This window comes from Tasmannia lanceolata, unplaced genomic scaffold (assembly GCF_043159265.1).
Source record: "Tasmannia lanceolata isolate RefF3 unplaced genomic scaffold, GAP_Taslan_0.1 ptg000003l, whole genome shotgun sequence".
In the NCBI taxonomy this organism is placed as follows: domain Eukaryota; kingdom Viridiplantae; phylum Streptophyta; class Magnoliopsida; order Canellales; family Winteraceae; genus Tasmannia; species Tasmannia lanceolata.
This window is the reverse complement of record NW_027518680.1, coordinates 383418-525770: the sequence shown is the minus strand read 5'-3', so window position 1 is coordinate 525770 and position 142353 is coordinate 383418. Positions and strand designations below refer to the sequence as shown.

The 142353-nt window shown below is 39.3% G+C and overlaps 10 protein-coding genes and 1 long non-coding RNA gene across 21 annotated transcripts; 5 read left to right on the top strand and 6 right to left on the bottom strand.

Annotated features, from left to right (window-relative positions):
* Positions 1-4488: 4488 nt before the first annotated feature.
* On the top strand, positions 4489-8520 carry BAS1 (Cytochrome P450 superfamily protein). The gene is made up of 5 exons (XM_077370297.1): positions 4489-4832; positions 5971-6194; positions 6458-6699; positions 6876-7290; positions 7754-8520. The coding sequence occupies exons 1-5, from the start codon at positions 4556-4558 to the stop codon at positions 8219-8221; spliced, it is 1626 nt and encodes a 541-aa protein (XP_077226412.1). The 5' UTR covers positions 4489-4555; the 3' UTR covers positions 8222-8520.
* A 6059-nt stretch (positions 8521-14579) lies between these two features.
* On the bottom strand, positions 14580-22457 carry LOC143846696 (uncharacterized). 2 transcript variants are annotated; one of them, XR_013234817.1, is made up of 3 exons: positions 21893-22457; positions 15490-15559; positions 14580-15354 (listed from the first exon to the last, which is right to left on the bottom strand). It is a non-coding gene; the product is annotated as an uncharacterized LOC143846696 (long non-coding RNA). The 2 variants fall into 2 exon arrangements; XR_013234819.1 differs by having other exon boundaries at positions 21944-22457.
* Positions 22458-23580: 1123 nt separating this feature from the next.
* On the bottom strand, positions 23581-26584 carry LOC143846689 (uncharacterized). Its single transcript, XM_077355194.1, has 3 exons — positions 26354-26584; positions 25003-25440; positions 23581-24661 (listed from the first exon to the last, which is right to left on the bottom strand). The coding sequence occupies exons 2-3, from the start codon at positions 25402-25404 to the stop codon at positions 23840-23842; spliced, it is 1224 nt and encodes a 407-aa protein (XP_077211309.1). The 5' UTR covers positions 25405-25440; positions 26354-26584; the 3' UTR covers positions 23581-23839.
* A 10225-nt stretch (positions 26585-36809) lies between these two features.
* UVR3 (DNA photolyase family protein) lies at positions 36810-46956 on the bottom strand. Of its 2 annotated transcripts, XM_077355177.1 has the most exons (14): positions 46472-46956; positions 46220-46291; positions 43107-43187; positions 42763-42933; positions 42620-42691; positions 42240-42326; positions 41997-42095; positions 41836-41919; positions 40570-40656; positions 40329-40400; positions 39085-39198; positions 38880-38967; positions 38709-38804; positions 36810-37206 (listed from the first exon to the last, which is right to left on the bottom strand). In XM_077355177.1, the coding sequence occupies exons 1-14, from the start codon at positions 46823-46825 to the stop codon at positions 37028-37030; spliced, it is 1656 nt and encodes a 551-aa protein (XP_077211292.1). In that variant the 5' UTR covers positions 46826-46956; the 3' UTR covers positions 36810-37027. The 2 variants fall into 2 exon arrangements, with proteins under 2 accessions (XP_077211292.1, XP_077211301.1); XM_077355186.1 differs by lacking the exon at positions 42763-42933.
* Positions 46957-55679: 8723 nt separating this feature from the next.
* Positions 55680-73170, bottom strand: PRMT10 (protein arginine methyltransferase 10). The gene is made up of 8 exons (XM_077355165.1): positions 72815-73170; positions 71896-72088; positions 71691-71796; positions 69806-69995; positions 67454-67639; positions 67265-67348; positions 65836-66052; positions 55680-55875 (listed from the first exon to the last, which is right to left on the bottom strand). Exons 1-7 carry the CDS (start codon positions 73007-73009, stop codon positions 65876-65878), a joined length of 1131 nt encoding a protein of 376 aa, XP_077211280.1. The 5' UTR covers positions 73010-73170; the 3' UTR covers positions 55680-55875; positions 65836-65875.
* A 5024-nt stretch (positions 73171-78194) lies between these two features.
* LOC143846652 (uncharacterized) lies at positions 78195-96455 on the top strand. Of its 2 annotated transcripts, none has more exons than XM_077355146.1 (14): positions 78195-78351; positions 79005-79141; positions 79298-79352; positions 82140-82228; positions 82428-82452; positions 86404-86442; positions 87786-87903; positions 88138-88298; positions 88501-88864; positions 93512-93630; positions 93910-94117; positions 94207-95046; positions 95144-95224; positions 95918-96455. In XM_077355146.1, the coding sequence occupies exons 2-14, from the start codon at positions 79064-79066 to the stop codon at positions 96255-96257; spliced, it is 2517 nt and encodes an 838-aa protein (XP_077211261.1). In that variant the 5' UTR covers positions 78195-78351; positions 79005-79063; the 3' UTR covers positions 96258-96455. The 2 variants fall into 2 exon arrangements, with proteins under 2 accessions (XP_077211261.1, XP_077211267.1); XM_077355152.1 differs by lacking the exon at positions 78195-78351 and adding an exon at positions 78743-78761.
* A 1180-nt stretch (positions 96456-97635) lies between these two features.
* LOC143846643 (cytochrome c oxidase subunit 5b-2, mitochondrial-like) lies at positions 97636-103508 on the top strand. Its single transcript, XM_077355139.1, has 6 exons — positions 97636-97918; positions 98026-98117; positions 98261-98311; positions 101901-101967; positions 102062-102141; positions 103201-103508. The coding sequence occupies exons 1-6, from the start codon at positions 97729-97731 to the stop codon at positions 103255-103257; spliced, it is 537 nt and encodes a 178-aa protein (XP_077211254.1). The 5' UTR covers positions 97636-97728; the 3' UTR covers positions 103258-103508.
* Positions 103509-103985: 477 nt separating this feature from the next.
* Positions 103986-104891, top strand: LOC143858902 (uncharacterized). Its single transcript, XM_077369594.1, has one exon. It carries the CDS (start codon positions 103986-103988, stop codon positions 104889-104891), a length of 906 nt encoding a protein of 301 aa, XP_077225709.1.
* A 3931-nt stretch (positions 104892-108822) lies between these two features.
* On the bottom strand, positions 108823-115830 carry LOC143846613 (protein PEP-RELATED DEVELOPMENT ARRESTED 1, chloroplastic). Of its 5 annotated transcripts, XM_077355121.1 has the most exons (9): positions 115183-115611; positions 114420-114575; positions 112736-112804; positions 112450-112620; positions 111449-111592; positions 109991-110152; positions 109645-109710; positions 109464-109523; positions 108823-109293 (listed from the first exon to the last, which is right to left on the bottom strand). In XM_077355121.1, the coding sequence occupies exons 1-9, from the start codon at positions 115558-115560 to the stop codon at positions 109249-109251; spliced, it is 1251 nt and encodes a 416-aa protein (XP_077211236.1). In that variant the 5' UTR covers positions 115561-115611; the 3' UTR covers positions 108823-109248. The 5 variants fall into 5 exon arrangements, with proteins under 5 accessions (XP_077211236.1, XP_077211222.1, XP_077211230.1 ...); XM_077355107.1 differs by lacking the exons at positions 108823-109293; positions 109464-109523; positions 109645-109710; positions 109991-110152; positions 115183-115611 and adding exons at positions 110185-110872; positions 114682-114860; positions 114974-115161; XM_077355115.1 differs by lacking the exons at positions 108823-109293; positions 109464-109523; positions 109645-109710; positions 109991-110152 and adding exons at positions 110187-110872; positions 114682-114860 and having other exon boundaries at positions 115183-115401.
* Positions 115831-117693: 1863 nt separating this feature from the next.
* LOC143846590 (uncharacterized) lies at positions 117694-126080 on the top strand. Of its 4 annotated transcripts, none has more exons than XM_077355074.1 (10): positions 117694-117850; positions 118380-118449; positions 118781-118895; positions 121068-121104; positions 121204-121273; positions 121448-121552; positions 122051-122201; positions 122324-122406; positions 125414-125507; positions 125620-126080. In XM_077355074.1, exons 2-10 carry the CDS (start codon positions 118428-118430, stop codon positions 125705-125707), a joined length of 765 nt encoding a protein of 254 aa, XP_077211189.1. In that variant the 5' UTR covers positions 117694-117850; positions 118380-118427; the 3' UTR covers positions 125708-126080. The 4 variants fall into 4 exon arrangements, with proteins under 4 accessions (XP_077211189.1, XP_077211197.1, XP_077211181.1 ...); XM_077355082.1 differs by having other exon boundaries at positions 117802-117884; XM_077355066.1 differs by lacking the exon at positions 117694-117850 and adding an exon at positions 117916-118001.
* Positions 126081-127654: 1574 nt separating this feature from the next.
* Positions 127655-140193, bottom strand: LOC143846578 (CRC domain-containing protein TSO1-like). The gene is made up of 10 exons (XM_077355057.1): positions 139964-140193; positions 139019-139179; positions 138012-138912; positions 130858-131655; positions 130695-130765; positions 130399-130579; positions 130219-130317; positions 130051-130117; positions 128631-128790; positions 127655-128522 (listed from the first exon to the last, which is right to left on the bottom strand). Exons 1-10 carry the CDS (start codon positions 140021-140023, stop codon positions 127808-127810), a joined length of 3213 nt encoding a protein of 1070 aa, XP_077211172.1. The 5' UTR covers positions 140024-140193; the 3' UTR covers positions 127655-127807.
* Positions 140194-142353: the final 2160 nt, after the last annotated feature.

The following is a 142353-nucleotide window of genomic DNA, read 5'->3' as shown; positions in this document are numbered from 1 at the left end:
CCTGTTAAATTTAAAGTGTGCATTTTGTGTGGCTTGCACACATGTTTGTTTCATCTGTTTCCATTTCTCTCTTATTTCAAATTCAAACCCTACTTGAAACTCTAAAACCACCACCACATCCCTAAGCATTAAAGTCTCCACTTTCCCATACCCACTACCACTTACCCAAGTCATTTACTCTTTATTTCCCATTGACCTTCTACTTTGATTGTTGATCTTGGGCTAAGGTAGACTTTGGTTTCACAATTTGAGAAGTGGATATTCCGGTGTTGTGAAATTCGTCTTTCCCTTTAAGGCCTAGGTCGTCTGATCAAGGTGTTCTCAATGTTTTTCACTCAGATTTATGATCGTTCTAATAAATTCCATCTGGGCGCATACAAGAAGCTAAGTATGGCCCATCACGTGTCTTTTATGAAGGAAATAACAACCCTTATTATTATTTTCCCAAATCGAATTTCTTTTTTGTTAAAAAAAATTAGATAAGGATCAAGGGACCCGCGGTGGGTCCTCGTATCAAAATTTAGGCCTCTGTTTAGATTACAGGAATTGTTTAGAAAAGTTTGGGAGAGAATAGCTTTTCCAGAATTTGTTGTTTTCCCTCTAAATAATGAAAAGGAGAAAAAATCCACAAGAACTGCCTTTCCTGAAATCCAAAAAAGGATCGGACCTTATTAAAAAGAAAAAGACAGAGAAAGAGAGGACGTCCAACCAACCATTATTTTCACGCCCCACCCTGATCAGACCGTGAAATCGAACCGCTAACTTATCTTGAGGGGAGAGAGAGAGAGAGAGAGAGAGAGAGAGGCAGATGGTCCTACTTGTCTTGGGCATATTAAGACAAGATTAGGGAAGGTGGGCCAGGTGTGGGTCATCTTTTGTTGGGTGGAGGATGAAAGGGCACGCTGTCTGACATATAACACAACGCCCCGCTGAGGACGGAGAAACTGCCTAAAAAATAGACACCCTTGTTCCCATGTGCCCAAATTTAAGGGCCACCTTCCAAAATACCAAACCTCTTTCTGCCCCCGCCTCCCCTCATCTTCATCTCTCTTTATTATTACTATAGGTAAATTATAAATTTGCCCCCTTTTCTTCCTCGACCCACCCCTTTCTAGTGTAAAAAGTGGCCATAAAATACACTAGCGGGGCTGGACAGAGGAAGAAAAGGGATCAATTATATCACTTCCCTCTTCTTGCTACAGGTGGTTGTTAATCTCTTGAAAGTGAGCCACGAAATTGCCTACCAAATTCCTTCTTATTATTATATTTGTCATGATCTTCTGTTTAAATTATGTAATCTCATGTTATGTGTATAAACGACCATCTCTCCAATCCATTCATTGCCCTAGCCCATTCATCCTGGCCGTCCATCAGTGATGTGTATCAAACGGCTAGGATGATATAAATTGGTAATATTTGATATCCACACTCCCTTATTAACTTCAAAACCCCCTCCCTCACCTTTACGTTATCCAAGACAAATTTTATGTACTTTCCCTACTGAGAATATTTTCTTTGTCATTGTGTCAAAAATAAAAATAAAATCATTTTTTTGTACTTTTCTTTTATATTTTTAAATTTAGTAAATTTAGTTTATTGGGAAGGATATAGTTTATAATTTATACACCTCATGCACCTCTGTTATCCCCAATCATGCTTGTTTTCGGGAGAATGTTGTAAATGACCAAAATATCCTTACTATCTCTAGAATGTAGGACATCGACCTAACCACTTTTAATCACCAAAATACCCCCAAGTTTGAAAACTTGCCGAGTTGACTCGGTCTCATGTGTGAAAGCATTTTTTAAGGCAAAAATAGTATTGTTTCCCTCAAAATTATACTTGGGTTTTGCTCCAATCCAAGCTTCTTTTAATTTTTTCCCCCTTTATTTTCCGAATTTCTCTAAATATTGACTCAAACCTAGTAGATAACAAAACTCTGTCAGTGAGAAAAGAGTCGACTCAGGCTAGTTGAATTGCTTTGGGAGGACCCACCAATGGTTTGGATTTTGGGAAATTGAAATCTCTATCCGTGCTTTCACCAACCTAACTAGCTAAGACACTTTTTGTCCCCCAGAAGCAGTCGCAAAAATCACTTTCCAGGAAATCTCATTCTTGTTCGTCATCAGAAAGAAACTTCTAGGCACCTAACCAATGCCCACATTTTTCAAATTAGTATATGATTTTACAATCAATGCAAATGTTGAAAGGGAACATGGTTTGAACTGATGTAACCTACCAAAAGAAACAGTGTAGAATGGTCAGTGCTTATCTCTTAAACGTCTGTCAAATGGAACAAAAATAGTTACCCTGATCATGTCTCTACCACACAAAAACAAACAAACGCTAAGAGCTACATTTAAGGGTGCAACCCAAGCCAAATTTCAACCCCAACTTTTTAATCCTATTTCAATCCAGAATTTCTTTTACCACCCTGAATCCAGTCTGCATTTACTAAATTCCATTGACCTTCTGTTTGAAAATCAGGCTAAAGGGTGTCTTAAAATAATCACTATTTTTAATCTCAGTACATGCAGAAAAAAAAAAAAAATAGAGCATAACAAATCACCATTTAGTCACGACTGAGGTGAAATAAGCTCTTTATAGATGCCCTACTTCTCAATTCTAGATGGAATTTTGTCACAACCTCAGAAGGGAAACAACACATGCTGTGTGCAGGGAAAAATCATTGAAAAGATTTTCACGGGAAAAACTCTATAAATGGTTTTCTTTTTTTTAAGGACAGCCATACATGCAAAAAGAAATTTAAATAAGACAAATTGATACGGTGCAATGTGCCAACATGAGAGAGACTACTCCGAAAGTCACTGTCACTATCAATGGTGAAAGGCAATCTCTGGGTCTAACATGAGGACATGCATGTGAAATCAAGACTGCTGATCTTGTAGGTCATCGTGAAGTATGTGACTCACATGATCTTGGCTCGATCCCGAATGAGCAATCCATGTGCAACATAATGACTACAAAAATCAATGGTTTAGTTTTTCTTAGCTAAACCCGCTCATCTTAAATGCATTACATTTAGCTCTAATTAGTGTTTACATAGAACACTCACAATGAGAAACAAAAAAATAGATTAGGATAATCATAGTAGGTGATAAGGATAGAAATCCTAATATGACTAAGTTACTTAACTACCCCATTTAGTTTAGACCTGTTCGCTTTAGATTTTGACAACCGATTGTGAGTCCGAAACCTACTATTGGACTCAAAATCATCCTGATATAATTCAACTAACCATTTAGTTTATACCCTGTTCGTTTTTATTTTTATTTTTACAACAGATTGTGAGTCCAAAACCTATTATTGGACTCTAAAATCTTCCTAATACAACTCAACTCCCCATTTAGTTTATACCCTGTTCCTTTTAGATTTTGACAACATTTCCAAAACTTATTATTGATCTCAAAATCATCCTAATATAAGTTAACAGCCCCATTTAGTTTAGACCCTGTTCGTTTTAGATTTTGACAATCGATTTTAGTCCAAAACCTAGTTTTGGACTAAAATCATCCTAATAATTTGTTTAAGTTTTTTGCAACCAATTGCGAGTCCAAAACCTATGATTAGACTCAAAATCATCCTAATATAACTTAACTACCCCATTTAATTAGAGACTGTTCGTTTTAGACTTTGACAACCGATTGTGAGCCCAAAACCTAATATTGGACTCAATTTTGAGTCTAATCATAGGTTTTGGACTCGTGGGTGGTCAAATCTAACACCCTAACGATCCAACAGTCGGATTGATATATTCTAACAGCTATCCAGGTCAACAGTGATGTAGAAATGGGACCGAATAAGTGTCTCTTTATGAAGGAGCATAGTCCCCTTTTTTTAGCATTTTCCAATATTTATAGTATGGGATTTGCTAGGGACCATCGCAGAGAGGCATTTCCCGGCTGGCTGTTGCATGTGAGAGTAGTCACCTCATATGACTTAAATAAATAAGAAAAAATAAGCTGAAAAATGAGCCTGTGTGGCTGCTCTCACATGCAACAGATACGTTTCGTCACCAGTCACCACTCTGTGAAAAATCGTTAGGCATAAATATGTCACATACTTGTGACTCGATTGGTGAAATGGTATCTCTCCGCGAAATGCCTTTCTGCGATGGTCCCTGGCAAAATCCCTTATAGTTCAAAAAAGTATAGGTGTTAATACTAATTCCATTTACCAAAATACAAGTGTATTTTATTTTGTAAATGCAAATAACAAAGTCAGAGTCAGAATGGTCATAACTGGTATAACAAGAAGTTCTAGCGGGGCATTTTCGTCATTCAACGAAGGGGAAAAATTAAAGAGAAAGATCACCCGCTAATCGTTGACCCTCATGACTCACTCCGATGGCGGCCCCAACGGCGCCGGCCCCTCTCTCTCTCTCTCTCTCTCTCTCTCTCTCTCTATATATATATATATATATATATATATATATATATATATTTATATATATATGTATATATCCACTTTAGCTATAAAAAGAAGGGAGAAGAGAAAAAAAAAAAACAAAGTTACATCGAGGTGTATTCCAAGCATGGGAGAGCTCTTTTACTACTGGTTTTATCCCTTGTCCGTACTCTTGTTCTACTTGTTGGTGTTGAAGGTGGTGGATTTTCTATGGTGGAGGCCGAGAAAAATCGAACTGCATTTCGCAAAGCAAGGAATAAGAGGACCCCCATATCGTTTCTTCATTGGGAACATCAAAGAAATAGTTGGGTTGATGCTGAAAGCCTCTTCTCACCCCATGCCTCTCTCTCACAACATCCTCCCTAGAGTTCTCTCTTTCTACCACCATTGGAAGAAAATCTATGGTATCTCTCTCTATCTCTCTTTCTTTCTCAATTTCTTTTTGGGTTTTTTTCTTTCTTGGGTTTGTTTTGGGTTTTTTAGCTTGGATTGTGTACTGTTGTGCTCTGTTTTGGTTATTTGCGGGTTAATATTAAAGGTTGTCTTTTTCTATTTCCTTTTCCGGTTTTTTTTTTTTTTTCTTTTGAGAGGTTTTGAGCTTGTACATGGTAGTGTCTTAATTAGCTTTTGTGTTTTGAATTTTATAGTTTGTTTGGGATCATCTGAAGTTGGGTCTAGATTTTTGAAGTTGTCATCCGTGAGGTTCCATTTGGCCTTTTTCTTTTCAATCTTTTGAGGTTGGGTTTTGTTGCAATTTTAACGAATAGGTGATGGAAATTTATTTTATTTTGTTTATTAATTTGGGGTTTGATTGAGTTTCTATGAGCTTCGTTCTTGATTGTTGAAGTTGTAGGTGGGGTATTATATTGATTTTCTTTTTAATTTTTTTAATCTACAGTTCTTTATGACTCTTGTAAGGTTGAGTTATTGAGTTTTTCTTTCTTTTTTTTTTCTTTTTTTTTGAAGCATTAGAGCCTTTCGAGCTTGGATTAAACGTTGAGTGTAGTGTATTCATCAGTTGTTCTTTTTCCCTATTCTGGCTGTGGGGAAGAGGAGTTGAAGATGAGTTGTGTTCTTTTTGTTTTTTTTTTTTATTCTGTTTTTTAAGTTTTTTGTTTCTTTCTTCAAAAGCAGAAATGAGGGTTTTAAATTTGCTTTTGTGTGGTAGGTGTAGGTGAATCCATGCATATTCCTCTCTTCTCTTCTCCTTTACCTGTTCTTTTAACCATGAATGTTGGTATTCAATTAGTGAGCTGTTGCTTTCTTTGTCTATGTAAACTTCTCTGTTTTGCCAAGTTCTAGAGTCTGTGGAGTTGGTAATCTCTCCTTTAATTTTTGCCCTTTCTTCATCCTCGATAATTACAATTTGAAGTTGATGGTAGTTTCTTACTCTGTTAACTCTCTTTCTCTATTTCTTAGAGCTCCATTTTTAATCCACGGCTCATTCTTTCCAATCTTTTTCCTTCCTCTGTTTTGTTTTCTTTTATTCTTCATCAAGTTTTGACATTTTTGTATTAATGGGTGCTGATTTTGGGCTTGCAGGTGCGACTTTTCTGGTTTGGTTCGGACCCACGCCTCGTCTCACTGTCGCTGATCCCGACCTAATCCGAGAAATCTTGGGCTCAAAATCCCAATTTTACGAGAAAAACGAGTCTCCCGCCCTTATTCGACAACTCGAAGGTGATGGTTTGCTTAGCCTCAAAGGGGAGAAATGGGCACACCATAGAAAAATCATTAACCCAACCTTCCACATGGAAAATCTCAAAGTAAGTTCCCAAATAATAAAATCCCTTTTTACTGTCTCATAAAAAGAAAACGCCCAATTTCTGTTTATTACATTTTTATTTTTATTTAAATTTTAAATGTTGACTTGTTATTGATTTAATAATTGACCCACATCATTGTGTACACATATATAAATTAATAAAAGGTTCATGTATTTTTTTTTTCTATCCTATTTAATTAACTCTAATTTTTTTTGTTACACATTTACTTATGTTAATTAACTCTAATTTTTGTTTTGAATTAGATGTTGACACCAGTGATAGGGGAGAGTGTGGTCGAAATGGTGGAGAAGTGGTGGGTTATGTCCCGAGACGGCGAGGTAGAGATCGACGTCTCAGTTTGGTTTCAGAGCTTGACGGAAGATGTCATCGCACGGATGGTCTTCGGAAGTAGCTACGAAGAGGGAAAGGCGGTTTTCCAGTTGCAAGAACAACAAATGGTCTTCGCGGCGGAGGCCTATCGGAAGGTTTTCATCCCCGGGTATAGGTAAATATACATGCCAATGAGCCACACCACACTAGTAGCATAAAAAATTCTATTTTAGTTTAATTTCTTGTCGTTTATCATATTTACGGAATTTCCCATTCTAATCAAGAAAATTATAGATTTTAAAATCATACCATAAACTATTTAGCTTTTTATTTTGGTTGTTTTTTTTTTAGATTCATCCCAACGAAAAGGAACATAAGGTCGTGGAAATTGGATAAAGAGATAAAAAAATCGCTGGTGCAACTGATAGGACGGCGGAAAGAGAAATCCGGTGAGGGAAAGGGAGAGGGGTGTCCCAAGGATTTACTAGGGCTTATGATTAATGCGGGGACTAATAATAATAATAATAATCGGGCCGAAAGAAGATCCGATTATCCATCAACGATGATCACCGTCCAAGACATAGTGGAGGAGTGCAAGACCTTCTTCTTCGCTGGAAAGCAAACAACCTCCAATTTGCTGACGTGGACAACGGTACTGCTAGCCATGCACCCAGAGTGGCAGGAGGTGGCACGTGAGGAGGTCTTGGAGGTGTGTGGTGGATCACGTGACATCCCCACCAAAGACGACATTGCTAAGCTTAAGAAGGTAAAGAAGCTCAGCTGAGGCTGCTCACTTCTCTTTTACTCTCTGTGTATGTTGTCTCACATTTTCTTTATTTGGACAAAAATACACCTCCTCTATATGTGTTTGTGTGTTTTTTTTTTGTCTTTACAAAAGCCAAGAAAATGAGCTCACATCACATGGGCATTTTAGTCAGCTAAAAGAAGAGGAGATCAGTCATCAAATGATTTTTCCCACACCAAACCAAACCTCCCTGTAAAATGTAAAATGTAAAATGTAAAATGTAAAATGTAAATTGTAAATTGTAAATTGTAAATTGTAAATTGTAAATTGAAAGAAACAAGAAAAACCCCTGGATGGATTATTTTCTGACCAAAATACCCATGAAAATGACAAAAGTGTTCCGCCTGTTACGAGGTCATTGTGGTCAATTCAGTAAATTGAATGAAAACAAAAAGGTTGTGACTTTTTTGTTTTTGTTTCGCAGCTTGGAATGATCTTGAACGAATCGCTGAGATTGTACCCGCCGGCAATAGCAACAATAAGGAGGGCAAAAGGTGACGTGGAGCTTGGAGGGTACAAGATCCCGTGTGGGACCGAGCTTTTGATACCAATATTGGCCGTCCATCATGACCCTGGACTGTGGGGCCGAGATGTGTCGGAATTCAACCCGGCCCGATTTGCCGAAGGGGTGGCCCGGGCAGCCCGGCATCCAATGGCGTTCATACCATTTGGTCTAGGGGCCCGCACTTGTATCGGCCAAAACCTGGCCCTCTTGCAAGCAAAGCTTGCACTCGCTCTCGTTTTGCAACGTTTCTCCTTCCGCCTTGCGCCAACCTACCGTCACGCGCCAACTGTGTTGATGCTCCTCTACCCGCAGTATGGGGCACCTATTGTCTTTCACCCTTTGCACCACGACCCACCACCACTCCCTCCTTCCCACCCCCACCCCTGACTATTTTCCAATCCCCCCTTATCTTTTGATTCTTATTTTAAGTCTCCAAATTGCCCTTCAATTTTCCCTTGCATTGGTAATCAGTTTCCCATATTGACTAAAATACCCCTGGTTTCTTCCCTTTCCATGGTCACTACACTAATCCCCCCTCCCAGTCTCCAAACCGAACCTAACAATGTTTTTTATGCGTTATAACATATCTCTCTCTCTCTCTCTCTCATGTAATTTATACATTACCTTGTATACAATTTTGTAACCCTACACATTCATGAAATGGCCATGTTTACTGGTTACCCACATCTATCTCTCTCTCTCTACATATGTATATATAATATGGGATTTGCTAGGGACCATCGCAGAAGGCATTTCGTGGGCTGGCTCTTGCATGACAGAACAGCCACATAGGCCCACTTTTCAACAGATTTTGTCTCATTCATCTAATTCATATATAAGCATTCCTAAAGTTGTGTATGAATGATTATAAACTTCAGGTAGTTTCCACCATATCAGTTTGGCCTACTTGACTAGAACTTACTGCTTTACATATAATGCAAACTGATGAGGTGCATTTATTATTTTAGCATTGTACAGTGTGTCGGCCTAAGCATATTACGTAAACACTGAACGAGCACATCCGAATTCTTCATAAAAAGTCTCCTAATTAATACAAAATGTAACACAGACCTTGTAGGTCATCGATGCAATTTAGGCCGTTTAATTGAGTCCAATAATCAGTTGTGGACTCACTATCGGATCTCAAAATCCAAAACAAACAGGGTTTAAGGGGCTCATCACATGACATTGTTTATATTGAGGGTGGGAACAACACTTATGGCGCATGTTAGTTGTGAAACAACCAGTTACTCCAAAAGTTCAAGCTGTTTGAGAAGGCCTTATTTAATCTTTTATACTTTTAACACTTCCCCTCATGTGTGGGGTGTGGCCCCTCTTTTTTAGGTTGGCCTACACGTGGCATATGTGGCCCCTCTTTTCTAGAGTTGGCCTACACGTGGCACATGTGGCCCCTCTTTTTGGGTTTGTCTATTGCATGTGGATTTTGCTATCAAGGAGGTTTGAACCCAGGCATTTGCTTTGATACCATATGAAACGACCAGTTACTCCAAAAGCTTAAGCTATTGGAGAAGGCGTTGTTTAATCTTTTATACTTTAACATTAGTGAGGACCCCTTCATGAAACAATGGCAATATTATTTTTATTTTTCACATAAAACAGAGACATTTCCATCATCCAAGGAAAGTAAAATCCTTTGGGAATTGTTTTCTTATTTTTTAATTTGCATGCATTGTCTTCCTCCTTTTAAAGCAAGATGGCTGTAATCCAACATGCATTGTTCTTGTATTTCTTTTTTCATAGGGTTTGATGCTGTGTAGGTGAAATAGAAAAAAGAAAGCATTCCTTTCAAGAACTTTTGGGGATCCCCTTAGGGTTCTTAGGAGAGCTCTAGATGTGGTTGATGTGTTGATGGTCCCCATGAAGCATGTGGTAGGAGATCCTTTCTCTATCCTACTTAAGGCCTTTTGTTTTGTTAAATAAAAGCAAGCATGCCAGAACGCATGTGATCCTTCTCCTGCTATAATTATTCCAAAACTTAATTTTCTAGTCCTTAGCCCCCCACTTGGGCCATGAGATCCCTCATTTGCTACTTTGCTGACAGATGATTATGCATTAACGCTGATAATGACCCGCTTATCCTCTCTTAACACGACGGTAATATCGAAAGATGTGCAACAAGAATTTTGACAGGCAGGTAGCCAATTTGTTTCACCCTTTCCTTATAAGTTTCTATCAGGATTTCAACTCTTTGTCAAGGCCTCTCCATGGTTTGTGGAACACACTAGGGACATGAGTTACTTTGTGTGTAATGTAGATATTACAGAGAGAGAGAGAGAGAGAGAGAGAGAGAGAGAGAGAGAGAGAGAGAGAGAGAGAGAGAGAGAGAGAGAGTATACCAAAAATTATTTGAAACAATTATTATATAGATTGTCATTCTCAATTATTTTGAAATAATGGCTCTATATGCAGTGGAGAAAATAGAGAGGATGATTAGAATGCAAAGCTTACATGTTCATAGAGGATGGTCTGGGATACAAAAAGGCAATAAAATTTCTAAGTAGGTTGCTCTCTGGTAGACCATTCCTTTTTCATTATATTTCTCTCTCCTCCTTGATACCAATCTAGACTCCCAAACCCATTCTTGTTTTCATACTAGGGGTTGTCTTACTTTCTGCTCATCCCCTTGAAGCCTCATAATAGAATTTCTTAAAGTTCTCCTCAGCTTGTAATCTCAAGAGAATTAATCAAAACATAGGCAAAATGTTCTCACTCGAGAGAATAAACTAAACCGAATTAGGGTAAACTAAGGAGATGTTTTCACTTTCATTTTGCAATATCTTGTTCCAACTTTTAAGTATCTGGGCAGTTTTGCAAGAGTACAGCTTCTTTTCGGGATAGAAGTGCCATCTCATTTGAGTTAAATGATTAAAACAAATTCAGCTATGAGGTGGCTCTTCTCTCTTTAGAAAGAGGGGCTTTGTGGGAAATTGCCTAGACAATCCCCTTTAAAATAAGCAATAAATCAAGTTATTCTAATAGAAGGGCTACCCACATTTTCCGAGAGAAGGGCAATTTATCACATAGACCTTGTGACAAAGACACGTACAAAAAATATGTATTCTACTTCTCAAGGGAGGCCAGCTCATTGAATCCTGTAAACCTTAAATGCGTCGGTTGCTAAATGAACACTCATTCACTCCTCCCAAGTAATTCCTTAGATCCATGGTTTTAGCTGACCTCTCCCTAATCAATCTCTATTATTTAAACAAGATTGTCCCCCTTTGTAATGCCAAAGCTATTGTTTGTTCTGCCCTTGATTCATGCCAATCTGTCGGATTGTTGGATATCTGATGCCACACAAGAGCATGTCATTTTTTTAGGCCATGTCTTGCTAACCACATCTCCTCCACCACCACCACCACACCAGGTGTTTGATCCCAGTTGTAATTGATATATAACTAAGGCGTCTAAGCACACTTAGCTGTATAAGACTCCTCTATAGATCAAAGATCATTAGTTAATTAGTCTCTTCGTGTTTCATGAGGCCGGGTAGACTCAAATAGAATTCTAGGAAGATTGCCATGTAGCACTTGGATGTCATTGAACTTAATCTGACTCGTTTTGGATGCTAAAAGAGTTGTCTTATATATTATTATATAGGAAGACATCAAACTACTTTCCCTGTAATCAAGAAATTCCCTAGATTTAAGTCTAAGTGTGTATTTGTCGTGACTCCCGACAGCCAAGTGACACCTCTCTCTCTCTCTCATTTTACTGGAGTCAATCGCGAGAGGCATTTCGCGGCTGGTCATGAATGGAGACAAAAACTGTTGTCTTCATTCACAAGGTGGCTGGTCTGACATGCAACAGACCAGCCGTGAAATGACTTTTACGATGGACCATAGCAAATCCCTTTTATGTTATTCCCCTGTGTACATCTTGCATATATTTTGGTTAATTCTTTTGAGATGACAAGCTTAGGAGAAATTAAAGAAATTTCGTTATGTCTTCAAAGGGGGATAAGCACAGAGCAAGACAGCCTCTAAATATTAAAGGAAGAGTGGGCTTTGGAGTCTAGATTAGTATCAAGGACAAGCAAATATAATGGAAAGAAAAAAGGAATGGCCCACTTAGAAATTTCGGTTTGTAGACTCCTACTAAAAAATTTCATTGCCCTTTTGTTTCCCAATCCATTCCCTCTATGCCCATAACCCATTCAAGCTTTGCACTCTAATCATCCTCCCTATTCTGTCCAGTGCATGTTAGAACCATTATTTCATAATAATAATTCAAAATAACAAACTATTTAATAAAATTTTCAAATAATTTATAGTATAATAAGTTGAAATAGTTTGGGTAGAATTCTTAAGGAGTTTTGACAGTCTCTCTTAAAATTTGAACTGAAAGGGTGTACCAAGGTCCTGTTTGTTTTGGATTTTGAGAATTGATTGAGAGCCGAAAATTGATTATTAGACTCAAAGTCAAGGCCCTGTTCCTTTTAGATTTAATTTAATTTCGAGTCCAATAATCGGTTTGGGACAAACAACAGGTTGTCAAAATCTAAACAGAGAGGGCCTAAATGTAAATTTGAGTCCAATAATCAGTTTTGGACTCACAATTGGTTCTGAAAATCCAAAGGCCCTTTTTGTTTTAGATTTTGACAACCGAACGGATTATTGGACTCAAATCAAACAGGGCTTTAGGATGGTAATTGGGTAACTTATTATTCTCTCTCTATCACACACTCTCTCTCTCTCTATCACTCACTCTCTCTCTCTCTCTATCACTCTCTCTCTCTCTCATGCATGTGAATGTCATGTGACTATTACTTAAGGTAAGGCGGTCATCACATGGGAGAGCTTCAATCATCATCAGATCCTAATCAGACAAGTAAGCTGATATTGCGGGATGACATAAATGTAGAGAAGTCATTTCTAGACTTCAAACCACCAAACTATTTGGGTGTTGGAGGGCTTCCATTCAATTGGAATTGAATGCTGGTGAATATATGACCGGAATGAAACATAATATCGTCAAAGTAATTATAACAACAGATAACCCTTGTAGAGCATTCAATTGCCCACCCCCAACTAAAAAACATACACATGTCTATGTCTACCTACGTTTACATAATAACACCATCACATGCATACCCACAAGTTTAAGCTTGTACACATGTGTACAAAACCATTTTGGGGCTTCTCTTTTTCTAGTGAGAAGAGCCAAGCACATAGCTGGATTTGTCTTGTTTATTTAATTCATATGAGGTGCACTTCTCTCCTGAAAAGGAGGGAAGGCAAAATTACTTTGTGGAATTATTAGAACACGGTAGTGCCAACATCAGCAGCCTATATATACAATATGGGATTTGCTAGGGGGATCATCGCACAAGGCACTTAGGGAACCGGCTATTGCATGAGAGAGCAGCCACATAGGCTCAGTTTTCAACAAATGTTGTCGTATTCATTTAATTCATCCTATGTGGATGCTCTCTCATGCAACATCCGGTCTGCAAAATGCCTTGTGCGATGGTCCCTAGCAAATCCCATACAATACATACAGGGAAATGATATAAGCACAACGGTGTTTTAATAATTGCACGGACCCAGCTTGTCTTTTCTTTTTTAATTGCCTTTTGAGAGCTTTTTGGGAACTGTAATAACCATTTGACAGCTCTTTAAATCAAGGTTGCTAGAGCGGAAATCGAAAGCGGGAATCGAAGGCTCCCAGGGAAGAATCCTGCTCAAGGTTGCCAGAGCGGGAATCGAAAACGGGAATCGAAGGCTCCCAGAGAATAATCCTGCTTCCTTGCCTTAAATACTGAAAGACTAGATGTGTTAGTGAAAAAAATCAAAACATTGTGCTGATATCTTTTCCATCCTGTGGGATTTGCTAGGGACCATCGCAGAAGGCATTCACAGATGAGCTGCTGCATGTGAGAGCAGCCACATGGGGATGAATTAAATGAATAAGACAAAATCTGCTAAAAAGTAAGCTTGTTTTGATAATAGGGCAAACTCACCTTGTTTTGTTATTGTTAACCGGCCATCAGAGGCTATTACAATTCACAAAAAGCTTTCAGCAGCAGATTAAAATCTCTGATCTGTGAGGGTAAAAAACCTATTTGAGGTTAAGGTCACATCATTGTGACAAGTTCTGGAGCACAGCCTATTTAAGTAAGGTAAGGGATTTGCTAAGGTCTGATGTGCGACAGACCAGCCGCGAAGAGCCTTTTGCGATGGACGCTAGCAATTCCCTTTAAGTAAAGGACACAACAAATGAATGATTTGGATGGTCCAACCATGTGGGCCCCACAGCACTCTCGCTAACACAATTCATGTCCATTCGGTGGCATTACCTTTGGGGTTGTTTGGTTTGTAGATGGCATGTCCTAGAATAGATGTGCTGTTTGGTTATGCATATAATCTTAAAATGGGGATCCTGCTGAACCCCATTTTCTGGCTTATTCTTAAAAGTAAGGGCGTGAGGTTCCCGTTTTATTGGGGGTGGGTTGCATCCCTAATCCCACTTTCTTCACGTAAACCAAACAGCGCCTATGTCTGCATCTGGATAGTGTCTTTATTAAAGGCGCATTTTGGTCATCAAAAGAAACAAGGCCTGTGGCAGTCTTGTTAGTCCTCTTTCTAGAAAGAAAGTGAGAACCAATCCCAACGAGCTTGCTACAATAATCTTCAAAATCCTCAAATTCATACAAAAAATAGATTGTTTATTATTGATCAACACATAGTATAAATTCAACTAAAAAGGATTGTGACAAGTGATGGAGCTCAAAGATATGATTGCAAAATATCTGTAAAGCAGTTTCTGCAACTAATATTTCTCTATCAAAATAAACAGTTACAGTAAAAGGGCTTCGAAATGTTCGAATCCTAAGTTATTCGCAGTCTTAGAGGGCTTGAATGCATTCATGTAAATTCCAAAGGTGCCAGTCAACAGCCTGCAACAGCAAAAAGACTTCACAGAGGTAACCATTAAAGAATTCTGAAACATGAGACATGATCAATAAAACACCTGAAACAGAAAATATGTCATACATAAAACTAACTTGGAACAGATTGGATCGTAATGTGAATTAGATACTGATGAAAAATCACATAATCAAAGTAGCCCACCCTTAAAAAGATGACAAAAGAGTGAACCTTTAGGGGTCTTGAGAAGCATGGCTCGATAAACCAACTGGGTCATCCCTTTGAAAGACGCTGGATTTTCCACCTAATGCTTATCAATTATTCTAACTTCTGGTCGTGTCAAAACGAGATTTCAGGCCAGTTTATTAATTAATGTCAATGATAAAATGGGGAAACAATGGCATTATTACCTATTATACTATTTGTGATTGGCATCTTGCGGCAGATGGAGGGAATCTCATGATGGACTTGCATTTAGCTCTTTTTCTGATCATGAACTTGGCAGTGCATAAATGGTATCAGAAGGTTTTCCTAGAGAATCTAAGATTCTGAGTGAAACAGCATACCTGAACCCCCAATTCTTATGATCCTCATTTAAGTGAAAACTCCTTTAGAAACACTTGGTTGATCCTGCAAATCAAGTGTAGAAAAGCAAAAAGGTTGCTAGAAAGTCAAACATAATCAGCAACATAAATTAGTAAGCGGAATATCAATCTTAATATGCCCTGAATATGGTAGAGAAGAAAAGGAAGAGAAAAACCCTACCAATTAACTCATCGGTCCCTGAGAGTCTATGAGGGACACAAATCTGCAGACCTTGAGTGCTTCAATATTCCTGAAATCATCAACCATGGCTTTGTAAAAAAGAGCAGCATTATACAATCATCCATAAAACACTTTAAGAAGCAGAATAGGCCTCTAGTCATGTAAGTGAAGTAATAATAAGGGAAAACTAAGTAGGAAAGGTAAAATAATTCAGATTCTCGAGGGAAAACTAAGTGTAAGAGTGGAGCTAGCAGCTGAGAGCAATGTACAAGATATTGGCATCAGTCACCAGTATTTTACCGCAAGGTCCGCAACCAAAAACTTTTGTAAATGGCTGATCTCTTCATTGATGTATTCACAAATTCTGCTTAATGGTGATATTTTGTTTACTGATAGAATGTGAATATGTTATTTCACTGTTCTGCTTAGTTGCGATATTTTTCTTTAACAAGAGAGACAAAATAGGGATTTTACCTCAACCAAATAATTCCAAAATTTTGTGAATCCGACTTCCATCCATCAATTCACGCTTTAAATATTATTTTTTTATGGTTGAACTTAGAAGGACTATGCTTATTTACGTCACACAACCTTAAATCTGCAAAACCCCTTTAAAATGGAAAAAAAATTAAAAAATGAAGAGCAGGGGTTAAAGGTCATATCGAGCCCCCGTTAATACATTTCTCAACACTGAACAAGTCCACAAGTTACATGCAATTGCTCTTTCCTTCACTGTTACGTGTTTACTTCATGCCTCTGTTTACAACAATTTCTAGCAAGTTGTATTGCCCCTTTTCTAGCAAAGCTACCAGCCACCTAATTGGCCAAGCGACGAACGTGCTTGAACACAAATGAAGAAGATCCCACCAATCAAAAATCTTGTCGAAAAACCTATCGAATCTCCAAGGGTGATTTTGCAAACCTTGGAGCCACTTTATAACATTCAGGGAGTCCCCTTCGACCACCACATTGTCCACTCTTTCTCTTGCCAATAATTTTACACCTTGATGAACTGAGCGCACCTCGACCTCTGTCACATTCACCTCCCCGATGGGACCTGCAAAGGCCCATATTTCCCCTACATCATTTCTTAGGACCCCTCCGTTTCCAGCCAGACCTGGATTACCCAAGCTTGAACCATCAAAGTAGAACTTTAGAAAACCGCGAGAAGGGGGATCCCACTCTTGAACTAATTTTTGCTTATTTTCCAGACTCCAACATACTTCTTTCCAACCTTCCCACAAGTCATATACTGAAACAAATCTAAAGCATGGCAAAGATTTCACCCGAGAGATCGTGAAGGCAATCACTTTAATGAAAAGGAAAGCGGGGCTTCTACAAGTCCACTAAAAAACTCTCGCATTCCTTTTTTTTTTTGAAAATAGACATTTATTATTCCAAAAAAAAGTGCCAAATAAGGGACAAGTTGTCTCCTAACAGGCTACAACAGTACCGCCCCCTACATATAGTAGGATTAGCTTGCATATTCGTTATATGCTACCCATCCCCATTACATTACCCAATAGTCTAACTTGTAACGGATCCAAATGAAGATGCCATATTTGTGCGCCCCATCAAATCATGATACGTGTCCGCCATGCCACACAAACTTCTTCACCTCATCCCAACTGGCGATTTCGATTTTCAAAAATCCCGCTTGAAGACCTAGAGCTATTGTGCGCCCCTAACCGTGCACGATAGCCATTTATTCTATCATCCACCAGTCATCTTCTTCGGCTGCATTCTCAGAGAGAGACGGTAGTCTTCTCTGGCAGCTCTCCCCGCCGGCCACCACCTCCTCCTTCTCCACGACCAACACCTCCGGTCCCTCCTACATCTCTTCCACAAAAGCCATCCATCTCCACCTCTTAAACTCAGCCACCACCACCATCTTCTTCAAGATCTAAACCCACCTCCAACACATCCCATTCCGCCATTTCAGATCAATAACCCATCTTCACCACCCGATCTCCGGCGAACTTCATCTCGCACCACCACCAAGCTCCTGCGGACCCCCATTAAGTCCGGCCTTAATGGCCTCCCGACGACCTCCACGGTCTCCAAATCTGGCAACGCACGAGCCTTCCACGGCCTCCAAATCCAGTCTCCCACTACATTTCAGATCTGGCCTAAAAGGGTCTAATTCTCGTGTTCCTTTCCTTCCAAAGAACCCCAATAGTAGCTAATAAGGATACGTTCCAAAGATTTTCCCCCTTTTCTTCCATGGAGCTGCTGCTGACCAACCCTAAATAAGATCAATGAGTTTTTCAGGAAAAACCCAATACATGCCAGAACGACTGAGATTGCTCCACACCTCCCTAGACACTTTGCAATGCAATGCAGGAGTAGATGATTTGTTGTTTCTCCCGCCTCGATGCATAACGCACAATGCTCAATGATTATCATCTTCGTCTTCATAAGGATATGTACAGTTTGAATCATTTCCCGTAAAGCCACCCATCCAAAGATGCATACTCTAGGAGGAGCATAGATTGTCCACACTCTAGCTACTTTGGAAGACACAGGGCATGCCGCTAGTTGATAGAAGGACTTGAACGAGAAGTCTCCTGATGAATTCCAGATCCAAACCCTTTTATCTTCCCCATCTTGCTTTATATACCCCCACTTCAACAACCTCCAAAAGTCTAGCAATGGATGCAAGCTCCTTGTCAAGAAAAACTCCTTCTGAATAGAGGCTTCCAAACCAGCTTTTCTTCTCTTCTTTCCATGTGATCCTTCACCAAACCATCCTTGAGCATTGAAATCACATACAATTACGGAAAAATATCCTTTACAGTTCGATCTGAGCATCACTTGTCTAACCAAAACCGTATCCTATCCCCTTCATAGACTCTAAACCCGATGCCTGCAGCAAACAGATGAGTAAACTTCAAAATATCCTACCATAACGTCATACCCGAAAATCTGAATTTGTCCTCCGATACCCAATGACCCGGAGGAGCACCGTATTTGCCTTCTATAACTTTAACACAGTTGAGATTCCTCATTTCCAAACCTCCAAAGCCATTTCACTAGAAGGGCAATATTCGTCCCCTTAATGCCAAGACATCCACTCCTTAGAGGTTTGCACACTTCTTCCCACTTCACCAAAGGAATCCCATGCTTGTCATAGGAATCCCAGCTGGTGATTTCGATTTTCAAAAATCCCGCTTGAAGACCAAGAGCTATTGTGCGCCCCTAACCGTGCACGATAGCCATTTATTCTATCATCCACCAGTCATCTTCTTCGGCTGCATTCTGAGAGAGAGAGAGAGAGAGAGAGAGAGAGAGAGGGTTGTCTTCTCTGGCAGCTCTCCCCGCCGGCGACTACCTCCTCCTCCTCCACGACTAACACCTCCGGTCCCTCCTACATCTCTTCCACAAAAGCCATCCATCTCCACCTCTTAAACCCAGCCACCACCACCATCTTCTTCAAGATCTAAACCCACCTCCAACACATCCAATTCCACCATTTCAGATCAATAACCCATCTTCACCACCCGATCTCCGGTGAACTTCATCTCGCACCACCACCAAGCCCCTGCGGACCCCCATTAAGTCCGGCCTTAATGGCCTCCCAACCATAGTGTAATTAAATAAATTATCATTAAATATCACTTTCCAATTCCAAGGTCGGAAGACATGCTCGTCAGTGCAAAAGCATGGTACTAAATGTTGGATAAAACCAACACAAAACGACCGACATGTTTCCATTTCTAGCCCCATCGAAATGATATCCTTCGATCGATATGTATAGATTTCGATAATGTTTCCTTTGTGTCAACCATAACGCTACCACTTTAGTATATAAATTACAGACTGAGCCAAAATTCTAACCAGAGTGCTTATTTAATATTCAAAGGGTTTTTCGTCAAATCGGTAAGTTCAATCTGTTTTTCTTTTTACAGTTTTATTATCATTTTGGAATTTTTAACGGTACATAAAATTTGGTTTCGAGTAACTCCGATTTCTGGTTCGACTAACCAGATTTGGGTTCAAGTTGCACCAATTTGAGTTCAACCAAATCTGGGTTCCAGTTGCACCAATTTGGGTTCGAGAAAGAGAGAGATCAGTCCCTTGTATTCTATATCATTTCCAACAATCTTAAGAATCATAATATTCTGATTCACTTATCTCAACACCTTATTTATAAATCTGGCAAGGAAAGAATTGGTGCTTGAGTCATCAATGCTTTGATCGACTTGAATCATTTCATTGTTGCAGCTGTCCCAAAAAAAAATTCAGGTTCTAGCCTCAGATTTAAGGAGTGTCCTACAACAACTACCCTCATGGTGCACATACACAACCCTTCTTAGAGAAACCCTAGCCTCTCCACTTGTTTTTGGGTCTCCAAATTTGAGTCAACTTCATGATTATGCACCTTGTGGTTAGATTAAGATGAAAGTTTGGTATATAATTATGCAAAAGCTATTTAACTGCGAAAATAGATACTTGCTGCACTACTTTGCCAGGAAAGGAAACAACAATAAAAATTGAAGTGAATACTTTACAGCACTAAGGGATTCACATCCAGTTTTCCAGCACCTATTCCTCACACAAATAAAGTCAGTCTCACAGTCAGGCAGACTTAGAACATTACTCTCAAGAGCAGAATCATAGCTTGAGCCTACATTCGCACACCTCTGTTTACTCTATAGAGGGCATCCACCCCAGATAAGGCATCCACCTTGCAGTGTCCAACACCCCCCCTCCCCCCCAACCCACACATAAAAGAAAAAAAATCCTCCCAAATGATTGGTGTGGTGGTTAGGCATCCTTGGGTAAAAAAAATGAACTTTCAGGATTGTTCATTGTGTCACCACCTCCCACCTATCCTACAAATTTGATAAAGGTTATCAGATCGAAGTCCCCATCCTGTGGTTGATTATACCATATCTTTTAACGAAAGATGTTACTGTGTGTGTGCGAGTTTGTGTGTGCATGTGTGTAGGGAAGCCAATCAAGTCAATTCCTGGCAAATTGTGGAGTTGGGATGGTGATGTATGTGGTTCAGCCTCCTTACTCTTGAAGGCAAATATTGGGGTCCTTGCTTTGGGTAAAGGGTTATATTGCTTCACAGCTTCTCCAATAATGCCATCTACCCTTAGGCATTCACTTTGGAATATGAAGCTACAAGGCTTGTATGGATATTATAATTAGATTTGACTTTTACATTTGTCTTTGTTACATTTTTTTTTTTCACTTCCATTTTAGCTCCATAAGCTTCTTAAAATTCAAATCTCTCGGTCTGTTAGGATATATAATAAAATATGATGGGAGTGTGACGCTGCTGTGATATGTACCAAGAAAGATGGGTCCCACTTAGGATTTAGCAATATCTAAATTGGCTTTTGATATTAATGTGTAGGATTCTTATCTATATTTAGCAATATTTTTAGTAGTTATCTATATTCAGTAGGAGATGGAGATTTGATAGGACTCTTAGCATATTGGCTACTCTTAGAATAGTAAGCTGTTATTTAGATTTGGGTAGGATTCTTAATATGTAGGAAAGTTATGTGGGATTATGGGATATAAAGGCCCTAACCTCCATAAATGGAAGGGTTAGGATGATCCTATGGAGCTGATTTTTTGTGCACACCCTATCTATGTAAGGACCTTTCAAATAAATGCTTTGGATCTTCCTAAGCATGCGGGCGCACATGATTTCTAAAGGGGCAGCGCAGTAAAGCTCTAGGTTTGTCTTTCTATGGATTTGAAGTTGAGGCTCGAGCCTTTTTCTTGGCTACAGAATCAAGAGATAGATTGCTCAACAGACCACCAAACACTATGATCTGTGGACATGGAAACGAGTGTCGCGTGTCGACACGGACACAGAGTGCCGCACACGACAAACCCCCAAAATTTAGAAACGGGGGCACGGTTAAAACAGAAAGTATATATCATCATGATTTGTAGATAAAGATTTGTGTGCCGTGTTTCAACACGGATAAGAGGTGACCAACATGGAACTCCTAAAAATCTAGAAATGGTGGTGTGCCCATACATGTACGAATCCGTCATCAACAATTGGACCGACAAATCACACGTTGGGGAAGTACCAAACTATTTTATTTATTTATTTACATTATTGTTTTTTATTTGATTATAATTTCTCAATCCTTTTTTTTAAGTTTCGATAATCTATCATTAGATTCATAAACTATCATTTTTTTTTTGTGTGTTTTCATATGGTTAGTTGCTTATTGAGTAGTTTACTCACTCCTATTATTATGAAACTTTCCAGAGTGACTAATGATCATTGTGGTGGAACTTGTTAATGAAGACTAATGACCATTGTGGTGGAACTTGTTAATGAAGACTAATGACCGTTGTGGTGGAACTAATTAAAGAAAGTGGATCGGATACTAGAGCATATCCTGAGCTTCCATAGATTTCTTACATTTTTCATATTATGGACATAAAGGTGATGTATGTGGTTCAGCCTCCTTACTCTTGACGGCAAATATTGGGGTCCTTGCTTTGGGTAAAGGGTTATATTGCTTCACAGCTTCTCCAATAATGTCATCTACCCTTAGGCATTCACTTTGGAATATGAAGCTACAAAGCTTGTATGGATATTATAATTAGATTTGACTTTTACATTTGTCTTTGCTACATTTTTTTCATTTTCATTTTAGCTCCATAAGCTTCTTAAAATTCAAATCTACTGAATTCAATTCAAATTCTTCTAGAGCATATCCTGAGCTCCCATAGATTTCTTACATTTTTCATGTTATGGACAAAAAGGCTAACTTTTTTTTCTTAGATTGAATGTGTTATTGATAACAACAGTAGTCCAAACATCAATGCATCACATCATTTCTACATGTCTAAATCAATGAAAGACTTGGTACTTGTCATGGCTGATAAAAACAATGTAATTTACAGAGATTAAGACATATGTCAGTAATAAATGTGCAGTGTATAGATGAGCAGAAGGTTTTTAAGTGAAACCTTTCAATCATCTACATACCAGTACATGCATCAGAGGCTCACAGATGTTTTACAAGGTCAAGGTTTACTTATTTCAGCACATGCATCAGAGGCTCACAGCTGGCCTGAAGTAGAAGAAAGTAAAGAAATTAAGATACCAATTGATCTTCATAAGTTTACTTATTTGCAGGGAATTGGATGCAAATATTGCCACATTGTCTACATCGAAAAGAGGTAACAAACCCCACCATCATCTCTAGGCCTTTGGAAGCAAGGTGTAAAAGCCTCCAACTTCAGCCCTGGAAAATGGAGGGGAAGCATCAATAATATCCTCAATACAAAAACTTGTCACGCTGCCAAATGCTATTGAGGAAATCAAACATTTGATAAGGGATCCAGCACAGCTTATTTATTGAGAAATAAAGTGCATGGAGAATCTGCTCATTACTCAACAGATACCAAGATCAACCACTGCAATAAATATTCGACTGAAATTGACCGAGTGAAAGAAGAAAAAGAAAAAGGAAAAAAAAAAGCATAATCATGATTCCATTGCCTTCGGCTATAGAAATACATCTTTATCTTGGAGGTTCAAAGTGTCATCTGTAAATCCCCACAACCAACCAGAAGGATAAACTTTTACATCGCAACTGTTGTCACTCTTGCATAAAGCACCTTATTCTTACAAACCAAAGAAGACATAATGTCTGTCACAACAAGTACATGAATGACAATAAAATCATTAAGGATGCATGCACAAAGCATGGTAATTAGCCATCATTACGAAGCTTATGTAGAGAAAGGCGATGGCACATGCCCTTAAATTTCTTTGAGCATTTCTTACATGTGGAAGCATTACATTACATATATTTTTTATGATCACATCATTTTCTTGTTATGAAGCGGCATATAAATGGGAGTGCATAAGGTATTAAAAGACCACATAAGTTGATTTGCAGATCAACAGCTGTTAAATCCTTCAAAAGTATAACCAGACAATCAATGACGGTGTTCTTTCTAAGCACCAATTAAATTGTTAGTTTTTGGTAAACATTGATTGGAATGACCACTTTCACTAAATGAGTAGAAATCCCAACATTTTTAGCTGGAAATGCTTACACAGTACAAACCCACAAAGATTTACAAAGTTGAACAGAAAATAACACGATGAGGCCTGTATACCTTTTAAGGCCAGGATATTTCATTACTTTGAAAGAGTTTATGATACAGACTTTTAAGAGCAACAGTCATTCACTGTCTAGAGTCTCTAGACCACTCACAGATTGAATACCCAAAATAGAAGCTACAGATCATAACATTTCATTCCGCTTCTTACAATGCAGTGAGAAAGCAAAGTAACCAAATTCTACTGGATGAGAAAATTTCCTATGATAACTTGGGAAAAACTTTCAGGCTAATTAATAGGAAAGTCTGCTTCCGCAGAGACTAACTGCCTAAGCTCCAACAAATGTTCATCATTTGAAATGTGGAGTGTAAGGCGGAGATTTGTCATCATTGCTTCTTGTTCCCAACTTAAGGGACCGGAAGCAAATAATGCCTCCATGGTGGAACGATAGGCATGTAACTCTAGTTTATGGACTTCCACTGCCAGATCCTCATTTCTAGGAAAAGAGAATTTTCTTCCATATTCCGACCCACTAGAAGATTCGGCATCATCAGAATGACAATACGTATCTTGACTAGGATTTCTCATAGAAAGATAAGGTAAGTTATAGGGATCACGACCAGTACTACTACAACTAGCAACGGAACATGTACTGCTCTCAGCGTCATTATGTTCTAAACTTCTTGGAAAAAAACATCTGACATCAGCATTAGGTTTTCCCCTCTCCATTTCCATTTCAGAAAATCCAAGTTTCCTGTTGTTAAAGGAAGCATGCATGTATTTTTCACCCAGAATTGTTCGTGGGGAAGCAACAGCATCTACCTTTTCCAGTAAGGGATATCGGTGCCCAGGAACCAGTCGTCTTATTTTTTGGCCAGCTCCCACATTCGTCTCAACATGAGACGAGCAGAACGGAGACTTTCTTTTCAGTCCTTTACAGGAAATCCTGATGGGCTTCTGGAAATCATTGCCCTTCTCCCCATGGTAATGGACATCTCCAGCACAAGCTTTCAAATTCACATCGAGCAGCGGCACCTGGCAATTTGATTTTGGGTAATGCCTTGCCGTTGATAGTTTGTCACATTTTTCATATTCACCATTTCGGGAATCCTGCATGGATATGCAAAAGAAATAAGTCAAATGCAGAAAGTTCAAAGTCAGAAAGAGCAGGAGCATTTATTAACAAGATCATCTACTCGACAAAAGATCATGGACAATATAATCACATTACAATAAAACCACAACCAAGCATGGTATCGGATATTTAAGCCATGCTAAAAGTAAACAAGCAAGGTATCGGATGTTTAAGCCATGCTAAAGGCGATATAGACAACCAGGGGATAGAGCAAAAATGGAGGGCACCCCATACTTCCAAGAGCTTCATGAATACAAGGACAAAACTTATTAGAGCATTATTACCATAAAATTAGAAACAGAGTCAAATAAGCTACCTTTCCGATCACGATCCATTGATTATCTTGCCATGATTGCCGCAGCCTGAGATCAGATTTGTGGACCTTAATTTCTCGGGATGACCCAAGAAGTCTGACAAAAAAGTAAAGCCCATCCAACACCTTTGAGATTTCTGTGATTTTCCAGGAATTATTGTGATGTACCTCAAGAATGTCACCAGGAATCCAATTGTCCGCACTTCCCACAGGAGGGGGACAGGGCCTAATGGACTTCCTAGACACTCTATCCACGATTGGGGCATCTGTGGTGTCCGGAGCTATGTCGTACCTAACAATGTAATTATGCCCATTTCCTGAAATAATTTCAGCACACCACCAAGAGCCAGAAGGCACCTCCCTTTTGTTCAAAACCTCTACTTTACTGCCTTTCTTGAATCTCATGATGCTACAGTATCAAAACAACCCAAATTTCAAGCCCTGGTGAGGAAGGAAAAAAAAAGGTTATAAAGTGACTGTATGCAAATCTGACACAAAATTAACAAATAATCAAATACTCCAAGAAATTTAAGAAGAGATGACCCGCAACAAATAATCAAGAATCTGTCCAACAACTGCCAAAACGAGTTGTGGGAAAAGAAAATCAATATCAAACAATTAATCAGCCATCATCGATTGAAAAATTGCACAAAAACCATATGATGGACAAACCACAAAAAAGTTGAAAACTAAACACTGGCATGTTCAAATTTCTCAAAGATTTGTGATAAGGTTGGCTAAATTACAACAATACCCATCAAAAAAAAAATACTAACCATGGGAGCGCACACACAATTTTCTTCTTTTTTTTTTAAAGGCTGTAAGAAATCAATAAGAAAATTTGCAGAAAATAAAACCTATCTACAGCAGAAATAAAATTTGAAAAAACAAAATCAAAATCAAAACCCTAGAACACTATATATCTCATACGCACTCACGTGGATTCATTTCATATTGCAGAAGAAAAGTGACAATCTAATTTCCGACAAATATACCATTAATAATCCTCAAAGTTTCCTAAAGAAGAAAAAAAGTAAAATAAAATCCCCAAACAAAACAATAAAACGTCAAACGATCCTAGGTCAAAAACAACATATTGTGATAAATAAATAAAACTGCAACAAAATTATGTAATATTCTCATAAAAATCATAAATCAACAAAAAGATCGAAAAAAAAAAAAAAACTCTAACGTGAAAATAAATTAGAATCCGCAGGCAACAACATGAACACAAATTTATACAGAGAAAAAAGAAGAAATTGCAGAAAAACCGAAAAAAGATAGATCAAAGCACAGAAAACAGATCGAACTACAGAGAAAAAATTAAGAGAATGGGTAAAATAATTAAACTGACCTCTCGAAGATTTTTTTTTTTTTTTTTCTGCTGGAACTTCCGATGGGAGAGGAGAAATAGGGATTTTACACTCTCTGTCTCTGTTGATCTTTCTCCTTGGGTACAAATTTGAGGAAATTTGAATGTTATTTGAAGAAAAGAAGAAAATACAAAATATGTAAATATAAATTAGAGGAATAAAATGGAATTGAATACAGAGGTAATTTTATTAAATCAGATTTTGGCGTGCTTTTCAAGTCCGCCCTATTAAACAAGGAATATGCTTCACGAAGAATGGCTTGGGCGTAGGGATACCACTTGGGCCGGGCTCACCCCCATTACAGCTCGAATGACCCAAACAGTCCGATGGACTATCCGAATCCAAAGTTAAATGCACAGGTCCAACACACACTACTAGCTAGACAGTCCTGAATTCGATAGTTATATTATTGTACGGAAATACCCTCCAAGTTTTATAACATTAACTATTATTTCAATGGTATTTTAGTAAAAATAAGCCTTGTCCATTTTTGAGCTATTTCTGTTTTATGTATTTTGTCATTCATCTCCTCTAGTCCTCTTCCTTCTCTAACCGTTGCTTCAAGTCCCTAATCCGCGACTTTGTTACCGCTGCAGCTCGCCCTCAACTTCTTTTGATAATTTTAACTGTGTACAATGTAAGTAGGCCCTATTAGGCCACTCCGATGGACAGTCCGATTTAAAATGGATCGCGACCGAGACATGAGAACCGGGATCTTAAGAACTCTTCAAATCCAATCTGGCCGATAAGGGATTTGAATAGATCATGACGGAGGCATAGCTGGATCCGATCTGTTGACTCTCCTAGCTCAAATTGGGTTGTGTTAGGGTTAGGGAAAGACCACTCGGTTTAATTTTAGTTTAGGCTAGGGTTGAGGCCTTGGGCAAGTCGATCCAAACACAACCCTGTCCCCATAATTTTATCGTGTTTTTATGGTGATTTCAAATCGTAGGGTTTTGGTTTTTTGGTGTTTTTTTACTGTTTTTTTTTTTATCAGGATCACCCTCAACCCAATTCATTCCAACCCGACCCAACCTGACCCAATTCGGAAAATCAGGTGGGGTTAGGGTTGACCATCCTTGACCCGAAGCTCTGATTGAGTCAGGATAAGGGTGAGGTTTCGGGTCCTCGAATAGGGCTAAGGCAGGCCTCAACACAATCCAACCCGGCCCGGGTTGTACCCCTAGTTGGTAGGGTAGCTTTTAGATTTGGCTTTCCCCTTTTTAAAAAAAAAATTTAGAACCCTAAAATACACATAGGTGCACAGTACGCACCCCAACCCCTCTCCTTACCCTTTCAGGATTGTTATACCTAGTTTTAGGATGTGTTGGTGTTGAAAGTGCTCATATACGAGGAGTCCTAAAAAATCTTCAGGAAACCTAGGCCCTGTTTGAATTGCAAGAAAAATATTTTGGATGGTAAATATTTTCTAATACTTAAAAGGTGACAAATGGGAGGCTTTATAAAGCGCAGGGAGCTTTATAAAGCCTCCCATTCGTCACTTTTTGTGGACCCGCAAGAAAAGCCTCCCATTGCAAGAAACAATTTCATTGGTTGATTCCCTCATTATCATTCTCCGTTGCTTACTTTTAGCCATAATTTGAATGTTATAATAACTGTTTTGTAATAGGAAAATGATATATTTGCCCTCTTTTCTTCCCCGGGTCACCTCCTTTTAGTATAAAAGAGTAGTCATAAATACGCCAGGAAGGAATAAAATGGGACGAATATATCACTTACCTTTGTAATATTTTGGGTAATTATAAAAATATGGCCTTCACCACTTTTTGGGGCCCTGTTTGCATGGGGCCTATGAGAACAATACAGTATGGTTGCCCATCAACGGTTCCCCCAGCCACTAAGAATTGCCACGTGTATGGTGGGTAAGAATTCAAGCTTCCCTTAAGCTATTAAAAACCTAATAAATATAAAATTTTCTATAGCAAGTAAATATCTTATGAATGTAATTTTCTCCATATAGTATAGATTATATGAAGCTTTGAGCATTGAAGTAAGAGCCTCATTGGATTCCCACTGAAAATTATTTGCATATAATTTCATATGCACATGATTTTAAAGCTATACCTAATTATTAATGCAATGTATCTCTTCCACAGATACTGCAGTCCAAAAAAGTATAAATGGGTGATCAAGATCACTTTCTTTTCTCATCATTGTAGTAGGTCCGTAACCCAAAAATAAGGGCCATCGGATGATCTTAACCATTCGATTTGGGGAGTTAATCGAAATGTTAGTATCTTATGATTAAAATCATACTACATTTTTCTGTTTTTCCAAATATGTATACCTCATATGGTCTAAAGATTCTACCCGTGTTTTATAATTTCACGAGGGAAGTGATATATTAGCCCTATTTTTTACTTCGGACATAGTGTAAAAGAGGAGTTGGGGGCTGTGCCAAGTAAAAAAAGGGGCGAATATATCATTTCCCTTTCATTATCCATCAAAGTTAGGGCCTACTCTGAATGCCCCATGCAAACTAGTGGTGCATAAAGAAATCCAGACACTGACATCTGCTTTGTGGTTTGTGTCTTTCTCACTTCTGAAGAAAGAAGAAAGAAGAAAGAAGAAAAAACTACATGAAAGTTCACTTTTCTTTTTTGTTGGTTTTCAAAGAAAAAACCACAAATCCATTTTGTCTGGATGCTACCTTACCTTCTACGTTTCTCCTCACTTAGTTACTCTCACGTCTACACACATTACACCGCACCACTTCTTACGTTATGATTTTTGTCGGTATTATATATGGGGAAATGTTATCAGCACAACCATGTTTTGATATTTGCGCTAACTTATGTTGTCTTTTAGTATTTAAAGAAAGCTTTTGATATCGGCACTTCCATTCTTTTTAATTGCATTAACTCACCTTCTCTTTTATTATTTGAACAGCTCTCAAAGGTTAATGCAATTCCCAAAAAGCTCTCAAAAGCCAATTTAAAAGGAAGGAAAAATTTCCCGGGCCAAAATACAAGAATTGTGGACGTGAGACACAATTTTGAAAAACTGTTCAAGAAGGTTGACAACCCCTTTTTGAGAGTTTGATAACGTCTTTTAGAAACTTGATAAACGGTGTCTGTCCATTTTGACCTCTACAAATTGATGGGTTAGGATGATCCTAAGGAGCTGATTTTTTGTACATACCACATCTATGTAAGGGCCTTTCAAATGAATGCTTTGGGTCATCCTAACAAAGTGGGCCTGCATGAGTTTGGGCCCTCGACCACACCTAAGCTTGGTGCGGTCGACCGCACAATCATAGTGGAGGGCATATTGTTTCGGTGATCCAAACCAAGTGTAGATAAGTTATCTACACACTAGCTTAAAATACAGTGGAGGGCATATTGTTTGGGTGATCCAAACCATTCATTTGATTGGCCCTCACATAGATAGTGTGTCCACAAAAAATCAGCTCCATAGGATCATCCCAACCCTACGATTTGTGGAGGTAAAATTGACGTATATAAACCTTCACATATCTGTCCATTTTTTACATCCACAAATCGTAGGGTTAGGATGATCCTATGAAGCTGATTTTTTTGGCACACCCTATCTATGTGAGGGCCCATCAAATGAATGCTTTGGATCACCCAAACAATGTGGGCCCCCACTGTATATATATATTAGTAAAAAAACCGCGTGCGATGCACGGGCCAACAAAGAACTGTACGGACCACATCATAGGTTGATCCAAACGTCCATGTGATGGAACACAACATCAATAGGTTGTGCACGTAAAATTATTTCCATAGGCTGATCCTAGCCCTCCAATCTATAGAAGTTTCCATAATTAAGAAAGCATAAAGGAGGGGGCTAGGATTGAAATTATGTGGCTTTAATGGGTGCCTTTGTTAAAAAGCATAAAGGAGGGGGTAGGATTAAAAATATGTGGGTTGAATGGGTGTCTTTTTATAATAAAAAGTGATGTGTAATTCTCATAGAATTTTGGGAAAAATTCAAATAATTCTCTCATTTTCTCCTCTCCTATATAGTATACTAGTAAAAAAAACCCATGCGATGCATGAGCCGACAAAGAACTGTACGGACCACATCATAGGTCGATCCAAACCGCCGACAAAGAACTGTACGGACCACATCATAGGTCGATCCAAACCGCCGACAAAGAACTGTACGGACCACGGCATAGGTCGATCGAAACCGTCCATGTGATGGAGCACAACATCAATAGGTTGTGCCCCAAAAATCATTTCCATAGGCTGATCCTAGCCCTCCAATCTATAGAGGTTTCCATAATATGTTGTTCCTCTTAAATCTGATGGTTAAGATCACCCTATAGATTTTTTTTATTAAAAAAGCATAAAAGATGGGGGTAGGATCGAAATTATGTGGCTTTAATGGGTGCCTTTGTTAAAAAGCATAAAGGAGGCAGTAGGATTGAAAATATGTGGGTTGGATGGGTGCCTTTGTTTGAAAAAGTAAAAAAAGTGATGTGTAATTCTCAAAGAATTTTCAAAAAATTCAAAAAATCCTTGCCTTTTCTTTCCTGCTGCCACCTTAGTAGTGAACAGTAAACCCCCCTCGAGGTTGGGGATATTTTATATTTATGTTGTTATTGGGTTCGTTTATATACCTTGATCAAGGAACTGCACATCAATTAGGCATGACTTATTTTTGTCACAATATAATTATATTAGTTCCCATGGTACAATGTTTCAGTATTTTGTTGACATGATGTGGGTAATTACGATCGTTCATTTAAGTTGCAAAAGTTTCAAGCAGACATGAAATGCAGAGAGAAAGAAGAGGTGGATGTTTATACTGACGTGATCACAATATGCTTTTTACATGTTAACCTCTTTCTTAAACATTTTATTGAACTGCTTATTTGTTTCTTGGTTTTTTTAACTTATAATCTATTATTTGTGGAATTTCTTTCATGTAAAATTTTCTGTTAACATTGGTGAATGTAAATATCATTTTATGGGCTTTTCAGTTATGTTTTGCTTTTAATACCTTTGGAAGCGTAGGACAGGTGGATCCATTATCTCCTTCAATTTGAACTATAGAACATCCTCAAATCATTAAATTCACATCAAAACATGACCAAATTCATTTTTTCCTTCAATTGCTCTTTATGAGAACTAAATTTTTTAAAAATTGATCCAAACCGTCCAATCAATCATTTCCATAGGCTGATCCAGCCCTCCAATCTATAGAGGTTTCCATAATAGGTTGTTCCTCTTAAATCTGATGGTAAAGATCACCCTTTAGATTTATTTATTAAAAACACATAAAGGAGGTAGGTAGGATAGAAATTATGTGGCTTTAATGGGTGCCTTTGTTAAAAAGTATAGAGGAGGGGGTAGGATTGAAAATATGTGGGTTGGATGGGTGCCTTTGTTTGAAAAAGTCAAAAAAAGTGAAGTGTAATTCTGAAAGAATTTTCAAATAATTAAAACAATTGTTGCCTTTTCTCTCCTCCTAAATATGATGGCTAAGATCACCCTATATATTTTTTTGCTCGACCTGATTTCCAATTCGGGGTGATTTTTCCCAACCCAACTCAATCCGATTTGCGAAAAAGCTTAACCCGACCCAACCCAAATTCAGGTTGAACCTGTCAGGTTGGGGTTGAACCCGACCCGCGTGGGAGCATCCAAGTAACAACGATGGTTTCAAATTATATAGATGATGGTTAAGATGACCCTATAGATTTTTTTACCCGACCTGATTTCCAATTCTGGTTGATTTTTCCCACCCCAACTCAACCCGATTTGCGAAAAAACTTAACCCGACCCGACTCAAATTCGGGTTGAACCCGACACGCGAGTGCTAATGTCCTCACTACTATATTTTATAATGGCATTGCTCACCGTATTTTGATGATCGCACTCCTCACTTTATTAAAATGTACGGTATGGCACGTACCATAGGATGATCCAAACCATCCATTAGATGGGCCACTGCCTACAGAGGTTGTGCCCCAAAAATAATTTTCATAGGTTGATACGAACCCTCCGATCTATAGAGGGTTATAGGTTGATCCAAACCGTCCATGGGATGTAACACAATATCAATCGGTTGTGCCCGTTAAATGATTTCCATAGGTTGATCAACCCGTCAGGTGCCTGGAATCGTTAATATTTTACAAGTGTCCTGCATGAGTAATATAAAGTACCTTTGTCGTCATTGTCATATGTCTTGGCCTCTTCTTGGTAGTTTTTTTTTCTGTAATTGTCATAGACAGGTACCATGTGTCGGTACTTTTTGTATGTAGATTACGATTTTATCCTTCTCATAGAGATAGATGTTAGATATCAACAAAGGGGTTAATGGTAAAAGAGTAATTGCTAACGTGTAAATCCCAGATAAAAAGGAACGACATTTCTTTTTCCTCCCTCTGCCACCTCAGCAGCTAACAGTAAACACCCCTCCCTCTTTATTATATTAGATTAAATTAGATTCCGTAATTGTCATAGACAGGTACCAGTGTCGGTACTTTTTGTATGTAGATTACGATTTTACCCTTCTCATAGAGATAGATGTTAGATATCAGCAAAGGGGTTAATGGTAAAAGCGTAATGCTGACGTGTAAATCCCATATAAAAAGGAACCAAATTTCTTTTTCCTCCCGCTGCCACCTCAGCAGCTAACAATAAACACCCCTCCCTCTTTATTATATATATATATATATATATATATATATATATATATATATATCTGTGTGTGTGTGTGTGAGCATTTCCTACACACTTGTGTAGGTAAGTTACCTACACACTACCTTAAAATACAGTGGGGGCCCACATTGTTTGGGTGATCCAAACCATTCATTTGAATGGTCCTCACATAGATAGGGTGTCCACAAAAAATCAGATCCATAGAATCATCCTAACCATTCAAACTATGGAGGCAAAAAATGGACTAATTTGTGAAGGTTTATACACGTCCATTTTACCTCCACAAATCGTAGGGTTGGAATGATCCTATGGATCTGATTTTTTGTGGACACCCTATCTATGTGAGGACCATTCAAATGAATTGTTTGGATCACCCAAACAATGTGGGCCCCCACTGTATTTTAAGGTAGTGTGTAGGTAACTTACCTACACAAGTGTGTAGGAAATGTTCTCTCTCTCTCTCTCTCTCTCTCTCTCTCTCTCTATATATATATATATATATATATATATATATAGGAAATGGTTTGTGTGCAGCTACATAGATAGCTTATCTGTGCATGACTGCCACAAACCATGGGGAGCCACATTTTTTGGGGGATCCAAAGCATTCATTTGGAAGGCCCCTTTTTAACTTCGACATTAACGTCAGCGTTAACAATTTACTTCTATTTTTCTTATTGTTGTCAAGGTTGCCTTCTATTTTTCTTCTTGTAGCAGAGAAATAAGAAATGTAAATGTAATTGAGGGATACCCACTAGCATAAAAATTAAAAAGTTTTGTGAAACTGATTTTTTTTTTTATACATCCTTAGGCTTATAGACGGTAAAAGTAGAAGATATTGGCTACAGCGACGTTGAGAAATGAACCTTTCGGAAAAATATCTGAACCCCACTTAATTCAAAACAAACCCTGGTTCCTACCCGTAGATTAATCATTCAACGTCGTAGATTAAGACTTTCTTGCCTTGATCAAGTTCGAAGGTGTGGGCCTCGAAATCAAAAAATATTAATCAAATTTCTTTTATGGACTCGCACTCATGTATCGCACCCATCTGCATTCCAGTCGCACCTTACCTTGTAGCCGTCGACTTCCGCCTCTACGGCAAAGATTATTCCTTATTTCTATTTTGCGGATGTCGAGGGGGTACATTTAATGCAGGTAGAAAAAGAAACGTTATTAGGAGGAAAAAGGTTAATTGTGATGTGTACTATTTGCAGAACAAGGAACGGCAAAATGATCTATATTTGGTCTGACACATGTCCTTTTGCCGTGTCAAGGCGTAAAGTTGAAAATAGACCGCCTTCAGAAAATAAACTAGCCACCTTTGCATTTCTCGAGATAAGCTCCTCACTATGCGCACGTGTCAGATTACGTACTCCTGCTAACCATCATTTTACAAGAGCGGTTACATAATCTTTGTTTTACTTTCATTTTTCATGCAGGGAGGAGACCAACACGTAATGCCACGTGAGTGGTGTATGTTAACCTTACATTGTACGGTTCTCCTTGGGGTCTTCGTCAGTTTTAGTTTTGCATGCGACACCCCTCACTCTAATCCTTATCTACAGTTGCAAACGCTATTCATTTCAAGCTGGCAATTTCCGTGTTGCTTCTAAAGCTTCTTTTATATTAAATCGGTGTGTGGGCCCGTCTCCTATCTCCACCTTACACGTGTCAGGAAATCTTGAGTGCTCACCCATTGAGCTTCTTCATGTTGAATTGCCAATCGCTTGTATCCATCAACAGATCTTAAATCTTAACCGTTCAATTTGGGGGTCAAAATGAAAACATTGATACGCAGTAGCCCATGTACAACTTTACATCGTGTTCGTTGATCTGGTTATGGGACCCGCACGGTCTAAGTCCCATTTCGAACGTACATCTCGACATCAAGAATAAGGCCTACATAAGATCAACATTTTAGCTTCAGTTGGGTAAATGACTTTGTCTTTGCTGGTTGGATCAAGGGAACCGATCAACGTTCTTGTGGGGCCCACAAAGCTTTCTTTGCCATCTCAGCCGTTGAGTTTGATTGTTTGATGGATGATCCTAGATCAATCTATTTGAGATCACGAGTTTCATCCCCCTCTTGACTGGTTCTTGTCTCCAAAAAAAAAAAAAAAAGGGTCAGAAGGCAAGAACTTTGACACGGCTGCTTTTATCTAATTGAACCTTTGACTCGGATTAGTCGACCTCGTGACTCGGAGGAGTTTCCAAATTGGAATTTTGACCTGAAAATTAGAGTCAAACGCAAGCCAAACCCCTTTTTTCCAGATGGTGAACGTTATAACACCTTAATATAGCTAAAGGTAGGTCCCACTGCTTTTTATTATACCGGGGGCATCTTTACTACAGGGGATATGCCATGCAACATTCATCATCACCAGTTAAATTAGGCACGCAACCCAATTGCAATTTGTTAAAGTACAAAAGATTAAAAACACCTTTCTCCAACAGCTTAAGTCACCTGGCATCAGAGTAAAGGTCCTGAGTTCAAAACTCTGAGACAACAAAATGCCAATGCCACTTGCAATGGCCAAACCCAAAAGAGGGGCCACACGTGCGTGGGAGTCTTAAAGTATAAAAGATTAAAAATGCCTTTATTGGAGTAAATTGTAGTTTCACACAATTTGCGGTTTGTAAGAAAAAAAAAAGGTGCAATCACCTGTAAACCACGCGCATCGGGTAAGCCCGGGGATTTGAACTCTCGTGAACAGGGAGCATACCCATTACTTTAAACCAAAGAGGCACACCCGTGTGTGTTGAACCTGCAATTTGATTGCACATAATTGCAATCCTTGAGCAATACTACAATAAAACAAGGGGAGTGATAAATCGGCTCCCCAAATTGATGAATCGACTCCCCATGTGCCTTTCTCTCTCCTCTAGTATAGAGAGAGAAAGAAGAGAGAGATAGACACATGGGGAGTCGATTTATCACTGCCCTAAAACAATGGTAATTTTGTAATTGTAATATTTTCCATTTACAAAGACTAAAAAACCATAGAAAATCACTAGCAATCATGAATTTTTTTTTCACTATAAACTAGCATCTCCAAGTGGTGAGAGAGAGGAGAAGAGCCGGTGAAGTGGCAAAAATCAGGATAAAAAAAACTCTATTCAAAATAGGCTCGACCTTTTTCCTTATTTTTAGCCACTTCTCACCCTCATCTCAACCATGCCCTCTCAAATCTCTCTTCTTCTCTCACCTGCCCTACCCCTCTCTCACCACTCAGAGACACTAATTTATCATGAAAAAAATCCAGGCTCCCAGACATGGCCTAAATTAAGGTAGAGTGTTGCTAGCAAAACTGGAATCCCGGTTGGAGAAAAAGAGGGGAGCCTATCTCGTGACACATGCCCAAGAATGTTGGGAACCAATGCACAATGGTGCCTATTGGATCATATCACAAGTTTCGAAAAATTTCCTGGGATTGCTAGCGTCCAACGTACGAGGCATTTCACGGATGGTCTGTTGCATGTCTTCATTCACGAGGTGGCTGGTCCGACATGCATCAGACCATCAGCAAAATGCATTTCTTGGATGGACGCAAGCAAATCCCAATTTTCATTTATGTGATGTAGCATCCTAGATCCGAATGTTGGGTGCCAATGTCCGATGGTTCCAATGTACTAAGGCATGCTTCATATTTTTTGGTCTATTCTTAGAGGGGTGTTTTTATAACATTTAAAAACCCTACTCAAAGTGCATGTTTGGGACCTAGGACATGTTGGACGGCCCGATTCAAAATAGATCATGACCTAGACTCAGAGAGTAGGATCCAAAAAGCACTCCCAAAAGTGGATCTCCGTAGATATCCCTAAACTTGATGTTTCATCATGCACAGATGAAACATGATGTGATCCCTAAACTTCTGATGTTGCTGCTACATTATCCCTTAAATAACAATAATCAGTTAATAGATATTATTCCTTTTCTTTTTTTTCAGGAGCAAAACCTTTTGAGAGAAGACACTCCATTCACGCTGAAAAAATGCATTATGGTAGCTTCTGTTTTTGGCTACGAATCTCGGAATTTCGGTTCACATCTTCCTCCAATTTTCTCTTCAAGCTTTTCAAATCCTCTTCACTCACCAAACCGTCCTTCACACGATTCAATCCATATGCCTCCCCCATTTTCCTCCTACATTCCTTACTTGCTGGATCATGCTGAACCACTGAAACAATAGATGAAAATAAAATGAGAAAGAAATCTACAAATTTGAGAGAATGAGTTATGGCAAAATAAATCAGAATTCTATCATTCAATATCAACCTTTTGTTACTACATCTTATTCAATGGGGCAGTAACGAAGCCACATTGAGTGACTAAATCAGTCTCAAACTCCTGACAACCATATGCCTTTCTTTCTCTGGGGTAGTCTCTCTTTCTATGTAAAATGAGCGTAAAGCAAATTTTCCGACCATTTTTAAAGGAAATATTTGCGTAAAATTTGTTTTACCCCATTTTGTGTCGAAAGAAACAGAGCTTCAGTAAATTTTACTACTTAAAAGTTAAAACTATAACTCTTCTTTTCTTTTTATTTTTGCAAAATTGGATCTTTATAAATCAGTTTCTATGGGAATCAGATCACGTTTGGGGTTTGAATTGTATTTACTGATACTAAATTAAGCAGTAGTAAATTTTATATTATTGTATTCATTAAATTGAAAATTAAAATACTACCAATATACTATAAAATACTACTCATTTACATGAACATTATTTATTATTCGATCCTTTGTGGTTCTGAGTCTAGGGAGGATCGGAGACTGAGGGGCAGGCTTGGCCGGAGAATGGGCAAGTTGACATGGTGACAGTGGCATGGAAAAAGGTGTTGAGTTGAGACCAGAAACACTTTGAAAGAGCGATAGAGGGGAGAGGACTAGACATGACCTTGGTGATTGAGCTTGCAACAAATGCAACTTCAAGAGATGCACAGCTTGCAGGAGATGTGGGAAGTGTTGCAGTTGGGCGGGCAAAGAGGTCACAGGTTAGAGAGGTTTAGGGCCATAGAGAGGTACCAATAGATCATCGTTGACCCCATCGGCAATGGAAGGAATGGTTCGAGAGAGGCGGAGGCCTCATAGGGTGGAGTTTCTTACCAGGAAGACGTATCCAAGGGAAATCTGACAGAAGGAGGGAAATCTCCAAGTGATGAGGGTAGTAGGCCGCTCCTGGTGCATACAATGGAGACGAATGATGTAGTTTAGCCTTAGGATTAGCTTGTTTATGTAGGATATGTTTGTTTTATTTCACTGCACGTTATTTCAGTTATTTTGTTATATTTGATTGGACCAAGGTACGAGGGATGTCCACATCGCTACCCATGGCCGACTACCCTTACCTCTCCACACATATCCCATCAGTTGTGACCGTAAACCCATTACCTAATCCTACTGAAGACCCATGGCCTACATGACCCACTTACAAACCAGAAATCCTCCCCGCTTAAAATATTATTAGTCATTATTGAAATAAAATGCATATAATTTCTCTATAGAGTTTTTATTCATTTTGATGTCCTAAGCAAAGATTCAATGTTGCCTGACACATGAAAGAAACTGGCATTGGTTATTCCTCTGTCTCTTTCCCAGTCCCTTTTCAAAACGCACTATTCCTGTATGTGTGCAGGTTAAAACACAAAGAAATAACTACAGTCATTTTGACATTACTAACCTGGTTTCGGATAATCTTTCCCGATTATGCAGTTTGCTTTGGTTTGAATGCTTAGCGGTGCACTCCATGGCTCATATATATACTCCTTTGGCATATCTGATTATTGCTGGCAGGGTAACATGATTGTGGAAAATAATCCAATGGAAAAGGCTCAAAAGAATTGTAACATACCTTTCAGTACTGGGAGAAAATGTCGAATATAATTTCCATTGGGATCGTACTTCTTCCCAAAAGAGGTCGGGGAATAGATACGATTATACTGATTAGGAAGGTGAGAACAAGACCGAAGAATGTCATCTTTCTAGTCATTGATTGAAAGCTGAAAAAATATCAAACTTATCTTTCGGTGAATTGATGGAAAAGTAATAATACAAACCTGGTAGAAAAATGATGAACAAGAGAGCCACAGCCAATTGCCATTGTTTATGGCCCAATCCGAATCCACCAGCAGTCTCTCGAAAACATCCCTCCCCCTCTCCCAATGAATAAACTGCCATCGATAAGATGTAGTGATGATTAATTTCTTGCATCGGAGTATAGGACAGATTCAATTGAAATTCCATAGAAAATTGTTTCCGATGCAAATTTAATCTTGATAAAATCTGTACATGAATCGTTTGACACACAAAATTAGACTTTCATGTCGCTAATGGATTTAGCATTAGTTTTATCTCATGAGTTGACGGAAGTGTAATAAAATTGTAGTTAAAATGTATTTAACTCTTTTCAGTTGCCAGTTCTTATGGATTTCTATACCTTTTTATATATATATATATATATATATATATATATATATATGCCATGGGATGCTATAAATTAATTAACCCTCGATGTGGAATGTTAATATAAAGTTGGTTTGCCCATGTCTTAGCCTCCAGTATTTTCTAGTGTTTATTAATTTCTCTAAATTTATCTAAAAGATTTTAGAATTCGATTCAAGTTAAACCTCTTATTATTTACAATCTGATTGAGCTTTCATAACATTGGCTAGAACCGTCAAAGCAGAACCCAGCAGTCATTGCATTCCTTCACATGCTCCAATTAATTCGGATTAGACTAAGCCAAAACAAAATGGGTTTTCCGTCTCCAAAGAACAAGAACACTTGTATGATGGAAAGACTTCAGTTAGGATTGGACAGTCTCCCAGACAGCTCTACCTAAAGAGTGAATTAGCTTCTTGGTCTTCAACATCTAGACATGCCACTGGAATATATTAATCATACCATCATTTGATTTACAAAAAGTAGCAGATTCATCTGAAGTTGCTAATGGGTAAAGACAAAAAAATCTAAGATCAAAACTCCAGTATTATATTTCCTGACTTTCTTAATGACCAATTGTGGAAGATAATAGAATGAATTTCCAGTGGACTACTTTGAAAATTATTAAGCAATGTGGATTAGTACTATGCTTTTTCCTTGCACTTAATTCTAGTTTTAAGAAAGATTCTTGGACTAGTACGATGTTTTTTCCTTGCACTTATTTCAGCTGATCCAAGAACATTCTTTCTTAAAACTAGAACATCAGACTTATGAAAAAATATACGCTGATGAAAATAACCCAATAATAAATCAAGTGTTACAAGAGAAGAGATGATACATAAGATTCCCAAGAACATACCAGGTCACCACGGGTGAGAAAACATGCAACTGAATGCCGTGCGAGATGGTGCATCCATCCCCATGTTCGGAGCTACCATAGAAAATATAGGGCAGCTTCAGATATCTGCTTGATACTAGGCAACGGGTTCATTGAAATATTCAAAGAAAATTATAGCTGCTTTAGGACACCCTCTATTGGAATAATTACCAGAAATCCATAGATATTCAATACCAGAAAATATTTAACAAAGTCAACAAACCTGGATCATGATGGCATCAATCCAAGGGTATCCTGTCCGACCCTCTCTCCAGGCCACAAGCAAGTCGTCGTCGTCATTCCAAGGTATCTACAGTTCCATGTGATTTTCAGTTACTCATTAGCATTAAGGTTATCTTGAAAATTAATTAAGAAAACAACTACAAGGAAAATTGGAAAAAAAGGTAAAAGGAAAGTTTTAAGTCTACTTTTTTAGTAATTTTTTTCTTTTGGAGTAGCAACGTTACATGGAAATGAGCCAAGAGAAAAAATGAAATGTGCCAAATGTGCAACAGTGCAACACAACTTATCCTGCAAAGCTGTATCAACTAGTGATTCAAAACTCAGAATCGGACAAGAACTCGAGCAATATAAAAAGGAGACGACTCAGGTGAATCGATGGTTGTTGCAGTCAAATTCTCATTAACTCAGACGATTCAGAGGAGTTTTGATGAATTGGTTACGAAAAAATAGAACCCGGAAAATAACTTTGGCCAAGGTATAAGGGAGGGGAGAATCAATGATTGACTCGGGGAGTTTTTAAAAGTGGGATAAAAAAAGTACTCGAGTTATGACCACGTCACCCGAGTACTTGACTGTGTCGTTGCGAGTCGACCAAGAGACCGGGTGGAACATGCAATAGTTGAAGGAGACTCTCTAAATGTCATCAGGTGGCTTAAAAGATCTAAAAAGCCCCCAGGCATTTTGATCGTTATTTTGATGAAATGTATGATTGCATGGCCGTACTCATCGACGTTTCAGCATGTGCGCCGTTCGGCCAATTCAGTGGCCGACCGTTTAGCTCGAGGAGTCTCTAAAGATTCCCTAGCACTATTTGACTCCCTTCCTACTGGAATCCCTTCTTTAGTTTTGTTCCTTAGCTCTCTATTTTGCTTTTATCGCCTTTGTATTTTGACCATCTCGGTCGTCTTCTTTTCTTTAATGAAATTTGCTATCATTTAAAAAAAAAGGATTTGCTAGAGACCATCGCAGAGGCATTTCCCGGGCCAGCTGTTGCATGAGAGAGCAGCCACATCGGCTCAGATTTTGTCTGATTCATTTAATTCATCTGAGGTGGCTGCTTTCTCATGTAACAGCCCGCCCGCTCGTGAAATGCCTTCTGGGATGGTCCTTAGCAAATCTATATTATAATTATACCATCCCAATTAATCACATGATTCACAAAACAGATAGCGGGCAAAAAGAAGCCGAGTTAATTATATTCTATTTCATGCGACGGAATCAGATGAATGACATCACAGATAATTACCTGTTTGCATATTCTATTCCCCTTCATCTGATCAAAGTTAGGAGTGCCAAAAGCCACAGTGTAGAAAAATTCCCGCCATAGCAACTATCAAGACATAAAAGTTCTCATGGTTAGCGTGTTTCGGGTAATAGCCAAGATTATGGAACTGATGGAGGACTGACCTGTCCAACAAGTGAAACTGGGGGTGAGGTATGCTTTTTGACCTTCTTATAAACATCGTTAACGCATTTGTAAAAATACCTTGAAGAAAGGCAACCAAACTGTGAAAAAGCAACAACAAAAATTACAAGTATCAGGAAGAGAAACCCTATAGGTCTCCAGTCTGCCAGTAGCAACCTAGAGATGGATCGATTGAAAGAGGGAAGGTTTCAGCCCTAATCTAGATCCTGACAGTTTCAACTCACTTTCAAATATGGTGACAATATGGTTGTTGCTGGCTTTAGAAATGCAGATGGATCACCCTTTGGTTTCTCAAAGTTTGCTACCCATTCCTGCAGCATTTAGAATTGAGTAAAAATAACCATTAAGAGATTACAATGACCAAATTGAGCGTTTATCTTAAAATCGGGTCGGGTTTGGGTTGATTCCAATTCATCACTAACAATAACCTTAAACTGAATTAGAATTTGGACTCATCTGTTTAAGAGCCAGTCAACTCTCATACACCCATCAATGAGAATAAATATTAACTTCAAATAGAGATTAAGTGGAGGGCAGCATAACTTCTCTGAATAGTGAGTTCAAGAAAAGTTCATAAAAAACCAATAAAAGAAAAGTAACATACCTTATCATCTAGTGACTGTTTCAACCTCTTCAATGCTTCTGATTCACCTCCTCGAAAAGGAGAAAACTCTTCCTGAAGGAAAAACCTTATAAAGAATTCAAATAAAAGGCATCACTTTATCAAAAATAGTGAAAGCTGTAAACCTCTTTGATGTCTCCATAGCCAAGTTCTTTGATTGTTGGTACACTTAACAACCCATAATCTCCAACACTCCCAACAGGAGGTAGCCGACAAAGTGTCCATGCAAGTGGGGGCAAGGGTTGACCCACAAGCTTTACAAATGATTGATAACTCAATGGTGTCTTTCCCCCATTCTTTTGGATGATAGTTGTTGCAACAGGACATTATTTACAAAGAATTAGTTGATAACTCATACCAAAAAAGCTAATAACCGCTCTATAGGAAGTAAGATTTTACTTTGGTATCAGTGTTATCAAAAGATAAGTTTGCAGGTGTTGCTGAAGAGCAGGTAATAGGACAAGCCTACCTTTTGTATGACATCTGCAGGATTGAAGAGAGTGTGGGTCACAGGAGAAAACACCTCAATTCCAGATAGCGAGGCAAAATCCTATCATAAGCAATAACTTTATTAAACATAGTTTTGTAAGAAAGGAATAATATTTTTCATTTTTCTTCTCCTTTGTATTGTTTAGATCTTCTCGATCACAAGGGTTCTCACCGTCTTTCTCTTATATATTAATTCAATTCTCTGCCATTCAACAAAAGAAAAGAAAAGGAATCATATTGCAACTAAAATTCGGTGGGAATAAGTATTGATGTAGTTAATAATCTTGAAAAAATAACAGCCTGTCTCACAATTAGGTACTTAGCAAGTGGCGCCTTTGCTGGAAAATCATGATGGAAATAAAGTACAAGAAAGAAATTATCAAAACTTATAAGGTAACTGTTTGTTTCAATTGAAGTCAAGAATGTCTATTTTTGCAACCAAAACAAGACATTGATACAACAAATCAAGAAAACACGGAAGCCTAAGAGAGGGAATGTTTTCCAAAAGAACATCAATAATGGGAAAGCAGCAAGTTCTGCATATTTCAAGAAAGAAAGATTACGATGAAAAAAGGAGATGAGAAGTCCTCAATGAAAAGAAAAAAGACAGGAAAGAAGAAAGGGAAGAAGCCTTCTATATGAGCAACAAAGCTAAAATACTCAAAGCCTTCCAATCAACATTTTCCACGGAAGACCATCCTGACATCCCATTAGGACTTTGTAAAATGTGAGCGAAATATAGGGAAAGTTCTCTATTCAAGTCAATGATATCTGTGATTGAGTGTAATCTCCGAGGGCATAGTCTTCCCCTCGATGCCCACACTATAATTGAAGAATCACCATCAACCCAAAGACAACAGGAGAGGGTCCTCCTTAAAAAGACAAAGCCCCTCAAGCAAAGGAGGAACTTCTGTGCTTAGTTGAGTTGACGGTACCAATAGGACTAGAGAAAACTTTTTATCAAATTTTTCCTAAATCATCTCTAAGCAAGACTAGGACTACCCAGTGAACTTCTGTCAATTTTCTGCCTAAGCAAGTTTGGAGGAGAAACCAACCATTTTGCAAAAATGCTACCCTCATAAGGATGACTCCACACAATGTCCTCACTGTTTTTTAGAATATTTCACACTAAAAGGCCCAATTGACAATGAAAATCTTAATCACCAAGATATGAGATATAGTCCACACACACACTATGCCACTGAGTCCATAAACCGTATAAGACAGCAAATATCATAATCCTCCAAAAGATCTTGCCTTAGTTTATGAAGGATCAAGACAGGACAGGTCCACAAGCATTGCCGGCCTTATTTGGGTGTTTTCAAAGAAAATTAACAATCAGAGGAAACAGAAATCTCTGATTGGGCCTATTGCTCAATTGGTTGAGGCTTTGTAACTCAACCTTGAGGTCGTAGGTTCCATCCCGCTTACCTACCGCACACGCGCCAAACAAAAATCTGAAATGGATTAACAACTTTAAATCGACAAGGATCACACCCATACGACATCACAAGCAATAAAAGAGATGGATAGTAAATCCCTAACTGGATTGTCATAGTTACCTGCCTCTGGTTTTTAAAGATACACACTTTTCACCAATGGCAAAAAAAAATGTTGGTAAAATCTCCATATTCACAAGAAAGGGGATGCAGACTAGAGAATAAGTGACAAAGTGAGGACCACACAATTTGGAACCATAAGCCAGATGCACTTGATGCTCTTGAGGCTCTTTGTATTTTGCTTGTTTTATAAATAAATGGTCAACTGGGGAAAAACAACAACATTGTTTGTTTTCTATAAACAGGAAGGCCGATTGAGCAGCATTTAAGTAGCACAAAACCTTATTGATGGGGTGTGCATACTGCACCCTATACTCTAGTTTGAGTAACTTTGACCTTTCCCGCATCAGTTATAACGAAAAAATCCTTTCACAATGTTGGGTTGATACTGGTTCTTCAAAGATGAACTCTAAATGAGACTCAATAAAAAGATATATGCAAAAATGGATCGGGCTGCCAACCAATTTTGTTGTACACTAGAAAAGTTAATTAGAGATTTCAGATGAAAGCATGTTTCTTCTTTGTGGAAAATGGATGCAGCTCTAATAAGATGTTTTGACATTTTAGTCTTTGGGGTTTATCTCATTCATACCAGAGCTAATTCCACCAATGGGTTAGCAAACTCAGAGGTTTGTACATGCTTCTATATGGTGACCAATTGTACAGAAAGCACTTTGTGTATGTTTTCAAGATTTTAACTATACTTCAATGAATTCATAATCGGTCAAGGAAAAGAACATGTTTTGTTTCCAAGGTAATCCTAAAAATTTAAGAAGCTAAAATTATCTAATCAATAGAAGAGAAAGAACCAAGCATTATATCGGAAAAATACAAAGAAAGAATGAAAGTACATACCCCAGATAAGGGAAAATAGATAGAATAAAAGATTTGAATAGACTAAAATACCAAAAGGAGGTATTATATACTCAACTGACTACAATAAAAGGATTGAAAGGAGTAAAATACCAAAAAGGGGTATGATATACTCAACAGACCCTTAAAACTAGCACAAAGAGGTTGTGGACGGATTTTAGAATGACATAGCTCATACTTTGGGGTAATTTTAATATAAGCTCACATTAGAAAACGAGAATAGAAGCCTTGTAGGGCCCTTTATGGTGGATCTAGTCCCAAATGATCTCAATCTTGGTTCATTCTATGTGTACCCACTTGAGATTCATAAGATGGGGAGCGTGTTGTTGTAAAGCTATCTAGGCTTCCCAGGGGCTACATAGGGGTCATGCAGGTATGCCACAATTATAGGCTGATGTACTATGCTTGAGTACAAAACAACAGGAGTTCAAAAACATAAGAAATGGATTGGTCAAAGTTTTAATCGTTTACTGTAAAGTGTATTATATTACCAAAACAGTTACATGTTGAACACAATGAATGAATGAAGAAGAAACCAGAATTAGTCGTTGTAGAGGTAATCAATGCGTAGAGAGAGTAGCAAAATTTAACATAGGAAATTTGGCGAGAAGATAAAAAGAGTTGTTGTGATATTTCTCAATAAAAATAAACAAGAACTGACCTTGACTTGTTGATCTCGAACTTGCGAATATGGGTCTGTGTCGTATTCAAAGCACAGCTTTCCAATATTCCACTACAAGCAATGAACACAAACTTAAAAGCATATATGTCTCACTCAAGTGCATGCTTTACAATATGAATTATTTCCATAGAAGAGAAAAGTAAAGGGGAAGAATAGATTCTATTCCAACACAAGTAGTGAGGAAGGATGATGTTAAAAGTCATATTAATTCATCCAGAAAGCGTTTCTCACTTGTTTCAAGAGCCGAACTAAGATTTGGACGGGATCTCCTCTGAAGAGGAGCAAGCGAGATCCAAGCTTTTTCAGACTTGAATCGAGATCGATGAGGCTCTCGAGCAAGAACTGGATCCGATTCAAACCGGAACGAGCAGATCCGGGAGAGAATGCAGATGGATCTGGCGCGAGAAAGTGCGGATCGAGGACGAAGAGCGGGTAGAGGTGATTGGAGTCCTTGCAGGCATATTCAAGGGCGGGATTGTCGTGGATTCGGAGGCCTTTGCGGAACCAAATGAGGGAATTCGATCTCCCCATGGATGGAAGGGATTGCAGAGAGGCGAAAGAGAGGAAAGAAGAGTTATTTCTCATGCGAGCGAAAGGGATTTGCAGGAACCTTCTATCTAATTATCTGCTGCATTATCTTCCTCTCCTCTTTCTGTTTTTTCCCGCTCCAACCCAGGGGTTTCTCTATGATGCGCCTCTGTGGGAATAGTCGTTGCTTCGGTTGATTCCACGTGTCGTCTAGTTGAGTGAAGAAGGGAGACATGGGCTTGCTTCCACGTCTCTCCGCTTGTCGGTATTAGGATAAGGGTGCAACTCGGTTCGGGTCGGGTCGGGTCGGGTCGGGTTAAAGCCAACCCCAACCCAAACCCAACCCAAATCTCTAAATCGTCAACCGGACCCAACCCGACCGACCTAACTCTCAATCCGATGAAGGCTAACCCGACCCAACCTGAACAATTAATACCACAACCCAAACCCGAACCGTCAAATTGATTACCAAATCCATACTATGTTTGTGTACGATTTTAACATAAGGGGCTTGTGTAATTTTCTCGGCAACAACCTGAACAGTTGTTGGCCCAACAATTAATTTGTTTAAATCTTTGAACAAGGTAGGCCCCACCCATTTTTTCAAAATGAACCGTAAGGCCCACATCGTAGGATGATCAACATCGTCCTTTTGATGGGCCACATCGTAAATATCTTGCACCCCAAAATATCATATCCACATGATGATCCTAGCCCACCGATCGATCTAAAGAAAAACTGCATATTATGGAAACATCTATAGATTGGAGGGTTGCGATCATCCTGTGGAAATGATTTTGGGGGCACAGGCTATTTACGTTGCGGCCCATAGGATGATCCAAACCATCCATTTGATGGCCCACAATGTAAATAGGTTGTGCCCCTAAAATATATGCTGGTGTGGCCGTACAGGACTTCATTTTGAGAAATATGGGTGGGGTCAACAAATCAACAAAACAAATTTATGGGCTCAAACCGAACCTGACGGGCTCAAGCTGGGTTGGGTTGGGTTGGGCTGGAAAAAGCCAGCCCGATTTAATTTCGGGTAAGGATATTGTTGAGGCCTTGGCAGCCCCACCCGACCCATTGATGTAGTGTTGAGGCCTTGGCAACCCGAACTCAACCCGAACTTTGGGTTATTGTATTTTTCTGTTTGGGCTGAACCCAAACCACTCGAACTCAACTCTACCCAATTTCGGGTTACATGGGTTGGGTTAGGGTCGACAATCCTCCTTACCACCTAGTATAGAAAATCCTATAAGCCATAGATTACCCAATCAATTGCGTCCAGATGGACTTAATAAGGAGTCCTAGAAGAGAGGACATAAAAATAGGGAAAAAAATCCGAATAGGAAAAATAAAATAGTTTTCTAATAGAATCCAAAAAAAATCCAGTGAAAATTTTGAATAAAAAAACACTCCAAAGACATTCCCAAAACTCCAAAAGAAATCTAATGCCAAATCCATGGAAAAGAGGCAAGTATAAGGTGGGCTTTTATCATCAAAAAAAAACCATGAATCTACAAATAAAAAGAGGCCAAGGCCAACAAGGCAACCAATATTTGGAAATGAAGTCAAACATGCCTCTAAAAGGAATCTAATACCAAATGTATAGAAAAGAGGCTAATATAAGGTATTTACCATGAAAGCATGAATCTACAAATAAATGGGGAGTGATATTTCCCCCGTGGGGGCTTAACAGAAATCGTTAACTATTATGCTTTTGGAGTTAACGGTTGCTTCTCCACCCTTCATAAAAGTTAACGAAAACTGTTAAAAGGGGGGAAATATCACTGCCCAAATAAAATCTACAAATAAAAAACAATGCATGTAGCATATGCTAAGAAACCAAAGAAATACATCAATTACATGGCGATGCTATAGTGGCCAGGATGGCTCTGAACAAAAGAGCTCAACAAATAAAGAATTTCCTTACCATGCCTCATTCAATAGATTTTGGAAAATGATCCCCCCTAAATGGATAAAATCCCCCCCTTAACGGTTTCTGTGAGAATGGTTCATTGCTTGAGGATAAATTCACCTCATTTAACGTTTTTCTTTGCCTCTAAAACTTAACGGATAACTTTTAAGGGAGGATTTTATCCGTCAAAGGGGGGAAATATCACTTCCCTATGATTTTTCGCATTTTATGAAAGAGGGTGCCACGTAGGATAGATGCCAGAGGGGGACTGTTTAGGTGGGCATGAACAGTGAAATCCCCATCCTGCTACAATAGAATAGATACTAGCTGTAAAGTAGACCTGGCAAAAAGTGACCCAGACCCGCAGGTTTGGCCCGCCCGCATTTTACAGGTCCAAGTCACTAAATTAGTGACCTATTGAAATTTGACCCAGCCCGTATGGGTCTCATCAAAACTGGGCCGGGTCAGGTACCCGCGGGTACCCAAATGATCGAGATTTTATATGGTGTAAGCCCTTGTAGTCCCGTATTTTCTAGAAAGCACTGTACATACCACTTCATAGGATGATCTCAACCATCCATGTGATGGAGCACAACGTGCCCAAAAAATCATTTCTATAGGATGATCCTAGCCTTCCAATCTATAGAGGTTTCCATAAATAATACTATGGAAATGATCTTTTAGGCACAACCTATTTACGTTATGGCCCATCACATGGACGGTTTGGATCATCCTATTATAATGTGGGATTAAAAACAGCAAGAAAAAAAACCGGGTGACCCGTAAAACTCCGCGAATGACCCGCCCCTTACCACCAGGACTCATACGGGTTGGGTGAAACCCGGCCCAGCCCACCCGTTTGCCAGGAAATCTAGTATTTTTCAAAAAGTAGAGTGGAGCCCACTTTACAGGACGATCCAAACCGTCCATTGTTGGGCAATAATGTAAATAGGTTGTACCGAGTAAACCATCTCACCTTAACCTAACTATGTGTAGAGTTTCCCTAATGAGCAGTCCCTCTACATATGGGGGGATAGGATCACATAAAAACCCTCATCGCAGATAAAGAAAAGGTCACATATAAACCATCATTGCAGATAAACAAAAGGTTCTTTAATTAACGTGAGTGAGAAAACCTTCATCCAAATTTGAATGCCCAAGATCCGTAGGGGCCAAGATACCATGGATCCTCCGGATCCCCGCAAACACTCTCACTCATTGCAAAGATCGAGAGAGGAACCACCCGATCCAAGAAAAATACAGGCCTTGCAAACCCTAAAAGAAAACGAATCCTCATGGCCGATGCAGAACTAGCCGGAGAAAAGTTTCTTTGATCATGTAGCTGCCATCCAAGCAATCCCTCCAGAGGTAAAAGACCTCGAAAAAGAGTACTGGTCCTCACACGACATTGTGGAATCCTCTCCCATAGACCTCTGCTCTGTCGATAATGGAAAATCCATCTCCAAAAACCTTGAGGCATTGAAAGTTGGTTTATTCCTCGATGCTGAAAGCATTGATTTTGATCCCTCAACTCACTATAAAAAGGGGACTCGACTTCACAAAATCCTTCCTGGTCGATCATCAGTGTCTCCCCCAAATCAGCCAAACCCAGCCCAGAAATCAGCTCCGGCTCTTAAGTCTCCTCCCAATCCCTTCATAACACCAGATCCTAACCTAGAGATTGCTTTCAGGCCACCAAGAAACCCAACCCTAGATGAATTCATCCAACCCCATCTTCAACCGCCTGAGTCTCACTCATTGAATCAACTCAGTCCACCAAGCCAATTCGGAATTGGAAGACAAGCGGACCAAAACTCAAATGGGTCTTTCATGGAAATCAAGGCTCCCCACCCAGAAAATTCAAATTTGCCCGCTCCCCCAAGCCCAAAAAAAAACCCCTCTTCATACATCAAAATCTCTCACCCAGAGAACTCAAAGCTCAATCCCTCCCTCTATCGCCCCTATCAAGCAAACTCCTGGCCTTCCCTCCCCTCAAATGGGAAATGGGCTGGTTTCTTTGCCTCAAACCCAAAAGCTGCTGTTGACACCAAAATCGGCTTCTTCTCCCCAATCTCCCCGGAAGAAGGACCTCAGAGAGCTCTGTTTGGAGAAGAAGACTTCGATAAGTCTAAGAATATGTGGGAATATTGCCTTCTAGGTTATTTTCTGGGTCAAAGACCTTATTACCTAGCTCTAAAAACCCATTTATCCAGGAAATGGAATCCTAAGGGAGACTTCTAGCTTGTTGTCCTTCCGAACAGTTTTTTCCTGTTCAAATTTTCTAATGAAGAAGACTGCAAAAAAGTCTTGGAAACCCCTACCACTTATGGAGGCAGAACTCTGATTCTTCAAAAATGGTCTCCGGATTGCGCATTGGAAAAGCTGAAGCTAACCTCCATACCCTTATGGATAAAATTCCCAGCTCTCCATCTAAAATTTTGGACACCAACTGGTCTTGGAAAGTTAGCAAGCCTGGTAGGACGGCCTCTCTACATGGACACTCAAACTGCAGAATGCACAAGACTCACATACGCCCGAGTATGTGTTGAATTCTCTGCAGAGGACTCCCTTCCAGACATAATCCACATCCAAACCTCTATTGGCTTAGAGACCCAAGCTGTCGAATATGATTGGAGGCCAAGAGCCTGCCAACACTGCAAAGAATTCAGCCACAATTCAGACAGATGTGCCCAAACTGCCCAAAGGCCGATTCCTCAAGGGAAGAAGAAGCAAGAATGGATTCCCAAAAAGCAATTGGGAAACCAGGAAGCAGGAAATAGTTCGGTTGTACCTTCCCAAGAAGAAAAGAAACCCCCCCCCCCCCCCAGCTATTGATATCCAAATTAATAACCCATTTGACATTTTGGTTTCAATGGAATCTGATGAGAACCCATCCTATTCAGAGAAAGACCCTAGCTCTCAATCCTCAGAGATCCAACCTCCCAAAGAAAACCCCCTCTACTCCAGTCAGGCCCAAGACCCTTCTCTTACTACATCCCCAACCAAGGCCCAAACCCCTTCACAAAATTCAAACGGCAGCCCCATTGCCCCCAGTCAAATTAAGCCTTCCTCTTCTGGACCTGGTACCCAACCTCAACCATTTAACCCTCCTCCCAGACCAAACAGCTCCCAACCCCCAGCCCCCAGTCAAATTAAGCCTTCCTCTTCTGGACCTGGTACCCAACCTCAACCATTTAACCCTCCTCCCAGACCAAACAGCTCCCAACCCCCAGCCCCCATCACGGATAATCATGATGTCTCTGGTGGATTGTCAGTCCCAGCCGATTCGAGGCCTGAGAAGACACAAGTCATAGTAAGGAGGAGGCAATTAGGCCTGAAACAGAGTACTCCTCCAAAGAAGAGTCGGAAATGGAAGCTGATGAAGAAGAACACCCCCATCTGAAGAAAAAAGAAACCCTCCATCTAAGGAAAACTAAATCTTTCAGAAGAAGCTGAGGAAGAGCCAGAGACCAAGGTATTTTAGCCAGAAGATGAAAGACGCCTTGGATCATTAGTGCCTTAATCATGAGGACCGGCTCCAGATTTCACATGTTTTCTCTATTCTCTTTCTTGTTTTGTTATCAAGGGTACTATTATCTTTGTGGTTTCCCCCTCCCTTAGTTCTCAAGATTGGGGAGTGGTCTTGTTTCTTTCATTGTAATATCTTTATTTAATTAATATACTGGCAGGGGTCCGCCTAACCCCAGCTTACGGATAAAAAAAAAAAAAAAAAAAAACCTTCATCCAAACTCCAAAGGGTAAAAAGTTGTTGGCCACTATTTTATATGTTCAAGTCTTTCCATTGTCGGGCCATTAATTGTCGGGTCCACCTCCCATGGAGTCACAAGTTAGGCAACTCTACTGTAGGCCCCACTCTGAATACTAGTTGTTCGTTAAAGTAAGTAGGACTACCTACTTTTAGATCCCAAGCGTTTCGGACTCCCGACTTTGGATTTGTTGATAAGCACCACCTCCGACCCGTCTCTCTCTCTCTCTCTCTCTCTCTCTCCGTGTTGTTTTCTTCTTCTTCTTCTTCTTCTTCTTGACCCGTCTTGAAGAAGATGCATCGTTCTCGGGGCTTGGACGAATTGTCAGAGAACATATCGTCTCAGCTTCCCACGTACAATCCCCTCTCCGACGTGGCAAAAAAGGAGGCATCACGACTCAAATCCTCTCAGACCGCACTTCACCTCATACCTCTTGTTCTCATTCTCTGTGCAATCATCCTCTCTTTTTTCTCAGATCCAGGTACTAATTAACAACATCTTCTTAATTATTACCCATTTCTTCTTTTTCATTGGTTTTCCCTACTGGGTGTTTTGAGTTTTATCAACATATATAAGAGACGAGATTTTCTCTTCCTAATGATCTCAGGTTCTTGAGAGGCGATATGGGTTGTTTTATTCTCTTCCTAATAACCCATTTTTATTTAAACTGAATGGGAATATGTCTTTATTTTGCTCCTCCGATTGGGCTTTTTCTTAATTAAACTCTAATTTTGTTGATGAAAATTGTCTTTCTTTAGGCAGTTTCTTATGATAAAGAAAGGCAAGTGCGATAGTATCTCTCTCTCTCTCTCTCTCTCTCTCTCTCTCTCTCTCTCTCTCTCTCTCTCTCTCTCTCTGTTTTTGTTACCCTTTATTCTTTTCTTCTTCTTTTTTCTTACTTTTCCCACGGTGTACTTGAGTTTGGATGAAAGGCAACAGATGATACTTTTTCTTCTCTTCATTTCAGGGAAAATTGTTCTCTTTGTCTGTCTGATGAAGTGGAGAGGGAATATGGTTTCTGATAGTTTCTTGTGATCAAGATTTTTTTTAGTAAGCTTGATCATGATGTATAGAATCAAATTCTTTGCTTTTATCTTTTCTGATGTTTATATATCAAGTTTGGGTTGGAAGAAATTAAGATATGGAAATGGTTTCGCAATTACTCACTTATGAGACATCTTTTTCTTGTTTTAAAGAGTTTGGCGACATTTCCACAAAATAGGAAATTTAAGCGATAAGATATTCTACAAATTATAAGGCTCAAACTGTAACTCAATATTGCCTGCAAACAAATATATTCCCATTTTAGATATTTTAATTAAGGATTTCTGTTACAGAATTTGTTGTTGTTCTAATATTTTTTGTGTAGTCTTTGTGAATTTGCAGATGGCAATTGGAATATGTATTGTTATCTTGGCTCTTAAAGAGAACTGTAATTCTAAGATTTGAATCCATGACTGCTTGGCCAGTGGCCACACCAAAACCCAGTTAGATAATGCATATTAGAAAATAGATAGAAAAAACTGCTAGAGACATAGGGCTGAAGAGAGAGCCAAAAAAAGATCTTTGATGTATAATCCTGCATAGTCTCTTACTCTGATTTTTTTTTCACTGTTAATTTTCATGAGCACTATTTTTCTCTTTCTTATGCAGCAGTAATTGTGGTGAATAAGGGCGATTCAATTGTTGCCAGAGCCGAGGGGCTGACAATCGACGGTTATAGTAATAAAATCAGCTTGCCAATGGCCACAGAACCTGAAGAATTGGATCTACCAAAGCAGAATGAGGATGATGATCCAGCTAAAAGTTCTTTGGAAAGTAAAACTTGAATGAGGTCTTTAGTTTATAGAATACAGGAAAGGTGGTTTTTGTTTAGAAATAACAGATTGAGAATAGAATTTCCGGTCTCAACTTTTCTTTATTTTTCTATAATTGAGGATGTTATTAGTCAGTTTGCCAGTTTTGAGAGGCATCATCGGAGCAAATGAGGTTAATCTTTTCAATTGTAGTTTACAATTACATTGCCAAGAGTAACTATTAGTTTACAATTGATATTTTCTAATCTGAGATTATCTCACCTATTCTCCATGTTCTTCCTCTTATTCTCGTTCTTTGTTTTCTTGTTTGTGTTCTTATTCTACTTCTTCTTGATAAAAAAAGAAATGAGATTAAAAATGCCATTTTAGCTCTTCTTCTTCTATTTGGAACGATTGCTTTACACCATTTGATAATTATTTTCTTCGTTTCAGAGGTTAAGTTGATGCCAATGAGGTAATGATGCCAATGGAAAGTTCGCATCATTCATGGTAGCTCTTTCGATTCTCCTAATAATGAATTGGCCTAGTTCCTCTTTTTTACTACTGCGATAATGCTGAATGAGAATATTATATTCTTGTTAAGAGAACATAGGAACAGTGGTTAATGCATTGGTCTTTTGATTCCAATGAAGTTCAGACAATCGATAGCAATAGAGAGAGAGTATTTGTTGCTGATTTTGAGAGGTCTGTTTGTGGCCGAGGCCAGTAAGTTTGTAGCAAAAGAGGGTATGCTGTCTTGTTCCTTGATCCGAGGGATGTTGAGAATTGCCCACATCAGCTTTTCTCCACATTCGTTTTTGAAATATGGCTGGCCATCATTAATAGCCATGGATTGAAATGCATACAATCCATGGCTATTAATCCTATGCAACTCCATTGTCATTTTTCTTCTTTTTAAATAAGGTGCTGGCTTTAACTCTCCTCTGTAACCCTAATAAATGAAGAATGAGCTATAAGCCTTCCTAAACAAAAGCATTGTATTTTCGAAAGAAAAAAAAACCGTACCAAAACATTACGTTATTGTTTGATTATTCCAATCCCAATTTCATCACGTCTGGAGGGTTCAAGAGTTATGACTCCCCAAGCCATAGTTAAAATACTGAAATGCTCAACTCAAATATGACGTTAGTTGTGAACTCGATCGAGCTATGGTTGATTCGAGTGCATTTTTCTATTAAAATATATGCATACTTCACAAATATATTTATATTTCATGCAAGCATCAGGATGAAATAAGAGCTTCGAAGACCGGCTTATGGTGTTTGCTTTAAGGAACATTAACATTTTTCAACTTCTAAGGTCAGTTTTCATTACATTTAGAGGATGATGGGCCAAGGACTAAAGCACCCAGTGCATTCGTCGCCCCTTGAAATTAATGGTACTAAAACGTAGTAAAGAGGGCATGATTATGGCAATCAAAATTCTCTTCAGAAATAATAAAATTTATCATCCCCAAAGGGCTGTAGAGCACAACAACAAAACCGCATTCTCTCACCGAGACATTTAAAAAATCACTAGTGTCACCACATTCAATCCCAAATAAACATCAGTACCTGCTTATAACATACAGACTTGGCGACCGTTTTGCATCCCTCGCCAACCCTGAAAATTGCCAAATGGTATAGTTGTAATTAAAAAAGATTCTGCCTCGACTGATAAGAGAAGCACGCATTTTTTGGGATAGTCAATCAAAAGCAGTGGGGAACAACAAAGATTACTTCTATGACTTCGTAAAAACGCATAACATGAGATAGGAGTAAGGGTGTGCAAGACATAAAAACTATGTGGGTTTGAGTTTGGGTTAAGTTACAAATCCATAACATGAGATAGGAGAAAGGGTGTGCATTTTCCATGAAAACTATATGGTACATTTTCTAGAAAAGGTGTTTCACATATACCTTTGACTGCTTGTGTTATTTCAAATATCATATTGTTTCCTCCATCTTAATTACTTATTACATGTAGGATGGATGATTCAACCCTATTTCAAATACTAATGGCTAATTTTGTCCTTGTAGGGTTTTAAGTACAGAGGTAAAGACGAAATACAAAGTGGGCACTCTAATAAATTAAAATCCTATATCTTATAATCTTTAGCAAGAACATCATTCAATAGTAAATAATTTAAAATCTCTAACTTAAAATATTTACAAGAATCCAGGAATTGCAGTGTAGCTAAAATTATTTGAGTGTCTTGTAAGTGGGAGAGTTTTTAAGTCATTAGAGGGTATTTTTGTCCAAAAGTGTAAAGTTTTTATTTTAGGGTTTAAGAACATTCTAGTTCTCTTCTTTTTATTATATATTGTAAGCCTCAAGGCACTTTTTTTAAGATGTGATGATGGAATGAGTGAATGAAAATGATTGTTCTTTGCTACTTTGCAAAATTATGGGTGTGACGCTTTCATCCTCAAGGTGTGATGCTTTGATCTTTCCTAAGTTTCGAATCCTCAAGATTGCTAGTGTGATTCAAGCAAATTCTTTCTTCATTGGTGAGATGCCAAAGATAACTCTCGGTGGGATGCCTTGAGATAAGGGTACTAACTGGCATGCAATTCGTCATATCCTCAACTTGTTCAAAAGATGTATACTTTCTTTAGGTTAGAATCCCTCCCTCCTTGATTCTCTCAATCTCTACACCAGGTAACTCAATTTCCACAAGTCTTTCATATCGAAATCTTTCTTTAACCACGAGATGCCTGTCTATAGCACTTTTGGAATTTTAATCTTTGGCTTTTTTCCGAGTCACTCCCTCCTTGATTCTCTTAATCTCCACATCAAGTAACTCAATTTCCTCAAGTCTTTCATATCAAAATCTTCCATTAACCACGAGATGCATGTTTGTAGCGGTTTTGGAACTTTGGTCTTTGACTTTTTCTGTTTTGTTTTTTGCTTTTGGTGGGGTTGCATCGTTGCTCCCCGTTTGTATGGGCTTCTATCCTTCCTTTTTTGTTTTTTTAAATATGACATAATAGAAAAATAGAAATACAAAATGTGTCAACTATGAATATAATTTATTAACATGACACTCGTTAAAAAAAAAAAGTATTAACATGACAAGTGTCACAGGCCTTTTCTTTTTCACGCAGATAAACCCGTGTGGCACCCCAACATATGAATATGCTAAGGTCAGCCTTCTCCAGTGCAAGGCCTCGAAGGTCATACACGTCAAACACCTCTTGATGCTTCGCTTGTGCCCACAATCTCCAAGCCGTTCAACAGCCTACTAAGCTTGTTTTGCCATGCACCTCTTGATACTTTGTTCACGACCATCAAGCTACTAAGCTTGGCCTTGCCATGCCCAACTTTGAACCCACTCTCATAATCAGCCTGCATAGCGAGTCCATTAAACACCGGGCCCTGAAGCCTAGTGCAAAGTCCATCTTGTGAAAGGCATGATGATGCCATACACCAATCTGCCAAGTCTTACGACCCAGCAGCTCAAGGCACAAGTATTTGCCATGAACGAATCCGCAAGGACCGAAGTTCCGTAACGCAACTCAAATCATCTAGAAGCAAGGCCAAGTCTAGTCATGCTCTGCTCCGCCAAGCCCAAAGACTTAGGCGTTTACAACACCGCATCGAGGGACCATTCGGATAGCTAAAGCCCACCAAGGAATGAGGCATTGCACCACATCCCATCCGCCAAACCCAAATGCTTAGTCATCCAAGGAGCAAGCATGCTCCATGGACTAATACACAAGACTTGCGTCTCGCGAGGGCAGCCAAGCCACCCCGGCACAAACTCATGGAAGACATAGAGATTGGCTTACCCACAAGACGTACCGTGGTGCGGAAGCAAAGTATAGTTATAGCCTCGTGCACCATCCATACACTCAAAGCAAGTGGGAACCCAGCCCAACATGCACCGTCTTTGATCCCTGTCCTCGACTAAAGAAACCAGAGCATCCTTCTGGAAAACTCATGGTCCGCATCCCAGCTCCGATAGAGCAAGCCTACGAACAACAAATCAATTTCCCGTTGTGCCTCACATGCACAAGCAAGGTCCTCATACAACCCTTCAGCAAGCCACAAAGGTTCCGACTCACAGCCTGTTGGGTCTGGGGGCTAGCATGTCACGAGAGCCAACCCCCCTTAAAGGATTGGACCAACCAGCCCTTTTTAAAAGAGTGCTCCTCAAGCGTGCTTACCCAACATACTTCTGAAGACACAACTTGATGAGGCCGCTTGGTCACTTTGCGATTGTAATACCACATTGCGTCCCCGTAACACCCCCACCTAATAACGTTGACGCCCTCGTCGACGTTGAATGCCTTGCGAATCAAAGCTCCACATTCGCAATGGTTTCTTACATTCTTTTAAATAGACGCCACTGGCACTTTGACAACTTAGCCATTTCTGACCTACTTGCCCCTTCATGTACCACACTGCCTCAAGCTCTACCAACCACTGCCTTACCAATTCTTCTAGAGTTATCATCCTCATTGATGGTTTTCCCGAACTCCATCAAACACCAACGGTGGTTTGCCAAACTCCATCAAACTTATTGATGGTTTAGAGAACTCCACCAAACTGATGACGATTTGTTGAACTCCAAACATAGCAATGATTTTCAGAACTCCACCAAACATACCGATGGTTTGCTAATCTCCATGGCACAAAACGAAGGTAGAGCGACCCGACTTGATTTATCCTCTAAAGCAACCCACAAATTCCTTCATAGCTGCACCCAAGCTTCTTTTGGAGTAGTCTTCCGAAACAACTGCCTTGCGCACTTTCGTCTCCAATCCTGAAAAACTGCAACAACTCTTGTGGCACAGCACTTGCCCCTCCAGCTAAGTGCAAAGAGTCAAGGGAAGCAACCTATGTTCTCGAATGAAACAAACGACTTCAACGGTCTCACCTCCTCCTAAGGCCACGAGTTTCCCATTCTGGGATCCCCAACATCAACGCTTAGTCTTGCATCCTTCTTCACCCAAGGCCAACCTACTTCTTTGGACACACCAACCATTATCTCATCTATAGTTTCCTTGGGTACCCGCAACCAGCACCACACTACTAACCACCCAAATCCTCCATCATTTAGACTGAACATCCCTTTTAGTCTTCTCCAGCACTAGAACCCCAAAGTAGCAAAGAAGCACACAAGCTCATCGTGATGTTCCATACCAACACATCACATCTAACTCACATGCCACCTAAGCTAACCACATTGTCCCCTACAAGTGCAACTAACCCAACACTGGTCTAATTGGCCGCAGTGTCTGTACCAAGGTCTTTCGAAGAGAGCATCTCGCATGCTCAAATTGTATTGTGAACTGCCACCTAAGTACTTCAACCAATGTCCAGCTTTTCACCCTGAGTATGCTTTTTCAGTCCTTCAAGGCCGCAAACCCCTTCGCCCTTCTTGCTCGGCCACTGGTATTTGACTCCCCTCCTTAGGAGCTCCATTCTATTTGTTTCAAAGTGAATATGCATGCTTTGACCTTGGTCCTTCGGTGTTTCATTTTCAACCCAAGAGTGTCTCTAATCTTGGTTAAGCATTCACTCAAGTAAGCAATCCACCTCTGTAAGCTCTTGGTGGTAACACGTTCCTCCCCTCACCTCTTTGAGAAGGGCTCTGCCTGCAAGCCAACTCTCATATCGTTTGAAGCCCTTAGGCCATGTGCTAACCCATCAACTTCTTAGCCAACACTGCGACAGACGACATCCAATTACCTATCTGCCACTTCCAACCTCACACATCGGTGGGTTGCTGGATGATGCCAACCCATTCACCAACGGTTGCTACTCTTTCCTATACCAATCTTCAAGTAAATCCATTCAGAAATGCTTCTAACTTTCACAGGCCAATTTTGTTCATGCCATCAAGCCTATGATGTACGACTCTGATAAGATTGGGGAGAGTCCAAACCTTCAAGCTGCTATTATTTGCCACCTTGCTTGCCAAGCTTACAAAGTAGCTCATGCCACCAACACAACTCAATGATGTCTCACACACAACACTGAGAAAGTCATGCACCCACTCTTTGGTAAGGAACCCCAACACATTTTCTCCTCTGTTCAGCTGACTTCTGGACTTTCAAGGTGCTCGTTCCAAAGACTTTCGCGATCTAGATTACCAAACTGCCACCACTTGACCATCATTCAAGCTCTATATGAGTCTACCAAAATTTTGAAAGGTTTCCCTTTTTTCTGTGCATTGCCACCGCACTTGAGATTCACTAATCGTAGCAACAATCACTGTCACTGCTGCAACTATGCCGAGCACTGACATTCAATATCATCTCTGACACCAATTGTATCAGAGCTCCTTGTTAAACTATTACATTTACAACCTGCTTTGCATTCGTATGCTAGTGTTCGACCTATCCTAGAAGGAGTGGATTTCAGTAATTTATCGCTGGAAATTAGTTCAAGTTTAGAAAGACCTTTTGAGGAGGAAGTTGAAAATGGGCTTTTTTCTTTGGGGAAGGACAGAGCTCTTGTGCCGGATGGTTTCTGTTTAGCTTTTTTCCAGACATGCTGGGAGGTGGTGAAAAAAGATATTTTGAATTTCTTCAAGTAGTTCTTCGATGGTTTATTGTTGGACAAAGGTATGGGAGCCACTTTTATAACTTTAATTCCTAAGGTAAAAGGAGCTTCTAAAGTGTCGGAATTTCAGCCGATTAGTTTGGTGGGTTGTCTTTATAAAATTTTGGCAAAAGTCTTGGCGGATCGTTTGAAGACTGTCCTCCCTTTGATCATCTCTGATAGGCAGAGTGCTTTTGTTAGTTACAGGCAAATTTTGGATTGTTCCCTAATCGCAAATGAGGCCATAGATTTCTATAAGCAATCCGGTAAAGGTGGAGTGCTGTGCAAGATAGATATGGAGAAAGCCTATGATAGGGTGGAGTGGGATTGCTTAGATTACCTTCTTGGGAGGATGGGTTTCAGAGAGCACTGGAGGGGTTGGATCAAAAATTGCATTTCTTCGACTTGGTTTTCTATCTTAATTAATGGGTCGCCTAAAGGATTCTTTAAATCTTCTAGAGGTTTGAGACAAGGAGATCCTCTGTCTCCCTTCTTATTTGTTATTGTAGCAGAGACCTTGAGTAGACTAATGCTGAAAGGATCTAGCTCTAGGCTGTTTGAAGGTTTCAAAATTGGAAGGGATAAGGTTGAAGTGTCTTTACTCCAATTTGCAGATGACACGTTGCTCTTCTGTGATCCAAATGTTTCGCAAATTCTGAATTTGAAAGCTACTCTCCGGTGTTATGAAATGATATCTGAGCAAAGATCTAATTTTCACAAATCTAGACTATACGCCGTGAACGTATCTCAGGCTGATGTTAGAGTCTTTGCAAAAATCTTAGGTTGTTGGGTTGAGGAGTTGCCTTCTTCATATCTTGGTCTTCCCCTGGGAGTTGGGAGACCTCGCAAATCCCTATGGGAGCCTATTGTTGGGAGAATTGAAAGAAGACTTGATACCTGGAAAAGAAATTTAGTTTCAAAAGGGGGGAGATTGACGCTTGTCAAAGCGGTACGAGCCAATATCCCCATCTACTTCCTGTCCTTATTCAAATGTCCTTGTAGTGTGGCGCTCAGAATTGAACAAATTCAGCGGAGGTTTCTTTGGGGGGGTGCTGATGATAAGAAAGGCATCGCGCTTGTGAAGTGGAAGAAAGTATGTCTCCCTTTCAAAAATGGGGGTTTAGGTATTAGAAGAATCGGAGAATTTAATCATGCCCTCTTGGGAAAGTGGTTATGGAGGTTTGGAGTTGAAGAATCATCTCTCTGGGTTAAAGTGTTAAGGAGTAAATACGGTTTTTCGAAGGGGAACTGGGGATCGGTTGATTTGTATCGGAAGAAGTCTTTGACGTTGTGGCGGGATATTAGAAGGTTGTCGCATTCTTTCAATAGTGGCATAAGGTATAAAGTTTATTCTGGTAATAGAATCAGGTTTTGGAGGGATGTGTGGTGTTCGTCAGAACCTCTTTTGGTTTTGTTTCCTGACCTGTTTGCAGTGGCGTCTCATAAGGAGGCTTTTGTTTGTGATTGTTTTGTCAGAGATGGGTCCAAAGTAGTTTGGGTTCCGAGGTCTAGAAGGAATTATTTTGATAGAGAATTGAATTCAATTGCTCAGATGATGTCAATGCTCGAGGGGTGTTATTTAAAGAGATCTGGATCAGATAAAAGGGTTTGGATTCGGGATTCGTCTGGTCTATTCTCTGTGAAATCCTTTTACAATAATTAGTGCCTAGTGGTGAATCTTCGATTTCAGCAAAGGTATGGAATCTCCTTTGTCCTCCGAGGGTTAGTTTTTTAGGTGGGCGGTTAGTCAGGGTAGAATCCAGACCACAAAGTTTTTATGGAAGCGGGGTATGTCCTTGATAGAACATTGTCCCTTATGTTTGAAAGATGGGGAGTCTGTTAACCACCTATTCATTCATTGAGCCTTTGCTCGAGAAGTTTGGGGATTTATTCTGAATAGATTTGGGTTGTCTTGGGTGTTTCCAAGTTCTATTCTGGAGACGATTTCCAGTTGGGATCTGGTGCCGTGGGGAAGAAAAGGCAAGGTGTTGTGGAAAATGTGCTTGCTTGCATCTTGGTGGGCAATTTGGGGAGAGAGGAATTCTAGAGTCTTTGAAGGGGCATCTAAATCTCCATATCGCATATATATTAAAGTTATTTCGTGGATTATTTCTTGGGCTAAATGTCTCCCTTTGTTTCGCTATGTATCGGCTTATGATTTGTGGGAGGGTTGGCAAATTGTGTGCATGGATAAGGAAGTGTGTTCTATCATTTCTCCTCAATGGAAGCCCCCTCCTTTGGGTTTTTTAAGGTTAACTTTGACGGGTCGACTTTAGGGAATCCAGGCCCGGCTAGTATTGGAGGTCTATGTCGTGATGCGCTTGGTGAGGTGCTATGGTCCTTTTCTGGGCCTCTTGGGGTCTATGACTCTAATGAGGTAGAGGTTACGGCGAGGTATACTGGAATCAAGAGAATTGATAGGGAGTTGTATGATAAGATAATCGTGGGGGGGGGGGGGGGGGACTCTAAAAACGTGATTAGGTGGCTGTTGAGGTCAGTGGCTCCCCCTTGGAGGTTCTGGTCTTTTTCGACGAGATTGAGGATTTAACAGCCGGTTCTACGATGGTGTTTCATCATGTTAGAAGATCTGCAAACTCCGAAGCAGATTCCCTTGCGAGGTCTGGTGTTCTTAGGGATGTATTGGAGTGGTTTGATTTTCTCCCTCCGTGAGGTTTTTTTATTGTTGTTTTCCTTCTTGTGCACTTGTAATCTCTTGATGCCCTTCTCGGTCCTCTTTTCTCTTATTATATTGCTATTTCAAAAAAAAAAAAAAACCCAACTATTAGAGCATTCTTCTTTAACTCTTGCAGGATTCTTCGGCTCTAATACCAACTGTATCAGAGCTCATTGATAAGCTCTTTGACAAACCTTTGCTCTGATACCACATTTAACTCGGACCATTTTGCTCTACTACCAGCTGTCATGGGCCTTTTTCTTTTTCGAGCAGATAAACCCGTGCAGGGCCCCAACATACGCACATGCTTTTTCGCGCAGGATTCTTCGGCTCTGATACCAACTCTATCAAAGCTCATTGATAAGCTCTTCGACAAACCTTTGCTCTGATACCACATTTAACTCGGACCATTTTGCTCTGCGACTAGCTGCCATGGGCCTTCACTTTTTCTCGCAGATAAACCCGTGCAGGGCCCCAACATACGCATATGCTAAGGCCAGCATTCTCCGATGCAAGGACCTAAAGGCCTTACACGCCCAATACTTCTTGATGCTTCGCTTGTGCCCCAAATCTCCAAGCTTTCAACATGCTACAAAGCTTGTTATTGCCCTGCACCTCTTGATACTTTGTTCATGACCATCAAGCCTTTCATTGAGCTACTAAACTTGGCGTTGTCGTGCCCAACTTTGAACACACTCTCATGATCAGCCTGCATCACAAGTCCATCGAACATTGAGCTATAAAGCCAAGTACAAGGTCCATCTTGTGAGAAGCATGACGAGGCCACACACCAATCCACCAAGTTTTACGACTCGACAACTCAAGACACAAACCTATGCAATGCACCAATCCGCAGGGACCGAAGTCTCGCAAGGCAACTCCAATCTTCTGTAACCAAGGACGGGTACAACCACGCTCTGCTCTGCCAAGCCTAAAGACTTAGGCGCCTACATCACCGCATCGAGGAACCATTCGGATAGCTAAATCCCACCAAGGAATGAGGCATTGCACCATATCCCAATCCACCAAACCCAAAGGCTTGGCTCACGAGGGTAGCCGAAGCCACCCCGGCATGAACTCATGGAAGACCTAGAGATTTGCTAACGCAAAAGACATACAGTGGTGTGAAGGCAAAGTATAGTTCTCGCCTTGCGCACCATTCGTACGCGCAATGCAATTGGGAACCCAATCCAACATGCATTGTCTTTAGCCCACCGTCCTCAACCAAAGAAACCGGAGCATCCCTCTGGAAAACTCATGGTCCGCACCCAAGCTCCCTTAGAGCAAGCTTATCAACTGCAAGTCGATTTCCCACTGTGCCTCACGCGCACAAGCAAGGTCCTCGTACAGCCCATCAGCAAGCTACCAAGGTTCCAACCCACAACCTGTTGTGCAAAGGGGGCCAGCATGTCAAGGGGGCCAGCATGTCACAAGAGCCAACCCCCTTGAAGGATTGGGCCAACCAGTCCTCTTCTACATGAGTGCCCCTCAAACGTGCTCTCCCAACATACTTTTGAAGACACGACAAGATAAGGCCACTTGGCCGCTCTCCAATCTCTTGTTTATAATACCAATTACATCCCTGTGACACAAGTCACGAAGCTTGCAGTACTAATAGCAACAAAAGCATATAATAGATGAGCATGCATATATGGGTAAACATGGATGAAATGCATATGTAGAATTTGCATGTTTTAAGATTTCCTAGCTCCAACATGGTAGCATCCCTCATCAGCAATCCCTCAATTAAATAAATCTTCAGAAATTCTTCAACACCTCAATTATTTAAAAATTCTTTGGAGCATAATAATATTAATTAAAATAAATAAATATACTTTAAAATTTGAAATTATATATATATATATATATATATATATATATATATATATATATATATATATATATATATATATATTAGGGGAAATGAACAGTACTTTAAAGAGGCATACTTCGATCCTCTACGGAAGAGATAATTTTGGGTCCAGTGCTCACTCATAAATGGAACCAATGAACCTATGACAAACAAGGTGGACCTATCATGTCAAGGAGGTCCCATCATTCTTGCCAATCCAAAATGCAGAGGAAATCTCCCACCATGGGGACTGAAATTTTTCTCGATTTTATGTCCAACACTCCAACCATTAAGAAAAACAAGCCATCTTTCAAAATTTTGCATTTCCTGTAAAACACTTCCATTTTAAAGATACCAATGATATTTGTAAGGCATTTATATTAATTGTGATGCTTTCGAGGGATTGCTGCAATAGAATGAGCATTTATTTATCGAATATGTTTTCTTAGTTCAACAAAATTTAAAAGGCATAGAAGATGCTTTTATCTAGGGATGAGTGAGTTACCTCTAATAGCATAGCTACAAATTCTCTTCATTTTCGTCTTTCAGTCGATATAAAACTTGGAAGCGACAGGCGGGAAACACTTCCCAGATGATAGTCTTGTCTCACAGACCAACTCAACTTCCATTAGTCGATGGTTTTGTTTAGAGCGAATCATTGAAAAGGAGACTGCCACATCATCCCCTTGATCAATTCGTTGCGGAGGATGTAAGAGGAATAGCTGTCAAATTCACAAGAAGAAGAAATAGGACAGTAATAATACAAGTAAAATCAGCAAGCGGTCATGATATAAAACTAAATTTGCAGAAAAGAGACAGAGAATGACATTTTCTACCTGGCCATGACTTTTTAAAATTTCATTTTAGAATATAATCCTTGCTAAAAGGGTAAGCTCGTTACTTTGTAGATAACATCACAAGGGATGTTCACATTCAAAAAAGAGTACAGGCATTGTGATCAACACATAATTTTGGTGTAAACTGCTGAGCAAGGTTTTAAAACTCGATACCCGAATTCAATTTGATGAGGGCCCAAGTCCAAGTCAACCCAAAAGTCGGTTAATACTCAACCAAGTATTTAGTATTTAAAAAGATTAGTTGCCATCCTTTTCAATTATTTCTACTCCATTGTGTTTTCAAACATTGGAGCAAAAGCCTACTTGGTTTTAGAGAGTCTTCGACTTTATGAGGACCCAAGTCCAAGAAAAATCGAAACTCATCTATTTGCATTATATTTTCCCTTCTGAGATTTTCAAGTACTTGACAGAACCTTCTCGGGTCTAACAAAAACCAAGCTAGCACATTAACTCAACCCAAGATAGGATCGTGCCGAGTTAAAAAAGGGAGCCCATACTCAATTGTGTTTCTAAACCTCGGAGTAAGTCCTCTGGATTTTATCCAAATTACCCCTGTAGAGTCAATGAAAGGCTAGTAAAAGAGTAAACCAAAACCTGGTCAGGTCGCTGGAGTGAGATTCTCAACTCTGAAAAGCTTATGTTGCCGTCCGGTTGTCACATTTTCTAATTAAGCAGTTGACTTCTAATAAAAACTGAATTACCACATGAACTCACCCTGAAAATTGATCAAAAGCGGACATGGGTTTTTTTATACTTGGTTGTGGCTTTAAACCGTGGAATCGAGTCTTCTTAGATTTATCTTGTTTAGATGTTTTGATAAGAGAAATCATCCTAGGATACCTTGCCATGTTGGATCCCCTATATCTTATACAATTTTACCACATTGACTCAATTGTTTTCCAAGGGAAAAAAAGGAAACAGAATGTTCTAAACCGATTAGGATTGACAATGTAGCCAATCCTAAACAATAGGGTTATTTTTATTAAAAAAATACAAACTATTGTGATTCTGGAAACTACAGACCCTGACACAACAGTCACCACAAATATCATATTCGGCTTGGTCACTAAGACAGACCTGTTGACCCCAATGTGTTGTGTTTTCTGTGCTAGGAGCAGTCGTCAACTCAACCTCTCGCCTCGCTGGATTTTCCCTGCTTCCCTGGAAACCAATCAAAAGGAAATGCAGGTATAGGCAATCTTCAACTGACTTAAATTAATTTGCATCCTGTAGAAACTTATAAAGAGCTTTAGAATGCTGACATACTCGAAAATGTACATCAAACCACCCCGCAAACCCACAGAACCTCGTCTTGTCTACAGTGATTGACGATGAAAATGTTGAACTAACATTAAGAATTGCATCCACTGTTGTGGTTAGACAATCAATTTCCTTTATGATAGAGGGAGCCCCTATTAATTGTTGGGGGTGAACTTTGTCCCACAGCGATGTCTGCAGAGATTTGACAGCCACTTAATATAAGAAACAGAAGAAGAAATCCACAAGGCAGTACATAAACAAAATGATACCACACTAATAAGACCACTTGATATGATGAAAACAACTATAAGATAGATAAAGAAATGGTATTCATCTAATGTAGGAAAACAAATAAATGAGCACCCAGAGCACCAAATGAATGATAACGAAGCAGAATGCTAAGCAGGAGAAAAGAAAAACTAATTCATGAATTCAAGCAAGATGCGTTTTCTTATGGTTAAGAGCAGGAAAAGGGGAACTGAGTTGACCTTAATCAATTAGTATCCGCCTAAGGCACATAAATGAGACAGCATGCAACTGTTTCTCCTATCTGCAGTCTTTCCCCGTTAGTTATCATATCCAAAAAGAAACAACTAGTATCTAGTAGCATAAATGAACTAGATTTAATGGGCATCACCATTCAGGATCCTCTGAAACTTCTGCACTAATTCAGTCAAAAACTAGGATGCATAGGTACTCCAAAATAGGCAGTGTATCCATACCGTATTTTTGTTTGATGTCCAATATTAACTGCAAAAGCCATCCTCATGCCATTCGGTGTCGTATCGAGGTATCATAGCCTGAAAGTGTTTCAATTCAACCCAGAAATGACCACCCACAAGCTGCAGCCACATAAACTATTCCAGGTAGCTAAAAAAAACTTCATCTAGATAACTGTGAATTGAAACTGACGGATGGACAACGGCTAACCAGTCCAGTGTCAACATCATTATTTTCAACTCAAGGACTCAAACTTGTCATCATTTCATTAAAATTTTACACCAGGGCCACCAACAAATTACAACAAGAAGGATAAAGGAACTGGTTGGGCTTCATGCTGTAAAGATAGGTGTGTTCTTGACTTTATATGTTTAGTATTAGTATATTAAATATTTGCTTTTTAGCAATCAATAATTATCTTTACCCAAGAATGTAGCTTTTTGCAGTCTAACGTTCCAAATTACAGTAGGACAGTAGTTTTTATAAAAATAAATGGATATACATATGAGATACCCTTAACCAGATACTGATTGAGACTTTCTAACACGCCCAATGACCAACAGAATCATGTCAAGGCAGATTTTGGCACCCAAGGCAGTGTCATAAACCAAAGAAGGAAAAAATTACTATATAATAAATCAGGCATGAAGAGGGTGACCTAGCAGCTAAATGAGCACATAACAGAGAGAACTCAACCTTCTCCGAGAAAAAAATACGTAAGTGCTAAGACTGGCAAAAGGCATGACATGCAGGAACAACAACAATTCGAAGGAATATCCTCTGATTAAAAAGCATTTTGGGGCAACCATAGGATATCTATATTGCCATTCAAAGAAAAACATAGGATATAAAAAGAATCATTTAGCATGACATGCAGGAGCATCAACAATTGGAAAGAATATATCTTTCAAAAAAACAATTCAAAAGAATATCCCCTGATTAACAAGTATTTTGGCCACAACATGTTATATATAAAATCAGTTTTTTAATGGAAATATAAATAGAAGAGTTAGCAATCCTTAGTTGTGCTTATCAATCATTACTGACCATGTATTATCAGATCGTAATTTTTTTTTCTTTTGATTGGTTACAAGATCGTAATTATTAAGAACCATTCAAATGGTTCTTATTAATTATGACCTTGTAATTCCGTGGAAAATTGTGATTAAAAGCCATAGCTAAGGATGTAAAAAATAGTTCAAATCTAAGTACAATCCATACGGCAACCTTCATTCGAATCTGAAAGAAAAAAGATGTAAATAACTAACAAGAGTTTCCACCTACCAGTTGAATTAGAATTATTCCTTTCAAGCAGCAGAAATATGCAATGCATGTCAAGCTTACTTTGTCCACATCAAGCCAAAAAAATGAGAGACATGAATAGACATCTAATGTACACCACGAGTTTGTTTTGGACCATTGGACCATTAAAACATGTTCAGTAAATCTACAAATATCATTACTATGCCACATGTATGCATTCCAGAAACCGGACACAAACTCGAAAGATGGCAATGCAAACTAAAAGCATCTCCATCCATAGAGAATAAAATCGCAAACCATATTCCAGCTAGAAACAATGTGGGTGATCTCAGAATGCTGATGAATTCGGATAACAATCATGATTTTAGCACTCGCCTGCAGATAATATTTCTTCTGCTCCTCGCGGAAAGGCTTCGTGAGAACACTCATATTAACACCATAATATGCTTCAGTGTCATCCACAAACCTGCTCCAATCACTCATTGTTGATTCATAATCATCCATTTTTTGATCTCCCAAACCAGACCTGATAGGTGCCATCCACATGCGCGCATGACTAGGATACCTGCCAAAGACAGCTTTTAGAGAAGGTAACCCATAATTAATTATGGGAAATGATTTCCACACAAACATGTTTTGATACTTGACGCTCTTGTTTCTTGTCTTTTATATTTAAAGAGCTGTAAAAGGGTTTTTACGGTCTCCAAAAAGCACTTACGTGACAATTAAATGCTAAGAGACAAGATACATGAGCGCATGTATCAAAACATAGTTGTGCTGAAATCATTTCCTTTAATTATTTAAAGCAACTTTTTCTTGAAATGAAAGCAGCAAAAACAACTCCAATGAGTGTATTTCTCCTACTAATCTTGATGGTAAGTGATAACACAATTGATAGTGTATGCTCCACAAAGTCGAAACTGCAATGTCAAATGGGACAACAACTTAAAAGAAATATGCTTAGATGAACAAAAATAAAAACTCAAACAAAAACAAGTAATACAAAAGCTTCCCTGTAGAAGCCAATCCATTATCTTTCTTGAAGAGTCATAACACCATGTCAAAGGGAACCATGGCACCTTCCTAACAGATTAGCAGTACTTGATTATGTGATTCTCAAATTACAGTAACCATAATCACTTTACAAGAAATGATTTATAGGTTGTGTATATGATATGAGATGATTTTCTACAGTGCGTTGTGAACATTGTTCTTCTGAACAGCATTTATTTTATCGTGTCAGCCGCCGATATAGTAATTCAAGTAAAAAAATAAAAATTTATTAGAAGGAAAAATATTCTTATATGAAAAAAAAGAAAAAAACAAAGCTCTAACATCGAGATCTTCACCGGCGCGCGCGCGCACACACACACACACACACAAAAATAAAAATTTATTGGAAGGAAAATATTCTTATCTGGAAAAAAAATAAGAGAGATTGATGAGGACGTTAACCATAGAATAAGAGTAGGTTGGTTGAAGTAGAAGCTTGCATCAGGAGTTCTGTGCGACCGTAAAATCCCTACCAAGTTGAAGGGAAAGTTTTATAAGAAAGCAGTGAGGCCTGCCATGTTGTACGGCTCAGAATGTTGGGCCGCCAAGAAGCAGCATGTGCATAAGATGAGTGTAGCGGAGATGCGAATGCTTATATGGATGTACGGCCACACAAGGCTAGATAGAATTAAAAATGAAGACATTCGTAGAAGGTGGGGGTGGCTCCAATTGTGGAGAAGACGAGAGAGCACCGCTTAAGATGGTTTGGACGTATCCAATGTAGGCCTTTGGATGCTCCGGTGAGAAGAGTCGCCTCGTGCCAAATTGATGGAGTGAAAAGAGGTAGGGACAGACCGAAAACAACTTAGGTAGAAACATTGAGGAAAGACTTGATAGCTAGGAACATAACAGAGAACATGACCTTGGATAGGATAGAATGGAAGAAAATGATCCACGTAGAAGAACCCAACTAGAACCAGGATTAGAGCCGGGTAGATTCATTTTACCTTCTTCAAGATTTTTTTCTAAAGGATTCATTTGGCCGACCCCAACTAGTTTGGGACAAAGGCTTTGTTGAGTTGAGTTGAGCTGGAAAAAATGGATCAACGTAAACTATCCATTTGTGGAGGGAAAAAATGGGCAGATTTGTGGACAAACATTATTTGTCCATTTTTCCCTACACAAGTGGACACCCTAAGATGCATGTGCATGTGAATGTGAGATGTTGAGATTGAATGTATCAAGCAAAATAATATAGAAAACATACATTACTCCAGTTGGCTTCAACCAACGATCACGTGCGCAGATCACAGAGTCGAACATAGACTCACGCAGAAGAAAATATCCCATCCACTCCGAAATAATTACGTCCACTGCCCACAGAACAACATGAGAGTTAAATCAAAAGACTGGATGGACTGACAGTAAAGAATTCAAGACATGTTTGTATTGACAACGCAACTTTTTTTTACCTTTTTCTGGCAATACAACCTCCTCCATAGAACCCTCGATAACTTCAACAATGTCCTGAAAATTGTTAGCTTTAACAAGCTCACGAGCATGCTCCGACATTTTAGTTGCTTCAACAGCGTACACCTTCTTTGCACCCGCCTGTGCAGACCAGATAGCAAGAATTCCACTTCCAGTACCTACATCCAAGACAATCTTTTTCCATGCAATCATCCAATTAGGTTCAAATCAAACTCTCTACCCAAAAAAGGGGAAGGAAAGGGACTCGTGAGGCTTCCCAACCCATAATCCCTATTGCACAAATGGCTGATGTACATGATCAGAATTGATCAAGAGCTGGGCCAACTGTAGATGGGCTACATGCCAGAAATAAAGCCAATAAGATGATCCATATCATTCAATCAATGCATACCACCTTCGAGTCAAATGCGAACCATTTGCGGCTACCCATTTTAACCCTCTGTTTGCAGACCACCAATTGAATAATTAGCATTATCTGATCAGCCATGTTTTTGGCGCATAACCCATGGATGCACCTATTCCAGTTGTGATCACCACATGCATGCACGTACATAGTGGATACTGAGTGAGCCGTAGTTTTGGGAGGTCTCATAAGCAACCAAACCAGTCCCCATTACAATAAACTAGAGAAACATTAACAGTTGAGCAAGTTCGAAATGATGTAACATGTAACCTAATTGTCTTTTATTCTCCCTTAGCGCTTGCAAGCTAGAAGCACTTTTTTTTTTAAAAAAAAAAAACCTAATTTCCTCTTCTGAACCAAGCTATGGAGACTCGTAGCATTGCTTCGTGCTCCAGTTAGACGATAAAAAAATATATATTTTTTTTTATTAAAAGATTATGATTCTCCCAGAAATGGAAATAGAAAATCAAAAGGCCTGGTAAAATAGAAATAGAGACCTTGCCACGGAAGTGATGGTGGTTCTTGAAGATGGCGTTGTAGTAAGCGTCCATGCGAACGCGGTCTGAGAGCATCTCCTTCTGGTGGTAGAGAAAGGCGTAGGTGCAGAAATAGTTTGCGAAATCGACGCCTTTGTCCACTGATTCTCCATTGATGGGAGCTCTGATGCCGGACCCATTTGCAGAGCTTCCCATCCGAATCTCACTTCTTTATTTGCTGAGAGCGAGAAAGTGTAAGAGAGAGAGAGAGAGAGAGAGAGAGCTTCAGAATAAAGGTTGTTGAAATTCTAGGGCTTGATCGTGTTTGCCTGTTGGACTTGGAAGAAGCCGCTTTTTTACTGCATTGTGCTATGGTGCCCCGCAGGTTCTGTTGCTCAATTAGGGCGTGGTTCAATTTTTTATCATCATGGCCGTTCATCTTGACGAACACAGACCGACCGATCATCCGCCACTCCCCCAAAAATAATAATAATAATAAATTAACACGGTGGGGCCCACCTTGTGATCGATCAGATTCATCCACTTATATAATTTTTTTTTTCCTGTTTTTTTTATGGGTTTATCAGATAAAGAGAAAGATGATACATTCATAGGCACAAGAGGCCATCCCTAACTCAGGAAAACACACTAGAGAAGGAGATCCAAGAACTCAGGTTAAATTGATGGGAATGATTTGCAGCATAAAGGCACTAGGAGTGTGGATGGTAACTGATTTGGGAAGCTTTGCTCCTCGTCTACTTCTATGCGTAGTTGGGCATAATTGAGCTTTGAGGCATTGGTTGTTTGAGCATCCATGTAAAGGAGTAAGCCAATGGCACTTACAATCTTACTAATCCCCTTTGGATTCCAAAATTGCAAGGGGAGACCCGGCATCCTCATCCAAGCTGGGACACTAGAAAGGTTCCCCACCTTAGATGCTATGCACTTTCGCGGAAAGCCATTTGACCGCTAACTTTTCATGAGAGAGCAACCGTACAGGCTCACTTTTTTAGTATATTTTGTCATATTCATTTAAATCATATGAGGCGGTTGTTCTCTCATGCGGCTTTTCGTCAAATTGCCTAGCAAATCCTGTTATCGAACAGTCGATCTAAGAGACAATTGCACACAAAAATCATCAATGGTAAAAGGCATATTTTGGTCCTACATTAGGTATAGGAGGCATCGATGTGAAATCAGGACTGTTATCTGGTAAAATGTCATTCTGTGATCCAACATGGTCTTGGTCCCATCCCAAATGAGCATCCCATGCATGAGACAACCTCATCCTTACAGCTTCCTTTTGCAGAAACGAAGTCGAGTTATCAATCAAGGGCCTGGGATCACCCAATCGAGATGTGCATCATGACATTTGGTGGTTCTTTTTTTGGATCAACAGATGAACGGGTCTAATTATGAACATAAGGCATAAATCGGACCCAATAAATGCCGTTTAGGATGACCATAACTTCTTTTTTTCCCTTTCGCATTTCCCGCTCTAATTCTCTAAATAGTGGCCTACATTTACATAAGTGAAAAATACTACCCATTTTATACGGCGGTGCTGCGATTTAGAAAGAAAATGGGCCGTCATTGGTATTAGCTATGAGGAAACATTTGCTACAGATCATTTACTTATAGAATTTTAGGATTTGTGTCAAGTTTTATAGTGTAAAACTAATCACTCTTAAAAAAGTTACAAATATTTTTTTAAATCATTCTTAACTTAAAGTATACTCTCTAAGGTTCCGGGAATGCACATGATCGTTGAAATCCGATAAGCAATGAGGGTGGTATGAATATTCAAAGTTAACTACGCAAAATAGAAAATTCAATAACAATTGTTCGGCCAACCGAAGGTGTGTTCGGTCGACCGAGGCTATGGTCGGTTGTCCAGGCCAAGGCACTGCCCAACGGCTACTTGGTCAGTCGGATGAATAGTTGTTCGAGTAGACTGTCTGGGGTCTGAAATTGCCAGTTCTGGGTTCTAACCTCTGTAAAAGGTGGTCTGAGGTCCTAAAACTAACGTAACACTCGTGAGCAATCCTTGACCATTATATGGAGTGTTTCATACCCTTGTGCTATTATTTCTCTATATTTTAGTGATTAGTGCGGGAAATAACTTGTACATCTTTTGTGATAGCTTGTCTGTATGGGCTACAATTGTATATCACATTGCAAGAAGGTTTTTGTTCTCCTTTCTTGTAATTGGTGGAGAGGCACCAAATCAACCTCTGCAAGCTTAGGGATAAAGCCTGGACTACAAACGGTTTGGTCTCCGCCCGTAAGAAGACCAGTATAGTGAAGTCATTAGAGGTGACATCTCATGAGAGTGGATGTAGGCCGGGATTGTTAGAAAAATCGATGTGCAAATCTCTAATTTATTATTCAAGATTACCTTGTAACCTTTTGCTCTTACAACTTTAGAATCAGAAATCGACAGTAGCTATTTACTGCAAGAATTAAATGTAAGCAAATAAACAAACTCGTTATATCACTTATCGAGTTGAGGCACGAAGGATCTTCGCCGTCCTTAAGACAAATCTCGCTCCCACTGTGACGAATCAACGATGCAAATGGGCTTCACGGCATATGTCTCCAGGACACAACAACTCTTGCTCCAGGGGTGTGCACTCACGCAGCCCGAATGCCTATCAAACTCGCTTATATGTGCTATAAAGCCTTGATCATATAATCTTGGGGAAACCAAAAATTCCAGAAACAAAAAAGAGACGTAGAGAAGAAAGAGAATCATGAAAGTTTCTCCGCAAATGATTACTTTCTGTTATCTCTAAATCCGGTTTTATAGAAAAAACAAGAGGCACGTATTAACGAAATGTCGTACCATCTAATGTGTGAGAGACGTTTCCTAAACAGCCACTAAACCACGTCGATATGGAATCTTAAACGGTAACAAAGAGTTTAAACAAAAAATTAAATAATATTTAAAACCTTTAAAAGAACAGGAGAAAAAATAAACAAATGAAAAGAAAAATCCTTAGGCCTACGCACGCGGCCGGTCGAACCGGGCCGGGCCGGGCGGCGCGTGTGTGTGGTAAGACCAAAAACCCGCCGGACTACGCGTAGGATCCCCATGACCTCTTATTCATTCATAAGGCTAAGAGAGTAAAAGTATATATACGGCCACTCTCATCCTCTCACACTTCCCATCCAGGACTAAAGTTTTCTCATAACTTTAGTCCTTTTGGAGGGAAGCTCAAATAATTTGAATGAGAAGCCCAAAAGCATAAAGCAAGTCCCAAAGAAGGACAAACATATAATGACTAAAAACACCAAATTGTAAGTTTGAATTACAAAAAGACTTTTTCATATAAAAGTCAACAAGGATTTGGCCAAAATGTTGACTTTTCCTTTTGTGTAAAGGATAAAGTCTAATTATAATGCTTACCTAATTGTCTTTTGTGTTTTAGCTTTTGCACTTTGAGCTTCTATGGTCTTTCCAAATCAAACTTGAGTGTCCCTCCTTCCCCTATGTCCTTTGTGGGGACATTTAACCCCATATAGAAAAGTGGAGGAAAGGTTCATGGGTGTATATTGGTTTTCACTTCTCTTGGTTTGTGTGTGGAAAGAGGAAAAGTGGGGCCCATGCGCATGAGTGGCCGAGTGGAGGGCTTTTGGTTATACCACATATGCGCGCCGCCCTGCTCGCCCGTCTTGGCCTCGCGCGTGACTCAAAGCTTTTGTCTCTTTCCTTCTACTTTATTTTTTGTTTTGTATTGGCGAATAACTTCGCCGTTCTTGGTCAAATAACTTTGTCGTTATCAGGAACTTCAAAGTTTTTCGGCATTGTTTTGTAACCGCTAATTAAGTGTGGTTTTATCTTTCTTCACGCCGGGCAACGTTTCCAAAACGCGTCCCCTAATCAAATGACTAAGGACGCGACTTTTGGAAGTCTATTTAAGGCGTTGTTTTGGAAAGGGAAATTAAGATACACGAACTAAAAGTTTTTTTCCGTAGTTTTCTTTCTTCTCCAACATCTGGTTTCTGTTCATTGAGAAGTTTTTAGTCGTTTTTCATCTTCGATCAAGGCTGCATAAGCATGTTTGCTACGCATCCGGGTAGCGTGAGTGCACACCTCCTGGAGTGGAGTTGTTGAATCCCGGAGGCATAAGGTAAGAGAACCAATCTGTACCACGATTCGTCGTATGAGAGGGCGATATTTGTCTCAAGACAGTGAATTAAGATTCATGCCTCAACTCACTGATAAGTTTCTCCAACCATCATTTGAAATTTGTTTTATTTCTATAGATCCGTTGTTGCAAATTTATTAGATTCATCTTTATAATCTGAAATCCCCCACATCCTAAACAACATGAGCCACTATAAAATTGGTGCGCATCTTCTTACTTAATCTCTGTACTTATATTTGCGCGCATTTAATTTTATCTTCCAAGTTCTAAGTTTTAAATTGATTCTTGAGTTTTAATTTAATCATTTATAGGTGGAGAAAAGTTTCTAAATCCTATTTCACCCCCTACTGGGTTGCCTTACCTGGGGCCAACACCCTTTCAGATTTGCTAGGAACCATTGCAGAAAGGCATTTCACAGCTGGCCGCTGCATGCAAGGGCAGCCACACAGGCTCACAATTCAGTAGATTTTGGCTTATTCACCTAATTCATCCAAGGCGGTTGCTCACATACAATAGCCAACGATGAAATGCCTTAGGCCCGGTTTGTTTTAGATTATGACAACCGATTGCGGGTGCCAAACCTATTATTGGACTCGAATTTAAACATAATTTTGAGTTTAATAATCAGTTTGGCACCCACAGCTGGTTGTCATAATCTTAAACGATCAGGGCTTTACAAATTCCATATTAACATAGATTATATGATTAAAGGTGGATAGGTTATAGATATAAATTATATCGTGCCCTATCGGGCATGCTCACGTAAGCGGAGTGACGGATGCATCACCTTTGATATTTGATCCAACAGCAGAACTTTAAAAATTGTGCTGCTGTTGGATCAAATATCAAAGGGCGGTGCCTCTTGCATAAGCACGGCCGTGCCACATAAAATCTCGGTTATAGATTATGAGTTTTTATACGGTGTCGGACCGCCAAGTACCGTAAAAAAGGTACTGCCCTTGATATTTGATCTAACAGCAACCCACTTTTTAAGATCGGCTGTTGGATCAAATATGGTGGTACTTTTGAAGTACCACCTTCACGTCGGGCATCATATAATTTCTAATAGATTATAGTTAGGTGAGAAATTAGATATGATGTGGCCGTACAATGCCGTATTTTTCCAAGAAATATGGTACGGCCCACTCCATATGATGATCCAAACCGTCCATTTGTTGGGCGGCCAGTCCGCAAGGTGAATGCTGAATAGATTGTGCGAAATGATACTGCATGAGCGTTTTATATGAAGGAGCTAAAGGCGGTTAAAGCCAAATCTTTTAAAACTAGGGATATTTTAGTAATTTCGTTCTGTGCCAGTAGATGCTAAGGTTTTTAGCGTTAGGTTTTCTACGACTCTTTTCATCTTTCTAAACATTTCTGTGGAGCAGCATCGGCAGCTTCCCTCAGGTGGCGCTTGGGGTTTTATTTGTTTCTTTATTATATATATATATATATAGATATATTTTTGAACATGAATTTGATTTTTCGAGATCCCGCTACTCCAATGTCGGTTTTTCAATTATGTTTTCAATGATTCAGATTTTTATATATATATATATTCTGTATATTATCCCCTTGGCTTCTGATCCACAACTCTTTTTAGGGTCTGTAGAAATTATTTAGGCCTGGAGATTCTCTTCTGTTATATTTTTTTCTTTACCTGCTAGGTTTTGTAGTGATTAGCTAGGGTTTAGGGTTTAGAGCTGCGAATCCATATGCCGATCCGTTGATGGTTGGTAGAGGATCTTTTGAATCTGCTCGCCAAGTTTTTTATGATATTTTTCTCATCACGCAATCAGCTAATGAGTCTTAGATCTGTAAATGCTCTAATTCTCTTATTTATGTACCCTTTTTCATGGACTTTTTAGTTGCTTACATGTTCCGTGGCTTTGAAATTTCTATGTAGTTATTTGGTATTGGCAACTCAGATTCGCTTTACTTTTCAAGTCTTATCATCATTTGTTCTCCTAGATTACTGTTTTAAATAACCTATAGGGAGTATTTTTTTATTTTTATTTTTGTATATTTCTTATTATAATGTCGAGATTATGTACCTTCAGATCGACGGTGATGTCTTCTTGATTGAGTAATACACACCCAAAAAAGGCAAGTGTTGGAGATGGCCAAGAAGAAAAACCCTTTGGTCTTCTTAGACATATCCATTGATGGGGGTCCTGCAGAAAGAATGATTTTTGAGGTACATTTCATTTCATTCCAGTAACCAATAACTTGCAAATCAAAATTATGTTGGTGATCACTAGTCTACTTGTGTACCCTTATCTATGTGTTTAATTATTTTTCCTTTTTGCAAAATGACCCACGTCTCATACTAATAGCTATTTATGGATTTCAGCTTTTCTCTGACGTTGTTCCTAAGACTGCAGAGAATTTCCGAGCACTATGTACAGGTAATATATGATGCTTGGATTTGAGGAAACTTGTAGCCACATGACTAGAGATGCACATGCCTTGTACTTGGGATGCTTCTCTCACATTGGATTTTTCACTGTTCATCTTACAATAGATTTACTTTTGTTACGGCTATTGCTTCTGTACCCTCTCTTGAAATCTGTTAAGCTTAAGATAGAACCCCAAGGTGGTACACAGGACTCACCATCAAGAGCTGAAGTTATGGAATTACTTCTTGTTTGCATCATTTTATTTATTTTTTAGTTCCTTCAAATGGGACACCTCTTGTTCTCATTGAATGATTTTTTTTCTCACCTCAATTCCTTTATTCACAACAATGCTTTCGAGCATGTCATTTGTCCTTAGCTAGCGGACACCAAGGTTGTTGAGCATTCATGCAGGCATGATGTAAATGATACGTATTCCTGGCCCTTTCGGCGCGCTTTTTTTGTTCCTTCAAACGGGACGCTTCTCGATCTCATTGAATGCTTTTCTTCCCACTTCAATTCCTCAATTTATCACAATGCTTTTGAGCATGCCATTTTGTCATTTAACTAGTTGACACCAAAATCGTGCACATGATAAAAATAATCGCCACACTTATGGAACAAAATTTGGGGTGCACGTGTCCGCCCCTTGGTTCAATCATTTGGTTGGAAAAGAAGCCTGGAAAAGATAAACACCAAAGATAGGCTTAAGTAAAGACATTTCAGATGAGCCAATCGGTGCACAATATGCCAAGGAGTCTGTTAACCGTCTTTTCCTTTACTGCAACCTGAGCAGCCGGCTATTTGGCAACCCATTCTGTAGTGGTTTGGAGTGAGGTGGATCTAACCTTGACGGAGCTGATTGATGGCCGGAATCTGAAAAGATTAGCCCCACTGGCAAAATCTGTTTGGGCTTCTGCCTCGTTCGAGACGATCTGGACTGAATGGAACAGCAGACTATTTGGCGACGAGAAGTGCTGGTCGCCTGGTCGCAGCTGCTGTTAAAAGCAAAGTTCTTGATTGTAGGTTGGGCGAGTTGTAGGAAGGAGTTGTTGGGGAATTTTTGCCGACTCAGCTTCTCATCTGGAGGATTCACATTTGGTTATATGCCCAGAGGAAGAAGGTTCATGCAATAAGAATCCCCTCCTCCCACCACTGCTGGACTGCATCAAACTAAATTTTGATGGCTGCTCATTTGGGTGATCCCAGCCCAACAGATATTGGTGGCACTCTCATACTTCAACAGTGAGATTGTCTTTTGCGTTATGCCTCACTACCGCTGAGACTGTTGACCATCTCCTGTTTCACTGCAGCTTCACGCGCAAACTTTAACACTCTGTTTTTTGGTCTCTTCGGAATCGTTAGGTTCTTCCTTGTCATACTGTCGATCATTTTGAGTAGTGAGTTTTCCCTTCCCTTAGGTTCTTCCTTGTCATACTGTCGATCTGTTCTTTACAGCCACTCTCTGGCTTGTTTGGAAGGAAAGGATTAGGAAAGTTTTCAAGGGTGAATCAAAACTTTAACACATTGATCTCTTTTGACCTGTCAAACACGCGTCCTGAGTGTAGACGGATGTGCAAGTGATAGGCTAGCCACGAGCCGATCTCAGCATAATCTACCAGCTGACTTGTCTACATAGTTATATTATAACTTTCTTTTTCTCTCTTTTGAACAATATCTGAAAAGGATAAATAGATACATAAAATTGTGAACTACAAAGTACAATACATATGACTGGTCACATGGAGAAAAGAAAAAGCACAAACTATACAGAGTACAATGCTGCCCCCGGCACTCCCCCTGCCAATGATTCAGACTTGGAATTTGTTTTGGTTCATATGATCACATTGAAATATAGAGGGCGAGCCTTGGCGCAACGGTAAGGTTGCTCCATTGTGACCTGGTGGTCACGGGTTCGAGTCATGGAAACAGCTCTCTGCAAAGCTGGGGTAAGGTTGCGTACATTTAGCCCTCCCTAGACCCCGCAATAACGGGAGCCTCGTGCACTGGGCCACCCTTTTTTTTATGATAACATTGAAATATGTTATACAAAATTCATTGAGAACTTCATGTGAACACATATCTCTTGCATCCCTTATATAAGAAAGAAAATAAACATAGGAAAAAACAAAAAAGAAAAGTTACACTAAGTTTTTATTCTAATAGCCGCGCTGATACTGTATTACATTCGTTTGTTACATGTATGTAGTGTGCAATTTTTAAAATTTGGAGTACCTTGTGGCCTTGTCACATAATACCAAATTATTTGCTACTAGTTTATTGATCCCCTGCAACATATCTGAAATAATTTAATTTTCCCAGACGTTAATTTTTTCTTGTTTGCCTTAGTAATTTCCTGTGAATTTTATCTGTAGAAGCTACAAATTGCTGGGTACATAGGTTATCCTACTTTGGTCGAGCTTTTGTCATAGTGTTTATGATTCATGTATTGCAACATTGTAGTCATGGCCCAGTCCATTGTAGTCATGGCTAAGTCCTACCTAGGTTACCTATACTAGAGGGAAATTGAAAATGCACCATCCTCTTTCCATTTTTGAAACACGATTCTCTAAATGGGGCCCACATTTTGTATATTTTATAATGGCAATCAAGGAATTAGGTAAAGCCCATTGCTCACTTTTTGTCATCATTACCAATTGACTATTCAGACTGAAATAATTATATTCAAAGACAAAAATTTGAGTATTTTTGTGTCTGTATCTACAATGAATGAACCCTACTCAATGACAGCAAAACATGTGTAATTCAAGCTTGACTAATTAATATGTGCTTATGCAGGTGAAATGGGAACTGGACCTATGTCTGGAAAGTCACTACACTACAAAGGATCCATTTTTCATCGTATTATAAAAGGATTCATGGCTCAGGTATGTCCTTGAATTTTCATCCCTGTGCTGCTTGTTGCTCTTACAGAATACAGAAATTTGACCGACTTATGTTGCCCATGCACTTGCGCTTCAATCCCCATAATTTTACTTAGCTTCACTGACCTTACCCAAGCCAATTCTGTATGAATTTTTTGGTTTTTGCTTATCGTTATATTGATGAGCGGCATTCATGTTTCAGGGTGGCGATTTTTCGAAACGAGATGGTACGTATTTCCATGCACAGCCTTTTATCTTCTTGTGCAATATTTTTTTTCATTTGGAATGAAAACTTGAGGCTAATGTTTCTCGAATTAATATTGTCTACGTTTATAACCAATGGATGTGAGTTTTTGGTAGCATTTAACATGCAGTTAATTTTCCATATTAATATTTTGTCCATTTTTTTATATTTTGATGCACATTGTCTTAAGTACATCATTGGGAAGAACTTCTGTTGTAGAGAAAGAATTCAGGAAGGGTTTTTATTATACACTCCTTAATGTAACTATGTAATAAATAGCGATCGCGAGAGTTGTTTTGGCCGGGTTGGATCCACTGTTTCAATCTGGTCTGGGGAAAGTAATCGTTCTGCTTCCCCTTTCTATGTGAAGACTGCTTACTTATGTCTGTTGCTAATAACTTCAGACACTACTTACTGTCTTACTCTTACCTTGAGTTACATGCAAGTGAAGTTTCATCCTCTACATGCAGGCGACGGGAACATTACCTGCATCAGTATTTCTCTGAAATTAGCAATTCTCCATGGCTTTGATTGTTCACTTAATGATAGACTGACCTTTTTTTAGATTGTTCCTCTGCATATTAGCTGAATATTGGATTTGTAAGATGTTTTAGGGAAGAATTATGTAACACTTGGAATACAATATTCAGTTTGATAGTTTGTTTGTGCCTGACAAGGATTGATAGATTATTTGGGGTGTGGAAGTCCTACTGCAAATGTGAAGATCATTTTGGCAGTTTCCAATCAATGCAATCTATTTGAGATCCCTTTTCTATTTTATAGCCTCATTGGATGCACAATAAATATGGTTACTTCTGCATCAGACACAAGATATAGTATATTGTATGGAAAAATCGCATTATCAGTCACATAAACAAATGTTTTATAAGTGGTTGTGATGAAAAAAAAAATCTCATGAGAATCCTTACAATATTATTATATTTTGCATATGTCTGCTCAAAACTATCACAATAAAATAATATCTGGTGTGCATCCTATTAGGGTCCCTAAAATTAAACTTGTCAATGTGGAAAGGTGCATCTCAATCTTCAACTATTGGTCCCAAATTGCCTTCCGGGCTTTTCCCAATTAACGGATAGGCCTAGAAAATATTTGGCAAGTTCCCAACATTGCAATAAAGAAAGTAAGCAAATCTTTCTTGCTCACTAATATTAATACCCATCAACATGGATTTGTTGAAATTTATTCGCTGGCCGGAAATCACCTTGTATCAGCAAATGAATACCTTGCAGTTCTTGACTTAAGCATCAACAACACTACTAAACGCCAAAGTGTCATCACTGTATTGCAGATAGGTCATCTCCTCCCTAGATTGGCTAATTTTGAACCCTTCAATCAGGCCATAGACCTTCGCCTTGTCAACCATTTTACTAAGAGCCTTTGTCAACATGGTGAAAAGAAATATGGATAAAGGGTCTCCTTGTCTAAGACCACGGGAGGATTTGAAGAAATCGAAATGGGGGCCATTTATCAAAATAGAGAACCAAGATGAAAAAGTGCAGTTGTAAACCCATATCTGCTAACGGTTCCCAAAGCCCATTCTTTTCATGATATAATCTAGACATCCCATTCTTTTCATGTCTATCTTGCAGAGCATGCCTTTACCTTAGCTTCGATGAACATAATCAATCATCTCGTTAACAGTCGAAACTCCATCTAAGATTTGCCTCTCCTGAATGAAGGCGCTTTGATTAGTAGAGATCAGGCGACCCAATACCTTCTGAATCCAATTGGAGAGAACCTTTGCAATTAGCTTGTACACACGTCTCAAGGCTAATAGGCCTGAAGTCTGTCACACAAGAAGCCCCATCCTTCTTCGGAATAATGGCAATGAATGTCGCCCCAGTTCCCGTGTCAGTATTTAAATTCTGGTGGAAATCCTCGAACAACTGTAAGATCTCTCCTCTCACCATATCCCAGAACCTCTGGTAGAATTATTAAATGTTATTATCACCATATATAAGATTCTTACAACTCTAGGTCTCATTGGTTCTACATTGCCAAAATACCATGCCTTTACTTATGGATTCAAGTTTCGGTTGAAAGCGCATATGTTTCTGCCAAAACGTGTCGGTTTTCACAACACCTATACGAAACTCTAATGGAATTGTTTGAGTAATACATGTCGGAAATTTCAACAAAATCAAAAGAAAGATGCTATCTTTAAAAAAAAAAATTGAAAGAAAAATGCTCTGTGTCGGCCATTTCGACGGAAACAGTCGGAAAACAACAAAAACTTCGCTTTATAGTGCACATGATCATCCTACTGTTTTTTTTTTTTAAAATAGATGTAAATACAAAAGTTAAAAGAAATGCCTCAAATGAGGCCTGTAAGGTCATTGCCTCGCATTAATCGATTGTTCTTCTCTTTTTTTTGCGATTTGTCGGATCTCCTGACTTTGTTAGCATCATCATTTCGCTCCTCATGCCACGAACCACTATCAAGCTTCTCTAATCGCTGTGAAAACCCAACCTAGCAAGGTTATTTATTCTACTTCTTCTATCAGAAACTCACTTCCTCCTCTTCATCGTTTGGTAAATGGGAGAGGAAAGAAAACCTAATTCGTAATCCATATCCCTTAGGCTTTATAAAGGGCTGATATCAGCACTATTATATTTTGATAATGACAATACTCTTCATTTTGTTTTTTTTATTCGGTTATCAACAGCTATAAAATGAAGAGAGAGTGGTGTCATTACCAAAATGTGGTGGGCGCAAAGAACCAACCAGGCTGACCTAGTGGATAAATCAGGAATACAGAAACAAAAACAACAATTGGACCAGAGAATGTGATTGCATTATAAGGTCGCAATTGAGCCAATAACTGTCCTAGTTCTACCATATCTTTTGTTTCATTTCTTCTGGAACAATCACAAACACTTTTTTGATTATGGATCTATTTTCAGTGTAAGATATGTATGTTTAAATAATAGAGAAAAGAGTTCCTACTCCCCGGAGTAGATAACTTATCTACTCCGTAGGCTTCAAACACAGTGGGGGCCACATTGTTTGGGTGATCCAAAGCATTCATTTGATGGGCCTTCACATAGATAGGTTGTGCCCAAAAAATCAGCTCCATAGGATCATCCCAACCCTTCGATTTGTGGAGGTAAAAAATGGACAGATTTGTGAAGGTTTATACCCGTCCATTTTTGCCTCCACAAATCAAAGGGTTGGGATGATCCTATGGAGCTGATTTTTTGGGCACACCCTATCTATGTGAGGGTCCATCAAATGAATGCTTTGGATCACCCAAACAATGTGCCCCCACTGTATTTTAAGCCCACGGAGTAGATAAGTTATCTACTCCGGGGAGTAGGAACTCTTTTCTCTAAATAATATTACAGATGTGGTAGGCATAGCTAAGCCATTTACTACAATGGCTGTATTGTTATGATTTTGACTCAGAAATTCTACTTTTCGTTTTTCGTCTGACATTATAACTGGGACTAAGGAAGTTCTTGAAAGTTTGGTTACTTGATACTCTTTATATGTGTTGCTATCAAGCACTGAAGAAAATCAAAGAAAAAGATTAAAAGAAACATACGAGGTGAAAGGAGGATTTGGTTGGGGCTAAATGATAAAATAATTGGTATCTGGGATGGCGAGGTCCCGAGTGAAGCCCTCTTCCTCCCCTTCCCCCAGTCACACACACATTCTTCTTCTCTGCTCTTTCTTTTCATTCATCGTTTCTTTATTTTTTTGCCATTTTCCTTTGTTATTAGGTGTAATTAACGACCGTGTCAGTTGTTCAATATGTGCATGACTTCCTAGTATTTCTTTCGACCATCAGGAGACATGTTGATGTTAAGTTACGGAGCAATATTGAAAACTTGGCATTGCTTTGTTTGTTAAGGAATAACAGATTCTTGGCTTGTTATGAGTTTTCACAGGCCTTTTTGTAAATTTCAGGTACTGGCGGGGAAAGCATATATGGAGGAAAGTTTACAGGTGAAGATTGCTCACTTTTTCTTGTGTCTGTGGAGCCGCTTATGTTTTGAAATTACTGTTGTAAGGACCTATTTGTTCTCGATGTTGGGAGTAGACATTCTGTGGAGATTCTATGCATGCTTCCGGTAAATTTAGGGGCAGAAATTGTTCTCAGCCCCAAAATACACGTGGTTTCCACTTCCTGTGTGTGCAAGCGTGCTTTGTTTCATTTGCTTTGCAAATGGTGCTCAGTGGAGTTTTGTATGGTCTGGCCTTGATTTGGCTACTTCAATCTGAAAACAGGGTATGGGTACGACAGTAGTGCTTCTGCCCCCAAATACATGTGCTTTCCACTCCCTGTGTGTGTGCGCGCGCGCGCTCATCAGGGAGTTAAGCTATGGCCTTGATTTGGGTACTTCAATCTGAAAACTGGGTATGGGTATGACAGTGGTACTTCCTGCTAGAAGTTTCTAAGTTTGTAGTTACCAAAGGATGGGTGGTGCAACACATTTATGTTTATGTGTTTCTGCATTAGAACTTGATTACTGAAAATTGTCATCACTCAGTGGCAAGTATCTAATTGTTTGTAATTTTAAAAACGATCTCATTAGTTAGACTATCTTGGAGTGCTCACACTTGTTGAACTTAAATTGGTCTGCCCCTACAAGTACCAAGTACATGCTTGATATGCACATGTCTAATCGAGGCTCCTGTTGAGCATATTGTGTGCTCCATGTTTGATTATGAGTCCTTGTTCCTGCTTGCATATAAACAGTGAGGAAAGACTTGAGGGCTAGGAACATAACAGAGAACATGACCCCTGTATAGGATAGAATGGAAGAAAATGATCCATGTAGACGAACCCAACTAGTGTCAGGATTAGACTTAGTCAATTTGAGCGGGGTAGATCCTTTCACCTTCTTCATAAATTTTTTCTAAAGGATTCATTAGCCGACCTCAACTAGTTTCAGGCAAAGGCTTAGTTGAGTTGAGTTGAGTTGAGTTGTTCCTGCTTGCTTATATTTGTGTATGTGGGTGCTCACTTGCATGGTACATGTGGCTTGCTGAACATCTTGTATACTTCATGTCTGGTTCTGAGTCTGTTGTCCTATATGGGTGGTTTTAGGTCTGTGCACATCTACTCACATGCCTGGTACATGTACTCTCTTATGCCTGGTATATGCGTGCGTTCCTGTCTGGTATACCACTTGGAAACTTCCAAAGATATTTACCTGTTAACTTGTGTGCGAATCTACTCTCTTATGCATGGTACATGTGTGCATTCCTATCTGGTGTACCACTTGGAAACTTCCATAGATATTTCCCTATTAACTTGTGGTAGTTTACTTGTTCAATTGTTACAGATGAGAATTTTAAACTACACCATGATGGGCCTGGTCTCCTCTCTATGGCAAATGCTGGTCGTAATACAAATGGTTCTCAATTCTTTATTACTTTCAAGGCTGCACGGCATCTAGACGGGTTGGTTTCTTCCATTTTCTCTTAATCATTTGCACTTGAATCACTTTAGTGGTGGCTTATACTCAAAATTTTCTTGTTGAGTTGTCTTTCTAATTTTATGTCAGAGAGCTATTATATCCATATTTTAATTTTTGTCTTGTTGTTGGGTATCTAATTTATGAATGAGATCACATGCATTCATTTTGTAGGTAGAAATGAGCATAGATCTGATTTGAGGCTTCTTAAATTTGACAGGAAGCATGTTGTCTTTGGGAAGCTTGTGCAAGGACATGGTACTTTAAAGAAGATGGAATCTGTTGGTACTGATCAAGGGAAACCTGATGTTCCAGTGAAAGTTGTTCATAGTGGAGAACTTCTTGACAGTAAAATTCATGGAGCAGTTGTCTCGGAGAATGGTACTGAGTTCACCTGATACAAATACCATTATAATCTTACAGTTACAACTTCTATCTTTTTGTATGTACGGAATTTGTCGGGTTTACCAGGCAAATTTGAATTATCCTTCTCTCGTGATTTTTATTATATATGATGCTCTTTGATTCCGATCAGAGATATTTTGTTATTTCTAATTAATCTTATAATTTGCAATTTGTGCAGATAAAAAGAAAGTAAGCAAATCAAAAGCAGGAAAGGATGTCTCTTCTGACGTTGATAGTCATGAAGAGCGACGGAGAGGAAAGCATAAGAAACCTTCAAAAGAGAGAAGACGGAAAAAGAGAAGAAGATATTATACATCTGAATCAGATAGCTCATCAGATACTGAAACCGAATCATCAGAGTCTGATAGTGACTCTGATTCATATTCATCATCTTCTGAAAGTTCTTCAAGTGATGACAGGCGTAGGAGGAGGAAGAAATCCTCAAAGAGAGACAAGCACAGACGTGGTAAAAGGAAAAGGGACAGACGGCGTGAGAAAAGACGTAGGCGGCATGATAAGAAATCAAAGCGCAAAGCAAAATGGTTGGTATATTCGTGTTTTGATAATTCATGCTTTGTTATATGCTCTGTTTCACACCCGTGCGCACGCGGAAAAACCTAATATATCTCCATCTCTAAAGGCTGCTCATTTCTTCTTTGTGTTTATACTTTTTTTTTGGTAAGCTTGGGTTGTGCTTTCAAAGTTGCTATTATCCACCTTCCTATTGACTCCCCTTGTTCCTGCATTTTCTGGAGAAGTGAAAATCATAACCCCTCTTGGTCCCTCCCTCTATTTCTATCTCTTTTTCCCTTTAATTATATCATGACCCCCCTTTACAGTAAACATCATTGTTGATTTGCTGAGTGGTCCACTTGGCAGGTTCTCTGAACAGGGGAAGATAAACGCATGAGAATCAAGGACAATTTATTTCATATAATTTATCTCTTGGGTGTAATTGTGTAGAATTTTCAAAAATGTTTTGGCATGCATGTCAGCAATTAATTTTTAATTTTCAAGTAGATATTCATTTATTAACATACTAGTTATTGGTTGCACATTTCCTCCCCATGCAACGTAAATTGTTTAATCAGTTGAATTTATTTGAGTAATGCAAACATTGTCCCAAACTCCCAATAGCTACCAAAAAAAACTGTCCAAAAAATTTTATGTACTCTGTAGGCTGTAGCAAAAGACACAAAAGCACATCCAGCTGCCCCACAGTACACATTTTAGTATATGAGAAGGAAAACATATTTATGTTCAGATTTTAATTATTTGTTATATTTCATACTATGACTCTATGTACATTGACTTAATTGGTAAATAATTTATTAATGTTTTGACAGAAATTTCATTAAAAAAATTGTTTTGACAAAAATATTTTATTCCATATACACCTACGCATGTACTTGCAATGGATTCTGTTTATATTGATATAACTTGATTGTTTACTATGATTATATAAAGACCAATATACACACACATAAATGAATTCATGTCACTCACTCTTGCATACATATTTAATGTACATTTTTTGTTATCAAAGGGATATAAATGTAGCTCTATTTTTATTTATTTTTTGAAAATGACAAGTTTCATTAATATTCAAATAGCAATCGGGACCAGAGGTCCCATCCTGCAATTATAAAATATTAAGGTGAATTAGCATGGGCATACCCAAAGCCAATTCAGAAGCAAAACAAAACTCAACTATTCCTTTCCTCTATTATGCTGCCCGTATCCCTATACCTATACATGAATCTATTGTACACGTAATCCTTTCCTTTGTACATTGTTCATTCCTTCCCTCAACCCTTTACCTGTACCTCTTTGGATTGCACAATTCTAGCTTTCCTAAATAAGTACTTCTTTAGGATTATACAAAATCGGAGTTCAAGAAAACCACCAGTGCTACAAGATTCTGATTCAGTAGTCAAGCCTTCTGAAGTTCTAAGTCTCATCATAGTATTTCAAGGGATTCATCTGGTTTGATGCAAACAAAATGGATAACCTTAGCGAAAGAACGAGTCTCTCAAGCTTTGGGTATTTGAGACCAGCATCACATTAGTTTTAAGCAGAGCAAACCCCAAGTGGAATTGAGGGGATTACTCCCTATTTACCTACAACCCAGCTTCTGTAATTTTCAACCAGAGTCACCAACTAAAATGATTCTGCACATACTCCCTAACCACTATACCAAGGGGGACGCCCACGCCCAACTCTCAATCTGACCTATTTAAACATCTATTCCAGGATTGTTTTAACCATCTGCCCCAATTTTATTTCAAGTTTCTTTAGCCCTTGCCTCTTGTTCTTCCTTACCTCTTTTCTTCATTCCAAGGAACATTTTTTTGGTTGCCCCAAAATCTTCCTTATATGTAATCCCTAAAACATCGTCCACCGATAATAGGTCATTAAACTCTTCTGAATAAGATTCTCTACTCCTAGAGTCGTCTGAACTATTATCAATCTGCATTGTCTTACCCTTAGAGTCCTTGTGGGCTTGGGGGATCCCCAACTTGCAGATTTTCATTCTGCCATGAAATTCCCGGTGCAGCAACTTCCCCCCGGAGTCGAGCTAGTTCGATTGATTTCTAGGTTTCTGATAGTAGTTTTTCTTTCCTCCTCCCAAAGACAGCGTCGAGTACGTCTTTCCTTTTCTAGAACCTTACTGAAAATGGGGAGATCGAGGAGAGGTACATGCAGTTCTTTATCACTAGTCGATTCCGAAGCAGGATCCAGATTATTGAGGGAGGATGGGTCTTTCTTTAGCTGAGCCCATCGCTTTTTTTGCTGACTAAGAGAGACTTCACAGGGGGTCAGAGACTCCTTCCTAGCAAGTTTTTCATTGTAGCGACAGCAGTTCGATATCTCCATCCTCAAACGAAAAGCCCTGAATGAGTGGAGAGCTTCCATCCTGGGCCGATTCTTTTCCTGACATAGCTGGTGAACTGATGGTGTCGAAGTTTTGGAGAAGCTTCTGAGATTCGACAATTAGTCTCTTTCTCTTGTGATTCTCTTTCCTAACAAGACCTTTCAAATTTCTCGTAAAAGCTGAAAGGTCCCCCCGAGTGGCTAATACTTGTAATTCCGAGTTCGTCCTGTGTACAATAGCTTTTTCTGAGTGCGGGCGCTTTACTTTAGAATGATGGAATCTAGTTCTATTCTTTAACGCCTTTTTGTCCTTTTCGGGACCTCATATTAATAAGTATTTTATTGGATTGGGAACTTCAATTGAAATAATAATAAAGAACGATCAGATTGGGTACTAGAAGTAGATTCTGGATTTAATCCGTTCTCTATGAATGATATAAAGACAGAATAATCAGGAATAGAGTTTCCTTTGATTTTAGCACTTCTATAGGAACTAGACGATCCTATTTGGTCAAATCCCTAGCGACAAACTCCTATGTTCCTTTCATTACGGTATTTTCGAACAAGTTCCTGGATGACAGCTATCAGCAACATCTTGTCGAGAAGCCTTTCCTTTCTCTCCATGAGACCCTGCAATTAATGTTTTCCGTGTTGATCCACTTTTAGCCTGACCCCACTTTCCAGTCATGTCAGCTTTCCTACTCTCCGACATTACAGATGAGACAATGGCGGTGAGCTTGGGGGATTCAAACCGGGTCCCACCAACGGCTCTATGTCAGGGTCGCAAGTTTCAGGATTAGTCCACGTCACCCTTTCCGGTGAGTCAGCCATCGCCGGTAACTGAACAGGGGAAACCTGTTCAGGACCCTCACAAACGTCCAAATTGTCTTTACTGCTTGATTCCCCTACTGCCATACTATTAATGCTATCCACCCTTAAATTAATGGATGAGGGTATAGACTTCCACAAGGAGGTTAAAACCAATGCTGATGCAAAAGACATGCAGTGGTCGTGGGTACTAAAGAGCTGGATTTGGATCACCTGACCCAGATGTTGCCCAAGGTATTCCACAGTTAACGATGACCAGAAGTGAAGAGGCATATTTTAGAATCTTATTATGATTGTTCTAGCTCCCGTATTATAAGTCGGGAACCAAGGTTGAAGAGAAGAGAGAAACCCTTCGAAGAAATCACCTCCACTCCTGAGGAGTACATTCGCCTGGGATTCTGACTGAAAACGGAAAAGAATATCAACAGAATTAATAGAGAAGGGCGTCTGCAGCTCCGGCAAACCCCAACAATTTTTAGCCCACTCCCAAACGTCTTTCAACAACCAGGATGCAGATTTCAAAGTCCCGATGAGACAACTCTTTAAATACTGCTTTCGTTCATCTACCACAGTAATTGGAAACCTCCAGGCGTAAAGGATCAGCATGGGAATCAGCCGGAATGAACCGATTTTAGGTCTCCAAACCATGGTTGGGGCCAATTTGGGTTTCAAATCTAGACATTTTCTACAAGTGTTACGCGATCCGAAATTTCTATATTGGCATTTTGGACACATCCAGTCACTGTCATTGGAGGGCAGTCGGCGATTAAATTCAGATGCTCTTCGGCCAGGGATTCATCTGGCCCCAAATTCCAGACGTCTTGTTCGAGTCTCCTTGTCCTCAATACTACCTAGTGATCCTGAATGGGATCTGAGAGGAACCCGGAGAGGTCTATTGAGGTTGCCACCTTGCTCGAACAGGCTGAGAGTTCTTCGACAGCAAATATTAAGAATCCCCAGGGATTCAAAAATTTCCAGAGCAGGGTATCCTGCTTCTAGAAAATTTTGGAAATGAACTACAGTAAGATCCAAGTTGAAGCCACAAGGGCAAACTAGAGGTTCCACTCGAAAACCAGAGACCACGCCCGCCGCAGGAGGAGGCCGGCGGCATCTGAACACATCTCGGATAGTCATCGCCCTATCCCGTTACCTCAAATGTTGCTCTATTTTCACTGTCAGCTTTGCCATCTGCTCCTCATCACCTGTCAGATTTGGCTATTCAACGTAGATATTTTGTTATCTTAAGGATATAAATGTAGCTCTATTTCTCCTATCTGCTTTGCTATTTGTTTTGCTTATGAGGGGGCCTCTTTTTTTTTTAATGAAATTATGAAGGGGTGCATTTGGGGGGGGGAGGTAACAGAAAATATGCTATTGCTTGCGCTATTAATCTTTTCTTTAATGCACGTAGTTGATGCACCTGGCATTTGTTGAATCATATCACGATAATTCAAGCGCCTCATGTATTTCTTTGTTTATTTTGCAAGGACTTCGGAGAGCGATAGTGATACTGAGAGCGAGAGCACAAATGGAACTAGCGCTGAGGATAATGAAGCTAATGCTCGAGGGCCAACTCGGAAGTCCAAAAGCTCTTCTAAGATATCCGGTATATTTTGATCTGACTTGTTGTGTGACTTCATTGTTTTTGATACATTTTTGAATCAAGTCATGGATTGCTGTGGTTGATTGTACAAAGCGTTCAATTTGACTGATTAATAATTTTTAATGGTGTATCTTATTTGTTGGTGTAATGATAAGTTTCGATTAGTGATGAAAGTATCTGCTTTCTTTTTGCAACATTCCCCTGTTCCTTACATTTGATTAATTAATGTTATTTTTCTTTTAATGATTTGATTAATTAATGTTATTGTGCACCATATTACAGTTGAAAATCAATCTCCATTGCTCTTGGAACAAGAAGTTATGGCTAGTGAGCAAAAAAATGGGGACGCAGAAGATACGCTTGAACGAGAAGAGGGTGAAGTTCTGAGGGAAAATGGAGAGTTGCAGAGCAATGGGATTGAAACAGAGACCAAGTCCAACAGAAGTCCGGATAGACAGCCAGATTTAGATGGCCATCCAAGCAAATCTAGGTCTTGCCATTTTTCTTCTCCCATGTCGATTATTCTTTATGCTTACCGATTCCTCCAGATCCAGTATTTTATCTGAAGTTGTTGAGCAGGAGCCAAAGCATGAGTCCTAAAAAGAGCATGAGCAAGAGCATGAGTATTAGCCCCCGAAGGAGTTTGAGCAAGAGCCCGAGCGTGAGCCCCAAAAGGAGTACTAGAAGGAGCCTTTCTCCAAGTCATAGTACAAGTCCAGTTCGATCAGCACAACATGGCAGCGTTAGCAGAAGCCCTGCTAGAAGTATTAGCAGAAGCCCAGTAAGGGTCCAACCTGGCAAAAGCATTAGCAAAATCTCAGTAAGAGGCCGTTCACGAAGAAGCGCTAGCCCAAGCTCTGTAAGGTCCCTGTCAAAAAGAAGCACTAGCCGAAGCCCAATTAGGGCTCAATCACGAAGAACAATCAGCAGAAGCCCTGTAAAGGCAGCACGGCGAAGCATAAGCCAGAGCCCAGTTAGGGCTCCATCACGACCAAGCATAAGCAGGAGCCCACCAGTTAGGGCCTCTTCCCGAAGAATCGTCAGCAGGAGCCCACTAAGGACCTCGTCTCGAAGAAGCTTAAGCAGGAGCCCGATCAAGGCCTCGTCTCGAAGAAGCTTAAGCAGGAGCCCGATCAGGGTCTCGTCACGAAGAAGCATTAGCAGAAGTCCTGTAAGGGTGCCTAGCAGGAATAACCGTCGCAGCTATTCAAGGAGTCCGGTGAGCCCTTTGCGTAAGGCACCAACGCCTCGCCGGAAGAGCTTGTCAAGAAGTGCTTCACCAGATGGGTCGCCCAAGCGCATCAGAAGAGGTCGAGGTTTCAGCCAGCGGTACTCCTATGCACGACGCTATCGTACCCCGTCTCCTGAACGTTCTCCTGTAAGGTCACATCGTTATGGCGGTAGAGGTGACCGTGATAGGTATGGAGCTATGAAATCCCTTGAATCGTTTTAAAATTTTCTAGTTTTGATGTCGACGGTTGTATACTGTTTGAGTGCTTGCATGTTTTTTGACCAGATATTCAAGTTACAGTAGGTATTCTGAGCGTTCTCCTCCTAGGCGGTACAGGAGTCCACCGAGGGCCAGAACTCCACCTAGGTTTGTTGCTGTACTTTGCATTGATCCTTTTACGTCCTGAATAATTTCAGGTCTGCTTTAATTCTAAATAGCAAGGAAATAACCAATTTGGCTGACGATAAACATTCCAATATTCCACATTTATGAAGCCCCTACAGTCCTTCATGGGAGGACAATCTGGAACCTCCACATTCCTGTAAGTGGGATAGGGGGACATATGAGAACACTTGGGGTTGCACCACATCATTTCTAATTGCTTCCTTGACTTCCACCGATGCCTTCAGCAAAGGACCAAACTCTTGGGGAGGACCAACTTTTTTCCTACTTCTTTCTTTCATCTTTCAATTGCAAGCTTGTTTTATGGACAGTGAAACTGGAAGCTTGTTTTTCTGTTCTTTTGCAGCCATATATCATTGCAGCTTCATTGATTGTAGAGTTTCCTTTCACACTTGCCCATGCCAGCACCACCTAATATCAGTCCTCCTACCAAAAAAGTGAAGAAATAATATCCAAAAGAAACCGTATAAAACCTAATGAACTTTTCCACTATTCCCTGTTCAGTTCCATAATCTCTTTTCACCTGCGTTGGCTCAATGCATTATATTTTAATAAAGAAATTTGAGTCCGAGTTTGGGTTAATTAACTGACTTCATAACCATGTTTCTTTATTGTATTCTATCAATATATAATTTCCTACCGAACTCTTGTGCACAGATACAGAAGCAGGAGGAGCCGGACCCGAAGTGTGTCACGCAGCCCAGTCAGCTTCCGGCACCAGGCGAAACGCAGCTATAGCCGCAGCCCTGTGCGTAGCCGCTCACCTATCGCAGAAAGACCAAGGTCCCGTGGCGGTGTACGAGAAGCAGGACGGACCGAGAAGCAGAGGTCACTTTCTAGGAGCAGGAGTCCATCGGAGTCGAGGTCCTCACCTGACTCACCGTCTCCAAAGAGAGTGAGCAAGGAGGATAAGGCGAGGTCACCGTCGAGCAGCCCTACTGGAAAGAAAGGCTTGGTTTCTTATGGAGATGGGTCTCCTGATTCCGGTCAAAGGTAGGAAGGGTAGACTAGTCTTGATAGGTTTTTGTGGGAACTACAGGGGAGTAACGTTCAGACTTTTTGGATGCTTATTATGTTTTGGTTGGGTTTGTTTTGATTTTCATATGCTTTAGATTGATAGTATGTTTGACAAATTTATAGAATTGTTGGTAATATGAAATCCTATCGACAATATAGTAGTTGGTGGTTGATGAAATATGTTCTATGGGCTCGTGCTTCTGTATCCTTGAGCTCTAAGGAGACAATCATCTACGTCTGGTTGATGAAATATGACCGTGCTAAAAACCTTTACAGAAAAAAAAATTTAGTAGCAGATGGTTTTATATGAGCCCAATGCCATGTGGAAATCTTATGAAAGCTCTTGATGTTTCAATTCCGAAAGTTAGGGAGTGTAGTTACTGCTTTTTTCCTGCGGTTCTCTTTCTTTTACTCAATCCTCGTTCGCTGGGTCTGCTTCTCTTTGCTGGAAATAGTTGCTCTTTCTTCTTTTTCGTAATGGCATAGGCTAGACGATATCAAAATCCTTGGTAAGTAAGAAACATAACAATGTGTTGGCTTTACCTTGTAGACAAAATGGCCATTTGAAGTAACAATATGAAGATATAGGTGGCTACCATGAACTTTTCTTCATGATATACCAATCAGGAAACAAAAAATAAAAATAGGTTACCGGTGTCTCCAAGTGATGAGAAATGACAAAAAATCAGGAAACAAAAAAAACTCTATTCAAAATTGAATAGACTTTTTTCTGATTTTTAGCCACTTCTCAGGCTCATCTGAATTATCTGAATCATGCCCTCTCAAATCTCTCTTATTCCCCTCTCTCACCACCTGGAGATACTAATTTATCATGAAAAGAAAGTCGTGACATGGCCATAATGATTGAGATCAGAAGCCTTCAGATTATGACTTGGATAAGTGGACATGCTACCCCAGGAGATATCCCAGGGAGTCTCTCGGGAGTTTAATGCTATATTGGCAACCACATGAGTTATTTTGCTGACGTGAGACCCAAATGTCTGAGCCTCACCTGCTTTTGTGCAACCAAACACACCACCCAAGTGGTAAGATAAGTAACAACGGTATAAAGGGCAGGCCATTTTGGCAACCATGAATTTTTTTTTAAATTTTTAGAGAGGATAAATCCGCACCCACTGTTGGATAATTTGCACTCCTTACCATGAACTGACGTCAAAAAAAGGATGTTATGCGGAGGACTTGGAACGCTTTTTGACTTTTAAAGTTGTTGTGATCATCGAGGCAGTGGTGTATGTAGAACCGGTCCTACCTGATGAACGGTCCAGATGTCAAATACTTATAGTCGCACTTTTTGAATTGTCAGGAGCTTGTTAATATAATATAAATACTAGTATGAGCAAGGTTTTGTAAATGCGTTGCATTTTGGTGTGGGAAAAGAAATTTGAGAATTAAGGTGGGGGCGACCTGAGAACTTTCAAAGGAAAGAAGAGATGTGGAGGAGAGTTTCTGCTAAGCTCCAAACCCTAGCCCCATGGAAACCGGCGGCTATGAAGCTCCTCAGATCCGACGGTGGAGAATCCATCAGGAACCGGGCCCTACTCTCTGCATATTCGTCTCTTCACTCCTCGCCGGCTCCATCTCCGTTTCAGAAAACCGCTCCTCTCTTTTCCTCTGATGCCGGTAATACTCTCTCTTACCGAAACCCTAATTTTCCGATCTCATCCTTCGCCTCTAGGGTTTTTTGTTTGATTTTGACTTATAGTTGTTGAGGGATATTTGTTGGGCAGAGAATATTATGGCCAAGGGGAAGAAGAGAGTGGAAGATATAATGCCAATCGCGACTGGACACGAACGAGAGGAGCTTGAGGCCGAGCTTGAGGTGTGTGTCTTTTTCGTTTCTGATTGTGAAAAAGGATAAATTGTTGTATAATTGATGTTTTTTTTTTTTGGAAAAAACAAACATAAAACAACTGATGTTCAACCTATGTAATTACGATTTTGTTTGATTTGATCCGGTTTCAGGGAGGAAAGCGGTTTGACATGGATGCTCCCGTGGGCCCATTTGGCACCAAAGTGAGTATGGAATTGCCTATTTTAGCAATATCAAGCCATAGACTGACTTCTGATTTTTGTTGTTGCGTTTGTTTGGTTACTTGGTTTTATTTGGATCAATGAACTGACACTAACTCTAATTGATTCTTGATATATTGTGCATAACGATCACTAAATTTAATATTGGAAGTGGCATCAAACCCGTAATTCAATTCTCAATTTTCTTATGGTTTCAAAGTGGCTAAGGTTTATTTAAAAGGATGGGATTTTACATTTTTGCTAATTGGTTCTTGATTATTATGCATTGTAGTTTCAAAGTTTTATCTACCAAAAGGAACTGGTTTGATATGGAAGCTGATTTTATTCTATTTTTGCTTTTAAGTTCATTATGGTATAATTTCCGTGTGTCAGCCTACACTATTAACGAAATAGCATATAATGTTGAACGCCCATTTTAGATTTCTTTTTCACAAGATGTCTATCTATGCCATTCTGCTTTTGAGGGTGCTATGTTAGTATAAATTGGCTACTTTACAGGGCTCTCTGTCCTCCTACTGTATTTAAAGTTCCATCTACTCTCCTTCAGGAAAAGTGTTTGCTTCCATGTACAACCATGAACTTGGTTTGTATTGTTGTATTATGGCTATTTTTGGGCTCTTCTCGTTGTGGAATTTGATTTATGGTTGTGGAGAACAACAGATGCTTATTTTTGCTTTAAGTTTTGTTTAACCTGTGAAATACGGAAATTCTTATGCTCTTAGTGATATTAGAATATAGTTATTTTAAATGCTGCTTTTGTTTCAGAATCTCAAGATTCCTAAATTGTTTGGCTCGTAAAAGAGCTATATTTCTACTTCTTGTTGCCCTCGCTTCCACTCCACTTGCCTGTATTGCCTTCCACCTTGTGGTGGCCAATGTTGTAAAAAGGGATTTTTAGTTGTCTACGATACAGGGTCCCTATGATGCCTAAGCGCTAGGTGCTTGCTTAGGCAACATCTAAATTGTCTATGTTTTTTTTTTGTTTTTTTGCTTTTCTTATAATTTCAGCACTGGCATTCACTTTTGTACTTCGAAATCATATAGAAATGATATCTTTCATGTTGTGATTTGGCACGTACCTCTGTATGCACCTGTCAATGCCTTTAGCTACCTCTTTGTTAGAGTCGAAGTTTGGGTCATTAAAATGAACTTCTGAACCGAGAAAGTAGCTAGCCACATGTAGGGACCACTGGAGCTGTATATCCCACCTCTCAAACATTCTCAGTATTTGCTTGTTCTATGGCTTTGTAGATTAATCCATTGCAAGCTTCTTGTCTCTCTTCACTGAATGAAGCAATTGGACTAGAAGCATGGTATCTTTAAGGTGTTAACGACATACCAACATGATGTATTTAAAACATTTGATATGATTTTATTTCTTGTCTCCTGCTTCAATCATTTACTTAAACTCGTTCTTGCAAAGTAAACATTGCCCTTAAGTTGTTCTTTTTGCTCCTGTAAACTTTGTAATGTATGGCGAACCTTCTTATGGGTAGCCTTATAAATTCCCTCATCTTTGCGTTCTTTTGTTGAACTTGGGTATCATTATAAATGAATGCACTCAGTGGAATTGCTTTTCCAGTGATCCCTTTTACTATGGGAATCTTCCTAATATAATCCAATGTGAGATTTATTCAATGAGCAACACTTGGATCCAATACAGATGGATGCATTGTCAATAGTTGTCTAGTACATAATTCGTTTGATTGTTTGTCACTACTTGCAGTGGTTGGGCAATTTTGCATTAAAGTTAATTTAGTGTCCTTGCATATTCGACCATCCATTCGACGTATTCATTTGGTTATATTTGATGCACCTGTATCTCTTGATAACTTGGGGCTTTCATCTGTGGTCCAAATTGGCTTCAGTCATCCCTTTGAAGTTCTCCAAACGAGTCATGTTAACAACAATTCCGGCATGGTATAACCTTCTCACATCAAACCGTCATACTATTTTACGATATTCCTTTTGGTAGCTTTTCTCAAGGGTGGTTTGAAACTTCACTTGCCATTGTCACTAGTTTTGGATTAGGAGTTGCAAAAGGACTAATAGGTGATAGGACCTTTCTTCTTCTTCTTTTTTTCCTATTAAAAAAAGGTGATAGGACCCTCTTCACGAGGTCATTTACCACCAAGAGCAATGCAAGGTTTAAGAGTCCTGGTAACTACCAACACTACCAAAAAATTGGATTTCTTTCCCATCCTTGTTACTATCACTATCACCATAGGATCATATTGAATAATACCAGTTTCTATAATCCATCTTCTTTTTGGACATCCCACCTTTGTTCCAATGCTAGTGAGTGTCTTTGTTGATATATTCCTTCACATGGGAAATATAAAAGAAACCATATCCTTATCTTTTCAATCTTAAGAGAATAAACCAACTTGGATCCTTTGGACAGGCAGTTGGAAATTTTGATGCCATCTTAAAATGAACAAAAATACTAAATAGAGACACTCAAAATGGAAAGAAAATGAGTAGGAACTTATTCATTTTGAAATCTTACTTAGAATAGAACAAACAAATGAGATTTGATAAGTTTTGGAGAAAGAGGATTTTTATTCAACAATAAATGGTATTGATCTATTTGATCTTTTTTTTTGTGGGAATAGGGGGTGTTGGTTATTTTCCACCCATTATACAAATGGCTATGGACATGTCAATGATCGTACATGTGCTTATATGCCTGGGCATTCCTGTTCATCCTTGACCATCTAGGGGTGCATATGGGTGCAGACTCCCTCCACCAAAAACAAAAAAACGGAGGCAGGTACCCAATATGCTGAGTGACTTGTGAGTTGATTCATACTTGGCTAGGCCTCGACTACAAACAACTCAGTGAAAAACCTGCTATTGAATAATCAGTTTCTCTTGATCCCTTGTTTTAGGTCTTCTCAACTAGAGGAGATACAAGTACTCGACTCTGTATTTAGGGAAAAGGCTGTTCAAGTGATCAGTTGATGACACAAGATTCGTGCCCATTTCTTTCAATATTGAACTGCTAGAGCTGCATCAGATGACTAGGACCCTGGGCATCTCTGGGGAAAACATGGAAGAGAGGCTAGTGCCTGTGGCATTGCTGGGCTAACCACAGAGTATGCCATTTGAATGGAACCTTCGATTCTGTTCTGTCAGATAGATCACACATGTAAACATTGGTCATGAAGGGTTTCGATTCATGTCTTGTTAGTCTTCGTAATCCTGATTTTTTCCTGATCCTATTTGAGCGATTTTGTCCCCTATCTGAGTTAGACTCCCATGTGAAATAATTTTTTGTGGTACACAACCAAATAATGCCAGTCCACGAGTTCACAATGGCTTGGAATACTGATTCTAATAAGATCCAGTTATACTTGTTAAATTATGATTCTACCATTTGCAGCGACTCACAAATCCAATTCAAACAACATTCCTATTATTTATAAATTATGATTCTATCATGCTATTTGTTGGCGGTGACAGGGAATTGTTGACATTGTTTTATGTATTGGGAGGGTATAAACATGTTGGATCACCTGTTGTTGTTGAACGTTACCTGTAATTTTTCTCATGTCTTCTGTATTTGTAGGAAGCACCTGCTATTGTGAAATCATTCTATGACAAAAGAATAGTTGGATGCCCTGGCGGTGAAGGCGGTATGTTGCTCTGGTCTTGATTTTAGTTGTTATCTCATTCATTTCGCTTTAGCCTATTAATCTGCAAACTTACTCTGAATTGATCTGTTTGCAGAGGACGAGCATGATGTTGTGTGGTTTTGGTTAGAGAAAGGCAAGCCACATGAATGCCCTGTGTGTTCTCAATATTTCATGGTAAGAGTAGAAACAGGAAAAATGACAAAAATTAAATTAGTGAATCATCAATTTTTCAACCTTTTTCTTTTACCCAATAATGTTTAAAAGATGGATTCTTGACTTAGGCTTGGTGAGGGTCCGCATCTCAGTGAAATATAGATAGGTTGAGCACTTGATTGATTTGCTTGAGGTTTTCTAAATTTTGCTTTGAGATGTTTTAAAAAATAGTGTTTGTTTTTTCAGTAGCAATCTGAAGAGAATATCATATTGTTATACGGTCATAACCACAAGAGGATATCTTGGTTTCATCTTAGGACATTATTTCTTGTTTATTTGCTAGGGGGCATAGGTTTGGCTGTTGAAGAATTTAGTTGATACCAAGGTTTAAAGGCCCAATATCTCGACTTGGTTAAGAAACAACCTGGAGGTACCAAGGTTTTAAATTTTGGTTTCGGTCGCCACGGAAATGGAAGCATTTCGGTTTCAGTTGGAAATTTCAGTGGAAATCCTGTAAAATCAAGGAAATATATGGAATATATGCAACTGATAGAATTTAAAGATAGAACTTCAGGAAATGCTAGAATAAGCATAAATACACATTTAGAAACCATTATACGAGCAAGACGTGAAATGCTAGAATAAGCATAAATACACACCTAGAAACCATCATATAAGCCGTGACACACTGTCATGCAGATTTGATAATTTAGTACACACTACATTTCACATGTTTTCTGAAAAGGACTCCATTTCACATGTAATTCATATAAATATTTATACATAATACATAGCACCGCATTTTCCATGGAATTCAAGTATTGTTGTTAATTTCCAAAGAAGTCAATTGCATATGTTATAATTTCACAGAGAAATACAATATTTATAAAAAATATAGAGGATGCATTCAAAATATGTTTAGTGTGGCTCGTCCTGTATTTCATTGAGGTTGTCTGATCTATTTCTTTTGCTGTTTTTTTATATTTTATTTTGGTGTGGATGTGACTTCAAGTCTACATATACCCAGTTGCTTTGAGGAATGGAAATGTGTACATGATTTCTTCCTCTAATCGTTTGCAGCTTGAAGTGATTGGTGAAGGGGGTCCTCCGGATGGCCATGGTGATGACCACCACTGATATATAGTGGGTGCAAGCTTTTCCTACCAGAATAAAAAATGGTGAGACGAGAAAAGTCTGTTATACTGGCAGCAGCAAACAGCTTTTTGGTATTCTGTTTTTTTTCTCCATGTTATTCAATTCTCTTGCCGTAGTCCAACATTGTTTAGGTCGGTGATTTCTGTTTTTATGACTGGTCATCCGTTCTACCATGGATTGTTTTGGCCTCTTTTCAGGGCATCATCAAAATAATTGATGGCTAAATTTGTCAATTCTCCATAACTTCTTGATCAGCTCATTTAATGTAACTGCTAACCTTCACCTATGTGGGTTGTAATATACTCAATTCCCTTGATTCAAGCCATTGATTTACCTGTTACCAATTTATTGACTCTGGTCAAGGGCGTCAACAAAAGATCATAAAAAAACTCATAAGGTGAATGTTAGAAGAAAGCATCTGAAGAATATACTACTTTTGATGATTAGTCCTAAGCTTTTATATATGTCATAGGAAAACACAGCTTTCTCTTGTCCTTATGTGATTGTTCTCATTATCTTGAAAATTCCTAGGCGACGCTCTTTTTTAAATTCGTGACACATCAAGACATTATATTTTAAAATTCAAATATACACCCTGTCGAGCTTCTTTTAATGTCTAAAAACTTTGAAACTATCGATATTTGCCACCCAACTAACTATTTCTTCAACCACACCCAGAGGATGTAAACGTGAAACCCACATTAATCACCATGTCCACCCAAATCCGTGAAACAATAACAAAGTGTCTGGCTCAAGCCCAGTCCGAATCCGATGGAATTCAGCACAAAGCCCTTCTAACCCTATCCTACCTCACCAAGATTAGCCCCAACAACAGGAATCTGCTTGCACAAACAAATGAAGCCATACCAACCTTACTTGCTCTCTGCACATCGTCCACCACATGTACCCTTGCGCTCTCTATCCTCTTCAACCTCTCCCTCAACCCTAATCTCAGACAGTTCCTCGCGAAAACAGAGGCAATCCAACTCCTCAACTCCATCATCATCGCCCCGTGTTCACCAGAATCCGTGAAATTGGCTGGTTCCTTTATCTGTAGTTTGGCCATGTTGGATAAGAATAAGGCTGGATTTGGGGTGGCAGGTACAGTGCAAACACTGGTGAAAGCCCTTGGAGCCACACAGTGTTTGGCTGCCCACCATCTCCTTAGTTCTTTGGCAGAGCTTGTGCAATTCCATGGGAATTGCACGCTGGCTGTCCGGGCAGGGGCCGTTCCAGTGCTCATTCAGGTGGTGAAAATCACTGATGGTGAAGACCTTGCTGGGTCATCCCTTGATATTCTAGCTCGCATGGCAAGGTTTGATGAGGGGATTGAGGCGATAAGAATGACCGATGGGATTGTTGGTTTGTTGGTCGATGTCTTGAAGAGGAGGTGCATGTTGAGCAAGGAGGGTTCGGCTGAGATACTTTGTCAGCTTTTTGACAAGAGGGAGGAGTGTGTCAACGAAGCTGTGAGGTTCCCGGAGTTCTCATCTTTGGTAAACGATCTATCAATTCGAGGCTCGTCCAGTGCCCGGGAGAAGGTTGGTTTGCTAACAAGGAAGATGATGATAGTCAACATAGATTCCTATGGGGAGGGGAGTCCCATGGTTCTCTAATAATAGGGCAACAAAATAAAGCTAAGACATGTTGATTGGATGATTCTACCCAATTTGAATCATCTGTATGCCCAGCCCTACCTTCACGTCCATTGACTGTTAGGTCATATTATCATTAGTATTAAGGAATTAGTCATATTACTGATGACAATTAAATCTCTCTGTCTTCACCTTTCGTGCACTCTAAAACCAAGTTTAGATCAGTCTTGAAAGGGAAAAATGAGCTTGCTTTGATCATCTGTATAACCACTCAAGCATACACATTGAGAATTTGAGATAAACCTGTTTGAATGGGTCCAAGCTTAAAAGGGGATCTCCTAAAACAAAGACAGATTAAGCCGGCAAAGCTTATATTATCAAAGTCGTTTGGGTTGAAAAGTTAGGAACAGAAAAGGAAATAAAAGCGAGAAACTTTAAATAGAATACAAAATCATATGAGGGAAAAAAGAGGGTGGAGATGCAGTAAAAGGGGTGCGATTATCATTTTCCCAAATAAATAAATAAACAAATAAAACCAACAAAAACAAGAACAAATCCTACTGCAGAGCCTTAGAGAGGCTACAGCTTGTATCATACAGAAAGTGATCAAATTTGAGTTCTCAGCAATGTGTGTGTCTTGTAGGCTAATATCTAGTATAAATGAATAAGCAAATCCGTCAAATTAGGGGAAGCTTCACAAAGTGTTTCTTAGAGTTATTGTTGCTGATTTGTGTTGTTTATCTAGTGGATGATCTCTAGCTCCTCTCATTGCCTTTGGTTACATGATGAGAGGCTAATCCTGAGCCATTGATCAATATCTTGACTAGATAGGTATCAGAAATATTCATTAAAGATTTTTCTGTTTTTTAGGGAAATGATATCCCCACTACTATATTTTGATGAACCCACTCCTCACTCTATTAAACTCTTTTAAAAAGAACGGTGTGGCCCGCACCATAGGATGATCCAAACCGTCCATTAGATGGGCCACAGCCTAAATAGGTTGTGCCCCAAAAATCATTTCCATAGGTTGATCTTAACGCTCTGATCTATAGACGGATTGTATACTAGAGGGTTGATCCTAACCCTCTATAGATTGGAGGGTTAGGATCAACCTATGGAAATGATTTTTGAGGAACAACCTATTTAGGTTGTGGCCCATCTAATGGACGGTTTGGATCATCGTATGGTGTGGGTTATACCGTACTTTTTAATAAAGTGAGGAGTGCTTTCATCAAAATACAGTAGTGGTAATATCATTTCCCGTTTTTTATCAAGGTTTTGTTCAACGCATAGGATCATCATTTATCGGACCAAAGGCATTGAAGCATGACATGTAAATTGACTTGTGCAATTTACTAAAGAAAAGCTAAACCATGTGGTTCTTCGTATTATATTATACACCCTGCTTTTCATGTATTTCCGCCCTTCTTCCTATGAGTACTTGTATTTTCATCCTCTTCTATTTCTCATCGTGAAAATTAGGGGTGCTAATGGACTCAATTTGGATCGGATATTGTTACGAACCGACGGGTTGATCTTTTTAGAGGGAAGATCAGCCTCTTGATCCACTTCGAGGGAATGATCAATCCTCCTTTGTGTACAAAGACACTTTCTGTAACAGGTTTCTTCATTCTTCAAAAAGTCTGCTTACATGAAATTTATTGAAAATCTCTAATCTAACTAACCCTTATCAATAGCACTCCTACTTATCCAAAACAACTAGAAAAGAAATTCCAAAAGCAACAAAATCTAAACAAACTTATTTCTTCCACGTGGGCACGTAACAGATATACCCATGTCTGGGTCATGATTTGTTTAGATTCCTAATCAGATCCGATCTTTATCACCGCAAACAGATGATAATTTTCAGTTGGAATTGGGGGCACGTACATTCCCCTATAGAGTCAAACAGCTACTCTCCCTCTAGTCGGTAGCATTAGTTTCTTCAATTTTTTAAAAATAGGTGTAAAATTTGTTAATGGCTAGGACTAAGACAAAGTACATGGAGTGCAACTTTAGTAATGTAAGGAGGCGGGACGAGGATGTAGTAAATATGATTGGACAAGAGGTACCTAAGAGGGATATCTTTCGCTATCTTGGTTCAATTCTACATAAAGAAGGAGAGATTGAAGACCATAGAATAAGAGCAGGTTGGTTGAAGTGGAAGCTTGTCTCAGAGTTTTGTGCGACTGTAAAATCTCGACCAAGTTGAAGGGAAAGTTTTATAAGACAGCTGTAAGGCCAGCCATGCTGTACGGCTCAGAATGTTGGGCCATCAAGAAGCAGCATGCATATAAGATGAGTGTAGCGGAGATGCGAATGCTTAGATGGATGTGCGGCCACACAAGGTTAGATAAAATTAAAAATGAAGATATTCATAAAAAGGTGGGTTAGATAGAATTAAAAATGAAGACATTCGTAAAAAGGTGGGGATGACACCAATTCAGGAGACGATGAGAGAGCACTGCTTAAAATGGTTTGGACATTTACAACGTAGGCCCTTGGACTTGTGTTGATGGAGTAAAAAGAGGTAGGAGCTGACCGAAAACAATTTAGGTAGAAACAGTGAGAAAATACTTGATAGCTAGGAACATAACAGAGAAAATGACCTTGGATAGGATAGAACGGACCACATAGAAGAACCCAACTAGAGCCAGGATTAGCGCCAGGTAGATTCCTTTAACCTTCTTCATGAAATTTTTCTAAAGGATTCATTTAGATTACCCCAACCTAGTTTGGGACAAAGGCTTTGTTGAGTTGAGTTGAGGGTGTAAAATTTGTTTTTTATTATTTTTATTTTTTATGAAATGGTAGAAGTTGTATTAATAAAGGAACCAAGACGGCCCTCAATATTTACAAGAGAAAGAAAAAATAGAAATACAAAAGAAGCTGATGGCGGAAGAAAGTCTAACCACTCCAAACCCAATCTACTCACTCCGGATCTCGCTAGGGTGTAAAATTTGTTAATGAAGTTTGGCAAACCAACCCTGGTTATCTTGGAGCTAAAAGACTATATTAATCAACAGGATCGAGGAAGGTCGTCTTCTTCTTTTTTAGAAAAATACAAGGGTGCAATGCGAGAACTTCCTAAGAGGTAACCCATCATTGTATTTCTCTTGCCCAAGCATGCTCATGATCACACCCTCGTATTGAGGAGGGTTCTCTACTGTATGTTTTAGGAAGGAGCTCTAGACATACATATTTTGGAATAGAGGTGGCCAACCGGTTCGGTTCTCGGTTCCCGGTTCCATGAACCGTAAGAACCGAACCGAACCGAACCGAACCGAACCGGACCGAACATAATCGGTTCGGTCCGGTCCGGTCCGGTTCTAATGGCTAATTACTAATTACTAATTATAATTTATAAAAACTTTTAATTAAAGTTATAATATAAGTTACTTTCTTATTATAAGAATAGTATTAACTATTACTTATTAATATTATAAGTAATTTATATTAATAAATATATGTATAATAGAAATATAAAAAATATTATATATATATATATTCAAAAGTTCGGTTCTAGAACCGAACCAAGAACATTAGACCCTAAACCGAACCAAATAAGTTCGGTTCTTCATCAGTGGAACCGAACCGGACCCAAAGTATTTTTAAACAGTTTGGTTCCAGTTCGGTTCTTCGGGTCTGGTTTGGTTCTGGCCACCCCTATTTTGGAACATTTTAGGTATATAATAGTAAAACTCGTGTGAGAGAAAACCCCGTTTTTCTTTATCCCTTTCCAGAATGATTTGGGAACGCATTTTAGGCATGAGACCCATGCCAGTTTGGCCGTGCAGAAAAGTAAGGCAAATCGAATAAAGACAAACTTTCCAACACCAACTCACTAGAAGTCTAGAAGTGTTTAATAAAATGAGTGACATTATGAGAAAGAGGGCGTGCTGATATCAAGATTACGTTGTGAATGTTATTTCCAGATTCGCTTTAGACATGTCAAACCATATCAGCTTGTTTTATTGATTTACTTTTGCATTTTTACATATATGACAAACTGAAATGCGGGACATGCCTAATTTCTTAGGATTACATGCAAGTTTTTTTTTTTTTTTTTGAAAACTAAAATATAAAGGATTACATGCAAGTTTCAGTAGGTACAGCTACAGATCCTATCCATTGCCAACATAAGAATGCTGACTGAAGTAACAGGAAATTCTCTTTTGCTTTCTATAAATACCATATAATATAAACAGAGCCTGTAATATGTTTGTTAAGTGAAGAGCTGATCGTCATGATCTCACAAAACTCAGGGCACATGAACCTCTTCTAACAAGGAAAACAATTGATGTTCACACCCCGCGGCTGAGCAAGAAAATGGTTTTACTGGGCCAGTTCAAGATGATTGAGTCTTCTGGGAAAACTAGAAAGCTATTTCTTGAAGAATTTGAAGGGTCTTTTGATGAACCTGAAAGGTAGAAAATGTCACCAATAAATTCATCAAAATAAGCAACTTGATAAATTTCTCAAGTAGAAATGTAGTTGCCCATTCAAAAGACCCTTCAAGGTAGAAAATGGCACCAATTTATTTATCAAAAGAAGCAAATTGATAAATTTCTCGGGTAGAATTGTATTTACCCATTCTAAGTGTTGAGCTGTAATGCCAGATACATTTCCAGCGTAGATGCCACCCAATACCTAAGAAGCACAGAAAATAAAAATATATGTTAGACAAGAAAGGAATGACAACTAAATAGGGTGTTCTAGTCATTCATTTTCTTTCTAAACTTCTGGAAATATATATATCGACAGAAATTACCTTGGAAACAGTCTCAAGGAACATGCCTGGCCGGACAGGACGTGGTTTACGGCCTGTGACACTCGCCTGGTAAACCCAACAATAATCAGTATACCACAATCTCTTGGCTTGTGCATGCATCTTTTTCAAACTAAAAATAAATCATTATGTATAAACCGAACAATTTCAGTCCCAGGCTGAAGGTTATCCTCCACTTTTGCAATGGTGGTTGCTGGACATGAAATGGGCACCTCCTTTGTTTGTCAGAGGTCCTACTCAATCCCAAAAATGGGAGTAAGTGGAGGACTGAAGCAGGACTCAATGATAAAATCATGGCATTTATAGTATCAAGAATAACAGAACTAACTCTGCCTGCAATTCCATTTGATGTTCGTTGATTGCCTGTGGTATCTTCCGCATCCTTGCCTAACTTGTCTGCCCCTTCATCTTTCCCTTGCATTACATTACATATCATCTCTTGAACAGTTTTTCCAGGTCTCAAAGCAACTAGCTTGGTTAAGAAGTTCACCTGCACTTAGATGAGATGGTTTCAACTCCCGGAAAATAATAATAAAGATAAAAAGGCAATGCAAACACAACCCAATCCATTCTCTGACCGTCAGTTTTCAAGTTGCAGCTATTACTTCCCAAAATGAATAGATTCATGCTTAGCTTCGATGGGTCCAGTATTGGAAACCCGGGTCCAGCAGGCAGGGGTAGTCTCCTTCGAGACATCCAAGGCGTTACCAATTGGGCCTTTTCTGGTCCAATTGGGATTAAAGACACTAATGAGGCGGAAGTGCTTGCTTTTTACACGGAATACAATTGGTAGATTACAAAGCCTTTCACAGTTGAAATCTTCTTTCTTAGTAAAAGAAAGTCCGCGGATTTCCCAAAGCAGTCGTTCTAGTTTTTTAGGGTCGGGATTAGTGGAAGGGGACTTGCTTAATGTTATCAGGCGGCTTAGCAGAGGCGACCCCTCCCGTGGAGATTCGCTTACGCTTTCAAAGAATTTTTTGCTTTTCGATTCATTACTTTCAAAGAAATTTTGGATACCATTGATGAGCACAACGTCAGTTTTCAGCATGTGAGGAGACCGGCAAACTGCGAGGCTGATTGCCATGCACGGGAGGCTGTTTCTAGGTCCTTGATAGAGTTTTTTTTTTCCTTTATCATCTCTCCTCTTGAGGATGTATTTTTTCTCTTTTTCATTTTTGGCCTGTTTGACCATCTGGTCCCCCGGCCTTGCCTGTAAATAAAATTTGTTGCTGCTAAAAAAACGAGTAGTTTCATGGAGAAAGTCCAATTGTTTTTCCAAATTGTATACTTTTTATGATAACTAAGGATGATAGATATAAATAGTTTGACCATTAACAAAATAGATATAAATAGTTTGATTGCATGTCCAAAGCACCGGATGAAATCAATTTAATCAGGATACGATTTCAAGAGTATTTGGCTTGAGACATGTGGAGGGCGACTGCATAGATAAACTAAATCAAGCACTGAAAACTAAGAAAATGAAATATTAAAAAAATAAAATTCTCTAAATAAGAAAGGTGAAGTTGAAAATTTCAGAATTCTAAGAAAACTCAAAAGAGGCAGACATCAAGTAACCAGAACGGAAATTGGGATTTTGTGATCATTATTATTAATGATCTTGTTTGGAAGTCCCAGCATACTCATGAAAATCATTATTTCTGTACACATTTTCAACTCCTAACCATCTGAAAGCTACCTGGTTTACTCATGTATGCCGGAAATAAAAATTAACCGAGATGTTATATTCTGTTCAGAAGAATTAGAAACTCAAATGTACACAGACCTCTGCTTCAGGGAGGGTACTCAGACCACGATCATTTCTTTCATCCAATATTCCACCACCCATCATATTTCGGGCTTCCTCTCTGATTAAAACAAGCCTTGCAAGTAGCTTTCGATCTGGAACAGTAGGTCTGGCTTCCATTGTCTGCAAGACATAGATGCGTCACAAGCCATAAGCACAGGTCCCAAAAATCAAGCAAGGCCATTTTATATATTGTGCATATTCAGATTTCAAGTCGTCAAACAAAGATCCATAATCAACTTTCAATGGTAAGAATGACTACTTTTCAGAGGTGGTGAGTGCTTTTGGCTCTGTTAACAAAAAATATTCCATGAAAAATACAAATTCCAGGGCCTAGTAGATTTTCAGTTTTACTTTAAAAACAAGGAAAAATTTTTATTTTGAAAAACTTTTCCATGGAAAATGAGTTTACCAAACATTGGAAAAATAATTTTCCATGGAAAACAATTCCCCCAAAAAAATTCCCTACATCCAAACAGCCCCTTAGGAAATTAAAATTAGGAATGTTGCTTTCCTTCATTCGGAATTTGAAAAGTTACATCCTTAATTTGTAAGAAAGAATTCAGCAGGGCTTAATGATGCCACAGAATCATGTATTAGAGAATAAGGAAATATAGAACATTAAACATAGAGGGATGCTAGGAAAACGGGATCCCATGCTGAAAAAAGCAGGGGATCCTCTATTGTGCCACGTGCGCATAAGACAAAATAAAGAGATTGCATATCCCCACAAAATAAAAAAACATGTGAAAGTGTCCAAATCGTTCGGCCATTTTCACCCCTTCTTTACTTTCAATACGGGATCCCATTGTAGAAGTGTTTTCCTTAACTTCATATTATCACTGCCTAAAATTTATGATGGCACATACTCTGCTTTCATGTGTAAGATGAAAAGGTAAAGTTCCGCATGCTGTCATCTCAAATTCAAATGAAAATTGAAAGCATTATAATAGCTGTCCTGCCAAATATTGATTGTTTACCTCAAGTAAATCATCTGCCTGGTTAGCAATATCATTTAGATTTGCCCCTGGTAGGTGAACCTTTGTACCTTTCTCACTGGCAAATGCGCCGCCACCTGCAGCCACTCGGCGCAGTAGTTCATGTCTGCTCTCTTTCTGAGGAGTTCGGCAAAGCAGGCCAATGACTTGAACCTATTGCACAAACCAGAATGAAACTACTTTAGTTTAGTATACAGTCATGGTTGGAACTTCTTTCTGCCCGGAGTCATTGTCAGCTGCTAAACATGCTTAAAGAACACAAACTCACATGTGGGGGGCATTTCTTGGTAAGATGGGATAGAACAGTCTCCTTGACAACCTCCAAGAGTGACTTGCGCTGTCAAAAAAAAAATGAATGAAAAGTGAAAACAGAACAGTAACATGTAAACATTGAAAGAAACCATTGTCTAGCCAACCTTGTGTTCAGATCCTTGTTTTGCTTCATGTTTTCAGGATATCAACATCTATAGATGTGGGCCACTTGGTGGTGGAAGGTGATTCGCACAACATGATCAGATGGACATCTAGAGGCTACAACTATCCTTGGAGGTTACCGGAACATATCTAGGAAGCTGTAGATATTTTCTCTTCCATGATATATTGGGGGAGGCAAATGAAAAAAAAATTAGGGAGGCAAATGAGGTTATTGATGTTTTGGCTGAGGAGGATGCATGTTGATAGTTCATATTAGTTGAGATTTGGTTACAGTTGTTATCTGCTCAGTCCTTTAATGTTGTTTGTTTTGTTTTGTTTGTTTGTTGACCATCCCAGTCACCTTATTTATATGTTTTTGGCTCTTCGAATAAGTTTTTGCAGTTCTGCCACCAAAAAAAGAAGAAAAGAGCAATACAAGCCTACTATTTCGTTGAATCAAAGTTTCAACGAAGGTATGTCAAGTGCGTATTCAAAGCAGAGCACCCACACTGTCATTGTGAACCCAAGTGCAATACAAGCCTACTATTTCAGTTAATACCAAATATCTCCTTAACTGAGACGAATACATTCATCAAAACCCCTGATGAGGGGGTGATTTATCTCTCACTGGTTTTCTGTTTTCATGGGTTTTCACGCTTTCTCTCACAAAATCCTGTCAACAAAAGACAGAAAAACATACTAAGAAGGAGAGACGCATAGTGTTGGCACATTACAGCTCTGAAGTAGACAATCAAGCTTGAAAATGAGCATCGATTTGGGAACGAGAAGACAAGAACCGTGATACAAGATCATCATTATCCATTTCGCCAATCTGGATAATGTAATCAAGAGCAAACATAAATCCAGACTCCATCTCATTAACTCTCTTCCCAATATCAACCTCTATAGATGTGTGATACTTGGTGGTGGAAGGTCATTCGCACAACATGATCAGATGGACATGTAGAGGCTACAACTATCCTTGGAGGTTACCGGAGCATATCTAGGAAGCTGTATATATTTGCTTTGGACTTCAAAAGATGTAGATGTTTGCTCTTTCACTGATATTTCTTTCCATGATACATTGAGGGAGGCAAATGAGGTTACTGATGTTTTGGCGGAGGATGATGCGTTTTGATATTGTATGGTAGTGGGGAATTGGTTACCCTTGTTGTCTGCTTGGTTCTTTAATGTTGTTTATTTTGTGTTTGTTTGTTGACGATCTCAGTTACCTTGTTTGTATGATTTTGGCTCTTTGTTTGCAATTCTGCCACCCAAAAAAGAAGAGAAGAACAATAAAAACCTACTATTTCATCGAATCAAAGTTTAAGGACAAGTGCGTATTTCAGGTGATACCAAAGGGGGTGATTTATCTGTCACTTGTTCTCTGTTTTCAAGGTTTTCCGCACTTTCTCTCACACAGTCTTGTCAACAAAACATGGAAAAAGACATAGTGTTGGCACAGGACAGCTCTGAGGAGAGAATCATGGTTGAAAATGAATCTTAATTTGGGAACGAGAAGACAAGCAGAATGATACCTGATCATCATTATCCTTTTCAGCAAGCTGGATCATGTAATCAAGAGCTAGCATAAACCCAGACTCCATCTCATCAACTCTCTTCCCAATGACACCTTGGGCAACTAATTCTACTGCCGCTGCCTCCGACGTATCATCCATGTTCATATCCTCCAACTGCACGATCCTTGTCATCAGCGTATAGAAATTCATAACCAAGTGTTGTGCATATAAGTCAATGAAAAAGCATATTTGATGAATCAAACGACTCAAAAGGGCGCACATATTGGGTCCTCAAATAACGCCAAGAAAACTTGAAAGGGATGGAGAATTCCATGTGATGGACTGCCAATAAATTAATGAAAGGGTCTTCTTTGAGGAAATGCCAAGGGAGAGAAAACAGAGAGAGAGAGAGCGTAAGAGTTGACAGTTGAGCATTTCCTTGATCGCACATATTGGGTCCTGAGAGAAGGACAAGAAAATTAGGAAATGATGGAGAATTCTGTGACGAATTTCCAATAAATGAATGTATGGGTGATATTTGAGGAAATGCTTGAGAGGAAGAAAAAATCTACCAGTCTGAGCATCTCCTTGAGCACACATAATGGGTCCAGAGAAAGTCAAGAAAACTTGGAAAGGATGGAAAAGAGTGTGTTTGAGCATGTCCTTGAGCAAACATAAAGAGATAGAGAAAACTATGTGATAGACTTGCAATAAATGTATGCACGGGTTTTGTTTGAGGAAATGCCTGAGAGAAGGAAAAAGGAGAACTTAGCTTAGTTACCAGTTTGAGCATCTCCTTGAGGACAGAAGTGACCTGTTCGCCACCATTGAGAAGAGCTTCGTACTTGGAAGAGTCCCATTTGTCCTGCCCTTGTTCGTCTGCTAGCCTGTCTTCATAGCCGAGGCTAGTTTTAAGAGCGAAATCGTCGTCAGGAAAGGCACCCCCTACTTGATAGGTGGTGCAGAAAGTAGAGGTGTGGGTTTTGGAGAAGTTTTGTAAATTGGAAGCGTGAAATTGAGAAGAGAGAACGAGGGGTTTTATGAAGACGGGAGGAAAGGAGGAGAGTGAGAAAAAATGAGTACAAGGGATGATTTTGTAAGTTAATGGCGAAGAAGCAGGCCAGCATGGAGAGACTGAGAAATGAAGCGTCCCGGGCATGTTTCTATTCTAATTTCTAAGCGCAAGTAGGGATCCGGCTTTGTTAAAAAGGTAGTGAGAAAATGAGCAAAAAAAAAAAATTAGAACGAACCTGGGGCGAGTAATCAAGTACGTCTGTGAACTGGATCTTCACCGTCCATCAAGCGGACTCCACTAAGAAGTGGTTATCATAATGAAGAGATCTAAATTTAATCAAAAGAGGAGCTACCGACTTTAAAACAAAAGAATATATCACCACTTGAAACCGATCATAATGATTAAGAATCAACTAAGATCAGATGTCGTGAGAGTGAACAATATTATACAACTTCATAAGAAGCTTTCCACGACTTTTTTTATTTATTTTTATAATGATTAAGCTGGGTCAGGAAAGACCCCCACCAGATATATTAAAAGAAAAGGAGAAATAAAGAGAACGGGCCACCAAGGACCTAGCTTAGCATGCTGCTACAAGCCACCAAGGGCTAATGAAAAACAACAATATGCAAGCTACAGGAGATCACCAATCCTAAACAGAGAAATACATAAAAGAGGATTGTGCAGACAGCAAATTCACTGAGGCTTTCTTAAGTAAATCATCCGTCTCTTGTCACTTTCCAGTAATCTTATTTAAGTGGCTTCAGCTGCTATCATGCAGTGCGGTGTATACCATATATCATGACAGTCGTAGTGAATTATGTCGTCATTCCACTTGGGTCGGTTCATACCCGACCTGAACATACCCTGGGCCAGGTTCAAAGATCATGAGTCTTGGGTTGTTTGGCTTTCGAGTTGAAAACTTGTTGCAATCTTGGCTCAAGTTGGGCTTAAAGAAAAAAAATTCGAAACTCAAAAACCCAACTCGACTCTTATAGGCGGTGGACTCTGAATTACTTAATTATCTAATGAATAACATGACAACTTATTTTCCAATATATTGATATAATTGCTTTCATTCATGTTTGTGATATGAAAAAAATTGTTTTCTTGTTAATCACTATCCTAAGCTAAATTTGCAACTTAAATTTAGATATTTTTGGTGTGAAAATTTGTCGTTTTCAATAATCTTTGAAATTAATCACTATCCCAAGCTAAACATTAAAAACCCGACCCGAAAAACTATATTGGGTGGGGTTGGATTCATGAATCTCGAGTTTTCCCATAAAAAACTCAACCTGGCCTAAGTTGCAAATTTAGTTACGGGCACGGCATATGTCACTTGCAAAATTTTATTCCTTAAGTGAAAAGGATAGCTGCTAGTGGGATATGGCACCACCAGATAATATGTGACATGCGGCACACGCATGGAGGATTTTAATGACATGTGTGGTGCAAAGTGATGGGGCCAAAAATTTATGATATTATGATTGATATTGTCAAAAGGAAAATTATTTTTTTGAGATTCCTAGTAGAATATCACTACTTGATTGAGATATTATGATCACATAATATTAGTCTATCAAGTATTATTCTCGAGCATTATGCTTTAATTAATTTTTTAATTTTAATTATTTATTTATTCAATGAAAACTGCCAAAAAAAAAGGGTAATGCCCCCCCTCCCCCCCCAAAAAAAAAATACCACGTGTTAAATGATATTTTGGGACATGATAAATGCGCCCCTTCTCATTGCTTGGGACACCCAGCTGCATTGTACGTGGCAATCAGGTCACTTCATTCCGTCAAATGTGAAGTATATCAGCCACTTTGCAGTCATAGAGACACTCTAGCTGGGTGTCCCTAGTAATGAAAAGGGACTCATTTATCACTTCCCCATATTTCTTGACGAGAATTTATATGAATTTATAAATTTTCACAACTACAGATCGGAGGGTCAGGATCATCCTGTGGAAATGATTTTTGGGCACAACCTATTTACGTTGTGCCCGAACAGATGAACGGTTTGGATCATAAAAAAAAGTGGGCCGTACCTACTTTGTTTTAGACTTCACCTGTTTTCACCCCCACCCATCGTATAAATTCTCTTTTTTGATAACTCAATTTGACTTACATGCTTGCCATCACCTACCTAGAAGATTTTCATGACTACCCTTTATTTGTTTCTCAGAGTGTAACTCGTGAAATCTGTACTGTTGGATGAAATTTTGGTCTGGTCCCTCAGTCCCTGAAAGTTGAACTCCTTGGATCCTTATTTTGGACATCTCACAGCCTGTTTTGTTTTATTTTTGGTTTGGTTCCAAGGGCTATTTCCCAATGAAATCATCACACATAAGCAATTGACAAAACCCAACAAAACCAAAGAAGGCTGAGGAGAAACAAACATAGAGAAGCGAGAAAAAGGAGAGAAAAAGGTAATTTACTTTTGTAGCTGCTCCGCACGTCCAGGTTGGTGTAAAATTTTTGAAACCCACTTCTTATTTTTTCTCCTCTTTTCCATTCTGTCTTTAATTTACTGCTACCTTTTGCCTTTTGACGATGGGGAGCTTTTCTTGTAGTTCTTGGGTAGGAAATATCTTGCCAAATTAAAAAGAAAAAATAATGAAATGAATCTTCCTTTTGTTTTGTTTGTTTTGGAAATATTCCTGGATTATTGTGCCTACAGCATTTATTCCAATAATCGAAATCCTATTGGATGGGGGTTTATTTCATAATTTTTCGTGATCTAGAGTTAGATTCTCTTCCCCAAAAGTTTCTCTACTTTTCTTCTTTCTTTATCTTGCCTTTTTAGGTGCTATTCTTTTTTGTCTAATCTTCTAGGCCTTTTCAGGAACAGTGCATTGCTGGTGTAAGCAATTAGTGGATTCAGAATCACGAGTTTTGTTTCGTTTATTCAAAATGGGTATAAATAGAGAGGTCACTGTGCTGTTTTTTTCATTGCAGGATCTCTTTGCTTTCACTGCAAGAGACGCAGTTCTTAGTGCGGTTGCGATGAGCCACGGGAGCAGCTCTGGTTCTGTTTCTTCTCTCTCATTTATTTCTTTATCCATTGTTACTTAGGTTTTATTGTCCCCTTTGCCAGTTCTCTCTGTATATATGTATTTGGTTTTCTTGGTTTGGGTTTTTTTTTTTTTATGAATTGTAGAATTATCCCATCTCAAAAAAGAAAAATGAATTGTAGAATTATCAGTAATAGATGAATGGTGTGGTTGTTTGGGTTGTGTTTCGGATACTCTGCGTATTTTTTCTAGGTCTTCTGTTCTATCATGGTTTCTATATTTTTTTTATTCTTCTCATTTGTTCTGGGTATTTTGGTATTAAGTTGCATTGATGGAAAAATGCAGGCGTTAGGACTGCTAGAAGGACTTTTGAATTTGGAAGGACCCATGTGGTTAGGCCCAAAGGGAGACACCAGGCCACTATTGTTTGGCTTCACGGCCTTGGTGATAATGGCTCAAGGTATCATCTACTATTTTCAGCACTCTGATTCTTCTGCTGTTATTCTAAAATCATCAGAGCTAGCATTTAAATTTTTCTTTCTATTCGTTTGTTCATTGTGTTCATGCCAATAACTTCACTTGGAGAACCGAATTCTATTTTTGTAACTAGTTTTTTGTGCCAGGGTTGTTTACTGAATGGGTTTTTGCTCATTCTCTTCTGTAGTTGAATATGACAAGGTGGTAGGTTGCATTGATTATGTCATTTGCCTTAAAAAAAAATTCAACTTGTATGGTCACATTCATCAATAAAAAACAAAAAAAAAATCATTAAAATAAAAGAAAAGAGAGATCTTTATATGTTAGTCTACCAATTGTCTGTGTGAGCGAGTGACAGTGCAGTGCCTATGCTGACAGTTACAGTTAAGTAGTGCCTATGTTGGCAGTCTGCGGTGTCGAAGTTACAAGAAAGCCAAATCTTTGTTTGTGTATGCATATTATATGGCTACGAACTTACGATATCAACCGTCTCAATCTATTGCTTCTTTGTGGTTGCTATCTACATCTGGTCCAACCGGATATGTCGACAGAGTGCCAAATGGGGACAAGAGAGTTGATGCTGTGTGCATCCTAGTGCTTATTCCTTTTCCTTCTTTGTCCTGGTTCGTGAGCTTTTATTCTTTTTTCTTTTTCCACAAGCATATACCTTGAATAGAATGGTGGGGTTTTTTGGTGCAGAATCAGGGGAATAAGATCTAGAGAACGTAAATGTCTTGTCGTGTTTTTGCAGGGAATGCTTTTATTTTGGTTTAACCATGCGGGAATACCATGTCTTTTTCATGGAGATCCTCTCTTGTATTGATGAGAGAGAGAGAGAGAGAGAGAGAGAGAGAGAGAGAGAGAGAGAGAGAGAGAGAGAGAACACCATGGAATAAATAACATATGATTGTGGTGGCTTTATTGGCCTTTTTCTATTCTTTACTTTACTGCTGAGGTTTGTTCAGGGTGGTCCTGAATTAGAAAAGTAAATATCTCTGGAGGCTTGAATTGGAGACCACTGGTTTAGTAGCTTGGTTGTTTGGCCAAATGAGCAAGCTATATTTTGGCCTTAGGTAACTCTTATCGTAGGATCTTAAAGTTACAGGAATATTAATAATATGCCACCATGTTGGATTTATTGTCTTTTATTTGTGTTTTCTTGGTGTGATGTTTTTATTCTGGATTCATGGTGTTAACTGATTTGAGATTGTCATGCTATAGTCTCTTCTTATGATTTTTTTTTAATGGTAGTCTTTTCTTAGGATACTAGAAATTTTATGACTGGACACTCTTTGCATATAATTTTCTTTTCCTTTTTTTTTCCTGACCGATCTGTTGATGGAAACTTTTAACTTATGTTGCATTCTACATGATTTGCATGCTTAGAAGCTTTCTAGAGATGCATCTATATGATTATTATCTTGCATTCTACTTGGTTTGCATGCTTAGAAGCTTTCTAGAGATGTATTTATTAGCATATGCCACTGCATCTTACCAATTAGAAATCTGATAACTTTATGCTGCCCTGTTTCTGGACCATAGATATATGATGCCGCTCAGTTTGGAGTCTTGCAATTCATAGATGCTTTAGGTCCCAAAAATAGCCTGTTGTCTAACTTAGTTTTGTCACTCCTGCTCTTATACTGGCTCCCTCTTCGTGCTGCTTCTGGTGCCCTAGTTGTAGCCTAAGATGCTGGGGATTTGAGAGAGAAAAACGATAACCTTTTATTCAATTCTGTTGTCGTTCATACACCCTTAGGTTGAGGCTGATACAAATTTGTGAGTATTTGTTACAAACCCCGTTATTAAGTTGCCTTCTGCTCTCTGATATAACATGCATGCACTTTCCTCAAAATGTCGACCTCTGTTTCTCTGAAGTTCTGGCGATGGCCCTCACCTATCATATGCTAAAGCCAGAGAACTTGGTGTTAATTTCAAGAATTGAATTTTTTTTTAAATCTATTAAATTTTTTAAGTATTTCTGAGTAATGATCTCTCCTTACATCTTAAGTTGTGATTGCAACCATGTCTGCACTGGTTCTTGTACTGCTTAATTTGAACACATTTTTACTGCCCCAATGAATAGTTGTAAGTTGTACTATGAAGCTCCCAAGCACAGATTTATCATTCGACTGTTTCTGGTTTTCTTTTGCAGCTGGTCCCAGCTCTTGGAGACCCTTCCTCTTCCTAATGTAAGCATAAAATAATTATGTATTGGGTTAAATAGGAACTTCCTCTAATTATTTTATCTTTTATAATGAAATTTGAGTTCCCTTTCTACAATGATGCAGATTAAATGGATATGTCCAACAGCTCCTACTCGTCCGGTAGCAATTTTTGGTGGATTCCCTTGCGCTGCTTGTAAGATTAATTTCTTTATATTGATTAAAATAACTATTAGGCTAGTCAAGTTTCGATAGTCATTTTGTAATCTGCTCCATGTTCCATTTGAAATGATTTCTAGTAGAATTTCCATTTCAAAAAAAATAAAATGATTTCTAGTAGAAATTAGAGATCTCCTTTGCACTGTATCAGGGTTTGATGTAGGAGACCTTTCGGAGGATGGACCTGATGATCTGGAAGGTTTAGATTCTTCAGCAGCACATGTTGCAAACCTGTTATCGACAGAGCCTGCTGATAGTACGTTTCTTGGAAACTAACCAGATGCTTTCTTATTTACGACTATATGATATCAATTCAAGAGAATATATTTTATTCTGTGACTTATGATATTGTTCTGCTTCATCTGTTTGAAAAGGTTGCTCTATATGCTTATTTGAAGTTGCAGATAACTTAGCAAGTATCTCTGGTCATGAGATCACTTAAACACCCAATTTCCTATCAAATAATGCTCTACGTCTCTTCTTTCAACTTAGTTTTCAGCCGTTTAACATGGATACTCCATTTTTCAAATATAAAAATAACTGTACAAAGTTGGCCGTACATTGATACAGGTGTCAGGAGAAGTCTTTGTTTATATATTTTTTTAATAATTTTAGGCTCTTTTATTGTTCAACTAGTTACACACTTACACTACTCTGTATGAACTATATGGATTGATACATATCTTCCAAACATTATATCTAGCACATTCAATTGAATTGTAACTTCACAGTGCCATCATTCTTTATGTTACAGTCAAGCTTGGTGTTGGAGGCTTCAGCATGGGTGCTGCCACTGCCCTATATTCCGCCACTTGCTTTGCTCATGGGAAATATAGCAATAGTAATCCATACCCAGTCAATCTAAGTGGAGTTGTTGGTCTGAGTGGTTGGCTTCCATGTTCAAGGTGCGAGACTTCCTTCTATCTCAATGGAGTTCTTACATTTCATTTGAAAGGCTTCTTCTATTTCTATATCTCTGTCATATATGGAGGCCTATCTTTATCACTCAATAACTGGTTTTCTCCAGGAGCTTGAAGAACAAGATAGAAGGGTCACAAGAGGCTGCAAGACGTGCTGCATCCCTGCCCCATCTGCTCTGCCATGGAAAAGGTATTTGTGTGTGTGTGTGTGCATGTGCGCACGTGCACACACGTGTGGGTGTGCTCGTGTGTGTGCGTTGTGTGTTATTTGTTCAGATTAAATATGCCATTTTGGATCTATTCTTTATGCATGACCTTATAATGATTAGTGTTTGCAACTTCTTTTCTTCTCCCAACACCCAATGGCGTTGACTACAGTTTCCAATTGAGTATTTCTGCTTGTTACTATAGTACTCAGCAGTAATTTGGCCCATGGTTTTAAATTCCCGCCAAAATCGAGATGAAACGATCGAAATATTTCTGTTTTCATCCCCACCGAAATGCATACCAAAATCAAAACCAAAAGTTTATTAGGCGTTGTCTATGTTTGGTTGTCTTATATAATTATATGTATATGAATTGCTTGTGAAATGTGATTTCTGTATCATGTATAGATATTTATATGAATTATATGTGAACTGCGGTAACCCTGCAATGGCGGGAGCCTCGTGCACTGGGCCGTTTTTTTTTTATATGTGAACCATGTAGACGAACCCAACTAGTACAAGATTAGACTTAGTCATTTTGAGCCGGGTAGATCCTTTCACCTTCTGAATGAAAATTTTCTAAAGGATTCATTAGCCGACCCCAACTAGTTTGGGACAAAGGCTTAGTTGAGTTGAGTTGACTTGAACTGCGGTATGTACTGAATCATCAGACATACGCAAAAACGCATGTCACTAGGTTTTTATGTTGTTAAACTATCATGGATGACTGTCTTGCTTATGTATTTGTGCTTATTCTAGTATTTCCTAAAGTTTCATCTTAAAATTCTCTTATTTGCATATGTTTCCATGTACGTCTGATTTTATAAGATTTCTATTGAAATATCCAACCGGAACTAAAACGTTTTTGTTTCTGTGGTTACCGAAACCAAAATTTAAAACCTAAACTTGGCCTTGTGGTATATTTATATGCAGCTGCGAGTTTGTGTTCTAACCTGTCATATGAAGTGTGACATCTATATTTTGTGTTAAATAGGCCTATAGCAATAAGTTTGTAAGATGTATTTTGATTGAAATTGGAACTAACTAGTGTATAAATGACACGGTCTACTTGTTCACAAATTCACACTGAAACACCAACCATGATGCTATTTGTGTGTCCATCTAGAATGGTTGTCACTATCAAAATCCTACAGGCAGAAACTTGGAACGAACTTCTCTTCTGGTGGAAAATGGCGGTTGTGTCTTTCTCTGTCTCTTTCTTGTTCTACACAACCTTGTGGATTGTAAATGTTGAAAACCAATGGGCATTTCAGTTCTATGAAAGACTAACCTACACACAACCTTCTTTCTCCTTTTTGCTGCAAAGGGGAAGAGAATTTTTGTTATATGACCCAGGGCTATTGGATCCCTGAATCCTATAACTATCGTCGCCCGGAAAAGTAAATGTAATGCGGAAAGCAATAAAGAAAGCATCAAAATCGCAAGGGCCCCAAAATCTCATCCTGCCTCCCAAAATCGCAGCCTATGATTTTGAGACCCTCAATCATGAATTGGGAAGCACTGGCTTAGATTTACAGCTTTCTGTCTTTCAATTACAAAACCGGTAGCGAGTAGCTACATGATTTGGGGATTCTTTTGGCCCCAAACCCTATAACATACCCCACAACCTGAACCTCGCCCAATCTCTCCTCGGCCGCATCCGCCCGGGCTAGCTCATCCCTGAGCTTGTCCTCCATCTCAGGTCGTTGCGAAGCAAAGTAAACATACATGAATCATTTACACACAACTGCGAATCTCGCAAGCCAAAGGGCAACACAAAGAGCGACCGACAGACCGCACTGCAACAAGTACGGCGTGTGGCGGCCCCGGGCGGGGGGTTGGTTCCGGCACACACAGAGATATATAATGGGAAAACTGTTCCTGTGCTTAGCTTATCTGCGTTCGAGCATCAAAAAAATATGTGGGCCCACTTTTTTTGGATGATCTAAAGCATTCATTTGGATGGTCCAAAGATAGATAGGGTGTGTACAAAAAGTCAGCCCCTATGGATAATCCTAACCCTTCCATATTTGGAGGGTACAAATGGGCAGATTTGTGGTTAGGATGATACATGGGGGCTGATTTTTTGTACATACCCCATCCATGTAAGGGCCTTCCAAATGAATGCTTTGGATCATCCAAAAACAGTGGGCCCACATGTTTTTCAAGCTCGAGTGCAGGAACAGTTTTCCATATATAATATGCATGCCTGTGGCTTCAAGGGGGAACATCTGGCTTATTTTACTCGGAACTTATTCTCTCCCTCGTTAGGTAAGCTGCTAACAAAGCCAAGACCATTAGCTTTTTTCTAATTGGACCTTGAAAATTGTTTTCTCATATTCTATGTCACTTAATTTCCGTTTTGATTGACATGTCCATTAGCTTAAAAAGTTATACCAGATATTTAACTTTAATTAGTGGATAACATCTTTTCTTAACCTCCATTGTACCCAACAACATTTTGGGCCATGCTTTTCTCATATACTGCATTGCTATACTGCCAAGGATGTTGATACGATGGTTAGATGCTTATGGTACTATACTTGTAAGTATAACTTATAAGTTATAACATGAAGTTATATATATATATATATATAAACTGTTGGTGAGCTTAACCAAACTTATGGTGAGCTAGCTTGCCCAATCACATGGGGGCCCACTTTGTTAGGATGATCCAAACCATTCATTTGAAAGTCCCTTACATATATGGGTGGTGTACAAGTCTGTCCATTTTTGTCCTCCACAAATGGAGGGGTTAGGATGATCCTATGGAGCTGATTTTTGGTACACACCCTATCTATGATAAGGCCTTGCAAATGAATGGTTTGGATCACTCCCCAAAATGTGGGACCCATGTGATTGGGCAAGCTAGCTCACCAACAGTTTCCTCATATATATATATATATATATATAGAATTCCTTATGTTACTCTGGAAGTGCAATGAGCTATTATGGAGGTATGGGTTGTGACCTGCTTCTTTTCTCTCATAGGGGATGATGTGGTCCTTTATAAACATGGAGAGAGATCTGCACATGCTTTGACTTCAACTGGATTTCGGAATACCACATTCAAAACCTACAATGGGTACCTAATAAGTTTCTCTTACCTTGAAAGACTTATTTTGTGTTCATTTCCTAAAATTAAATGGCTACAAAGCACATAAACAATCTGTTTTGAGTAACTGCGAACTGTGCAGGCTTGGACATTACACTGTCCCTGAAGAGATGGATGATGTCTGCAAATGGCTCACTGCAACGCTGGGGCTTGATGGGCCTCACTCGTAATAACAGAATCATTGGATACTTTCTAGTAGTAGTGAGGACGGAATGGAAGAGAGGAAAAATGTACTGTTATCTGTAAGGAATACATATAGATAATAAAAATAATTATGGGTTTGGGGTATATGATATTAGTGGCATTGATCTACCTATTCCCTTTTGGTCCTCTGTCCTCTTTTAATGCAAACCTAAAATGCCTTTATTTAACTTGGTTTGTCGGCACTTTGTTGGGATCAGGCTCATTGATGATGTGAGATATTCATAGTAGATTCCGTTACTGCCATTGGGATTCATTGATTTGTTTCAATTGGATCGGTTATGTAGAATAAGTTTACTTAAAGGAGGCTTTTGGTGCTTGGTGCTTGGTTATTTGTTTGAATCGCTTTTGTTCTTTGTTCTTAATACAGTATAAGAAATCCTACGGGAGTGATTCATGCTTCTCTGATCATAACATTGACAATGGTTATGTCCTATTAGATGTAATCTTATTTCAGCTTACCATCTCATTCGCCAAGAAGAATTGACTGGTGGGCAATGCAATGGTTTGTGTTAGCTTCACCGACCTTATTTATTTGGAGGTAATCAAAGCCTACATTTATGCAGCTCTATGGATCCCTAATTATCTTCAAGCTGCTGTTTATCTGTTCACATCCTGACACGTGGTTTTCTTCACCAATCCGAAGAACTTTCATGAGGATTTACATCGTACGCAAGAAGACCTTTCTCAAGTATGCTTTCTCAATGCCAACAGATTTCGAATTTACAGCCTCATTCCTAAAAATTGGGATTTTTCAGACTTAAAAAGTGAGAAAATGAAGGTACTTAGCACTGTTTATAAACTCCCCGAGCCCAAGTCTGCCCCTTTTTTTTTTCTTAAACTTTTTTTTTTTTTTTGATATACACACAACAACACACACCACGTGTATCAGGTAAGTTGGAGGTGGGATTCGAACACTCGTCAACAGGGAGCAGACCCGTGGCTAAGTTCTCATCCGAGTCTGTGCTTTGTCCTATCAGGTTGATAAAAACACTCCTTTAATTTGAGCTAATGAAAAATTGATGCGTAAATCATTGGCTCACCCAAGCTACTCCTTTTTGCCTAGGTAGAGTTTTATCCAACTCCAAACTTTTAGGAGCGTTGAAACTTGAAGTAGCAATATGCAGGAGATCACCACCACTTACATTCAACTCATTACTAGGCAATGGATGCACAATTTCTTGGCAAAAAATAAAATAAAAATGTTCAATGATCTGCCAAACTCTCCCCTATAAAATACTAACCCCTTTATTGGGAAGGTTTTCATAATGAAGAGTGGAACTATTACTTTCTACGCTTCCAACATCAAGTTGGCAACAGATGCTCCAAGGATGACGATGACCAACATATCATTAGAGCCTGCAGTGTTGAGAGAAAGAGAAAGAAGTCCAGAAAATTTAAAGGAAAGCACGTTTTTTGGCAGAGCAAATGAACCATCGGAGTAAAAATCAGATTGCTTGTAACCAAAGAAACATTGCTAAGTAAAAAAAGGGGAGTGTACTTGTATATTATGCCATCTTGTCATGTATATCCTTGGACTGAAATCTAATCGCTGGTGGTGGTAAGTAATGATTGTAAAAGCATAGCAGCATCAACAGGAAAAGCAACAGCAGTAGTAGTATTGGTAACAACGGTACAAATAGATGCAACAAAGGATCACAACTGGTACTAAACACCCAAACCTGCTACAATTTGCTGAAACTATGGATCTTAGTGCAGATGTGACCCTCCATATCTGTTCCACATACTACCACTGGAACCCACCTCATTGAACTTAACTCGATCAAATCTTGGATCGAGTTAAAGGTCAGTCAGTTTTCCTATAACCATAGAAAAGTTTAAACTGATTTATTGATAAACTAGATTTGAGTACTTGAGTACCTAAACTTCTTAAATCCAAACTTGACCACGCACTTGAAGGAGTTTCGAGTAGAGTCGCACTTGAGCCTTCATCGAATCTGAGCCAAATTTTGAGTGTTTGGAACTCCCTACTATTAACTACATGGTTGAATGGAAACAATTTCTAGAAGTTTTGAAAAATGAGTGCATGAAATGAAATGGGCTTCACCCTAAGTTGGGTTCTGCTGCTTATCACTGCCTTTACGTTCACTGTAAGGAGTGAGAGAAGGGAATGAAGGCACAGACTGCAATATAAATTTGCGGCCACTTTTAAGACCTGGTGAAGAGCTCGATCTCCTCAATTCCTGCAGGCAATTGTGTGGAGGAGAAACCCGCTTCTGATTTGGGGAACTCGCCTTAACTGTCTTGATGGGGGAGTGGGTCTCCTTCAGTATGTCAGGTGTTTCATCTTCCATAATGTTGTACAGTCCGCTGTCAGAATCAGGCTCCACAACAAATTTGCTTCCACCAAAGCGAGAAATCGGAGTAACTGGAGTACTACGCCACCGAAGGGTACCAATTGATAAACGACCACTGTCATGAGATGAACAGGCTCGTGAAGCTTTTGAACAATGTCCCGAATCAGATGCGGTTGAAGTGGTTGCATTTGATTGAGAATTTTGCGGCAATGGGGTAAGATCATATATGTCTGCAAGTCCATCCCACCCGGGTGAAAATGGATCCACTTTTGCTGCCTTAAGGTAGTCAAGTTCTTGATCACCTGCATTTCCTACTCTTGCTTTTGCAAACCTGTTATTGTTAATTGAATTCCCAAAGAACCTTGGGGATTTCCCACAAGATGATACAGCAGAAATTTCAGAGTCAGGTGATGATGTCAGATGTCGTCTTGTAGGATGCCGAGATTTAGGTACATCCCTTCCTTGACTGAATACAGAAACACAAAAGCATAATGAAACAAGTCAGGTGCTGATAATTATAAGCGAAAATGGAAATCTAGAAGAACAATCAGGTGCCATAATCATGGGACCATACTGTGAACTCTGGAATAATGGTGTCGGAGGTGAGAGGTTGTCTGTAGGGCACTGCTCTGCGTGTAGGATACCACGCCTATCCAGCTTCCCATCATGGATATCCGTCTCCCATAGTTCATCGTTGGCTTTTCCATGTTCCAGTTCAGATACTTCGATACATCCTATGGAGAAAAAGTTCTTGGTTACAGGCTGAAGTAGAAATAATGGGAAGTCATTTTACTGAAGGTTCTAAATCATCACGAAAGTAAATATTATTTGCGCAGTTACTGAGATATAATATGCTTCATACTGTGAGGTGGATGGTAACTGGTTAGCAGCTTTCACTAAGCATGACAAATTATCAATTCTGTTACAATTAATCCTCTTGTTTCACAGTTAATAAGTTATTTTTTACCGATATCAAATGTCATTAATATCATCAATAATTACAAAGGTAACATCACCACAGCAGAGAAATGTTTCTTTGCTACCATAGTTGATAATTGGTCATCATTAATAATTACCAGGGTCAACACATATCGAATATCAAAACATATGACAAGTTTTCCATTGGTACAAGTAGTTCGAGTGTGCAGCATGATGGAGTAGACATCAAATGAAGTCAATACACAAACCAAATTAGTAATGCTGGAGAAAGCCGATCAAGTGTAGACCAACTCGAAATTGGATTGAGCTAGAAACCATGTTCAGAGACCTCAGCACTCAGTGCGATTGAGCACTTGTAAGCAGATACAACTACAGTTCGGGAGTTAACAGCAAAGAGTGCAAGTGACATGCATGCACACAGATAATTCTAGTGTCAGTGGGACAGAGTTCACACAACATGTGTGTCGTGCAGACGGGATTGTCTTATTTTCGTATAAGGGAATACGCAAAACCATACGAACGTCAATGAAGTATAGCTTGAAGGCGCTCAAGTTTGTATGGATCCCACACTCCCCTCACTCACAACCCTCTCAAGTCTCTTTCACTCCCACCCTCTCTTCCCCTATCTTACGTCTGGGCAAACGAACATCCCATGATTTTTTTTTTCATAATTGCCAGACATGACCTAGGTATCTCTTACTTTGGCCAGTTTCTAAGAGGACCATTTTAGGAGTCTCCGAATGTATGCCTGTTTTCACGTGCAAATCCATGACTAGATTTGTCAAGTATGGTTTCCAAAGCTCTAAAAGTATATAGCCTTGATTTTTCAAGTGATGGTTTGATTGATATAGCTGCCTCATGCAAGAGCCCTTCGACGGACCATCTAAAACCTACTGGTTTTCAGCAGCTTGGTATGATAACCACTTAACCAGCTACTAAAATGTGAGAGAACTGGCTTTCGGTAACATAGATTACTCCTGCAGTACTTAAAAGTATTTCAATCACAAGGTGTACACTTGAATGCCACTACATAATATTCTAAAATAAATTCTTACCTTCTTTCTTGCCAAAAACATTTTTACATCCCTCACATCGGCAACCATCAGAGCACCCAACACCAGCCTTCAGAAAAGCCCAGACAGAACTAGGTCCAATCAGTATAATTTGAAAATAATAAATTAATATAAGCACAAAAATACACGGTACAAATGATAAAACCAAACCTGATAGCATTCACAGTATTTTTTCTGACACATGGACCTTTTGCAATTGCATCCTCTTTTATGCCTGGCTGAGGCTGGTGTTGTCCGGTTACCATCCTCCTGCAGAACATGATTTCACCTTAAAGTTCTATCTCATGAAGGTAAAAGAACATCACTCAAGTATAGTGAAAGAGTCCTTACCCCACTGTTTTGCGGGGACTCAACACGCAGCACAATCTTTGGAGCAAATGCCAGTGGGTTGCGAGTTTCTATAAGTTGTCGGGCCCCAAGAACAGTATCTTCATATTCAGGTTTATTAAAGCACTCTACACAAGCACAAGGTTCAGCACAATATACTCCTGCGGCAAAGCAATCGCAGTATCTGCATAAAAGGAAATAACATATAAGAGCTATAATAATCACAATATGCAAATGAAGTGCAATAATAACATATAAGAGCTCAAACATCATCTTCTACATATTCGGGTAACACTTACAGTTTTAGGCATTTCGACCGCTTACAGTTGCAACGTTTGCAGCCCTCGTTCTCTACGGTGAAAGTTGCCCTCTTCCTGGATGTCTCAACCAAACTCAATAAATCAAATACAATATACTTCAAAAAAGTGTCAAAAGAGCAATTAAGACAATCAGAGGGCGCACTTGCCTTGACTTTCTCGGACTCATTTGGTTCAAGTCTTCAAACCCGCAAGTGTCTTGCGAAGCAGGTCTTTTCTTCTGATATGGTATCATGTGCCCTTCAACATGATTCAATGACTGAGAATTGTACAAAGGCTCCATGTTGTGTGCAGAAATTTGAGAACTGGCAGAAGAATTGACCATTACTAAGGCCTGACTTTCCTGATGATCCACTTCGGTGTTTTGTTGAACATAATAAGCCAAAGTTGAGTCTGAATTAGCAGTTAATTGAAATGGAAGGTTCCCAACTGAATCCACTTGGGCTAAGCAACCCGTCAAATCTTCTGGTAAATGACAGTTACTCCCAGAATTTGACTTCCCCCCTTGTATATTCACATCATCTTTTCCAGCAACTTGCAAGTTTAAACCAGAGCTCACTGCCGGAACATTTCCAATGCTATTTAAGTGTAAGCCAATACGAGATGGAATGGCAGCAGTTACTTGAGAGCTTCTACTATTATGAGCAGATCTATCAACTTTATCATTGTGGGTTTCTGGTGTTTTAAATGGGCACACCGACGACCTCGACAATGAACATCGGGAGAAGTGGACCACTTGCCTGTTGCTGGAGATAATGGTTGGTTCTGCATGGGATGCATTCGAAGTCTCTGAATCCGTAGGCCTGGCAGGTGACCTTGCATCTGGTACAGTATTTGCAGTGTTCCAGGAATTACTGTTACTCTCAATATTCTTCCTGTGGGCCTCTGCAGCCTCAAATTGAAGACAACGTCTAGGCATGCCACTTTGGTGTTTATTTGTGTCCTACATTGGTTTAGCTATTTACTGCATGTACTCTTAAAAAGAAACTGATAATGAAGAAAAAAGAATTGACTTGAAATTCTGAAAGCACACAAAAAGAATGATGTTTGCCCTTTAAACAACTTAATAGAAGATAGACCACCATATTTCAGAAAGGGTAATAAGACCTGAAAACTATACCTAATGCAAAAAAGAAAAGGGCACGGAAACTGGTGTCGACATAAGAGGAATAAAAGTGCAATAATAAGGATAGTAAAACAATTTCTGAGAAATTTTTTTTTTGATGGGTAAATCAGTTTCTGAGAAATTGATGGCATAAATCAGGATACTGATAGTATAACAGCTCAAGCTAAAAAATTTGCTGTATAGAAAGAATAATAAGTTGGGTCACTAGTTAAGTTCAAATATCTGTTTAAGATGAAAAAGTTAAACTGCTCACTGATCCAATTTCTGAGAAACAAAGCCGAATAACCAATCAGTAGTGATAAAATATCAATGTACGCTACCTAGCTTTACAATGTGTTTGCTGTTCTATTTTAAATGGACTGGCAAGTAGGACAGTGGCATTGGATAGGAAAAACAATTAGTGCAAAATTACAAGAGATGTAATCTTTCACAAACAAAAATAAGGCAACTAGAAAGTTTGAAGTATAATTGCACTCCTCAACTTCTACCATTACAATTTTACAGTTTAAAGCTCAGTTGAAAGAAGTTTTCAATTGTCTAAGAAGAAGATGAAGGGGGCATCCATCATAGCTCCCCCAAAATTTGGAGAAGGTATTTGAAGTGGACTTTGATGCATCACAACATGGAATAGAACCAAATATAATGAAATCAACCCATATTTCTTTCTTTAAAAACTCAATGAAGCCTGGAAACATTATTCAATTTATGACTTGGAGTTCCACACCATTTTTCAAGCTTCAACACATAGAGACAATACCCAATTATCTGGAGTTTGTACCGTTTTCAAATAAAAAAATCTGGAGGTAATTGAACTCTTATTGGAAACTTAATCATTGCAATTCCAAGTGGAGTGACTTCTTAAAATAGTGCACCTTTGTACAAATACTAATTGATGAAACAGAACAAAGTCATTGATGCAGGGCAAGTTTTTTTTTTTTTTGATGAGTAAGCTGGGGTTAGGCAGGACCCCGACCAGATATATTACCAAATAAGAAGACACAAATTACAAAGGGGGGCCACGAGGGCAGCAGAGGCAATAAGCCAAAACAATGATAAAACAAAAAAGGAGATTAGCAAAATTACAATCTGATGTAACTTTTCCTATGGCGATCATCATGCATGATGGCTATCAACTCTTCTGTTGCAAGGGAGGGAGAAATGTTTTCCCCATTAATGGAATAACTACGCTTAGAGAGCAGGTCCGCTGCTCCATTTGCTTCGCGCCAGATGTGGGTAATGCGGATTGAAGTGAAGCTTTCCATGAGATCTCGGATGTACTGAATTTTCTCCCATTGAGTCCAGGGGCTATCAGCACTACCATTTAGAATGTTAACAGCAAAGTTTGAATCGGATTCAATCCAAACTTTGTTGACGTTATAAGCTTTTGCTAGGAGCAACCCCTGAAGAATAGTGCCCAGTTCCAGCGCGTAAATTGGTTCAGGATCAGTGTTGATGGAGAACATAGCAATACATTCCCCTGAAGCCCTTCTTAGCATACCTCCTATGCCACCTCCTTCATTACCCAAGGAAGCATCTACATAACCTTGATCTCGCTCCCTTGAGGAGCCTCCCAGTGACAGAAATTTTGAGTTCTGAGAATGGGTCTTAGCCTGTAGTAAAAAAACAGAGCCGCATTTTGGTTCTGCTGGTTATTTTTATCCTCAAGACCCAAGTCTGTCATCTTGATCTTAAGCTCACACAACACCTCTTTTAGCACGTGGGCAAGTTACACCAGAGTCCGTAGAAGTTATGGATCACTCCAAGAAGAAACGTATGAGTAGGGGTGTAAACAAGCCGAGCTTGGCCAGGCTCACGAGCGGCTCGCGAGCCTTACCGAGCTCGGGTTATATTAGTTCACACCCCTCATCTTCCCTGGACAGCGGACAGCCCTATCTAGTGTAATTTGACTACTTTTTTTACACTATGGGGGGTGGTCCAAGTAACAAATGGGGTTCCAAAAATGAAGTGACATATTTTGCCTCCCCCTTTCACTCCCTGGACAGCCCTTTTAGTGTATATATTAATATATATAATATATATATATATATATATATATATATATATTTAAATATATTAAATTCTGAACGAGCCGAGCCGAGCCGAGCTTGGCCTAAATCGGGCTCTGCTCGTTAAGCTTAACGAGTCTGGCGAGCCGGCTCGGCTCGGCTTGTTAAGGATTCGAGCCGAGCTCGAGCGAGCTTCCGAGCCCGAGCCAAAATAGACTCTCTTACGTATGAGGAGTTGACGGTCAGGGTCCATCATTCAAACAATAGGATTTTTTAAGCTGTAGGGATATATTTGTTTTTTACTTTCTTAGAGGTATATTGTTCATACTGGGATATTAAATTTTAATGTAATTAGGATGGGTTGGTTTCTTATTTTAGTCAGGGTTTACTAGTCGTGTGTCACTATTCAGGAAATTGTGACTATTCACGTCACTATTCATCCATGATTGAGAACCTTCTAGATTTAGGATTTTAGTCATAAGAGATCCCACATGTTAGGAGATGTCGTGGAAGAGATCTATATACGTGTGTATGCCCTAGAGCAAAGCATGACATGGTACACTTGCTTTTAGGCTATGCCTATGTAGATTTTACTCTATTGTGAATGAAAGTAGAGTAGATTTATTCTTCTATTATTGATTTGTCTTGTTCTTCTTGTCTTCATAACTAGCAAGCTAGATTACAAGATCCAAATTTGTGGTTCACCATCCTGAACTGCAACAGTCACCAATGTTGTCAGAGTCAAAGGGCATTGATTTTGGGTATATTAACATTTGAAGTTGTCGATTATGAAGCCATAAAGGAGGAAATCATTTCCTTATTCACTTCTATTTAGAACAACAATTGCCAAATATTGGGCTACAAAATGGATATTCATAACAAGATAGTAGGCTAGGAGTTCCCCGAGGATCACTCAAAGAACAAATCAACAAGGAGTGGCATCAAAGAGTTAGTAAGTAATGGGCACCTCCGCGTGATGAGACCATTGGCTTAGTAGAGGATGGATACTATTTGCCAAGACTGGGCAAATGTGGAAATATTTGCCAAGAGATATACGACTTGTCAAGTTGTCAAAGGAAAAGCACCAAACATAGAGTTGTTTTCCATTTTCTGTTCAATCCACATATCGAGAACCAAGTATTCTCAATTTCACAAGCCATCCGAATCTTGGGCCTCCTTCAAGCAGAGTTTCAAGTATTGCATGATTTCACGATTTGAGATATATCCTCCACTATGCATTGGGCTTTTATGGGGTAATATGCAAGAACGATCCATTTCAAACTTGCAATGTATTCAACACATTGTAGCTTACAGGGCACATTCACTGGATACAGCAAGATGCAGTGCCTCGTGCAAAAATGGGGTTTCTAAAACTCCCCTTTTTCACACATTTTTATATTCAAAAGCCTGGGGAAGCCTCTTGATGACTTGAGGGCACGATTTTGAAGATCAATACAAAAAGAATTGGATCCAAGCATCGATCAAAACATTAGAATGGCGAGTTTCAGAATTTCTGTTATGAGGTATATATTGGATTTTTTTTTTCCGTTTTCTTGAAATGAATTGGTTCATAGTTGATAAATACATATAGATTGGCAATTACAGTCATGTTTTGGGGTATCTATATACACTTAGGGAGATAATTAGAACCATCCCAATTGATGGACATCATCTGGACCATAGGGAGCTCCATCGAAGTAAAACTAGAAGATGTGGCAGAGGTAGTAGGCGTAGCCATGAAGGCACAAATCGCAGATAAGGAGAGGAGATCAAACCAAGGTTGCCAGAGCGGGAATCGAAAGTGGGAATCGAAACGGGTATCGAAAGCGGGAATCAAAGGCTCCCAGGGAAGAATCCTGCTCAACGTTGCCAGAGCGGGAATCGAAAGCGAGAATCGAAACGGGAATCGAAGGCTCCCAGGGAAGAATCCTGCTTCCTTGGATCAAACCACAAAGACGAACAAGGAAAACCACTAGGGAGTTAAACAATCAGCACAACAAAACATCACACGTCCCCGACACAAAAACAGAACATCACACAAGCAACCGACCTTCGACGAATGAAAATTTTGCAACATATGACCGTAGCTTACAACGACAACATAAAAGGAGAGGGAAAAGCGTTCAGATCATCAAAAGAAGAGATTGGCACAAAAGTGGAACCCAAAAGGGGGGTATCATAAAGGTGGAAGGAAGATTGGAGGTTGTGATTCTTTTTACGTTGTTTCCAGCGTTTGAGGGTTGCAAGTGGGCGGAAAGGTATGACTTCAACGGGAATTTTGGGCGGAGTCTTTGGCGGAACTTGTTACCCATGACTGTGGTACTCTCTCTCTCTCTCTCTCTCTCTCTCTCTCTCTCTCTCTCTCTCTCTCTCTCTCTCTCTCTCTCTCTCTCTCTCTGCGCCCTTGTCTCAATAATATCTCAATCTTTCCAATCGAGATCCCTCTCCCCCCCCCCCCCGGCGGCTCCTCGCCCATATCCTTTACCAACATTTAACGAGAAATCTAGTGACCATTTCTCACCAACAATGGTTAGGCTTTTTTTCACCTGGTTAATGGATATCCATTTTAAAGTTTTTTTCTTCTTCTTAATGGCTTTGGATTTGGGTTGTCCTACGATTGTTTTAGATGTGTTAAAGTATAAAAGATTAAATAATGCCATCTCCATCAGCTTAAGCTTTTGAAGTAACTAGTTGTTTCGCATGGTATCAGAGCCAAAGGTCTTGAGTTCAAACCTCCCGGATAGCAAAAATCCACATGCAATGGCCAAACCCTAAAGAAGGGCCACATGTGCCACGTGTAGGCCAACCCTAGAAACAGGAGCCACATGTGAGAGGGAGTGTTAAAGTATAAAAGATGAAATAACGCCATCTCCATCAGCTTAAGCTTTTGGAGTAACTAGTTGTTTCACAAGATGGTCTAGGAAAAAGGTTGAAAATGGGTTGTATCTACCAAAAGAAGGGTTGAGAATGTTAGGTTGGGTTCGTTTTAGATGTTGATGGCTATGGATTTTAGAGATATTTTTATGGGGGTTAATGGATACTCATTTTAGAGAGATTGTTTGGGTTAAGGGATTTGGGGTTGAGAATGCTCGGTTGCATAATCAATTGCACATTGACGAGAAGACTTGCTGAAGCTTTTTTTCCATCCATTTCTGCTACCTATCTGTGAAAAAAATGCAGAGTTTTTTTCTTTCGTTGCCAGGGTTTGGAACCCTAATTCCTAATCTGGTTTTCAGATTTCCAATTCTTAATACCTACCTACCCAAACATTAGAATTGGAATTACGTTTCTGTTTGACAGAAGAATATGAATTGGAATTGGAATGGAATATGATCACAATTCTGACTCCCGATTCTTGCAATTCAAACGCACCCAAAGGGGGTTTCGGTTGAGGGCAAGAGAGGATGGGGCAGCAAGGGGGGTGAAGCAGCAAGTGAGGGAGGGGCGGCAAGTGAGGGTGGGGCGGCAAGGGAGGGTAGGGATGGCAGGTGGGGTGGGGGGGAGGTGTAGAGGGTGGCGACTAGGGTTAGGGTTACGCAAAAAGAAGAAGAGAGAAAAGAAAAGAGAGAAATTTTCTCTTTTTTTGTGTTGTTTCACTACTCCGGAATCAGAACCCAGAGCTCTGATACCATGTTCAATGTAATCTAGTTACCATGGAAGGAGAGGATGGGGAAGAATAATAAGAGTGAAGATGAGAGAGCATAGAGAGTTCTCACATAATATGATATGTGCGTGTGTTACAATAGGGTTACATAAGTAAAGACCAAAATACCCTTCTAACACTCAATACATTTACTTCTTATAGGTGATGATGCAAGCTTGCACTAAATCACCAAAATATAGCATCAACACCTCCATTTTTAATGCACAGGAAATTAAATGAGAGATTTTCCAACATGTTATTTTGTACCTTTTGCAACTTATGTTCAGCAAAGTTTTATAAATGAGGAAATGCCTAGGGAAGTCTAAACAATATTTATATTCTAAATGACAGGAGTAATAAAATTAGACAAGTGCAAAATATCTATGCCACAATAGCAGTCTCTAAATATATTTTTCCATAGGTAATGATGCAATCTTGTAATAAATCACCCATATATTAGATAGGTGCCTTCATATTTCCTTTAAGCAAATTAAAATGATGGATGTCCAACATGTTATGTGTACCTCGCAATCACGTGGCATCGGGTTTACGACAGTCCTGTTTGATAATGTTCCCAAATTATCATTAGAAATGTCATCCCCCAAGACATTCTGTAAAGATTCAGGCGGCAACTGAGGGGCAGAATGCCATTCTTCCTGCTGCACATTTTCGCTAGAGTGCAGCTTAACGTCCGGTGCTCCCAAGTCATGAAGACCCAACGAACACACATGCATTTCCTTCTCATCTCCCACAATGTCACCCTCCTTATTAGTTGACACAATAGAGGCAAAGTCATCAGCAGTCTGATCCACTAAATGTTGATCACATTGGACAGTAGGAGCACATTCTACTAACAAATGAGCCTTGCTAAGACCATTGACACTCCCAGTGACCGTATCCCGACACTCATCAGCTGACCTGCCATCATTATTTTGCTCTGCTATACCAGCCGATGTCACATGTCCTTCAATTTCAACGGCTTTTACTTGGACTGATGATTTTTCACCGCCCAGACCCTCTTCAGCTTTCTCTGACACAGTAATGGATCCAGCCCTTTCAGTCTCCACATCATTATGGAAATTTCCATCACCATCAAGCTTCATGAAGGTTTCTTTGGGGATATCACAGCCAGTTTGTAATGTTTTACGCAGGTCAGTAGCTTGCTTCGGACACGAATCAGGCGAGTCAGCAGGATGGACACACTCCTCCAGGGGATCGGTAAGGTATTCATCAACACACGCTGATGGACTGCAAGGCGACGCTTCTGTAGAGCCCTTGTTGTCACAGTCCTGAGTGCATGGAATCAACTCAACTTTCAATTGGGTGACAGATGGCTGAGGAACACCTGGAGCAGCTGCGATGATCTTACTTCTACCATTGTACTCAAAAGAGAACTTTGCATCAGATGAGTCTGAATATAGGGGGCTGCAACAGAACCAATAGGTTTCAAGGACTATAAACACCAATCAAGCAAATTCGAACATTTGAAAGCATGAAAACAACATAGCCTAGGAGTTACAGGGCACATAACCTTTTTATGAAGCTTGCTTCTCGCTGGATATTAATGCGCGGAGATGTAAATACCGGTGGTGGAGTGGTAAGGTTGAGCTCTGGAAATACATGTCCAGCGTGTATGGACTTACTTGGCTTTATGGGAGACAAATTGCTAAGGTAGTTGAAGAATGGTGAATCCTAGACGAGAAAGGAGAAGCTAGATTAGAATTATGTGGGTAAAGAAAACCCCAAGTCAAAATGCAAGCTGAAAACTCATCCATAAGCAATCCACAGTGTGGCAGAAGGCTGTTCCAGTGAAAACTGTACACAAATGCATGCGTGAAATCCTCAAAATGAAGCAACAAATCGCAACCCATTTACTCATTAGAAAACCCTAAAGTAGTACCCAATAAACTACATTTTTTTTGTTAGTAAACTGGAACTGAACCCATACCTCAAGCCTGAGACAATGTGAACTTTCTGATTGGTACCCAAGATCTAAGAACACATTCAGCATTGTTTGCTAACCGATTAACAAAAAGGAAAATAAAGAAACAAAGACAACAACAACATGGGGATCTACCCAACTAGAAACCTCACCAAAACCCTAAACTAAATAAAAATTCCCTCCAAATCCAGAAAAAGAAAATTAAAGAGAAATCAATCAAACACCAGATCTCACTCCTTCCCTACCTTAAAACCCCCACATTGGGAAAAAAAATCCACCATCAAACCCCAAATTTAACCGCTTAAATGCCAAGAAAAAAAAACCTCACTCCACAAAAACCATCGGAAACAAATGCCCCAAAGAAATTAAATCCTACCACCACGAAAAAAATAGAACAGAAAAGCAGAAGAGGTCCCACATAGATCTACGCCAAATGCATACAACAAACAGAAAAAAAAAAAAAGTTGGATCAAATGAAAGAATATAGAGAGAGAGGGCGATATTAAAAGGTGGAAAAGAAAGAAAGAAAGAAACCTGAAGTGCGGGAGATTTAGAAGAGATTTGGGTGGTTTGAGGAGAATCTGGAGAATCCATGGTTGGAAATCCAAACCCTAGCCCTCCAACACCTTGTACGCATTTCTTTTTTATGTCTTTCTCGGACCCAAAATGGTCCAAGAAGATGACGGCGATAAGAAAGTGGGCATTTTTATCTTCATTTCCTTTTCTTTTTCTTGTTTTTTTCCTTTTGAGAGAGAGAGAGAGAGAGGGAGAGGGAGAGTCTACTACTTAAATCAATGGGAGGAGCGGGAATACAAAAAAACGTATAGTATACGTGTATAACTACACTTCTCTGACCATACGACTAAATACAGGTACTTTTTTTCTTTTTCTTTTTCTTTTTCTTTTTAATATTCGTCACGTGACAAAACATATATGAAGGTAATTTTTGCGTAGGGTGAAAAAATGCTGAAAAAATGAAGCATGTAGTACCGCTGTGTTTGGCAACCATTCGAGCAATTCCCCACTCTTCTCTCTCCATATAATTATATGCCTCCACAAGTCACAACCCAGATTTCCATTTCTAAACTCTAATCTCCTACTTGTTGGTCCTGAGTCGTATTTTAGGTAGAAATCGCAAAACCAAAGTCATTTCCACCACCATTTACACAATCCATCCTCGGTTTAACCCTATTCACCTACTCCAACAATCACCTTGCGACCCTTTTCTCTATGTTATCCAGTATTAATAATGTTGGGGTCAAATTCGAACACCAATTGCACGCTGACACATGGTGTGGGCCCTCAAGAACAACCCACTACGCCCCCATGTTAAATTAAGAGTCCTCCCTCAGCCCGCGCCCCAAACCTTTGAAAAGAGTCATGGTGCAACAAGAACAAAACAAGGTCCTTGGCCGAAGCTCGAATCCTTGACCATCAACGACCCGGACGGACTGAGGTACGATCCGTGATTTCCGGACTGCGTGTCCTGGAGTCCGTACGACGTCCAATCAACTGTCACGAGACCGACCCGCGTATCCTGAAGACCGTACAATGTCTTGTCGCCCGCTATACCATTGACCTGAACATACGGGTGTACCTGTGCTGGCCCCCATACTAGCGATCATATCAACCCTATGCCTTCGCCCCATCGCCAACCCCGTGACTCTCGGAACCTCTACCCAAAGGGAAATCCCCACTCCGATTCAAAGGTACTGACACAATCCAAGTACGCAATGCTGACTCCTCTTCTCCGTTTCTGAGTTCTTCCTTTCTCCCTCAGCTCTTATTTATTGCATTGTCCGACTTGAGGGTCGAAGGTTGTACCCGTAGTTCCGACTCCTAACATTCCTGATTGTGTTCTTTGAGTTCAAGACATCAAGCCGAGTCGACCACCCTTCTGCCAAAGCTAGACTGATGGAGACCCATCCGAGCACCAGGTGGGATATTGAGCAGCAACAATTGCCTCTTAATTTTTTTATGAACAAGTTAGTAAAATAGGGGTATTTGCCAGGGAATTTTGCAAAAAGGTTCACTGCTGGCTTTTATGAGAGAACGGGCACGTCAGATGAAATAAATGACTAAGACAAAATCTGTTGAAAAAAAGAGCATGAGTTGCTGTTCTCTCATGTGAAAGAAATTCCTAGCAAATCCCATATAATAGATAAATAATGAGTTTTTATAGCGTACTTTATACACCAGTACGCCCATATGGTCCATATTTTTCAAAAACCACTGTATAGCCCACACCATAGGATGATCCAAACAGTCCATTTGATGGGCCACAACATAAATAGGTTGTGCCCCAAAAATCATTTCCATAGGATGATCCCAACCTTCCGATTTCTATAATATGAAATTTCTCTATAGATTGGAGGGCTAGGATCATCCTAAGGAAACAATTTTTTTGGGCACATCAAGTGGGCAGTTTGGATCATCCATGGTGTGGGCCATACAGTACTTTTTGAAAAACACGAGATAGTACAGTCTTACGCAGTATAAAATCTCATAAGAACACCAAACCCCTTTCTAAACTAACTTATTTTCAACCTGAAACTATATGCCCGCTAGACACTTATTACCTGCTGGCAACTTTTTAACATAAAGAACAACCTCTCTTAAGCTATGCATATGAGGCCTTTAAACATTGAGATATATTGCCCGATATATCACAACATTTTGAAATACCATCACAAGGCAAGATGTCGAGGTATGCCATTTGACAAATATTTTCTGATATTTAAAAACTTGATGGGATTTCAATTCTCATGAGACAGAGACCATGAGTATCACCTCGTGACCCAAAGAAAAAAAATTGCAATTAAACAGCTTCGGAGAATCAATTGGGATCATAAGTTTTACTGTGTCACTATTGCCGCATACACTAAAATCTGAAATATCATACAGAATCCTGAAATGGTAGAACA

Coding starts and splice junctions, on each gene's coding strand:
- BAS1 (XM_077370297.1), top strand. CDS start 4,556: ATGGGAGAGCTCTTTTACTACTGGTTTTATCCCTTGTCCGTACTCTTG. Junction 4,833..5,970: donor CCATTGGAAGAAAATCTATG/GTATCTCTCTCT, acceptor TTGGGCTTGCAG/GTGCGACTTTTCTGGTTTGG. Junction 6,195..6,457: donor TCCACATGGAAAATCTCAAA/GTAAGTTCCCAA, acceptor GTTTTGAATTAG/ATGTTGACACCAGTGATAGG.
- LOC143846689 (XM_077355194.1), bottom strand. CDS start 25,404: ATGAGATTCAAGAAAGGCAGTAAAGTAGAGGTTTTGAACAAAAGGGAG. Junction 24,662..25,002: donor AATGGATCGTGATCGGAAAG/GTAGCTTATTTG, acceptor ATATCCATGCAG/GATTCCCGAAATGGTGAATA.
- UVR3 (XM_077355177.1), bottom strand. CDS start 46,825: ATGAGAAATAACTCTTCTTTCCTCTCTTTCGCCTCTCTGCAATCCCTT. Junction 39,199..40,328: donor TTCTCACCCGTGGTGACCTG/GTATGTTCTTGG, acceptor TATCGATGGCAG/TTTATTCATTGGGAGAGGGG. Junction 38,805..38,879: donor TTTTCTCCCAGTACTGAAAG/GTATGTTACAAT, acceptor AGCAATAATCAG/ATATGCCAAAGGAGTATATA.
- PRMT10 (XM_077355165.1), bottom strand. CDS start 73,009: ATGGGAAGCTCTGCAAATGGGTCCGGCATCAGAGCTCCCATCAATGGA. Junction 71,797..71,895: donor GGTTGTATTGCCAGAAAAAG/GTAAAAAAAAGT, acceptor TTCTGTGGGCAG/TGGACGTAATTATTTCGGAG. Junction 66,053..67,264: donor CAACACATTGGGGTCAACAG/GTCTGTCTTAGT, acceptor TGAATTTGACAG/CTATTCCTCTTACATCCTCC.
- LOC143846652 (XM_077355146.1), top strand. CDS start 79,064: ATGGCCAAGAAGAAAAACCCTTTGGTCTTCTTAGACATATCCATTGAT. Junction 86,443..87,785: donor ATATGGAGGAAAGTTTACAG/GTGAAGATTGCT, acceptor CAATTGTTACAG/ATGAGAATTTTAAACTACAC. Junction 93,631..93,909: donor AAGCTCTTCTAAGATATCCG/GTATATTTTGAT, acceptor ACCATATTACAG/TTGAAAATCAATCTCCATTG.
- LOC143846643 (XM_077355139.1), top strand. CDS start 97,729: ATGTGGAGGAGAGTTTCTGCTAAGCTCCAAACCCTAGCCCCATGGAAA. Junction 97,919..98,025: donor TCTCTTTTCCTCTGATGCCG/GTAATACTCTCT, acceptor TTTGTTGGGCAG/AGAATATTATGGCCAAGGGG. Junction 101,968..102,061: donor ATGCCCTGGCGGTGAAGGCG/GTATGTTGCTCT, acceptor ATCTGTTTGCAG/AGGACGAGCATGATGTTGTG.
- LOC143858902 (XM_077369594.1), top strand. CDS start 103,986: ATGTCCACCCAAATCCGTGAAACAATAACAAAGTGTCTGGCTCAAGCC.
- LOC143846613 (XM_077355099.1), bottom strand. CDS start 115,560: ATGCCCGGGACGCTTCATTTCTCAGTCTCTCCATGCTGGCCTGCTTCT. Junction 112,805..114,419: donor AAAAGGATAATGATGATCAG/GTATCATTCTGC, acceptor TTTTTTTGACAG/CGCAAGTCACTCTTGGAGGT. Junction 112,621..112,735: donor CCAAGAAATGCCCCCCACAT/GTGAGTTTGTGT, acceptor TTTGTGCAATAG/GTTCAAGTCATTGGCCTGCT.
- LOC143846590 (XM_077355066.1), top strand. CDS start 117,975: ATGGGGAGCTTTTCTTGTAGTTCTTGG. Junction 122,407..125,413: donor TCTGCTCTGCCATGGAAAAG/GTATTTGTGTGT, acceptor TTTCTCTCATAG/GGGATGATGTGGTCCTTTAT. Junction 125,508..125,619: donor ACATTCAAAACCTACAATGG/GTACCTAATAAG, acceptor CGAACTGTGCAG/GCTTGGACATTACACTGTCC.
- LOC143846578 (XM_077355057.1), bottom strand. CDS start 140,023: ATGGATTCTCCAGATTCTCCTCAAACCACCCAAATCTCTTCTAAATCT. Junction 131,656..138,011: donor CGATGCCACGTGATTGCGAG/GTACACATAACA, acceptor AAACCAATGTAG/GACACAAATAAACACCAAAG. Junction 130,318..130,398: donor AGTCCCCGCAAAACAGTGGG/GTAAGGACTCTT, acceptor CATGTTCTGCAG/GAGGATGGTAACCGGACAAC.